The sequence below is a fragment of the Pseudopipra pipra genome, chromosome 17, assembly GCF_036250125.1.
Source record: "Pseudopipra pipra isolate bDixPip1 chromosome 17, bDixPip1.hap1, whole genome shotgun sequence".
Classification (NCBI taxonomy): Eukaryota; Metazoa; Chordata; class Aves; order Passeriformes; family Pipridae; genus Pseudopipra; species Pseudopipra pipra.
The window spans coordinates 12,342,368-12,475,206 of NC_087565.1; the positions used below are offsets into that span (position 1 = coordinate 12,342,368).

The 132,839-nt window shown below is 52.9% G+C and overlaps 3 protein-coding genes and 1 long non-coding RNA gene across 8 annotated transcripts; 3 read left to right on the top strand and 1 right to left on the bottom strand.

Annotated features, from left to right (window-relative positions):
• Positions 1–39,848: 39,848 nt before the first annotated feature.
• MTCL2 (microtubule crosslinking factor 2) lies at positions 39,849–70,552 on the top strand. 2 transcript variants are annotated; one of them, XM_064674265.1, is made up of 16 exons: positions 39,849–40,626; positions 48,438–48,662; positions 50,118–50,276; positions 52,894–52,956; positions 55,742–56,974; positions 57,965–58,084; positions 58,246–58,371; positions 58,691–58,921; positions 59,099–59,206; positions 59,791–59,958; positions 60,964–61,215; positions 61,312–61,383; positions 61,771–61,841; positions 62,080–63,529; positions 63,625–63,766; positions 64,794–70,552. In XM_064674265.1, exons 1-16 carry the CDS (start codon positions 39,901–39,903, stop codon positions 64,820–64,822), a joined length of 5,175 nt encoding a protein of 1,724 aa, XP_064530335.1. In that variant the 5' UTR covers positions 39,849–39,900; the 3' UTR covers positions 64,823–70,552. The 2 variants fall into 2 exon arrangements, with proteins under 2 accessions (XP_064530335.1, XP_064530336.1); XM_064674266.1 differs by having other exon boundaries at positions 57,968–58,084.
• Positions 70,553–78,518: 7,966 nt separating this feature from the next.
• Positions 78,519–110,136, top strand: ACSS2 (acyl-CoA synthetase short chain family member 2). Of its 2 annotated transcripts, XM_064674267.1 has the most exons (19): positions 78,519–78,711; positions 79,053–79,248; positions 95,506–95,597; positions 96,086–96,189; positions 96,461–96,533; positions 97,302–97,377; positions 98,270–98,384; positions 99,916–99,954; positions 101,651–101,788; positions 102,031–102,201; positions 103,568–103,701; positions 103,930–104,062; positions 104,513–104,569; positions 104,860–104,940; positions 105,481–105,589; positions 105,723–105,791; positions 106,894–107,070; positions 107,808–107,882; positions 108,388–110,136. In XM_064674267.1, the coding sequence occupies exons 1-19, from the start codon at positions 78,588–78,590 to the stop codon at positions 108,513–108,515; spliced, it is 2,091 nt and encodes a 696-aa protein (XP_064530337.1). In that variant the 5' UTR covers positions 78,519–78,587; the 3' UTR covers positions 108,516–110,136. The 2 variants fall into 2 exon arrangements, with proteins under 2 accessions (XP_064530337.1, XP_064530338.1); XM_064674268.1 differs by lacking the exon at positions 99,916–99,954 and having other exon boundaries at positions 78,520–78,711.
• A 275-nt stretch (positions 110,137–110,411) lies between these two features.
• GSS (glutathione synthetase) lies at positions 110,412–121,301 on the bottom strand. 3 transcript variants are annotated; one of them, XM_064674269.1, is made up of 13 exons: positions 121,235–121,301; positions 120,680–120,815; positions 119,072–119,217; positions 117,628–117,703; positions 116,802–116,941; positions 116,549–116,665; positions 116,338–116,418; positions 115,987–116,064; positions 114,333–114,399; positions 113,513–113,731; positions 113,013–113,094; positions 112,497–112,686; positions 110,412–111,917 (listed from the first exon to the last, which is right to left on the bottom strand). In XM_064674269.1, the coding sequence occupies exons 2-13, from the start codon at positions 120,806–120,808 to the stop codon at positions 111,794–111,796; spliced, it is 1,449 nt and encodes a 482-aa protein (XP_064530339.1). In that variant the 5' UTR covers positions 120,809–120,815; positions 121,235–121,301; the 3' UTR covers positions 110,412–111,793. The 3 variants fall into 3 exon arrangements, with proteins under 3 accessions (XP_064530339.1, XP_064530340.1, XP_064530341.1); XM_064674270.1 differs by having other exon boundaries at positions 113,513–113,707; positions 121,235–121,299; XM_064674271.1 differs by lacking the exon at positions 121,235–121,301 and adding an exon at positions 121,158–121,230 and having other exon boundaries at positions 113,513–113,707.
• A 2,038-nt stretch (positions 121,302–123,339) lies between these two features.
• Positions 123,340–124,365, top strand: LOC135423744 (uncharacterized). Its single transcript, XR_010434940.1, has 2 exons — positions 123,340–123,544; positions 123,658–124,365. It is a non-coding gene; the product is annotated as an uncharacterized LOC135423744 (long non-coding RNA).
• Positions 124,366–132,839: the final 8,474 nt, after the last annotated feature.

Below are 132,839 nucleotides of genomic sequence, written 5' to 3' on the forward strand. Positions count from 1 at the left end.
ATGTATCCTCAGCAGGTGTCAATCAGCATCGTGCCACCGAGATCAATGGAGCCAGGCTTATTTATAGAGCTAAAGCTCCAGCAGCTCACCTGCAAAATAAACCCTGGAGTGTGTTCTCAAATTGAAGCTGGGCAGAGGAAGAACATCCCTTTTCCTGCAATTTTTATTTACATAAAAATGCAACTTTATCTATATCTCGCCTGCGCTCAGAATTTATTTATTTTTTTGCTGTAAACCCCCTCGACTGAAATACAAATATTCAAACCCAAGCTCGTTATAGTTCTCCACAAGCCACGTTTGCCTGCTTGGCTCTGGGGGATATACTGCAGGCCTGAGCTGCCAGCAGGGTGAGGCTCATTCCCACCCCACACTGACACAGCCCAGGGAATGTTTCTGGCCAGGGAGTGGGAACTCGTGTTCTGCTCTTCCCCTCTCCATTTGGACATTGGAGGTGTCAGTGATAAAATCAAATAGTATGACAGAAATGTGTAGCAAAGCAACCCCAAGAAGTGGTTGAATCACTCATGGAGAATAAATTAGGGGTGAGCAGAGCCCCTTCCTGGCTCAGGAAGACTCTGTGAGGAATCTCCAAGCTGATGGAGCCTTGTGCAGACCAAGAGTATCTCCAGTCAACCCCACAGACCTCTGCTGAGGGGAAACTGGTGCCAGGAACAGGCCCATGACTTGCAGGCAGCCACTACAGTATGTGCCAGGCTGGTATTTCATTAGCAAATGTGGTTTTCCTTTGAAATCACTGATTTCCATTTTCCATGGGGAAAAGTCAAAATGTAGTGCTTTTCTATCATTATTTTAAGGGGAAAAAAAATCTTCTCCTTAGCTGACTCAATTCAATTCTTTATTTTTCTGCATGATTCTGATGTGTCTCACGTTTTAGAAACAAAGAACTACAGTAATATTGAATATTTTATTCTGGGTTTTTGTAGCATTCTCATTCTGTGCAAAAGGTAAACAATTTTTTTCTTCTCTTTGCTTTTTAATTCTAGGGTTTCCTGTAAAACAGAAATTCTCTTTTTCTGACCAATTTGTCGTGTGGATGGGATGAATAATTTTTCAGGCTTTATTTTCATTACAAGTTGTTTACTTTGATTACTTACCAGTCGTTCTGTGGGATATCTGAGCTGTCACTGAAGTCATTTTGGCTTTCCTTCTGCTCCTAGTGCAGGGGACAAACTGTTCAAACAGAAAAACAACGAATGATGAAGAGCAACTAAAGAAATGCAAGTAATTAATAAATCCTGGGGTCTGTGCATGGCTGTTCTCAAACAGCTCCACAAACAGAAACCTGGCTGTGCAATGGTGTTCCCATCCCCTTTTCCATCCCTGTTTGCAAACAGCAGCACAAAAGCAGAGCAAAAAGTTGTAACCAGCTCAAAGAGGTGAGATCCAGCACAGCAATAAATATCTTCCCATCCCAAAGAAAAGTGATTAGTCCAACCTCATGAGTATTTTATATGACAGAGAGGTCAGTGTGAGGGCTCAGGACCTGCAGTATGGTGACCTCTCTATTCAAGTCACGCAATTAAAGGTAATGTCATGGGCTGATGAACTTAGATTCATCAGCTTTCTTCAAAAGTTGGGGGGTTCTCTTGCTTTTTTCAGCTCTGCAGGTGGGATGTGTGTTTTATTAGTACAATCTGGGATGCCAGGTTACCCGAGCCAAAGGTGTGGAGACAATGATATTATTTATAAAGGGGCTTGAAGGCAAAAGAGTGGCTGGAGGGGATGAAATAATGAAAAATCTTCAGTCAAGCCACAGAGGTAACAAAAACATCCATTGTGATATTTAAATAGAGAATGAATAAAACAGTTCCTTGGGGCAGGAGGCTTTGCAGGAGGAGTGGAGCCAGCTGGGTCCATGGATATGTGGCTGCCCGGGCTGTGGGACAGGGGAGGAGTAAGTTGGATTCGTGGGACTGGGAGAATTGGTCATCTTGTGCCAGGGAAAGGCAAGTCAGCTCAACCATCACACTCTCCAACGTGTCTCTGGGAGATTAATGCCAGCAACGATGGCAAACCCTTCCCAGGGATGCATGTCTCCATCTGAACTTCCAGGATCATAGAATGTGTCCAAGAAGTGGAGCGAGACATTTCTCTTGGCAGCTCCTCCACCTTTCCCACGGAGCTTTGGCACCTCTGAAGCAGAGATAAGTCATTGCACAGCCAACCAGCCAGCACTGCTGCTCCAGGCTCCCAGGGCCTCATCCCTGCCTGCTCACACCCAGCCCCAGGCACAAAGCAGGGGCTTCTAATGGTGGGGCCACCAAAACATTGCTCCACACCAGCCCGTGCCAGTGACTGCCTCCAGGAGCTGTGTGTGGGTCCTTCATTTAAAGATGTACTTGAGGAAATGAATAATAAAAAGTCAAGTATTTTAGGCTTTCCAGTTTGACAAGGGGCTGTTCCTCCCACCGTTGCAAACTCTGAAAAAAGTGGGCAATAAAAGTTGGATGAGAGAGGGTAAATTTGGGTAACCCACTGGAGCCAGCTCCCCAAATGACCATGGATTAATTACCTCCCAGAAAGTACAAGTTTACTGCTGGCTCCCTCCTGACTCTTTCCTCCCTTCATTTTTCTTGTTTCCACCAGCACAGGCAGTTGCTGTACTTTTCTTCTCCTAAGCAAAGGGCCACAATTTATATAAACAAGAAGGGGAAGAAGAATGGGTGGCAGGGGTGCCAGGACTTTCCCATACCGTGAGTCTGACTCTCTGCAGTGTTTTATGGTAGGACAGAAAAAAACCACACAAAACAAAACAAAACAAATCATGAGCAAACATCCTTCTCCACCGCTTTTCCAGCTGAGGAAATTTCCAGGGTCAGAGCTGTGTGGATGAGCTTTTCCAGCAGCCCCTGACGTCACCTTGCGAGGAGCCGCCAAGTCCCCTGGCTCTTCAATCCCTCTTTGTGTTTCACCCAGCCTAATTAAGTTACTTAATTCCATTTGGTGGATACATTGTGGGAGCAAAGCTCTGTTCCAGCAATGTTAACGAGCCTGGGTTAGAAGTTAAAGCTCCCATTCGTGCGTGTTTTGGTGGTGGCAGGACTGGGCAGGGTCAGCCCCAGGTTAAGGATGCTCATCCTGCACCTCAACTCCATCTGAGCTCCTCACACAAACCACAGCCTGACAGACCACCAAAAGGAGCTGAAACATTCCCACGTGCCCCTTGAGCTTTGCACTTTGGAGTATTTTTTTGAACATCAATGATTTGGTCTTTCCTAAAACGATTCCTCTTGGGACACGTCTCCATGGCTGAGGGAGAAGGCAGCTCCCTGCAGCCGATCCCTCTCCTCCTGCCAAGAAATCCTCCTGGTGCCCAGCAGCTCCTCCGTCCCCCAGGATCAATTCTGCAGATTTAATTGATGGCTCCTTCACGGAGCCTTTCTTCCCTCGGTGAATTCCCTTCCTCGCAGGCAGCATTAGCATGGTCAAGTGAACTCTTTAGATCAATGGCCGAGGGTGAGGAAGTTTTCCTGGGAAAACGACTGTGTTAGCAAACCTGCTGCTGGGGCAGAAAGGGAGGGCTGAAAGGAACAGCTCTCGCCTGCTCTCGGGCTGTTTTATTCCTATACTTTTCGTGTACTTTGCATAATAATGTAATAGAGCCGACAAAAGATTTATTCCTGGCGCCTATAAAATGACACAACACAATGAGCTTTAAATGGAGAGGGGGAAAAAAAAATCCAAGAGAAAAGGTAAATAAGTGGGCTCTTCTTAAAGTCTGTAAATGTTATGGACAGAAATTCAATTAGTGCCCAGGAAGCTGCAGAAGCATTCATTTTTCCTTTCTTTTTTTTTTTTTTTCTTCTTTTTTTTTTCTTTTTTTCTTTTCCCCCAAGCCTTTTCATGTCCAGGCAACGGGACTTATTTAAAAGATGCCAGTTGTGCCTGTGCACAGGCGTGAAGGCACATACAGGCACCATACATCTGTGTGTGGATAATCACTGCCATTCTTCCCTCCCTACCCAGGCACAGCTGCTGTGTTTGATGATGGAGCACCACTTGTTGAAGTAGAAATATTTTTATAGATTATGTGTAATCTTAAACTGGTGGTGCTCAACCATGGGCTATAGTGGGTGAATATAGTTTATATAAATCAATGACTCTCACAGAGCACATTTTGGTTCAAAGCACATGTTTGGACTGAAAAGGAGTTGTTTATATGAGCACTGGGCATTCAAGACTTTTACAGCAGGCCTTGCATTTTAAGGCCTTATCAAATTCTCAGAGCCCCCAGAGAGAAGTGTTCACAGAGGTATTTACCCTTTTGGAAAGCATTTTTGAGGTTCTACCTTGCCTACCTGCTGATGGGTCCTCTCAGGTACAAAGTGTCACGAGCTCCCACGCAGCCCTTCCTGGAGTGGAACCTAAACATGGAAACTCTAATTGCTGGGATTTAAAATGTGTGGCTGGACAAAGCAGAGTGGCAGAGCTGCCACCTCCCCCAGAACTGATGGAGAGCTCTGTCCTTGCACCTGCTGCCTGTGCTGGGGATGTGCTGCCTCAGTGGTTGGGTGTGTGTTGACCCCCACATCAGGCTTGCCCAGACCCACCTCTATTGGCTTTCCTCTTCCTACAAAGAGGACACAGTAAGCCAGAAATCTTGCTTTGTTCTTTCTGTTGGCAGGATGAGCTGCCTGGAGCTGAGGAGGGGTTTGCAGAGCTGCAGCAACCAGCACTCTGCTGGTTGACCCAGGAGAGCTCCTTCACCCCTGGGAGCTGCCACACCAGCCCCCCAACACAGCCAAGCACTGATGTGCTTTCTTGAGGTTTCTGTTGCTTTTCCAGAGGGACCTTTCCAGGAGATGGTGCTTGCTAGAATTCCAAGGAGCCATGGAAGACCTGCCTTGTTGCCTCTATCACAGAGTCACAGAATGGTTTGGGTTGGAAGGGACCTTAAAGCTCATCTAGTCCAATCCCCTTGCCATGGACAACACCTTCCACTGTCCCAGGTTGCTCCAAGCCCCATCCAACCTCAAACACTTCCAAGGATGGGACACCCACAGCTTCTCTGGGTGCCTTGGCCTCGGCACCTTCAGGAAGGACATGTCAGTGACATGAAGGACATGTCAGTGGCCTGCACACGTGGGGATTTGGGGGCTGTGGCCATCAGGAGACTCATCAGGGCTGATAAAAGGCTCGGGCATCTCCAGAGCCGCTTTCTGCAGGACCGTTTCACCATGAACAGCCCCAAGAGCAGAGAATCAGGTCGTGCTGATTGCAGGCAGCTAATGCAGACCAAGAGCACCATCTACTGTCGTGCTTCGCAGGATTCTCTCTTATTGACATGTCTGGGGCTCAATAAAGGGGCTGTTACTACCGGCGGGTTTCCTGACTGTTGCACTGAACGTTGTTCAATAGCTTATTAGAGTTTACTAATAAGGAAAGCTCACGGAGGGACGGATTTTTCTATTCAGCACTTACACCACGAGCAAAACTCAGCATTTACAGGGGCACAGAGAGACCCTCCCAATCACACATGGTGGAACACCACAATGAAGTTAATTTCCTGGCTATGATAATATACATTATGAACTGTGCAGCTGATTAAAAGGATTATAAAACAAAAAAATTGGCTTGCATTTTTGTTGCAGTAACCCATTCGAACAGCAGCACAGAAGGAAAGAGTTATCCTGTACTGTGTCAGCTCTGGAAAAAGAGCTTTTATAAAAATAGTGTATTAATTGCATGGCCCTTGGGCTGGGTCTGTCATCACCAGGCTGTGAAGAGTCACCTGCCCTCAGCCCATGAGCAGAAGCACTTGCTTGTCTTAGCTGCTCCTCCTCAGGTATTTTTCCACAGATACCTCAATTTTCCAAAAAAACCCCCAACCTTTCTCCAAATCACAGGAGCAGGATGAGGGCAAGAACAAGTTCTGAAGTTCTCAGAGGGTGGGGAGGCCCTGGCACAGGTTGCCCAGAGAAGCTGTGGCTGCCCCATCCCTGGAAGTGTCCAAGGCCAGGTTGGACGGGGCTTGGAGCAACCTGGGCTAGTGGGAGGTGTCCCTGCCCATGGCAGGAGGGTTGGATGGGATAATCTTTAACCTCCCTTTCAACCCAAACCATTCTGTGATTCTCTGGTTGTGTTGGCCAGGGGCAGGATGGTGATCACCAGGATATGGGGGCTGTTCATCCTCCCCCACCAACACCCACCCCAGGGTGGGGACAAAGTGACACCAAGGAGGGTCAGGGAGCAAAAACCCTCCTTGCCTTCAAATCCATGAGCAATGACTTCTACTACTTCTAACAACAATTTCACTTATTTAACAGCTCTTTTGTGGGTCTTTAATGTATGATATCAGCTTTACAGGGCAGGGGATCCCCAGCATTTCTGGGGGGAGAGTGCTGAATAATTATTTGTTTGCTCTGTTGTCTGCTGTTAGTTTGATTTTTTGCTCTGATTTGCTTGGTGGACAGTAGGCTATTTATCTATTTATGGGGTGGGGGCTTGTGTCTTTGTTTACAGTTGTAGGGGTTTTGCTCTTAAATCCAGATTGGTACTTTTAATTATTCCTGGTGGCTCCCGGGGGGGTTTGCAGCCAGGGAGCAGGGGAGTGTCAGGGCAGCTCCATCACGTAGGGGAGGATGAACAGAGGATGGATAGGGCAAGATCCTTCTCCATTTAATATATTTTATTATTGACCTGAAAAACCCCTGTACCAGCCCTGGCTGGGTGTCCCTCCTTGGCACAGAAGCAAATCAAAGGAAGAGCTTTTCCCTTTCTTGGTCATCATCAGACACATTTGCAACCCGTTTGGGACCAAGCCAGCAGGAGAGAAACTTCAGCACAGACATGAGCACCAGGGCACTGATCAGAGGAACTCTCCAGCTGGTAGCAAGTGTTGCCATTTTGATTCAGTAGCATTTTATACACACTTTGATTCTGTGGAATAAACAGCCAAGGCACAGATCAACTGGCCTCATTTTTACAGGCAGACTTTTAAACCTTTCCCTGCCAGATCACAAAACGCGTGATTTGTAGTCAGAGTAATTTAAAATAAATTTGGGCTGATGCAAGCTGCTCTCACAACGAAGGTGGAGGCTGAATCACAAATGAAAAGGAAATTATTTGGTTTATTCTCTGTTTTTTTCCTTTTGTTTTCCACTTCATCCCAAGTTTCATCAGTGGGGTAAGTGCTGGGGCCAGGCTGCGATCCCAGGCATTTTCCTCTCAGTCCCATGGAATCACAGAATGGTTTGGGTTAGAAAGGCTTGGATTGGAAGGGACCTAAAAGATCATCCAACCCCTTGCCAAGGGCAGGGACACCTTCCACTATCCCAGGTTGCTCCAAGCCCCGTCCAACCTGGCCTTGGACACTTCCAGGGATGGGGCAGCCACAGCTTCTCTGGGCAACCTGTGCCAGGAGCTTCCCACCCTCACAGGGAAGAATTTCTCCCTCATATCCAAACTAAATCTACCTTTTTTCACCTTAAACCCATTCCTCTTGTCCTATCAGTGCTTCCCCTTGCAAAAAGTCTCCCTCCAGCCTCTCTGCAGGCCCTCTGTAGGTACTGGAAGGCTGCCATAAAACCCTCTCGATGGTGTTTCCTTGTTGCTGCCATCGCTCCCACATTCCCTGTGGACACAGAACATTGGGGGCCCATCAGGGACCTGAACACCACCAGGGCCTGGGTTGGACCCACCAACTTGATGTGCTTGGTGGCTGGTACCTGCAGCACCACTCCAGATTCTCTTTTTATGCATCCTTAGAAAAAACAATTACCAGCAGGAGTGATGAATGCACTTCTAATTATATCCCCGCTGTCTCACCCCCTCTAGTCATGAGCTGCTTCAACAGGTAAAGAGCATTCAGGAAAAAAAAAAAGGTTTCATTCAGTGGCAGTTGACTCAAGGGAAGGTTTTCACACCCAGTTTGTCCCAGGGGATGTTCACAGTGAGCAGGGCAGATGTTCGGGGGGGTTGAGGGTGGAGACCCAGCAGCTCAACTGAGCCTCCAAAACCCCTCTGTGTGTTTTTCACGATGGAGGTGTCACCTCTCTGAGCAGCACTGTCCCTCACGGGTGGTGTTTTGGGTGGTGCAGTGTTTGGATGCACTTTTTTCATTGCTTTCACTTCCAAAATTATGCTTTTTGTAAGGACATTGAGTGACAGGACAGGGGGGAATGGCTTTAAACTGCTGGAGGGCAGGGTTAGATTGGATATTGGGAAGACATTCTTCCCTGGGAGGGTGGGGAGGCCCTGGCCCAGGTTGCCCAGAGAAGCTGTGGCTGCCCCTGGATCCCTGGAAGTGTCCAAGGCCAGGTTGGATGGGACTTGGAGCAACCTGGGCTAGTGGAAGGTGTCCCTGCACATGGCAAGGATTGGAATGAGATGGTTTTTAAGGTCTCTTCCAACCCAAAGCATTCTGTAATCCCATGAAAAGTTGCTCCTCTCTCAAGAAGAGAGGCTCAAGTACTGTGATACAGAGGAGACAAACTAATGTGACATTCTGAAGTGACCCACTTACCTATGGTTTTTTTGACAGTGGTTTTTGGGAGAAGGGTGAAATACACTTTTGGCTGTTACTTCCTTGGATAAAAACAGTTAACTGAGGCTCACTGGTGTTTTCAGAGGAAGCCTGATCTGGTATCCAGTTTGGAAAACAAGTCTCTGCTTCATTCAGCCTTGTACATTTGTTAAACAGCTCCAGAAAGACCACAAAAACATGCATTTTTTAGAAGAGATCAACATCCAACCACCTGTCCCAGCTGCCAACCTGACAGCAAACAACTCCACAAGGAGCAGCAGTGATGGAACGACTCAGCCCTGGTTTCCTTCCAAACCCCCGCAAAGATTTGCATCCATCCCGTTTTAATTGGCCTTTGCCGGGCCCGTCCTTAGTTTTCCGTTGGTTGTTCTCACTTCATCCCCACGATTTGCATTTCATAAAGGTGCTCAGTGCTCGTCTGGCATCGCAAAGGCTGCGCCACCAGCCTGTCTCACGTGCAGCTCCTGAATCAGCTCGCTATTGTCTCGGAGCACTTCTCTCCTCCTCCCTCTGAAAGCCTTTGAGAGACACATAATACCCTCTTTAAAGCGGCTCCTCGTGGCTGTATCACCTGAGGATCTATTTCTAACAGCGAATCGCATTATCCTGGGTAGTTTTTCACAAGCAAACGCTGATCAGTGCCGGTTAGAATAACACCGAGCTACGTAAATAGAGAGCTCTGGTTTGTAATTATTTGCAGCGCTCGACTCTAAGCTTGAAAATAACGTTTGTCTCACTGAGCGTGACCCTCTCCATATGGTGATCTCGGAAATCCCTCAGAAAGGTAGCCCAGGCAGTCTGGGAGAGGGCCAGAGAAAAGTCATTATTTCTGACGTGGGAGGGCAGAAGAAAGGGCAACTGGAGCAATTCGTCCTGATACCCCAACCTTTAAGACACGTGGGTGCACAAACTACATTTAAAATGGGCTAATACCTAGATTGCTAAATGTCAACAAATAAATTGAGCTTATTCTTAGCTCTGGAAAGGGGCACAGAGCAAGGCAAGGTGGGATGTGATCAGAGACTACTGTAAAACAGTATAATTTTAAATCTGTTTTCTAAAATACATACTCACTGTCTTTCAGGCTGTAATTGAGACTTCTCTTTCCCTCTGTGGATTTATTTTGTTCTCTAGTTGGCTCATGGCAATCAGATAGACTGCTTCATCTTCCCAGGAAAACTTCCAGTTCTTTAGAACCTTCCTTTGCTTTTTTTTTTTCCTTCCCTTTTTTTTTTCCTTCTTCTGTTTGTAATTAACGTGAGTCACAGAATATTTTATATTTGGAACCACGTTATTTGTAGACAGTAGTCAAACATGTTTGGTTAGCAGCCAGATGCTAAGCATATGCAGCAGAGGAGTGAGATGAAAGGCTGGAGGTAAACAGGGAAGACACATGGTGATGGAGAGACCGACCCCCCCACCCCTCCCTGTGCTGCTGCACTTGCCAGAAAAATGGAAAAAATAGAAGCCAGTCAGAAAGGTAAATGAAAACCAAACTCAGATGGAAACCAGAAGTAATTTGGAGGATAAATTTTTAATTAAAAAAGCAGTGTGGGATAGCAAGGTTAGAAAGATTGCTTCTAAAAGCTTAAGGCTCTGTTTCTCTGCCCTCTATCTTTAGCTTTCTTTTATTGATACAGAATGAGGAAAGAGCTTTTTCTAGGTGCATTGTAGGAAAGCACAATTCATGTTATAAGCACCTTTCTCATTTCCATCCAATATTACTGCTGTGCCCCTTGAAAGGTTGCAAAAAAAAATACAAATAGAGAAGAAAGGGGCTATCTGCTTCCAAATTATATATCTCAAGCAGGGGGCACATGGATCCAGAGCTGTAATAGCTTCTAATTGTCTTGCAAGGATAATTTAAATGACTTCAACTCTTATTTATGAGTGTGACATTTATTTCTTTGTATTACAGCCATTCTTAAATGTCTTAATGTGGGATCAATAGCACTTTGTACCAGCCAGACCTGCACCATGTGCTGCTCCCCAGAAAGGATTTGTTTTGCTGTCCAGGGCTGTTTTCCTGACCCACCTGCCAGCCAAGACATGAAGGATGGGGCTCTGCAAGATGATTTTTGCTTCCTGGCTCACAAATCCTTCCCTCTGTAGCTCCTGGTGCCCAGCCAGGCATTTGTGCAGTGGTGCCACCAACTCACCAACCATGTGTGGCCTGGATGGAGATAAATAAGAGGCAGAACAGCAGTGCTACCAAAATATCAGCACGAGAAAAATGTGGAGCTGGAAATCCCCCTGTATACAAACTAAAATATTCCCACTCCACACACTCATTGCAAATTCACCATGTATGTGACAGTGAATATGCTTCTTTCCCTTTATCTTGCTGTTCCAATAATCCAGTCTGGTAGATAAAGTCAGCCAAGGAGGTGCTCTCCAGATTTTATCCCTGGAGAGCTGAGGGCAGGTGAATGTGCTGCTCCCCAGATGGTATCTTCCTGTGGTTTGGGAAGTTGAAGCTTTTATTTGCTTTCTGTAGCCACAAATGGATGAGTTTAGTAAAATCAACCATTTTTATGCCATCACATGATACAGACACTGCATCACCACAGAGGTCAGAGGAAAGTGTAAGGAATGGTGTTGGTAGGAGAACAATCTGAAATCCACTCTTCCCTAAGGTATGTGGTGCTGGAGCCTGGGAACTGTTGTGTGTGAGAAAGATTAACACTGAAAAAACTTTCTGGATGAATTTCTCGGACGACAGATCCCTCTGCAAGATGTCATAGTCATAAATCTACAAGGTTTGGTGCAGCCCTGATGTGGTTAAGAGATATTTTTAATCACTGACATCTGTAAGAGCAGAGATAAAATAACTGGGGTCTACTCACCTTGAAATAAAGAAGGGATGGAGCTCTATCCATTCTCCACTCATTTCATAAGATGCAAAATTCAGTAAATACATCACTATTAACCTTATTTTCCTGGGTTGTAGATCCTGGAATGGTTTGGGTTGACAGGGACCTTAAAGATCATCTCATTCCAACTTGGTCATTTGCCTCTGATTTCTTTCATGGCGAGATATCCACGTGCACATGAAAGGTTTTGGTCCAAATTCACACTAAGGGAACTCCATGAGCTGGAGATGGTCAGGTCAGGAGTGAAGGCAGGGAATTTTATAGAAGATACTCAAATCGAAGCCTTTGATTTGGTGAAAATGTGTAAATATACCCAATACTGGACAGGATGTGCTCAGCCCACCCAGATGGAGGTTACAGGGGTGAGTGGAAGAGCTGCAGCCCCTGGCAGCTCCAGCACAGGGGTCCCTCAGAGCTGCTGACACCCTCTGCAGTTCTGCAGGTTAGCAGACAAGTTCCTGAACTCCAGGGAATCACAGAATCTCCTGAGTTGAAAGGGATCCACAGGGATCATCAAATTCCAGCCTGGACCCAACTCCAAACAAATCATGAAGGCAAGTATAGAGGTGGGAATAAGGCAATTGTGACCTCTTTAAAAAAGGATGAAATAAGGAATAGAAATGTTATCAGATAAAGCTCATGTACCTATGGGTGACCTGTAACTTTAAAAATACCAATTCTTTACAAACTCAGGGATCAGTATTATCTACCCTGGTCTCCTCTCCCAGTGCTAATTCCAGTTACACTGATGGAAGCTTCTCTGCAATTACACATTTGCCCTGCCTGCAAGAACAGATCTGGTTCTCCTGAAACTCAGGGGTAGATAAATCAAGTGAGGGAGGCAAAAGCAGTGCTAGAAGTGCTCAAATTTGATCTGCCTTCAAGAGATCCAAATCAGGGCAGCACCAGCCAATGCACTGAAATCACAGGAGCAAGCTGGAGAGCAGCAAGTCCAGAAAGTGTCCCTGGAGGACATTCCACAAGGCCCCTGATTCTACCTCTCCAGCATTAGCCTCAAAATCACCGCAGAAAAATCCTTCCTGGCACGGGCACAGATATTTGAGATCTAAGTGAATGTGGTTGGCCAACACCAACTGTCTGGTCTCAATATTCCCCCTGCCCCAGTGGCCCCAGAGGACAGCTGACAGAGCACATGATTAGACACAACACGCTGAGCCTCAGAGATGAACAAGCCTGTTGGTAAAGGACAAGCCAGCATTATATTTTAATGATACCAGAAATTTGCATATCAAAATCTCACTCTTTCTTTCCCCTGGCCCGTGTTTCTGGAGAGGGAGGAAGGAGCTTTGTGAAACAAAGGATCTCTTTGCACTGCAACATATGTTTGTGTCTCTGCTGAAGTTCTTCATCAGAAAACTTTATTTGAATGCATAAGCAGCTGCAGCAGGAGGCTGGGTAACAGTGGTGGGTTTTTAAGTTTGAGGATGCCAGCTTCATCCTCCCTTTTCCTTTTAATTGCAAGGCACACACAGCAGAGGCCACTCAAATATCAAGATGAAAAAATCCATTATCAGCTCCTCCTCAAACACCTCAGGCACCTCTGGCTGTGCCTATTTCAGGAGAGGAGCAACCTCTGCCACTCGAGTCCTGGGGCATAAAGCAAAGGCTGCTGGAAACAAACCAGAACCTGCCAGCAAATATTTTTGCAGCTATCACTTTTGTTTTCAAATCCCGCACGGAATTAATTATTTGCCCATAAAAAATGATATGTACAGAAAGCAAAGGAGGATTTGCTCTTTGTTTTATGGCTCCAGACGGTTTTGCAGCTCAAGGTAAGTTGTAAAGGACAGACAGAAAGAGAAAAATTCTTGCTTTTGTTAGTTCTGCAAGAGCCTGTAGGGAGGGGATGAGTGGGTGGAGGGAAGTTATCGTTAACTAATCTGCCCCAAACTACCTCTATTATATGTATTTTTTACCCTCTCACCTACTCAACACACAAAACTACAAAGCCTGGCTGGTACAAGCTCATATCTCACCAGCCTGCCTTGACAATAAGCAGCCTTGACATCCTGAAAGTAATTTTAAAAATTGTTTAGAGCTAAGATTGGGGTTTTTTTTAAAAAAAAAAAAAAAAGTAGTTTTAGGTTATCCATTTAAAAGAAAACAACTGTGAATTCATTGTGTTCTCCAGGAAAGAAAGCAATCCATTTCCAAGGTTAGGTTTCTGAGAACTTCGCTTTAGCTGTATCCTAATGATATTTTTTAATAAGAAATGGACACTTCAAAGCTTGAGATAGAAGCATTGTTTGAGTTAAAGCCTGGCAGCTATTGCTACCCAAAATTAATTAATCCCATCCACTTTCAGAGGGAATAGGGATGCCCATCCCAGTAGCAGTTTATGAAATTTGCATTATATGCTCCTTTGCTCCCTACATAAATGTAACCTGTGATGTTTTAGACCTGTTTGTTTAGAGGAATGTCTAAAGACAGATATTAAGAAACTACTCACAAAGCCTGAATGTGACTTGGGCTGCAGTGGTACAACAGCACCAGTGCTGCCCAAAGAGCGAGGCGATTTTTGGCAAGGTATAATACATCTTCTGTTAGACAAACCAACACTGATATAAGTGAACCAGAAAGCTGAAGATACACAGATTACAAACAAAAATTACCATGTGGAAATCATGTCCCTTTCTAGCAAATTTACAAAGACAAATGGATACACAAACATTTTGGTGTTTTATTCCAATGTGACCCTTTTTTTACTTTCTACAAAGGATCTGCTTATCTACCACTGGATGCTTTATCCTGCTGCTTGCTCCAGGCAGAGCTGGAGTGTCAGGGACTTGCACTTTAAAGCATTAATATTGCTCTCTGATATGCTGATGGAGCTGCTAAAAAAAAAAAAAAAAAAAGGTATTCTGGTGAACACTAAGTGCTGTCTGCTCAGAATTTAAACGTGGGAACAAATGCACAGTGGGATGCACCAGCCACAAGAACTACAGACAAATCTTCGAGGTCTTCCCTTAGACATGCTGGGAACATTTTTCCACTCAGCCTTGAAAGAGCCAGGATTGTTCCAAGTCATCCAAGTAAAGCTAAGTTGTTGATCAGCATCCAGAGCAGACCTGCCTGGTCGAGGCTGCAAAAGAAAAATGGCTTTATTAGGGGCTGTCAAGGCATAACCCTGGTCCCATGCTGAAGACAGTGCTTGGTGCCTGTGATGAAGAATGTCTGTGCAGTGAAGGTTCAGCCCCAGGAGTGAGATAAATGGCAGCACAGCCCCCCTGGGTGCCTGTTGCTGTCGGGGCCACTCTGTGCTGGGTGTGTCCTCCTCAGGGAACACAAGGGTTGCAGTGCCTCAGCAGGGGTTTTAAACTTCCATGGGCTCCTACAGCTTTAATTTTGCCTTTATACACCTCCCCCATGTCTTACCTGCCTTGCTCTCATGCAGCATCTCCAGGGCACTTCAGCACCCGGGAGAGCTGCACCCACGGAGCCGAGGGCACAGGCAGTGCCTCCAGGGTGGGAACCTGCAGGGTTCGACCACGGTGTGCTCAGGAGCATGGCTCACACTAAGCCAGACTCCTGGGAATAAATGAGCCTCCATGTAAGCCAGGAATCTCTTCAGTTCCCAGGGGAAGTGCACACAAACCCCCTGGAAACACCGGTGCCCTACGGAGAGCAAGGTGCCTTTCCCAGAGCTGCTGCTTTTTACTTACATGTGTTCCTCTCCCAAGCAGCTTTTCTACAACTGAATGAAGTATTTCAGGGCATGGGCAATACTATCCCAGAAATGTATCGACTTCTGCTATTTTTCTACCTCATCAGGAGGGAAAAATTGAAAGAGCACAAACTTGGAGTAGAGAGAAATGCAGAAAAGCTATCAAAGCATTGTCTATCTTTTACTGGCCACCAAGGCTGGGTGAGGAGAGGTGAGAGCTGTAACATCATGATTATTTCTATTTACCAGGGTGATTGGATGGTGTCCAGCCACAGGACATCAGAGCTTTAGTCTTCTTATCAGAGTAGAAAGAGAGTTCAGATCACCCTCAGCCCAATTCTGCAAAACTGAGAGGTGGGAATGTTCTGCTCAGTGTCAGGTGTGTCCAACAGACAAACTGCTTGATGTGTGCCTGTCAAACCCAAACCAGAGTCAAAATCTGGCCACTGGAAGGCAACCCTGTGCTATATCCTGTGCTCCTGGTGATTCAGCAGGGAGCACCCCCTAGTTTTGGCAGGGGGGGATCATTCAGGAAGGGAACTCAGGACCCAAAGTGGGGTCAAGGATGCTGGCCCAGCCACAGATAGCTGCTTGTTAGCACCATCTCTTCTCCACAGCAGACAAATATGAGGCAGCTCTAGACCAGACAATCCCAACAGTCATGTTAGCATGGCACAGAGCCCAAAGTAACATGCCAAGCCTCTCAGTTTATTCCCCCACTATTTATACATGTTTATAATCTTTAAATCATAGCTCTCTCCCATACTGAAAGATCCCAAACAGCTGCAACAATAAACTGAAATTCCAGACAAACAGACTGGGAGGCAGAGCAGATTCATTCGTGGTGAATCACAAACACTGAAACAAAATAAAAGAATCAGTTTCAAAGAGTCTAATTAATAAAGGTTAATTTATTTATCATCCTGGCTAACCTGATATCTCTGAACTCATCTAAATTAATGCAGGATGAACAAAGCACAAAAAGGGCAGCAGTAATTGGAAAACCTCAGTAGATACATTTTCCAGGAGCTTCTTTTTCTGCTACATAAAAAGCATCCCAGGTTCATCTGGTCAGGTGCACAGAAATGCTGGTTGGCAGCAGCATAATTAAAGGATGTTAATGGATTAACTCTTTCTGAGTCAGAGACAGATCTTTCTTCTCCTCCTTTTATCAGGAAAGGCATCAGGGAGGGTCACCAAGAGCAGCCCTTCCCACACACAAAGCCATGCCTCCAGCTCACCCAACACACCCTTCCCAGAGAAAGGCTCCATTGCTCCCAGGAAATCCAACCTGGGACACTGACACACTGCAAAATAATTATTTAGTGAGCCTAAGGATAAAGTTATTCCCCCCCAGCTGATAAAATTCAGCAACTGGATTAGTGAAAAACTCATTGTGTTTGCTGGCTCACTGTAATTGTTCCTCAACTCTGATGTCTTCTGAGACATCTAAACCCACAAAATTCTTCTTTGAGACTCAACACTTGAAGAAAAAGGATTTTCACGGGTCACCAGGATGAAATTCATGGTAATACCACGCTTCAGGTGGGCAGCAGGAGTGCTGAGGCAGCTGTAGGTGCCCCAGTCCTCCCACCACCCCCTGAGCTGCCCTACGTGCAGTTCACGCAACACAATTAGTTGTCTAATATTTCAACAGCACAAAAAATATCCACTAAGTTTTGTGCTTTCTGTTGCACCATTAAAACACTTCAGTGTGTGTTCTTGGTAAATTCAAGGTTCCCACAAAGCCATCACTAGTTTTTAATTTGAGGGCTTCACTAAGTTCTCCCTTTCTACTTTGGCTCCTTCGTGCATGAATGATAAGATTGATTTCTAATATAATTAAGCATGGAAAAAAATGCCTTGAAGGTCTACAGAGACCATTTCATGTTGCTGATTTCTGAGGTTTTTGAAGACATCCTGATTTCAACCTTTTCATGCCCCTTCCCATGCACATATGTGTTTGCATCCTCCTGCCTTCCATCAGGAAGGAAAGACGTGGCCACCACTGAAAAGCTTCAATAATAACCTACAAAACATGGCTTGAAACGTGGAGTAAAGAAATCTAACAGAGGTAAAAAGTAGAATCTGAGATCCTACAGCAGAACTGTGGTCATAAAGTCACTAATTTTATTTTCTTTATTTTTTTTTTTTTTTTTAGAGTCCTTCTGAATAATTGTGTCCTGTGCACTGTCAGTGACTGTGTTTCATTTCTAAAGGTGTCAGTGGCTGTCACTCATAGAAAGAGCTGTGGGAAAGGACAGGGGAACATGTCAAAGTATTCCATTCAGAGGGGCAGGTGGATCTTTCATTACTCCTTTCCTTGACAATCCCGCAGATGTTAAGGAATGAATTCCTCTTTCAGAAGATAAAAAAAAAAAAAGACTGTATTTTTCTGGTTTGAAAGAGGTAAGTGCAGTTTTTGAAAGTGGGGATAGGTTCCCACTCTGTCTGAGCAGAGCTGGGAGCTGTGATGTGTCACTGGAGGAAAGAGAAGAGCAGTTCTGGGAGGTTTTAAAGGGCACAGCTTAACTGAACTGTGATTGACTTCCACACATTGATCCCTTATTATTAGTGTTTGTTTAAAAATCAAAGGTTATTTGTTTTGAAGTTATTTTGCTGCTTTCAGGGGTCATAAAACCTGTTTGACTCCACTAAATTTGATCATTCCACCAAAGCAAAGAAACTTTTGAGAAGCTTTTCTGCTAGTAATCCTCTCTTCTTGCACTCACTGCAGACTTAACTTCTCCATAATCAAATTCCTGGGGAGACTTCCCTTAAACTCCAGAGCAGCATCCACTTGGTTTGGCTTCTTCATTAACATGGGTACTACCCATTAATGCCTTCCAGCTTCCAAAGGTAGAAGACAACCCTGGTTTCAAGTTCTAGATGTTCTCAGCAAGATCCCTCAGATGTATCTGCACAGTGAAAACATCCATCTCTTTTTCTAACATGGTTCTTAGAGGTAAAACAACTCCTTTTTTTTTGGTTTTCTGTGTTCATGGGCTGTGTCTGTCACCACCAGCAGGTCCTAGGCTTCCATCAAAAGGGTAGAAACTCTTTCCCATTTGATTCCCACTGGTCCAAATGACTTTATTGCTGACACCTTGAAAGAACAGACATCCCAAAACCTGAGCACCCAAGATAGAATTAATTTTCAGTTGCTTATTCATTCACTATTGCAGGGGGAAAAGCTCCAGATGTTTCATTTGATGAAGATGATTTAAACCTTTTTTTCAATTATAGGGTAAATAAGAAAACAGACAGTTGAAATATTGTGTATGACTCCATTATTACCAGATCTTCTTGGAACAGAATTGTGATTATTAGTCCCAGTTCTCATCTTAGCCTGAGACTGACAAAGTCAATGTCTTCCTAACTAAATCTTATGCTTGACCCCCTGAGGTTTGAGTCTTTAGGATGTTAAGTTTTCATAACAAAAATTATAGTGATACAAACCTCAATTTCCTTTTTTAAAAGCAGTGATTTTCATATAAGCACACGACTTCACCTGGGACTTGAAGAAAATGGTCCAATGCTGCAGAAGAAAAGCTGTGAGCCACAAGGATTGACCAGAGGAAGAATATGAAGCTCCTGGGACATTACTTTATAAAAATACAGCCAGGTATGGAGCATAATTGGTACTAAGGTATCAGTTCCCAGTGCAGGGACTGGTTTTGTTGGATTTTTCATACTAGTCAGCACAAAAAGGCCCTGGACCTGAGGCACAACAGTAGTATAAATAACATAAATAATTTGGGCCCTGACCATATGGGACCAGACCCAAAGCTACAGCAAGACAAGTTGATCTGCTGCAGAGGATGGAACTGTGCCAGCTTGTGCTGAGGAAATGGCCCAGGAGCTGATCCTGTTTGTGGGAACCAGATGGTAGTTTATGATTTTTTTTTTCCCATTTAAAGTTCCTCAGACTGGCAAGGGGACAAGGGAGAGAGGAGTGGTGTGTTGCAGCAGGTTGGTGGGTGGTGATGTGGTAGGGGGAGGACCCGGGAGCATTTCCCTGCATTTGTGGGGTGGGACGTGGAATGAAAACAGCACTGCAGACTAACCAAAGTTAGTCTTGGGCATGAATCCATTCCTGTCATTGGATGGGAGCTTTTTCATCTTCTCTTCCACCAAATCCAGCAAAGGATCTGGCTGATTTACTCCAGCTATGGGTCAAGTCCAAATCTCCTACACATCCCTCCTGTGTCCCTCCTCCTTGGAGCTCTGAGGAGAGTGGTAATGAACATGTGAGTCCACCAGCTCTCCACTCTACCCACACTTCCCACATGGAAAGAGTGAGTAAACTACCACACTACTTTACTCCAATCCTTTTTCTTTAAAAGCAATGTTACTCAAGCTGAAATGTTGAAGAGCAGCAACTCCACAAAGTGCAATGAGGAGGTCAGGAAGCTACTTAAGACCTTCCCAGTATCTTCAGCTTCTGGAGAAAATTACTGAGCAGGCAGGAGCACATAGCAGGGAGCTTTCAGAAGAGAAAAGATCAGCAGCAGCTCTGCCTTGCTCTGCCAGGCAGGAGCTCCTCTGGAGAGATGGATGGCAGGAGCCAGGGCAGGTCACTGACAATCCCAGTGTGAGAGCTCCCATGGGACTGTGCCTTTCTCTCTCTGTGTGACTATTTGCTGCTCTGTGTGTGTGCATATACAGGCACACAGTTAGAAAATCTCAGCCCATGTTGTGGGTTATGGGTCTTGGAACATTGTATTCAATAAATAAAATGGAGAACAGTCAATCCAGTCAGGATTTGCCAAGTCACCTAAGTGGGTGCTGTGAAGGCACAGATGTGAGAAAAGAAGGCTCTGGGGAGGCCTTGGAGCATCTTCCAGTGCCTAAAGGGGCTCCAAGAGAGCTGTGAGGGACTTTGGAAAGGGCCTAGAGTGACAGGACAAGGGGGAATGGCTTTAAACTGACAGAGAGTAGGTTTAGATTAGATGTTAGGAAGAAATCCTTCCCTGTGAGGGTGATGAGACCCTGGCACAGGTTGCCCAGAGAAGCTGTGGCTGCCCCATCCCTGGAAGTGTCCAAGGCCAGGTTGGACAGGGCTTGGAGCAACCTGGGATGGTGGAAGGTGTCCCTGCCCATGGCAGGGGGGTGGAACTGGATGATCATAAAGATCCCTTTCAACCCAAACCTCTCTAGGATTCTATACCTCTTGCAGGATAGCCTGTGCACACATTTTAAACTGGAAAAAGCAGCCAAAGAAGACAGAAGTTACACCAAGACACCCCAAACAGCCACACAACCAAAACACTGTGACCATGATCATCCCCTTCCTTATGAGAACCAGATGATCCTCCAAATCATTTAATTTCCAGTGCTGGACTGGGGGTAGCTCCCACCACCTCCCTCAGCTGAGGACTGCAGGCAGCAGCCCTGATTTCCACGTTGGCACCCCCAGAGCCTATTTCCAGCTGCAGAGAGATTTGCTGGGTGGTGGAAGCACAGTGGGAGCCACTTATTCAAAGGCAGGGAATGGCATCAACAAATTCATCCAGAGCCTCTCTGCTGGCAGGGGGACACTGCAGAGGCAGTGATGAAACCTCTGATACTGCTTCTAATTGCAGCCTCTGCCCCACAGGAGCTGCTGTCTTTATTAATGCAATTATGATGTAGCCAAAGGCAGCAAATGCTTCTGCTGACCTTGCTTGGGGAACGGAGGCCTTTCGTCTCCACGGGAAATTGCTTCCTCCCCTGGCAAATGGCACAAAACCCAGTGTGTTCCTGTGCCTGCAGAGGCACCATCTTGTCATTTGCCCAGACAGGATGCAAATTGCTGCTTGATGGCACCTCCCTGGCTTGTGCAAATCAGAAAAAAAAAAAATCCAATAGTGTTCAAGTCAGTCTTTCGCTAGAAGAAAATGAACAGTAAAACTAAACAGTTGCTCTTACATCATGATTTACAAAAGATAGTAATAATAATCCTTTAAAATTCCTAATTACGGGCATTTTGAGCTCTGATTTAATTGTAGTTTGAAGCCTCAGTTCAATTAGCCTAAAGGCATTCAACATGGAGACCTGATCTCAAAACAACATGTCCATAAATTGAAATTCTGTATCATGGCAAGAAGCTGCTGTTAACAATAATAATGGGGTGTTGGGGGAACATCTTAATGATTTAAGAATTAGATTTCTAATCACACTCTACAGACTTATAGTCAAAGCAGATTCCAAATTCAGAGCAACATCTACATCTACTAAAAGTCAAAAGAGCATTTCCTGAGGTTATGATGTATCCTTTGTCAATACAAATTTGAAAGAGAATTAGCAGCTGTGCTGGGATTTTAGAGGACCAAAAACCTCTTCTCCAGACCTTAGTCTGGAGAATCATTCAGCACTTTATCCCCAGAAGCTCTAAAATTACACTGGCTGCCATCAAGATTTGAGGTTCTCCACAGGTCAGTCACTGAAAGAAGAAAGAACATCCCACGACTGGACTTCTCAATTTGACTGCTCAGGGCAGAGAGTGAGTGGAAAAAGGAGAACTGCTGCTTTACATAAAAATATACTGAGACCTGGAGGGGCTGGGTGGTTTAGCCAAGGTCATTCAAGAAACCATATACAAAATCATGGAATATTGTGGTGTCATTGGACCTGCATTTCCTGCTGGTGGCCCCAGGAGGGGTGGTGTGCCAGCCACAGGGGCTTTGGCTGGGCTTCACTGCAGAAGAAAGTACATCCTCCACGTTCAGCATCTGCCATCCTTGAAGACTTTGTTGGGGTTTGCTGGGTCACCTAAGTCAAGGAGACCTGCAGGGTCATTTTTCAAGGTACCTGCAAAAAGGACAAAAAGACCTACAAGGTCATTTTGCAAAGCAGAGGATTGAGAATTAAGAGAAATAAGTGAGTGTGTGGAGAGGCACGGAGGGCAGGTTGGGCAGGTTGCTGGCACCTACCCTGAGGACTTGTACACGCTGTGACAAGGCCCTGGGGAGCCCTGTGCCACCAGCCAAAGGCCCAGAGGACTAAAGACCCACCCACAGTGTGAGGGAATAAGACAGGGACAGATGCTTTTAGTCAGATGACTCATCGGCAAGAAGCCTGAGGGCCAGAGTTTTAAAAGACATTGTAGTGCATTAGTCAACCTTAAAGTAAAGGCTTCTGTGGGCCTCAATATCTCAAAATAATTATGCCTTAGAGACATGCCCAAGGTGGCACAGTCATTCTAACAGCCCAGTAGGGAAACAACCACGTTCCAGACCCTGATCCCAAACTGCTCCTCCCAGGGACAATCCCAGACACTCTTTAACCAGCAAAGGGGGATTTTGCATGAATTTCCCTGTGCTGCTCACAGCCCCTGATACCTTCCCATTCTGCATGAGGCTGTAGTTTAGTCTCCTACTGTTAAGCATGAAAAACTGCCATGAAGCAGCAGCTGGTGCTCGCAGGATCTGCTCAGTCCCCAACACCACCCAGCATGTACTAGTGCTGAATACTGATGAAACTCAAAGCTTATTACTGTGAGCACAATATGTTCCTTGCCTATACATCCCCTTCATTCAGGGGGGAAAAAAATTGCAAAATGAGTATCCAGGTCAGGTCCAGGTTCAAAAAAAAACCACTTATGTCAAGGTTTTGGGAAAGCCTTATGGCTCTAGGGAGAAGTGCTTCTTACTACAGGGGTCTAACCCAGCTGTGAGTGAACCCAAAGCTGTGGGGGTCAGGTCTTGATCCACCTCTACTCAAGAACACACTTGGATCCAATCTGGTGTCACGTGTCTTGAGGATAAAGGCAAATTAACCACTTCAGAGCAGCTTCCACGCACAGCGAGTTTTGTTCTCTCTCCAGAACCCAAAATAAAAATCCCTGTTTACCAAAATCAGTTTTTCATCTTGATGTATTTCAAGTTCAAAACTGAAAATGAAAAGAAACGTTACATGAGCTGTATCAATTCAGAAATAGAAACACAAGTGCAAATGATAAGACAACGCTCTTCCAGATACAGATAAATTTTGAAGGAGTTTTACTTCTGGGAATTTAGTGAACTTAGATCTGTGCATTGCTGATTCATTCTTTGGTAGTGTTCCAAATTACACAAGATCCACATTATTAACTTTATGTAGCTGATAAAACACATTATGAATTCCCACATTCACCCCCTCAACCAAAGAAATTTGGAGAAACAGCAAAAGCAGTTTTAAATACTCTGGTGGTCTGCAAGATGCTCTGTGAAAAGAAGAAAACATCAGAAAGTCAGGGGCAGGGGAACATGCACATTATTGCCTTCCAGCAGTCACACACAGGGCTGGTTCCTGATGGTGGGAGTGATTCCAGACAGCATCCTAGGAACCCTCTCCTGCTTTACAGACCAGCAACAAGGAGGGAAGAGACCTCAACAGGCCAGGCCTCTACACTGGGGGAGACAAACATATGGTTTCACACAAACCATATCTTCCTTTTCCTACATCATGCCTGTGCTGGAGCTTTCACAGTGCCCTGAGGCCAGTGATGCCAGTACTGGATTATCCTTCCTGTTGGACAGTTGCACTCAATGGTCTAAATATCCAAACCTAAACCTGTGATTTCTCCTCCCATGAATAGTGGGCACAGAGACAGCATTTTGTTCCTCACTTTTTTGTTCAGAATTGTTTTATATCCTAATCCTTCTCTGATATATTTGCAGTTGAGACCTTCTGTTTGACCTCATTTGAAAATCTAATAAGAATATCTCATCCTTGAGATCATTAATGAAAACACTGAGGGACAGTAACCCCAGTAGCCTTTGCAGAACCTCACTTTGCAGAGTCTTCTCCTTTGACAAGAAACGACTTTCTAGCATTGCTTTCCAACCAGTTTTGCGACTACCAAGTGAAAATTTTCTTCTGATAAGGTTTCTCTACCTTGATTATGAAAACATAATTGGAGAAAACCAAAAAGCTTTATTAATGTCAAGTTATACAATACCCAGTGCTTTTCTTTTGCCCATAAAACTGGATTATACTGTCACAGGAGAAAAATCAAAATGTTTTGAAAGCCATTTGTTCTAGACAAAGCCCACGGGACACTGCTGACCTCCTTGTTGTGTGCTCAGGTTTTCATTATTTGCTCCAATATTTTGCTGGCAGAAAAAATTTAAACTGCTGGTCTTTATGTGGAGCTTCCTTAACCCCATTTGGAAGAGAATTATTTTTTTAATGTTTGCCAGGAGACATTACCCACGCTTTGCAACGTCTCAAAACCAGCAGTGAGCAGCTCCAAGTTTGCTCCAGGTTTTTCCCCACGTACCCCGCGGTGATTTGAGAACAACAACCCACATTTTTCACTCGCTTTTTCCTCTGTGTTGGCTGCCTGGTGGCAGCTGCACGTTTTAGTTGAATCTGAAGCAGTTCAACCCGAAACACTAATGAGCTGGGCATTGCTCCTCCACATCATCCCCTTCCCTCTGAGGGCCAGACCAGCCCTTCCCAACAGCCTCCTGTGTCTCAGACGCTTGTGCTGAGCGTCTTCCTCCACATCCTGCCTAGTCCCCTCATCTTTTTGTGCCTTGGCCTTTTAGTTCTGCCCTCCCAGGCTCACACACTAGGCTTTTGTACTCCTCCTTAGTAATGTGACCCAGTTTCCCCAAGTCTGGACTGCTCTGCTTTGCATTTGTGGTGACCAAAGGCATCGTGACTTAGCACAAATAAACAAAGCCTGTGAGCTGCACAGACAAAGCACAGCAGAGAGATCTGGGCCACCATCAGCCCTGGCCAGTGCACCAATTTCTCTCTGCATACTGATCCCAGAGACTTGTGCCTGCAGAAAAACAGGAGAGACATCCCTGGGGTGCAATTAGCAATTATTTGTGTAAATGTCTGCAGAAACTGGCTATGACTCATTGTTCCACATGGTGTGCAGAGCAAAGAAGGCTCTTCCTTAGGTGATGAAGGTGTCCCATGTGAAGCTGATGGGACTGCAGAGGGAACTGGGGGCAGATCTGCAGGCCCTGGGCTGGGAGCAGCAAGAAGCAAAGGGCAGGGAGCTCCTGCACATCACAGGAAGGGCATCAACCCACTGGAGTGAGTACAGAGGAGACATCAAAGTGATTAGAGGGATGGAGCACCTCTGCTGTGAGGAAAGGCTGAGAGAACTGGGATTGTCCAGCCTGGAGAAGAGAAGGCTTTGGGATGACCTAATTGTGGCCTTCCAGTACCTGAAGGAGCCTGCAAGAAAGACGGAGAGAGATTGTTTACAAGGGGACCTGGAGTGACAGGACAAGGGGGGATGGTTTCAAACTGATAGAGTAGGTTTAGACTGGATATTAGGAAGAAAGTCTTTACTCTGATGCACTGGCACAGGTTGCCCAGAGAAGCTGTGGCTGCCCCATCCCTGGAAGTGTCCAGGGCCAGGTTGGACGGGGCTTGGAGCAACCTGGGCTAGTGGAAGGTGTCCCTGCCCATGGCAGGGGGCTGGAATAAGGTGATTTTTAAAGTCCCTTCCAACCCAAACCATTCTGTGATTCTACAATCCCTCATTGCCCCTTTGGACCTACTGCTGCCCTCAGTGAGAGGAGAGAAGCAATAAGGAAGCAGGGGGGCTACACTGAACATCCCCAAGGACAAAAATCCCATGTTTGTCGTCTCCCTCCTGCCAAGATTTGAAGGTGCAAAACAGATCTTAAAGGAAGAAGGGAAAAGCCCATCATGAGGAATCTGGGAAGCATTTCTAGGCAGTGTGTCCAGCTGTGGGAGACCACTGAGGAGAGGCTGCAAAGATGCTTGTCAAGGCTGGCATCAGGGAAGGAAAACACTTGAGTTTTGCAGAGTGAAGACAACAACTCTGCTGGTGTGTTGGCGCTGTGACAGGGGAGAGGAGCAGCAGGGGTGCAGGCAGAGGAGGGGTGGTCACAGCAAATTTGCTAAAACAAGATCCCCAGAGAGGTTTTAAGTGAGCAGAGTGGGGCAGAAGGCATTTGCTGAGGGCAGAACAGGGCAGTAGCAGAGATGACATCACATTCCCAAGTTTCTGGCGTGCCTGGGTTTGCCTGGTTGTGGGGGTCTTATCCATCTGCATGAAAATGTCTTGCTGAGGGGAAGAAAACAGGATTAATGGGATTTTCCCGTTACTCTGGAAGTCTAATAAGAGAAATAATTGAAGTTGGCTTAAAGGTATCCACAAACTACCTGAATACAAAGAAAGTCTCCAAAACTGCAATAAGTTGGTCAAGCCCCAAACCCAGTTTGGTTATGGAAGTTTTAACACCTCCCTCTCCTTGCACTGCAGCAGCAGAAGAAACACATGAGCCCTAGATAAGCTAAGGGGCAAACAGCCCCCCTGCATGGGTGGATCAGAAGGGCTGAACTGTAGAAATGTTAGGCAGAAAGCCTGCAAAATTTAGGAGCTCCAACATCAGGACCCAGAGGGAAACGTGAGTCTAAGAAGCAACAGGGAGCTGACCTGAATGATAACCATGGTATTTATTGGCAGCAGATCAAGGAGGGAAGGGCCTGGGGAAGAGGCTGAGATCTCCCTGCTACGTGGAGGCCGAGCTGATGGTTGCACCTCCAGAGGACACTGGACAGGCAGGCTGAGATTTTTGTATGGGCAGAGGAGAAAGTGGAGTGACCAGGCAGAGTCACAATAAACCTGCTCAAAAGCAGGAGCTGAGTATTTCATAGAATCACAGAATGGTTTGGGCTTGAAGGGGCCTTAAAGTTCCTCTCATTCCACCCCCTGCCAGGGGCAGGGACACCTTCCACTAGCCCAGGTTGCTCCAAGCCCCTCCAACCTGGCCACCTTTGCAGCAAGTAACAAGTCATTGCAGCCTCAGAGTAGAGGTACATTATATCAAAAAACAGTTCATTAAAGAAAGATCTGGGGGAAGATCACCCCTGAGTGACTGGGAGAGATAAATTAATAAGAGGAAACATTTTTTGGTGAAAAGTACAACTGATTATCTTTCTTACTGGTGTAAAGCAAAGCTTAAAATCATTGTTTGGACAACAATTAAGGGTCCTGCTGATCAACAGGAGCAGGAAGAGAACCCCAAACCAGGATTATTTTGGTTCTGTTATGTTACAGGAATAGGTTGCAATTCCACAAAGGGAGGCTTTAGGGACCCTGGCACCCTGGCAGTGGCTCAGCTGCTGCAGGACCCAGCCTGGTACTGGAAGTTGAGGGAATCTCTGGATTCATGGACATCTCAGTGCCCACTTTGGCTCCCAGCATGTTTGGATAGCAAACACACAGCACTGGGAATTCCTGCCAAAAGTATTCAACCTCTCTCAACCCAGTATTAACTGTTACTGAAGCACTTTGAGGGAAAATCTTCCTTTGACTTCAGAGGCTCCAGATCAAACCCCAGTAATACTTTAATTTCTAGGTGGAGAGGCTCTGAAATTAAAAAATAAAAACACAGGTTGACATGCAATTCCTGGGTGGTTTTGTATGTCCTACAATATCTTTGTTCAACTGGAATAACCCAGGTGGTTTGCTTGAAAAGAAAGCAGGAATCCTGTAGCAAATATTTGTCCATTCTTCCACTTTCTTTCAGTTTCTTTGTAAAATATCAATTCTTCTCAGAACTGTCCACATTTTCCATGTCACTGATCAAAGATATGAAAATGCCACAGCATGTGATAAATTTAGACATAACTCAGCTGCAGACCCCAGAGAAAGCAGCAGTGCTGTAAAGGCTCAACGAAGGAAGAGCAAAGGTGCAAAGGTATGTCACTAAACAAAAAAAACCGACCCCAGAACAAGCAAACTAAAATCACCACTGAGAACCTCATGTTCTTAGCAAAGGATTCAGGCACTGACACCTTGTTGTAATGTCCCTCACTGCCACAGAATGAAACCACCAACATCAGGAGCCAGGGGAGCAAGGCAGGGATGAGCATAAGACTGCCCCAAAAAAGGGGTAAAAGCCAATTGCTTGTATAAATATTTCAGTTGCATTATTTTTGGTAACAACCTGTCTTGCCTAATAGTCATTATACTCTTCAGATACTGTATTTACCAGCAATGTGTGCTGGGCTTTACTTTCACATAAGGCATGTTTCCATTTCACCCATATGGAATTCGAGCAATATCTTCTGAGTGAAAATGGGCTTGGTAAAAGGTGTCATTTTTGTTGTTTAATGGGATTTGGTGTCTGCTTTCCCTCTGACTGGGTTTTCCTATGGAAGGGACTCTCCCAACTGCAGCTGATGTTGCTCACTCCCCATTTTTCTCCCCGAAGAGAGACCTTTGCAAAGACACTGTGAGAAATCCTCAGTTTCTCACGAAGCCACAGATTAATTTGCTGTTATACCGGGCACCTCGAAGCCTCAGTGAGTGCCCTGCAGTCATGTCTCAGTGGCAGTGTCCCCTATCCCACAGCACCATCTCGTGGGGGACTGCAGGTTAAAAAAAACCCACCATCAAAACCACCGGCATGGGTTAAATCCACTCCCAAGAATCCCATCGCCCTTCCCACAGCTCCAAACCCCTGCAGGAAGCTGCCATGGCACAGCAGGGCCAGCGCTGCAGCCTCCCAGGGCTTGCAGTGCCTCCTGAGGGCAGCCAAGGCTCAGAGTAGGTGCAGAAGTGTCTTTTCTCCCGAGTAAAAAGTGACAGGACAAGAGGACACGGCCTCAAGCTGAGCTGGGGAAGGTTTAGACTGGATATGAGGGAAAATTTCTTCACTGAAAAGGTGGTCAGGCATTGGAACAGATTGCCCAGGGCAGAGGTGGAATCATCATCCCTGGAAATGTTAAAAAAAAATGTGTAAGTGGTGCTCAGGGACGTGGTTTAGTGGTGGTTTTGGCAGTGCTGGGTTAATGGTTGGGCTCAATCTTAGAGGGCTTTTCCAACCTAAGTTGATTCTGTGATTCTAGGAACTATTTAGCCCATCTTTGAAGTGCCATGTTGCGATTCCATCCTTCACACAAGACCTTCAAATGCTGCCTGCTCACTTCTCAGAACTCAATCAGTGGGAGGCAGAGCCCAGGCAAGCCCCTCTCGTGCTCATGTCCAGCAGTTGGCAAAGCCTCCACCTCCCCAGCTGCAATGATCTTCCTCAAGATCAAACACCCCTCTAAAGTCTCCCCAGACAAAGCCATAAAGAGGTTTCATAAAACCTCTCTTTGGGCAGTCTGGGAGATCTTACAGTGGGCCCCAAAGCATCTCAGGTACATATGAGAGGCCTAGATCAGAGAAAGCTTTCATCATCTCAAAAAGATGTTTATATTTGTGGTTCCAATTTTTTGGAGACCATGACTGAAGTCAGCTATCCCAGCTATTGCTGGGATGGTTCCATCTGTATTTATAAGACTTCTCACAACAGCACTGCTGTGTGCCAAGGAAGAGGGGGACCAGATTCAGTGGGTACAGACCAGACTCCTGCTCAGAAGCTGTGCCAGGCTCAGACTTGGAGCCTGTCCTTCCTCCGGAGGTTTCTCAGGGAGCACATTGGAGGGTGGAATTACCACGTGTAAAAAAAAAAAAAAAAAAAAATTAATTAAATTGTACTTATTTTCTACATAGAAAAAGCAGGACTTCTGTCTGCAGCTGCAGATTTCCTGGGATACAGGGAGAACCAGAGGAACCAGTGTTCCCAAGCTTGGGTGCTGCAGGACATCAGCTGGGTCCCACCACGGGCCTCAGACACACCCAGTGCTTTCCGCCTTCCAGAAAAGCAACATCTGAGCCAATTTTGATGGCACTGCTTTTCCTGATGGGCTTCCACACAAATCTCCCACAAAAACATCTTCTGCTTCCTTTTAAGTAAAATCATCACTATTCTTAGAAACTCTCCCTGCTCTCAGCCAACACTGCAGTGAGAATAGTGGGAGTAGCAAACAGCTGTTACCTGCTAAAAACATTTAACATAAAGCACATCAAATTAGCAGCTAATGCCTCGTACCTACACATCCCACAGTGCTGGGAATCCTGTTTGGGAGCAGCAGCCTGCACACAAAGGCAAGAGCCCCAGATATTTTGCTCCATCTCCCTCCCCCCATACCCAAAACTAGAGTTTAGCCTCCAGCTTGTAGCTGTGGGAACTCAATTCTTCCTATTCCTTCAGACACCAGCCCTGGAGGGTTATTAATGTGCTTGATTTACAGCAGCACATTGGAAATGTGGTGTGTCAGGCATCCATTAGGCTTCCAGGGATCCTGCTGAGCTAACAGGCAGGATGACTTATTTTTCCAAACAGAGCCAGTGAGATGTTGGTGACAGGGAGAGCACTGGGCAGGCTGGTCCCCCCAGCCAGGCACAGGGAGCAGAGCAAACACCTCTGCCTGCCCCTTCAGACCTCTCCGAGGAGGGAGCCAGCAGACAGAGGATTTTGCAGTGGTTTTATCCATCCTTCCCTTCCTCACCAGATCCTCTTTGCTCTCAAGCACTGCAAGTCCAGCCCTCCAGAGCTCAGCAGGGCAGAATCCAGGGTTCACCCTGCTCCTTTCTCCATCCCCTGAATGAACCAGCCCATGCAGTGAAGTTCTATTATTTCATGTCCCGGAGCCTGTTTTGCACATTTTGTCCCAGACATGAGCATTTTGTGCTCTCTCCCACCCAGGAAAGGCTGAGCTGCCTGCACAGGGAGTCAGCTGCAAGCTGAAACCACCCAAAACATCCCAAGACTCCACTCCCATGGGCTGTCTCCAACATTTATAAATCCATTTATCATACTATCAGCCCATAAGCTCCCCAGTGCTTCCACCCCTAAAATTCAGTATAATCAAGCCTGGCTTATGTTTTGCTTTTTAGGAAAAGTGGGCAAGAGGCAAAGATGGAAAGGATTTCTGTTGGCATCCTGACACTTGGGAATTCAAGCCCAACATGGACAACCTTCCACCACATTTCAAAGTCTTCTGTGATCAGGTGGGAGACTGAAGTTCCTACCTGGACTGCAGAACTTGCTTGGAGCTTTATAGCAGAGGCAAGATCAGAGACCAGACCCTCTATTCCAGACACACAAACCCTCAGCAATTAAACTGAAATGGGTTTTCCATTAATGAGCAGTAATTAGGGCTTCTGCTCAGAGCCAAGCAACTCCAGCTCCATCTGAAGGTGGTGGCTGTGCCCTTGTGCACTGGCCAACTCATTACAGGGGCTTTATTTGCCATCTGCAGTGCAGGCAGCATTGAGAGACCTTCCCTCACACTGTCCCCTGTCACCAACATCAACATGGCCCTTCCCACACTGCACAGAAAAGGTGCCAGGTGGACAGGATGGAATAACAGAGCTGAGACAGATAATCCAGGGTTTAGGCTATAAATGAACTGGGAATCTATCTTATATTAACTCCTTGTTTCTTATTCAATAAGATTCTGTTTTACAGCATCCACTGCTCAAAAGTAGGTTTGATTTTACTGATACTACATTCTCTGAAGGCTCCACAATGTCTAAAACTTTTAAAAAATGCAAATTTTAAGAAGAAGTGATGCCTGTGCAAGTTTTATTTCTGAATAGGGACTCCTCCAAAGAAATCCCAGCTTCCCTATTTAATACTGACCTGACACAAAGCTGCTGAGGTTGGGAGAGAGAAGCTGAGAGCACAGGTCAAAGAGGTGCAGCCACATTTCCAACACTTGCTCCTACAGGGATGCAGGACCCAGCTACTACAGAGGGGAGGGAGAAGAGGCACAGCTCAAACTGATAAAGACAGAGCCTTCCTCATACTCTGAATGCAAGCACTTTGGGGCACTGGGACTGATCAAAACTTGAATTCAGGGGGGCTTTGTAAGTATGCCATCCATTTTTGGCTGGATTAAACCCCCTTGAACTCTGAGGGTCTCTGCACTGGCTCTCTTCTGGATTGTGCTGTCTGAGCTCTGCTCTGCTAAACAGAAATAGTTTTTAAACAGCACATGAAACAGATTTGAAGGATGAGGAGGAAATGGTAAATGCAGGGGATAGGGAATGGAGTGGTTAAAGGCTCCCTCACTTGATCAGAGACATGGACACCTCACTCCTCTCCTTCCTTGCAGGAACCTGCTGCCCCAGCCCTTTTCCCTTCCCACAAGGGGCCAGAAGGTTCCTCGCTGGAGCCTGATCAGTTCACACAGGGATGTGTGAGCAGCCAGGCAGGGGGAACACCAGACTCAAACCATGCAGAATCACTTGCTGCTTCTTCTGAACCCTTGGCATTTTTATCCAGATTTTCCCCAGAGGAAGGCCAGGCTGAGCAATGTCTCTGGTCACCCAAGTTAACACCAAGCCAAAGCAGCCAGGATGAGCTGCCCAAGATGGGCACCACAGCCACAGGGAACAGAGCCAGCCTGTCCACAGGGCTCACCAAACAGGGGAGCAGCAGCACAGCAACCACAAAAAGTCTCCCATCAAGGGCTGTGTCTCCTACTTGGAAAAATGCTCCTTGCAACAACACTCCAGTGCTTTGCACAGAGGTAACACTGGCAAACACCTCTGGTAGGGCTGGCAGCCACTACAAACACTTCCCTTGTATGCAAAGGTGGCTGTTCACAAACCAGCTGCCAAAGCCATTGCAACACTCAGGATCTTCCAGGAAAAGAGCAGAGGCAGATAAGGACTGCAGAAAAATTGCCTGACAGCACTATCTTGGAGCAGCTGCAAGAGAGAAGCTGCTCCAAGGAATGCTATAGGATAAAAGTAAGAGGGGGCCCTGGGTCTGCACTTAAATGTTGCCCCAGGACCAAGGGGAGGATGAGACTGGGATTCCAGGTGAGGTTTGTCTGGGGTTCAGGGTTGTTAGTGCACTCAGGGCACCCTGCTGGTGGTGTGTAAGCAGAGAGGTTGCTTGTGTGGGTTGAGCCCACATGATGTGCTCCTGTTAGTCCAGCTGATGGAGAAGGCTCAGGTGTCCTGGGAGACACAACAAAGATTAAACATGGGGGGTTTTTTCTTTTGTATTATATTGTAGAGACTTGTCTCTATCCAACTACTAAATGTCGATACTGTTTATTTTTAAAGCTACAAAGTGTAGCTTTTGCCTTTCTTAGAAGACCTTCTCTTGGCAAAGAATTAATGGTTTCTGTAACTCTCTTCCTTCTCACTGCTCAAGGCCTGCCCTGGGCTTCTGACTGGGCACTTTTCTGAAGGATGAATGCAAATGTAGCTGGGTTTGCACTGGGGTCAGAGCTTTAACCTCTGAACACTGTTATGGCTTCAGAATGCTGCTGGAGCTTCAGGCTTGGCTGGGTGTTTTCTTTCCTTTATAATAGATATATTTTTATTTTTTTAAAAAATCTTGTTATGTATACTGGAGACTTCTTAAAAGCCAGTTTTTGGTCAGCACATCAATGTAATTGTCCAATCCTGAGAACTTTCATACAGCTGGAAGTTATAGTTTCTCAGGGGTAAGGTTAAGAAAAGGGAAGAACTTGTTTAGGTTTTTCCTGATGTATTCTTAAGCTTTTGGTTGAGTTGTTGCCCTCCCTTCCTAGCTTGGATCCCTAGTTAAACATCCTCAGTTGTCTTTTATGGCTGTAGATGGAAACCTGTGCTCTGAGCTCAGCCTTTGGACTGCCCTGACTGGGTTTTACATTTGTAATATTGTTAAAATGTTCTGTGGGGTATCCAGAAAAAAAAAAAAAAAAAAAAAAAAAAAAAAAAAAAAAAAAAAAAGGAATAATTTGTATCCTTTAACTACAAGTCCAGCCTTTGCAGTGTCACAGTTGCTCTGCCACATCCCCACCAGGGAGGTGGGAACAAAAGGAAGGCCTTTTGTCCTGCTAACATGTTGCTGGTAGCACCAAAAATGGGATGGATGGGTGGTGCTCTGGGCAAGACTGTATCAGAGCTGTGTTCTCAGCTCCCAGGGAAAGGCACAAAAGTACTGAAAGTATCAGGGATACAAAATTCAAATAAAAACCCAGATGAAGTCTGAAGCAACTGTGTATCACTTCTATTTTTAAAGACAAACCTAATAAATTTATGTGCATAATGGTGTATAATCATATTTATACAGCACTCCTGTCTGCAGAGTGTTGAAAAGCGTTTTCACTCCTTTTTTTCCGCTTTTTCCCCGGCAGCAGCTGGGAGGTGGCTGCGCTATTCCGCGGGGCCACCGGGTGGCGATGCAGCCCCGCAGCTTCTGCCCAGCAGAAATGGGGCAGAAAACCCCGATTTGGAGGTTTTACTGCGCAACTTCGCTGTTAAGGACCTTGGTTCGCTTTGGGCTTTTGGGGTGTGGGGCCAGGAGAAGACTCATGGGTGGGAGGACCCGCCTGGGCCGTGGTGATGCCCGTGTCCCTGTCCCAAACAGAGCAGACCCCGTGAGGCTGAGCTGGGGGAGTTGGCAGCCTGGGAGATGCCCTCAGCATCCCAGATGCCCTAAATTCCCGTGGCCATTCCTGGACCAAGGATCTCCATCCCGGGAGAGCCAGGCTGCCTACCAGGGTGCTGGAAGGGCAGTGGTACTTCCTTGGTGCCCACAGGGTAAACACGGGTGGGAGGTGTTGAGTGCTGTGCTGGGTTTTTGGAGCAAATTTCTGCTCATGAAACCCACCTCCCCCATCCTGCCACACTGCAGTGTCGCTGGTGTTGGGGACAGCCAGGCTTGGGGGCTCTTGCACCTGGCCCAGGACCTGAGTTACACTCCTGCACTGCTGCCCTTGCAGAGCCTGAACACTCAGCACGTGGGTGAGGAGAGCTGGGCAAGGGGAGTACAGTGATCTTATACCCCAAAAGCAAGAGCTGCCCCCTCCCCTTCCTCCCCAGAGCTGGTCCCAGGAGCACTGAGCAGCAGCAAAACAGCCCAGAGCCCCCCTGGACTGTGCCTGGAAGGGAGGGCAGCAGGGGCTGGGGGGGTTCTGTGCACTTTGGGACTGAGGGCAGGGTGGGGAGCCAAGGATAGCACCTGTAATGACAGGAGAGAGTGAGCTGCAAAATCCGAAGTGCTGGGAGGTGGGATTGGCTCAGGGAGGGGCTGTGGGGCTCGTGGCCAGGCTCAGCTGGTGCTGGACCATTGGGTGCCACAGCTGCAGCAGCCCTGACACCAGCTGCCACAGGAGTGGGTGCAGCTCAGGGCCAGAGAAGGGGAGCCAGGGATGTGCCTTGTTTTGTTCCTCTTTGCATTTTTTATCACCTTACTGCAGGTCAGGGAGATGCCTGTGCTGTGCCATGGACACTGGGTGCTGCTCTGATCCCAGGGTGCCCTCAGCTGCTCTGACATCCTAAATCCCTGAGACTATTCCCAGACCCAGGGCCTCCATCTCCAAACCCCAGTAGCCATTTCAGTGGGCAGTGCCATCGTGCCCTGCTGTACAAGCTGAGTTGGCTCTGCTGTCTGCTCACTGCTGAGCCCAGAGGTGTTGGGGTACTTGGCCTTTCTTCCTCCCTCTTGTGGGATCCAAGCTATATTGGGGCAGAAAGGCTGTGATTCCCACCCTGCTGAAGGACAGAGACAGGGTTTGGGGTGGTGCTCAGGGGTTCTCTGGAGGCTCAGGCTGGTGGAGGTGGGATTGCCTGGAGCTTGTGGAGCTGCTCACTGGGCCCAACACCAGAGTCCTCACCTGACAGGGAGAGCAGAGCCTCAACCTGGGGACCTTCCCAGGGGCAGATCAGCCTCTCTCTCCTGCCTGGCCAGAGGTTTTTGCTGCCATCTCTCAGGCAGCAGCAAATTTGGGAGAAATCAGTATCATTTTTCCTGGGAAGGTGGAAAACCAAGGCAGACCCGTTGCTATGGTTGCCACAGACCGTCCTTGATGCAACATCGTGTCAAGCAGCTCTGCAAGCAGATGTGCCACAGCTGGAAAGCAAAGTGATTCCTGCAGCTGTGAGCATGGCATGGAAGGCCACACATGGTCCCCTCTGCTCCCATAGCCTCCCCTGGGATGCTGGTTGTGCCTGTGGCTACGTGTCCCTATCCAGGACCCTCCCTGGCAGCAAAAATCCCATCAATGGAAGCAGCACTGGGGAGGGGGAACGTGGCTCTGACAGTAAGCAATGCATGTAGGTGTTTAAAAATAACACAGTTGGAATATTTGTCATTCAGTGTGTGCATGTGTGGATAAAGTACTTGATAGCAGATGCAAACGCTGCTTGAACAAGGGGGATGCTGAACATTGGCTGAGCACGACAACCATTTCTAAATCTTTTGTCCCTAAGAAATTGTAGAATCATCAGTTTAAGGGGGTTTTCAGCTCGGCTTAATACAACTTGGGCCGTTTGCACTGGGTTCTGCTGTCACCTTTGGAGACAGAGGGCTCAGGCTCTGCCTCCTGCCACTCTCCAGGGCTCACTGCTCTTTGCTACAAGGATTTTAGCATCTTATCCTAAAATGCACCTGACAGCCTCACCAGAGGGCTGGAGAGAAGCCAGCACTGCCACTGAGAGCCAGAGAAGGAGCAGAGAGTGTGCAGAGCCCAGGGCCTGACCCAGAAATGTGCAAAGGTGCAAAGACCTGCTGCTGATTCCTGGTGCTCACCTGGGCTCTGCCTTTTGCACTTGGGACACACATTTTGGGATCTGTCCCCTTGAACCCCCTGCAGTGCTTCTGCCCTTGCCCACACCAAGGGCTCTGGGGGTGACAGGTGGCTCTGGGATCTGCAGGGTTGGTGTCCCTGTGCCAGGAGCCAGCACCTTCCAAGGAACCTTTGCAGTGCAGTGGGGTGATGTTCCCTCTGGCCACTTCTCCTTGGTCCCCTTTCTGGGCCCCAGTGCCCCCCAGGATGGGCTGAGTGGCTGGGGGAATCCTGCTCAGCCCAAGCCCCATCTCCAGAGGCACAGGCTCCAGAGAACAGACCTTTTCCTCTGTGCTGCTCAGGGATGCTCCAGATCCTGGCTCTGACTGGCTGCCAGCCAGGCCTCCCGAGGGCCCAGGGGGCTGGTTAAGCTCATTGCTTTTCTTTCAGAGGCTTCAGAAAGCCGCCTGCCCACATTTAATTCAAATTTATTGAATAATTCTCCTGGGAACAACTAGTTCAAGACCAAGCACTACCACAGACCATCAATGAGATCAGTTGGCACGGCCCCGGCCCTGGAGTGCTCTGTCCCCTCCAGCACATCTCCATGGTGGTGCCAAGGGGATGGGGAGTGCAGGACCAGGCGCCTGGCCCAGGGCAGACTTGGCTCAGCTCTAAACCTGGCTGCCTGCATTGCCTCCAGCCCCAGGGGATGTTTTGAGGTCTGTCAATATCCCTCCCACTTCCACCCCAAACCTGTTTCAGCCTTTGAGCCGAGGTCCCCGGGCAGCAGTCCCAGAACAGGGCTGGCTCAGCCCTCACCTGCCTCCCAAGCCTGTTGCCAGCTGGCTGTGCTGCACAGGTGGGGAGATGCCATATCCCCATTGGGATGCACAGGTACTGCTGGATGCACCTCCTGCTGTGGTGGGATTCACATCCACCACTGGGCACAGAAATCTGAGGCCACATGGACGAGCCAGAGCCAGGCTGGGAGCACAGGGATGAGACCCCAGCTCCAGCAAGCAGGCAGTGAGTGATGAGACCATCCAGATCCTGGAGATGGGCATCCCAGAGGAAGGCTGCTCTCTAGGAAAGCAGTTTTACTTTGCTCACCCCGAGCAATTTTGAGGGTGTGTCATGTGCCACATTCTTACGACATCCTGGGAGCTGTACCTGAGAACAAGGCTGGGGACCTGCTGCCTTCACCCCTGCAGCTGTGTGGCTCCAGGAGGGCAGCCCACGGTGTGCCTTGTGTTATGCAATTAGCCACTGTTCAGAGGAAAACTAATGATCTTCATTAATGAGCGCAGCACCAGTCGGTCAGGGCCTGACGTCCTGCTCAGGGGCATGTGCAGTCATGCAGCAGGGCTGAGTCACAGCTCTGGAAATGATGCTGTGGGGAGGGCAGCCTTCGTTAGCTCTGGGCACGGGTTGCTCTGCAGCACGTACAGAAGGGCAGGTCCTGCCACCCTCCATCCATCCCTCGTGCCCCAAGCTGTTGGGCAGGGCTTGTGACTGCTCAACCTGCTTTCCCACAAGGGATGAGTTCAGGCAACGTGCCAGAGCCTGGAAAATGGCACCTGTGGCTGTGATTCATCCTGGAAAGGGCAGGAGTGCCCAGGGACCTTCCCCCAGTGCAGTGGCTGTATTGCAGCATGGGATGGGACAGTGAGCCTCCCACCTCTTCCTGGGAGGATTCCATCCACATCCCCCTTGTCACGATCATTGGATGCTGGCAGGCTGGAGCCACCACCTCAGGATTCACAGAGCCACAGCAGGGGCTCAACAAGCTCTAGCCAGAGGCACCCACCTGATTTGCAGCCCTTGCCCAGGCCACAAGCAGGAGGGAGTGATACCTACAAGGAAAGCCTGGGTTTGTTGTACAATCTTGATTTTCCTGTGCTGGATGCATGGCTGGTTTAGGGCAGAGAGGGGGTGCAATCCCACCCTGAGTCCCAGAGGGTGCCTGGTGCTTGGGGAGGCTCGCAGGGAGGGCAGGGGGCTGTGTGCTGAGCAGAGAGGGGTGTTGAGCAAAGCCCTGATAAACCCCACGTGTTTATTTTGGGCAGAATCCGACCGAGATGTGGGGTGGGCTCTGCCCCTCGGCCAGGCTCAGGTTTGCCTCTGGAGGGAAGAATCCACTGCCTTGGGGCTGTGCTGCCCAGCATCACAAACCGACTCTGAGCAGCCAGGGGGCCGGGGGGGGCTGTATGACACGGCACAGCAACGCTTCCCGTGGCGAGGCCACGGCCGGCAGTGCTGCCGGGAAAGCACAGAGGAGCATTTTACAAACACAGCTGAGGAGCATTTTTCAAACTCAGCCTTCGGATGCTCGCAGAGGCTTTGGGGCCGGTTGGTAACGTATGAGAGACGCGGCGGGTGGGTGGGAGCAGGCTGGAAGAGGCACTCGCTGCTGCTGCCTTCCCCCTGGAGAGGCACTGTGCGCGCTCCGACTGCTCACAAGGCAGCCGAGCTGGCCCTGGGCAGCGTGGCAGGGGGCCCCAGGGGACCCTCACAGATGGGGGTGCCTCAGGGGATCGGCACCAGGAGGGGCCCCAGGGACCTCCCACCCACGGGGTACATGGGGGACTTCCATGTCCGAGGATGCCCTGCACTTACAGCGCTGCCCCGGGGGACCCCCTCCCACCGAGGTGCCCCAGAGACCCTCACCCACAGGGTACACTGGGGACCCTCAGCTCCGAGACTGCCCCGGGGGACCTGCAATTACAGGCACTCCCAGGGGACTCGCTCTGCTGAGGACACTCTGGGGACCTTCTTCCCCAGATCTGTCCTGGGGGACCCTTACTCTCAGGGGCATCCCAGGAACCCCCACATCCAGGATTGTCCCGGCGTGACTCTGGCCCGCAGGGGCACCCCAGTGACCCGCTATGCAGAGGACAGAGGATGCTCCAGGGACCAGGGATGCTCCACAGGGGCGCGCTGGGGGCACCTGACACGGCTCTCCTAAGGACACGCCCTGAGGAAGATACTCAGCGGGGACACCTCATCCCGGGGATGCTCTATTCATCGGGAATGCCCCCATCCATCGGGGATGCCCCCATCCATCCCGTATGTCACCATCCATCACGGCTGCCCCATCCATGAGGGATGCCCACATCCATAAGGGATGTCCCCGTCCATCGGGAATGCTGTCATCCATCATATATGCCCCAATCGCGTACACCCCATCCATCGGGGATGCCCCCAACAACCGTGCATGCCCCATCCATCGGGGATGCCCCCATCCACGGGTGACACCCCATCCCCGCGGGGTGCCGGGGCTGCAGGGTGGCGGTGGCAGGGTGGGATCTCGCAGCGCGGCTCCGGGCGGGCGGAGGGGTCGCTGTTGCCGCCAGCACGGCCAACCACCACCAACCCCCCCGCTCTCCCCCTCACTCCCTCCGCCGCCTTTTGTTCGCCGCCCGCGCTCGTCCCCGCCCGGCGGCGGCGGCGGGCGGAGCCGGGGCCGAGCCGGGGCCGCAGCCGCAGCCGCAGCCGGGGCCGAGCCCAGCGCAGCGCAGCGGGAGATGGAGGCCGAGCCGGCAGAGCCGGGTCCCCCCGCGCCGCCGCCGCCTCCACCTCCGCCGCCGCTCCCGGAGAGGAAGAAGAAGCCGCAGCGGGCGCCGTCGCCCGCCCGCCCCAAGGAGGTGCCCGGCTGGTCGCTGGCCAAGAGCCGGCGCGGCGGCCCCGGGGGGCACCCGGGCGCGGCCCCGCGGCTGTCGGCGGGCGGAGCGCACCCGCACCCGCACCCGCGGCGGGCGGGCGGCAAGGACGGGCGGCCCGAGAAGCGGGGGGCGGCGGGGGCTCGCCCCGGCGGTAAAGGGCCGGCGGGGCGCGGCGCGGCGCGGCCGAAGGGCCGGCGGCACGGAGCCGACACGGCGGCCCCCGGGGCGCGGAGAACGGCGTCGGCGCCCGGCTCGGTGCCGGCGCCCGGGCCGAGCTCCGGGCTGACCGACAGCAGCTCGGAGGTGTCGGACTGCAGCGCCTCGGAGGAGGCGAAGCTGCTCTCGCTGGAGCTGGGGCTGAGCGGCAGCGATGGCGAGTCCCCCGGCAGCGCCCCGCCGCCGCCGCCCTCGGCCGGGGAGGCGTCGCCGCTGCCCGAGGAGCCCTCGGTCGCCTCCGTGGCCAGCAGCCGCCTGCAGCTCAGCACCTCGCTCGCCTTCTCCGACCTCACCGAGGAGCTGCTGGACGCCGGCACCGACGGGCTGCTCCGCGAGCTGGAGGACCTGCGCTCCGAGAACGACTATCTCAAGGTGGGCACGGCGGGACGTCCCCGGGCACGGCTCGGTGTGGCGTGGTATCCCTGGGCAGTACTGTGGCAAAACGTGGCATGGGTCAGCCAGGGTCAGCATCGCTGTCCGTAGCGTGGTTAAACGTCCTAGAGCTTTGCAGGGCATCTGAGGGCACGGCTCAGCATGGCACAGCATCCTTGGACGTAGCATGGCATGGTGTGGCATCCCTGTGCACGGCTCGGCATGGCACAGCACCTCTGGGCAATAGCATGGCACGGCATCCCTGGGAATGGCATGGCATGGCACAGCACAGCATCCCAAAGTGTAGCTCAGTGTGGCACAGCATCCTGAGGTACAGTGTGGTGCAGGGCACCCCAGGGCATGGCTGGGCACAGGGCACAGTTTGTCTCAGCCCAGGGTGCCCTGGCTCAGCCTGGCACAACATCACCAAGCACAGCCTGGCCTGACTTTGTTGGGCAGACTAGCACACTATGGCTGGGTGCAGGGCTTGGCATGGCTCAGCCCAGCATGGCATCACTGGCATGGCACAGCCAGGGATGACCTGGCATGTTGTGACTGGGCCTGGCTTGGCTCATCTTGGCACAGTGTGGCATGACTGGATGTAGGGCCCAGCTTAACTAAGCCTGGCATGGCCCCACTGGACTTAGGGCAGAGCTCTATGGCTGTGGCACAGCATGGCCCAGCTGGGCATGGTCCAGCGTGGTGTGGCATGGCTGGCACTGCTTGGCTCAACGTATCATGGCATGGCTTGGCACAGGGCAGGCACTGGCACAACATGGGCCAGCTCAGCCTGGCATTACCCAGCTGGGCATGGCTTGCCCTGGCACAGCACAGATGGGTGTAGCATGGCCAAGCCTAGTATGGCCCTAGCTCAGCATGGCGAGGCTCAGCACAGCCTGGGCTGGCACAGCTTAGTAAGGTGCAGCTCAGCATGGCACGATTTGGCTCAGCCTGGTTTGGTATCCTGGGACACAATATGGCATAACCTGACCTTGTGCAGCTGGGCACAGCCCACCCTGGCACAGGGTAGGATGCTCCCTGCTGCTCTCCCTGCCCGCTGATGCTGCCAGACCCTCAGGAGATTTTCCAGCTCTCTTCTTCCCACTGGTTCCTGTGCTCCCTGGGGGCTTTTTCCAGGCGTGCAGAGTGGCTGCCTGGTTCATGGGTGCATGGTGAAGCCAGGGTAGACATGCTGTGAGGGGACAGGGGCATGGAGCCATTCTGCCTCTGGTCACACATTGGCCTGATGCACTTTGGCACACACTGCTGGCTGCAGGGTGGGCACCAGCACCCACCAGGTGCCACTTCCCGGGGGGCTGCAGGCATTTTGGACCCTCTGCTCTCCTTCAGGGTGGAGCTGTGCGTGAGATGCTTGTGCAGTCACATGCTGCAGGGTTCAGGGATGGGTACCAGGTGTCCCTGGCTGCTCTTTGGATGCCACAGGTTGGAAGTCAGGCCAGCTCTCATCTGCTGGTGCCCACGTTCATAAATGTGTTGGGATTGCAGCCCCGAGGTGGGAGCTGGGCAGTGGTGACATGCTCGAAGATGGTCAATCAGGCCCTTTGTCCGTTAGCAAAGCCTCAGTTCACAGCTGGTGTCCCAACTCCTGCCAGAATTAGCAGCAACAGCTTAAGGGCTTTGATTTACTGGGAGTTGGAAAAATACAGATGAGGCCCCTCCGTTTCCAAGAACATGCGTGTGAGCGCTGCCATTCCTGTGGACAGAGCGATTGCTTCCTCCATTTCCACAGGATCTCCTTCCTGGCAAGCTGCAGGCATGTGGGGTGTGAGTGTTTTACCTGCCATGAGGAGTGGCAGCTCAAATCCCCTGGCCAGGAGCAGTGGGAAAGTGGAGAGCTGCTGGAGGTGTGCACCAAGACTGACCGTGGGGATGCTGGTGGCATCCTCCCTTCTCTGTCAGCATGTGTGTCTCCTCCATGGTATGTGCATCCTGCTTATATCCATGTTTCCGTGTTGGAGCTCGCTTCTCCTGACGCTCAAGCAGAAGACTGGGGTGGTACCCTGGCTTCAGCTGGGCAGAAGCCCAGAGCACACTCCCCTTGTGCTCCAAAAAATGCTGGAAGGTTTGCCTAGTTTCTCCAGCAAGGAGCAGAAAACTGGGCTGGGCTGCAGCAGAGTTCTGTTTTGTGCTGTCTGTGCTAAAAATTCAGGGATTTGAGGACTTAGGGCAAAAATAAAGCCCTAACCCAAGCGTTGGCATTGCCTGCCTTGCCACGCAGCTCCCTTCTCCTCGGGTATGGGTGAATCAGGCTTATCCAAGGTGACTTATTTCCTAGGACTCACTCAAGTAGCTGCAGATGAATATTTTTTTTTAATGTATTCACCAGAGCCAGCTAAAACCTAGTGCGTACTGAAAGCGAGATGAGGATTTTTGGGGGTGGGAGGGTTTTGGTGACGTTCTGGCATGAGCCAGACGTGTGTGGTACTACTACGCCCGTGTGCTGCACGCTGGGTTTGGGAGCTTCCCAGCAGAGCTCCAGCAGTGCCAGCTCACGTCCCATCTTTCCTCGGCTGACATAATAAAATGTACATGTTTAAACACACTTCACCCATTTCTCTTTGCAGCCCAGATCTGTGCAAGGCTCTGCCTCCCTCCTTCCACCCTGGGAGCACCAGGCGGGCCGGTGCCTCCTCTTGTCCCCGCTCCCAGGGTGGTGCACCTGCTGTAACCCTCCCTAAACGGGTTATTCCAAGTGTTTTCCCAAAAAGGGGCCATTCCTCACGTGCAGGTTGGCAGCCTGGGGAGGGAGGAGGTGTCTTGGGTGTCCTTGCCCCGTCTCACTGTCGCTGAGCCGTGTGCTGGAGAGCAGCTCCCAGCCCTGCTCAGCGGGCTGGAAAATGTGAGATGTGATACGGCAGCAGCTGCGGAGGGACAGGCAGACAAAGAGTGGGCATGGAGAGGGTTTGGAGCGAGGGGAGGGGATGTCTGCAAACCCTTTCCTCTCCTCTCTGCGGGAAGGGGTTTAGGCAAGAGCCATATAATGCTGGGAGCACAGCCCTGCCTGTGCCTTCCTGCTGCTTGTCCCCCTCCCGCTCCCTGCCCTGAGTCATCCCACATCCCTCGGGGTTTGCATGCATTTCCCAGCTCTAGGAGAAACATGCAGAGTGAGTGGGTGCCTTGTTTTCCCCAAGGCAGTCAGGGACCAGCACATACCACCAGCGAGGGCTCTCAGAGCACCCCGAAGGGGCACTGGAGGCTGTGTCTGGGCAGCCTGGTTGGCACTGTGGCCCTGCTCTGCTGCTGCTCAGATTCTACCCAGCCACAGGGACAGGGACAATTCCCAGAGATCCCAGTAACCACCTGCAGAGCCAGGGCACATGGCTTTGCCATGGAAAGGTCTTTGCAGCCTCTTGCCTTTTCGGATGGTGCACGACATGGGGTTGGGCTGCAGAGAGCCCCCAGCTGTTTGCCTGGGAATTTATGGGGGCAGGCGTAAAGCCGAGAAATGTTGATTTTTCCCTCACTCCCAGTGCTGAGTGGGAAATGGTGTGCTGGCCAGGGGCAGGGATCAGTGCACAGGGTGCTGCACTGAGCTCCATCCAGCGTGACGTGGAGGGAAGGATGGCTGGTGTTTGCTGTCAGAGCTGGGCTAGAGCTGCTGTTAATGCACCTAAAAAAAAAAATCACACCTTTTGTGTGATATGGGTGTGCCTTGCCCATCCTTCCACTCACTGCACCCCAGCACAGGCTCGGGCTGGGCTGCATTTGCTGGGAACCCCTGGCTAGAAAGGGACATGCCTGAGCACCCTGGGCAGTTTCCTTTAAGAACCCCCTCTGATTTTATTTTCTCCCTATCAAATTCTAGCATAATTCCCTCTCCTGCCTGACGGGCGCTCAGAGTTAATTGAAAGCTGCTGCTTTTGTCCTGTAATCTCGGAGGAAGCCGGTGCTTGTTGCTCCTGCACGGTAATCCCTGTCTTTGCACGAGGGGAGGGAGCCGCAGGCGCAGCCGCTGCCAGCAGGACCCTGAGATTTGCACAAAGGCATCACTGCAAAACATCCAGGCAGCTTCCAGCCTTTCTCCTCCTCTACATCCCGCACTGAAGTTTAGGGGTGCTGGTGGGGGATGCAGGCAGGGCTGTGCCCCCCAAAGCACTGCCCGTCCCCCACGGCCAGGCGGCTGCTGCTTGGCTGTGCCCCAGAGCCTGGGGCTGCCAAAGTGAGGGTGTGTGTGCTGGCAGCGGCTCCAGAGCCAGCCATGGCGGCATTTGCATGATCCTGTTTTGTATCCCTGGCTGCTTTCTGCTTCCCAGAGATAGCGGGTCCTGCTGAGGAGCTGCCGGCTTGCGCAGAGTGCCCTGCTCTGCTCTGAGCTCACTGCATTCCTGCACTCACTGAAGCCAGCAGGTAACTCCCCTTGGGCAGGAGATCCAAAGGTTTAACTCTTCTTCTGCAACCTTTGATGGGTCTGGTCTGCATTTTGAGGTGTGCTCTGCTGTCCCCACTGGCCCCCCTTCTGCCCTGCCGCTGCTCAGGGCCATCACCCTAAAGCTCAGCCCTTTCCAGGTCTTGCCCTTCCAGGAAGAGCTGCTGTCCTGCAAGTGGATGTGTGGACACGGCTGTCACCTCCTCCTGCTCCGAAAATGCACGGTTCCTTTTTCCTGAACTGGAACCAGGCACTTTGCATCCCACCTTTCCGCTTCTTAGTTTCCTTAATAACCTCCCTAGGGAGAGACAGTTGTCTCCGAGGTTTGTGCGGAGGAGGTTGAAGGAAGGTTGTCTCTTGGGCTCCTCCATCGAGGGTAACCTGGCTCCTGCAGACACAAAATGGGCTGTTTGCTTCTGCACACAGTCCTTTGGGCATTCAAATGAGTCTCCCTGGACTGCAGATTCCCAGTGTCTTTTCCAAGTCAGGTGATTTCTGGTGTAAAAACACCATGAAATCTTTGCTGCTGCAGAGACAGGATGAGCAGGATGCAGCAGTGGGTAATCCTGGAGGATGGAGGGCGTGTGCACCCCAGGAGTGTTTGGAGGCTGTGACTGCACACAGGGGTGGGCACCCTGTTGTTTATGGGACAAGGGGCTGAGCACAGCAGCTGTGTTGGAGAGAAGTCATTTATCTCCTCCTCAGTGTTGCCCACCTCGTCTCCATTTCACACTTCATGTAGCACTGCTTACGGTGCACCATGCTCATAGTGCCACCCCCTGAATTTGTGGGGTTTCTGTGGGGTTTCCTCCCTTCCCCTGGCTCTGCTCTCACCTTAGTCCAATGGATTTTTTGCTGAGTTGGGCATCAACTCTGGAAGATGTGCAGATGCACAGGATGAGGCTCAGTGGCTGTCACAGACTCCTGAATCCATAAAGAGCCCCCTGCGCTGCCTCCAGACCCCACAGGGCTGCTCTTTTGCCATGGCCTGGCTGTGAAGGAGGTCAGCTCTGCCCTCCTAAGGTCTCCTTCAGTTAGCTGGCATTTTTCCACTCCCCAGTCCTAATCCCTTTACTATGGCTTAGTGGCTTCCTTCCTTGGGGCAAGCTGGGGCTGCCGGGCTGTGGCCACTCCAAGGGTTTATTGGCATTATAGGATGCAGGTAAATTCCTGCAGCTGGAGTGAAGGCAGGCACCGCTTTCCCAGCCCCCCCCCCCAGTGCCAGCCCTGCTTCAAAATCCCCCAGCCCCACTCCACAGGGAAGCAGGCAGTGAAGGAGCAGCTCAGGGCTGTGCCTCCGGGCTTTGCCCAGGCCGTGGATTGTGGATCACGCTGGACACGGCCTCCCCCTAAAATAACGGTTGCTACAACCCGAGGCATAAACAAGCAGGAGCTCTTAGCAGGGCAAGCCCAGGCTTCCTTCCAAGCAAATGCAAGGTTTGGTTGGGTTTTTTCCAAGGTCCCTGCTCCCTGCCCTGCTCAGCTGCTGCCTGGGGAAGCCGCATAGCAAACAGGAGCAGGAATGGTCTGTGCTGGAGTGGGATTGGAATTGTATTCAAGCCACGATTCTCCTGACTTTGGTAGCGAGGCTGTTTTCCACCCCCCGTTGCACTGCGCCTGCTCACCTGCAATCCATAATGCTTTTTGTCTTATGAAAGCTCCCAAGGAATAGATGCCATAAACCAGCTCCCTGGGCTGGTTTGGCTCGGGGGGGTTTTGCTGGTGTCCCCAGGGCTGTGGCACTGCCATGGGGGTGGGTTCCCAGCGAGTTTGTCACTCCAGGGTGTGTCACAGCCATCACAGGGCTGTCTGCCAGCACATGTGGTTCATCCATGGGGGGATTTCACATCTGAAATCCGGGAGGATTTCAGGTGTCCGGAGGGGTTTCCAAAACGTGTCTGCAGTGATGCCCTTTCACAGGGTGGTCTCTGGCTGTCCCTGGAACAGCCTGGCTGGCTGTCCCTGGGACCTCCCGCAGCCCATCTCGGAGCCTCAGGCTATTTCTGCTCTGCTGTTCTTCTCAAGACCCCCCAGCAAGCAGCAGGGCAGTGGAGGGTGGCCGGACACTGGTGGCCATGGTGCCACCGGGCTCTGCCAGCCCAGGCCAGGAGATAATCTGGGATTGTCTAATTGACGTTCCTTCTTTGTCACAAAGTGTTTAAAGCCAACAGTGAGTGACTGTGACTTGTCCCTGCAGCTGCCACCCCCCTCCCTGGGCTCAGCTCTGCCTTTTGGGGAGTTCTTGCAGCTGGGGCTTTGTCTGGGCCGGGCGAGCGCGGCAGCCACGGTGCCAGCGCCTGGCAGAGCCGGCACAGAGCTGTGGTCTCAGGCTCTAGGACACTGTCACAGGCAGTGTGGGGAGCAGGGGGGTCCCGTCCCCCTCTGCCCAGGGTGAATCAGGGCTGAGCATCCCCACTGCCTGTGCTGGATGCTCGTGTCCCTCCCCTGGCCATGCCGTGGTGCAGGGTGGCAGTGTGAGCCCCTCGCTTCTCAAGTGGCAGTTGTGTTTGGCAGCAGTGGGTGGTGTTTAGTGGCAGGGGTTTTGGCAGGAATGCAGGTACTTGATCTCTTAGCAGGAGTGTGCTGGGTCCACTGGCTCTTGTTGAGGAGAACAGCCGGTGTGATGGCTGGAGCATTTGCTTAGGATTTGGGTTGAATCTATGTTCATGGCTACATGAAAGGAGCTTTGGGCAGTGCAGCCTGTGTGGATCCATAGGGGACAGTCCTTGAGCATTCCCAGTGGCCACAGCCCTGTGCTGGATGAGGGGGTGGCACTGGGGGTTCCACAGCAGTTGTGTGCTGCAGCCCTGGAGGATGCTTTGGGTTAGCACTGGTGCCAGCAACCCCTGGCCCTGCTGTGACAGTGATGCAAAGGCTTCATGCCAGAGGCTGTGCTGGTCTGGGAGAGGTTCATCCCTGGGAGAGCTGATGGGACTGGGAAGGGGTGGAAGTGGGCACCCAGCTCATTGACTGCTGCTTGGTGGCAAAACAAGGGGCAAGCTCTGGTTCCCCTCGCTGGTGGCATCTCGTTCATGTCCCTGTGTTGCCTCCCCTGTCCTCGCCTGCCGTCTCCTCCTTCCCTCCCTTGCCTCCCTGACACATCTTTTCCAAAGATAACCTAATTTTTCTCCCCGTGGCTGCCGCCTGAGCTGCTCCTGCAGCTCCTCTCCCTCCCCCACCTTCCTCTTTCTTTTACCACAAATATTCTCAGGCGCCCGTGTTGACTGTTCCCCCCCAACGGGTGTCTGGCTCACCTGTGGGTGATGGTGCCCAGCTGGCTCTGAGCCCTTTTCCTGCCAGAACTGGGCTTGACCCAGGGAGTTGAAGGTCTGTGAAAATGGCTCGTGGGGTGGAGGAGGGCAGGGGAGCCACAGTGGTGAGATGTCCCACAGGTCTGCCCCCTCTGACACACGTCTCCCCACAGGATGAGATCGAGGAGCTGCGCGCCGAGATGCTGGAGATGAGGGATGTCTACATGGAGGAGGACGTGTACCAGCTGCAGGAGCTCCGGCAGCAGCTGGACCAGGCCAGCAAGACGTGCCGCATCCTGCAGTACCGGCTGCGCAAGGCCGAGCGCCGCAGCCTGCGCGTGGCACAGACCGGCCAGGTGGACGGAGAGCTCATCCACAGCCTCGAGCAGGACGTCAAGGTGAGCCTGGCAGGGGACATCCCCACCCAGGCAGGGCCCCCGCAGTGGTTCTTGATGAGTTGTGTCCGTGGAGGTGGCGGGGGTGTGGGGAGCTCCGTGGGGCTGTGCTGTTTGTGAGGCCGTTGATGGGGACATCACGATTCCCCACGAGCAGTGGTGATGTGAGAAGTGGGAGCAGTGCTTTGGCTGCACTCAGACCCCAGGTCTGAGGACATCTCTGGGTGGAGATGGCCAGCATGGTCCAAGGATGGGGGTCTCAGTGCCATATGTGAGGTTCATCCTGTACAGACTGGAGCTCCCTTATCCTGCTCTGATGGGGATGCAACGGGGCCACCACTGAGGGCATGGGCGTGCAGGGAGGGAGTGTGGGGACCAGGACCCTGGGGACCTGGGAGCTGCTCCTCTTAGCCCGTGGGGAAACCTTGCAGAGCTCCAGGAATCCCAGCACTCCAGGCTGGGGCAGGGAGGAGGGGATTTCTGCAGGGTGACGTTGCTTTGCCCTCAAGGAGCCGCTGGTGCCAGTGAGTGTTTGCTGAGGGCTCTTGCTGACACAGCTGCTGCCAGGAGGGGGGTGCGGTGCCCGTCGGAGACAGCTCTGCATGGATGGGCAGCAGCTTGAGGACTAACTTTGTTTTTTGAGCAGAAAACAGCCGGTCCTGGTGACACAAGTGTAGGGCTGCGAACCCGCCTTGTGCTGCCCATCCCTGCTGGGGCCCTGATCCCCTCCCCAAACCTCCCATCAGCCCCCAGCTTGGGCTGCTGCTGCTGCCAAAAACGCCTCCTCCGGCTTCTCCCTTTATGGGAAAGAAAGCACAGCCCATCCTTGGGGGAACAGGAGCCTGACCCCATGGCCTGAGCCCCCCCAGCCCTACAGAGGGGCTTGCTGCTTCCTCCTCAGCGCTGGTGTCCTGGGCTGTGCAGGGGAACACGGGCACTCCGGACAATTTTTCCCTTCCTATGTATGCAAGAGTGAATGTTTTGTGCTGTTAAGCTCCCTTTATGCCAGGGGCTGCTCCCTTGCAGGGATCTGGAGAGAGGGGAGGCTCTGAGGTGGATGTAGGCACCCTTCACCTCGGGGCAGCTGCTGGTTTTTCTGTAATGTGATGCAGCAGCTCGCCTTTCTCCTGACCAGCACAGCTGCTGCCCACAGTGAGAGGCTGCCTGTTCTGATGCTTCCCAACAGATTTTCCAACCGTCTGGGGGCTTTTCCAGCCTCATGGTGTGGGAAAAAGGTAGAAAAAGGCAACAACAGCATTGGATTAGAGATGGAGGAGGCAGGTTGGCCAGGGGATGGGGGCACACACAGGAGTCAGGGTGTCACCCACCAGTGTCTGCTCCAGAGGATCTCAGTAACAGCCTGACGTTCTCTGCGTGAGTATTGCAGGTTCCCAGGAGCTGCAGTCCCAGCCCCCTGCACAGTGTAGCAGTCTGATGAGACCCCTGTTGTGTCCCCAGGTGGCCAAGGACGTCTCTGTGCGGCTCCACAATGAGCTGGAGGTGGTGGAGAAGAAGAGGATCAGGCTGGAGGAGGAGAACGAGGACCTGCGCCAGCGGCTCATCGAGACCGAGCTGGCCAAACAGGTGGTGCAGAACGAGATGGACAAGCTCCGAGAGGTGAGCGGGACACGGGAGGGGGCCCCGGGAGGAGTCCCCAAGGCTCTGCTCGTAGCAGGTGTCCCGGCCCTGAATCATGGGATCCCCCAACCCTGCTTGAGTCACTGAAACCCAAACCCTGCTGCAGATGCTTGTGAAACTTGAGCAGTGCCTGCCCTCGGCACGATTCATCCCACCCTGCGGGCATGGGCTGGCTCTGCCCCATCTAGGGGGGCTGCAGGACTTCCCCCCCTGTGCTAGAGACACTTTATATGTCCTCAGCCACTTGCTCAGCCTGGCCACCTGGGCCGTGCCCAACTCCCACTGGGCAAAGCCCAGCGTGATGTGTGGGGTCTGTGTGTGCCTGGCACAGTGCCCGGTGCTGGATGTATCCTGACCACATGCTGCTGGTTCAAACTGGGCTGAGCCATGGGGTGTGTGGCAGCCCTGTCCCAGCGGTGTCCCAGCAGTGTCCTGAAGGTGTCCTGGTGGTGCTGCAGAGCTGGGTGGGTGCACAACCCCCTCTGTGTCCTGGGCAGCCACACATGTACCCATATGCACAGGTCCAGGGTGCTCTGTGCCGCATTTGGGACCAGCTCCTGGCAGGATGTTATCCTTGGTGATAGGAAAGGCATCCCGGTGACAGCATGGACTTGTGATCCATTGCAGCACTTGTAACCCACTTCCTTACTGCCCGGGATGCCTTTGGTCCCCGGGGGCCCTCGGGAAGCACCGCTGGCTGAGCCATCAGGGCAGTGTGGGGGAGGAGACACAGGGAAGGGAAAGCTCTCGCTTCCCCCACCGTGCTTCCTGCACACAGCTTGGGATCTCTGGGGCCAGCTCCGTCTAATGCCGGGACCGGCTCCTGGGAAGGAGCTGCAGGACCTGGCCGTGGTCACACCCGTCCCCTCTCAGCCATCCTCCCGCTGGTGACACGGAGCAGTGTCCCCCGCACGGGGTGTCTCGTCCCTGGGCTGTGCAGGCTGCACTGACAGCCATGAAATGGGTTTCCCTGCAGCCGGGAGCGCGGGCTGAATAACAAATGGCAGCGGTGGGAGCTGGGAGGGAGCACTCCCGCGCCTGGAAAACAGGCAGAGAAAATGGTTGCGTGGTCAGTGTGAGGGGGGCTCCGAGAGGCAGCTGCTGCCTTGCCCTGGCTGAAGAGCGTGGGACAGGACAGGATACAGCCCCTCTGCAGCTGCCTGAGCCCAGGGGGGATGCTGCTGGCGGGTACAAGCTCAGAGACGGTCTCCAAGCTCGGGATGGAGTGTCCCCAGGCTAGCAAGGGCGTTGGGGTTACTCACTGATTGCAGAGTGCTAATTAGGCAAACATTAGTCAAAGTGAGCTAACAGCCCTCCTCCACCTCCTCCCTGCTGCTGGAGGGCGCAGAGCCTGGCAGAGCTCGTTAGCAGCCAAGCCAAGAGGCTGCACAGGGCTGGGCTCACCCCTCAGGGCTGATTATTTCTCCCTTCCAAGAGGTTTCTCCCATAATTGGATAATTGTCTGGGGATCATCCCCAAAGGCACAGGCATTTTCCTCTCTGCTCTACCCCTCCATAGCATCTCCTGGGGGGCAGGAATAAAGTAGGACCAATCCAGGTACCCTATGCCAAACCTGCCACGTGGAGCTAGGCTGTGACCAGACTCTCGGGTACAGCCACCCCAAGGGATGCTCCCAAGGTGGAGCAATGTCCCCTGACCCAGGGTGCTGTGCCTGGGGTGCTTGGGGCTGTTTGAGGCTGGTGATGTCCTGTGCCAGCCCCAGTCCCCAGCGCAGTGGGGGTGAGGGATGTCGACGTGGCACAGCCAGCCTCTGGGAGAGGCTCTGCAGCTCCAGCAGCTCCAGTGATGGTCGTGGCCTTAATAGGAAAGCCTGGAGCCCGGCACCTTGGCACAGGCAGCAGCTTACATTTCACAGCTGCTTTCTTTGGCTGTTGGGCCTCAGCACCAGCTTGGAAATAGGTCCAGGGCAGCTGCATGGATCGTGCTCATGGGGGCTGTGTGGATGTTCTTGAAGGTTTTCCCCCAGCTCCCCTCCCCAGGGTGCTCTGGGCACCCGCTTTTTTCTCACACTTTTGGTCTCCCTTATTGCTCTGCCTGCCTTCCCCATCTCCCAGCTGTCCTCACTAGCCTGGACATTGTCCCTTGTGTCCCCAGACACCCTGAGAGCAGAGTCAGCATTGTCCTGCTGAGGAGCCCTCACCATAGCTGAGTGACCAGGACATGTCCCTTGCTTGGGGAAAAGGCGATGGGGAATGTCATCAACTGCTGCTCTCACACTGGAATGCCCTGAGAGCTGTCCCTTGGCCTGGGGGTTGGATTCCCTGCTCCATCCAGCCCTGACAGTGACTGTGACTCAGCCTCTCCACTCTCCATGGCTCATTTCCTGCTCACTCCTGCTCTCTCACTGCTCGCTTGCCTGCAGGGGGAATTTCTGGCCAAACCTCATGATGTGATGCTCACCAGTCCAGCTCCCTCCAAGCAAAGGGCCTCCCTCAGCCCACTGGGGCTTGGGTGTATTCCTGGGGTTCACAAGCAGCTGGAAAAGTTGGTGTGGATGCTGGGTCTGTCTGTCTGTCTGTCTGCACTGGGGTGCTGTGTGCTTGCTACGGGTAACAGCTCTCTCTGCTCTCTGCAGAATTCCCTCAAGAAACGGGGGTCTCGCTCCCTTGGGAAGACAGAGAAGAAGCCATCAGTGCAGGTATCAGTGCCAGTGCATCCAGGACACGCCACAGTGACCCACCAACACCCAGGTCATGGTGCCAGCTGGAGAATACGCCCAGCCCAGGAGTAAATCTGGGCATGGCAGTGCCATCCCCTCCTTGCAGGGCTTTGCAGAGCTTTCCTGCCTCTCAAAGCCCCCGCATAAGGGAGGGATTGATGTGCTGGGCCATCCTCTTTGTCCTCAGCCGCTCCCTTGTCTCATTTATCAATGGAGCAGCAGTGGCCAGGCGGTGGCTTTAACCCTTTCCCTGTGTAAGGAGCTGAAGGACTTTGGCTTTTACGTTTCAAAGCTGCTCATGCCCTTGGATTGTGGCTGTCACAGCCTGGGTCCCTCCTGCCTGTCAACAGCTGTACTTGAGAGTGGCCCGGGAACCTCAAGGGGTCTGGGAGAGCAGAGGGTCCCCATGGGGGATGGCTGGAGGCCACACGTTGTCCCTGCCCCTCACAGGCTGCCGGGGCAGAGGAGGGGATGGGGGATTTGCTGGTGGCAGCAGGATTTCAGCTGTCACTTGCTGTTGGGCTGAGCTACTGTGACTCGCTAATGCTGTTACCAGGGCTGGGAGAGGCAGAGCTGCTGTTGCTGGGATAGATAGGCAAGAGGAAAAATCCTCTTTCAAAGGCAAAAAGACGTGAAAGGTTTATTTTAGGGAGCGGATCTGTTCCCCCAAAGCTGGAGCAGGGAAGGAGATGCTGTAAAGCTACTCCTGACTGAGAGCATCTCATGGCAGGGACCCCGAGCACCCCAGGGGTTCTGGGTGACCTGTGTCCTTGCTGGCACAGCCCACTCTGTGCAGCTGCAGGACAGGGATCCCCAGGCCCTCAAAGACTTTCCCCTTCAGTCGTTCATTTGTTATTTCTCTTTAACTCCATCCTCGAGATCCTTTTCTGGCCAGCCCAGTGTCCTTCCCCCACTTCCCCAGAGAGCAGACTGTGGCTTTGCACCTACAGCCGGCTCTGCCCCGAGCTGAGGAGGCCCCTCCATCACCCCTTTCCCAAGGCTGAAGCCCCTCCTCTGTCTCCTCCTGGGGCAGGAAACAACCCCCAGCTTTTGGCAGCAGTGAAACCCCTTCTGCTTCCCACACCCCTGCGGAGCTGAGACCCCTCAGCCTGGGGATGCAGGGCTGGATGCAGCCCCAGCTCTGTGATGGGACTAATGCTCCAGGAAGGAGCCCACCCTGGGCTTCCCTGGGTGCAAATGCCCCTGGATGTGGCCCCTCCATCCGCTCCCTCTCCAGTGGCAGGGCTGGTGGCCCTGTGGGCACAGATGCTTGTGACTCATCGGTGGCTTCCTGGGCCCCTTTCCTGCCCAAGCCAAGCTGGGTGAGCATCAGCACTCACCAAAAATGGAGCTGTGGGGGACAGACTCGACACCAAGGTCTGCCCAGACCCCAGGGACACTCGAGAGGGTCCTGGGGATGTGTGTGTCCCTCTGGAGATGCCAAGGGGTAGAGGGACACGCCGGGCCGCTGCTTTTTTTTTTCCCCTGGAAAAACAGGAACTGAGGTCATGTCTGCCCTGGCGGGGAGAGCTGCCCGCCAGCCCTCCCCTAATCTCCACAGCTAATTAGGGGGACGCAGTTTAATGCGCCTTAACGAGGCCATGTCTCTGTGCACGAGCACAGAACAGCAGTAGGGTGGTTCCTGTGGTCACAGCAGGACATTTGGGGAATGAAATGTCACCCTCAACTCATGGGATCCCCCTCCTTCCCGTCACCCTTGTTATGAGCAGTCCAGGAAGTTTGCAGAGTAGATACCTGCTGCAGGGTTTAGGGTTGTGAGGGTGGGCATGGCTGGGAGAGCTGGGGCCTGGAACATCCAAAGAGGGGGACAGATTGTTTCTGCCAGCCAGGAAAAGGGGAAAGGAGATGAGTTCAGCTATGAAAAGGGCTGCCAGGGCCACCAGCCACCTGGCCAAAGGGCTTGGCCACCTCCAGCACCCACCCAGCTCCAGCGAGTGCAGCAGGGTGAGGGTCACGGCCAGGCAGGTCCCCTCCTGGCAGCCACCACACCAGAGCTCAGAGCACTCAAGTGACCCCACGGCACGGGAAGCTGCGAGCTGGACGTCAGGAAATCCTGGTCCTCCATCCAAAAAGCTTCCCAGAGCAGAGGAACGGTCTGTCTGGGCAAATGGCCAAGGTCCTAACTGCTAAATAAAAAAAAAAACAAACACACAGAAATAGTCCTGAGAAGCAAAGGGGCTGGGAAGGGACCAGAGAGCTGATGCTGAGGCTTTGCTTGGGTTTTCAGTCTCCTGGCAAAGTGGTGGCAGCGAGACCAAGGGCTGGATTTCAGGAGGTTTCCAGCTGAAACTGCTGCTTCTCTGCTCTGTGATGGAGTGTTTAGGGCTGAGTGGGAGGAGCAGAGCCTAGGGGAGGGTGCAGTGCAGTGGCAGCAGTGCCAGTTGTTTCAGTGCTTGCTGGCTTTTGGGAGGAAACCTTGGTGACTTTTATTTTGCCCTGTGGAGTCTTGACAGCTTTCTTTTCTCCTCTGCCCTGTGGTGGATTGGGCTGGGCTTGGTCTACACATCCCTGCTGGTGGCTCGATGTCCTTCCTGGGGACAGAGCCACGTGGGTCTCCTTGCCCAGGCTCGGTGCTGTCCCTGAAAGCCTCCAGGATAGATCTCAAAGCTTTTTCCCCTCCATGACTGGCTGCAGCTTCCCTGGGTTGACTGGGGTGGGAGGGTGGCATGTCCCCAGGGCTCCCTCAGAGCCACCATGGCCCCTGTGAGCACCTTTCTAACACCCACGCCCTCTGTGTCCCCAGGAGGACAGCGCAGACCTGAAGTGCCAGCTGCATTTTGCCAAGGAGGAGTCGGCCCTGATGTGCAAGAAGCTGACCAAGCTGGCCAAGGAGAATGATGGGATGAAGGAGGAGCTGCTGAAGTACCGGTCCCTGTACGGGGACCTCGACAGCTCCCTCTCCGTGGAGGAGCTGGCTGACTCTCCCCATTCCCGCGAGGCCGAGCTGAAGGTGCACCTCAAGCTGGTGGAAGAGGAAGCCAACATCCTCAGCCGGAGGATAGTGGAGCTGGAGGTGGAGAACCGCGGGCTGCGGGCGGAGATGGACGACATGAAGGGCCAGGGGGACAGGGAGCTGCCGGGGCAGGACACGCGGTTCCTGGTGGGCATCTCGAGCTGCGGGGACGGAGGGGACACGGTGGCGGAGCTGCGCCGGCACCTGCAGTTTGTGGAGGAGGAGGCCGAGCTGCTGAGGCGCTCGCTGCTGGAGCTGGAGGACCAGAACAAGCTCCTGCTGAACGAGCTGAGCAAGTACAAGTCGGACCACGAGCTGGACGTGACGCTGTCGGAGGACAGCTGCTCGGTGGTCAGCGAGCCCTCGCAGGAGGAGCTGGCCACGGCCAAGGTGCAGATCAGCGAGCTGAGCGGGAAGGTGAAGAAGCTGCAGTACGAGAACCGCGTGCTGCTCTCCAACCTGCAGCGCTGCGACCTGGCCTCCTGCCAGACCACCCGGCCCATGCTGGAGACCGACGCCGAGGCCGGAGACTCGGCACAGTGCGTCCCCACCGTTGGCTGGAGGGACGGCACGGGCGGCGGCGAGGCCGACGGGCAGGACAGGGTGCCTGGCAACGGGAAGGTGCTCGATGGCCCCGCCAAGGTGCTCAAGCCCAAAGACCTGGAGACTTTGCTGGGCATCAGGGACCAGGCGACGCTCGTCAGCAAAGCGATCGACGTCTTAATTTCGGATGCCAACGGCTTCACCTCCGGGCTGAAGGCTTGCTTGGACAACGAGTGCGCGGGGGTGCTGCTGGGCGAGGCGGTGGGCAGTGGTGGTGAGAGCCCCAGCGACGCCAAGCTGATGAACGTGCTCCTCATGCGGCTGGGAGTGCTCCAGCAGGACCTGGGCTGCCTCGTGAGGAAGGTGGACCACCTCACCGGCGGCATCAAGGAGCACACAGACTCTTTCCCCTTCTCCAGCCCCAGCAGCCACGACGTCACCAAAGAGGGGTTGCAGAAGGACCATTCCTCCGACTTCCAGGTACAGCTTCTTCCCACATCCCTCACAGCAGCTGCTGCTTTATTTGCTGCCCCATTTCCTCCTGCTTTAATGGAGCAAACCCTGATCCCCAGTGTAACCTCCCTCCTGCCTCTCTAGAGCGAAATCCAGACTAACACCTCACTGCATGCCAGTGGCACCGGGGACAAGGTAGGACTCTGCTCCAACAGAGTGTGCCCAGGGCAGGAGGCAGTGGGCATCCTGGCACATCCCAGCACAGGCTGGTCGTGCCAAGGCTGCTCTGCCCGTGGCCAGGGGCTCTCAGGTGCAATCCTTCCTTATCAGGGGCTGATGTTTTGGCTGCTCAACCCAACATCCCCAGCTTGGAAGCTCTTTCGTGTTGGGGATGAGCTGGGTGGGAGGAGAGCAGCCTGTAGCCCCTGAAAGCAGCCCAAATTGTGGGGACCCCGCTTGCAGGAAGCCTCAGCCCCCAGGGGTGCCCAAGCAGGGTAATTTGGAGACCAAAGGCTCCAGGACAAATCTGCATCCAATGAGGAGCACCTTTGGAGCAGCGGAGAGCAGCTCATGCCCTGCTATCACCCTCCTCTCAGGGGTCCCAGCCCATGCTGGGGACCAGGGACGTCAGTGGTGGTTGGGGCTGCGGGCACAGCCCCTTTTCTGGAGCACACTCCCTTGTTCAGAGTCCTATTTTTCTGCATGTGGTCCTACCAGTCCCGGGTCCCAGTCTCCCCCAGTCACTGCATGGCACCGTAACTGGTGTTTGCACATTTTTTCCCTCTTTCTCTCTTTCTTCCCCTTTCCCCAAACAATCCAGGCCACGTGTCTCCTCATCCTGTGTTTCCTTTTGGTTTCCGCATTGTCTCCCGCCATGGTGATGAAGCTCCTTCTCCTCCTCATCCTTTTTGTCGTCTTGTAGTTCTTTACTGTTTCGGAGACCCATTGTTTTGTTTTCTGGCTTTTTTTTCTTCCCGCTCTTTTGGTTTGTTCTCATTAACTTGCCCACGCATGCAGCAGCCTGATTTTAGGGACGCCGACCCTTTCCGCATCCCCCACGCCAAGGACACGGACCCCACACATCCCCGGAGCTACAAAACCTGCCGGCCTGAGGAGAACGACTCCTACGCCACCGAGGTATGACACGGGCAGGGAGCCACGTCCCTGGGCCAGCAGGGCTGTGGGACAGGGGTGACAGCTGGGCACCGGGGAAGCTGCAGAGCCCTGCTGGGGAGGGACACGGGGAGGTGCAGCCAGACACAGCCCACCATCCCCGTGGTCTCTCCGGGCTGTTGCAGATGAAGGAGCTGCAGCTGGTGCTGTCAGAGGCCAACGAGAGCCTGCGGGGGCTGCAGGAGCAGCTCTCGCAGGAGAGGCAGCTGAGGAAGGACGAGGTGGACAACTTCTCACAGAAGATCTGCCAGGTGAGTAGGCAGCAGCCTGTCCCCACACCCGTGGCTGTGTCACCTCCAGCCCAATGACCCACTCGGAGACCTGGGTGTCACCTGGGAGCGCACACAGCGTGTCCCACCTTCAAGGGACACAGACTGAGCTCACTCCTCTCACATGGGTGTGCAGCCATGCAGAGCTTCCCCCGTGGCACTGCCTTGATGGCTCTGGTGTCCCCAGTGCACTGCCAGGGCATTGCAGGTCCCCCAGAATAGGGATATGGGGCTGACACCAGGCTCAGCCCAGACCCTGGGGTGGAGACACCACCCCAGGTGCCCACACATCTCTCCACAGCTGAAGGAGGACCACCAGAAAGCGCTGCTGCGGCGGGAGTTTGAGCTGCAGAGCCTGAACCTGCAGAGGCGGCTGGAGCAGAAGTTCTGGAGCCAGGAGAAGAATCTGCTGGTGCAGGAGTCACAGCAGTTCAGGCAGAGCTTCCTTCTGCTCTTCATGAAGCTCAAGTGGTTCCTCAAGCGCTGGCGCCAGGGCAAGATGGTGCACAGTGAGGGCGAGGACTTTTTGGAGGTACAGTGGGCTGAGGGGCTCCCACCTCAGCTGCCTTGGAGGGGGGAACACGCTGTTGGTCCTCCCCAGGGCTGTCCCTTGTGCCTACACGTCCCACCCAGGGCTGTTTGGGTGTCCCCTGTCCCTGGCCGTGGGCTGTGGGTCCCCTCCTCAGCCCAGCCGTGGTGTCTCCCACAGGTGAACAGCATGAAGGAGCTGTACCTGCTGCTGGAGGAGGAGGAGCTCGCCCCACAGCAACAGGCAGACAACAAGATGTGTGCTGGGGACACCTGGACCCCCAACACAGTGAGTGGGGTCCCCACAAGCCCAGGGGTGGATCGGGGCAGGATCAGCCCCTGCTGTGGCTGTGGTCTTGCAGTGCCATATGTGAGGTTCATCCTGTGCAGACTAGAGCCCAGGGGCTGAGCTCCCTTATCCTGCTTTGATGGGGATGCAAAGGGGCCACCACTGAGGGCATGAGCGTGCAGGGAGGGAGTGTGGGGACCAGGACCCTGGGGACCTGGGAGCAGCTCCTCTCACCCCTTGGGGAAACCTTGCAGAGCCCCAGGAATCACAGCACTCCAGGCTGGGGCAGGGAGGAGGGGATTTCTGCAGGGTGACGTTGCTTTGCCCTCGAGGAGCCGCTGGTGCCAGTGAGTGTTTGCTGTGGGCTCTTGCTGACACAGCTGCTGCCAAGTGACACGGGGTGGTGGTTCCTCTCGGGGTGCATGGCTGGGTGGGGATGCTCAGTGCAGACACATCACCCCCAGGGGTGGTTCCTGCCTTGGGAGCAGGGCTGGGATACAGAGAGGGCAGCTTCCATGGAGTCCCACCCCCTTGGGTACCCTCTGGGTCCCAGCTCCCTGTGCTCACCCCTGCTCCCTTGGCAGCCCAACGAGTGCATCAAGACTCTGGCCGACATGAAGGTGACCCTGAAGGAGCTGTGCACGGAGCTGCGGGAGGAGCGGCGCGGGGCCAGCGAGCTGCAGCAGCAGTTCACCAAGGCCAAGGCTGCCTGGGAGATGGAGCGCGCCGAGCTCAAGTGCCACATTGCCCAGGTGGGAGCCCTGGGCACCCCGCGGGCTGGCAGAGCCCCCTCCTTGCCTGGTTGGGGGCTGGGGGGCTGCCTGTGCCCCGTGCCAAGCACTGGCTGTTGGGCAGGGCTGGGAGCAGGGTGGCACTGTGGGAATCTTAATTAGCAGCCGCTCAGGCAGGCAAGTTTCTATAGCAACGGGGCTGGCATGGAAATCTGACTGTGGAGCAGCAGAGGATGCTCTTTATTCCTCTGCTGGGTTTGTATGGGGGGTGGGATGGGACAGGGGCTCAGCATCCCTGCCCAGGACAGGCATCTGAGGGTGGCATCACAGCCCTCCTCTCCTCTCCCGAGGTACAGTGCAGGTGGGGGCTCTGCATCCCTGTGGATGCTGCAAAAGGAATGCATGGCTGTGGTGGGGGCAGGAGGTGGAGGGAGGGCAGCCTGGGCTCCTGCCTGCAGTCAGTCCCGTTGGTCCCCCAGCCCTGCCCTCCCAGTGATGAGGGGTTTCCACTCCATCACACTCTGTTGCCAGCAGCCCACAGCTGTACGTCAGCTCTGCTCCCTAGAGCAGGTGCCAGTGCTTTCCAGGCAGGATATCTCCAGGCAGAGCTCAGCGGTGGTCCCCAAGTCCCCACTCCCCCTCAAAAGAGAGCAGAGCTGCCGTGGTGGCAGCACCCCAGTGGCAGCAGCATCCTCAGGGTCTGCTCTGCCAGCCCTGCAGGCGATGCTGCCCCTCTCCAGGAGCCAGGTCCCCCATGGAGGAGTGTGGGCAGAGCACAGCCAGGCAGGCAGGACGTTCAGCCTGTGTCCCACTGGGTGACCATCTGCCAGGCCAGCTGGCACAACGTGGCTGCAAGCCAGGGCTGGCCATGGTGCCCACAGCCTTGGGGACACGCTTGCTGACCGAGCTGGCAGCATGGGACCAGCACTGGGGAGCGGGATGCCCGCAGCCTTGCCCCTCTGCTGGAGGTGTCCAGCACCACTCTGGAGCCACGGGTCCCCCACAGCCACCAATGTGTCCCTGCAGCTGGAGTCAAAGGCAGGCAAAGGGATCGCAGAGCGAGCGCTGCCGGACTGGAAGGTGGCACTGAAGAGGGAGCGTGAGGAGCACCAGCATCTCTTGGCAGAGTCCTACAGCGCCGTCATGGACCTCACCAAGCAGCTGCAGATCAGTGAGAAGAACTGGAACCAGGAGAAGGTGGAGCTGCTGGCTCGCTTCAAGGAGGAGCAGCAGCAGGCAGAGCAGCAAGCAAAGGACCTGCAGAACAAACTCAACCAGGTATGATGTCCCCCGTCCTGAATGTGTCCTCCAGCCTCTGCCATTTGCCCAGAGGGGCACATATTGCAGCTGTTGAATAACTGTCACATTCTCCAGTTGCAGAAAGGATCCAACCCGTGGGCATTGAAGCACTCGGAAATGGAGAAGCACGGCAGCAACTGGAAAGAGGTGGGTAAGAGAAGGTGGAGGACTCTCAGGGTGCTCGTTGGGCTCAGGTCTATGCTAAGGGTTAGGTGGGAGGTTGTGTTTACCCCAGTTAACACCCTCTTAAACAGCAAATGATGCTGCAAATGGGGGCATCAGGAATTGGGAAGAATGAGAGGGTGGAGGGCATAGCTGAACCCCAAGAGCTTCCATGGGGTTATAAAAAGCTGATTTAAAATAGGTGTGGATGCAGTGAGCCCCATGCAAGCCTGGGAATGGGATGCTGGGCCTGGGAGTGTGTGGGAAGCTGGTGGTGCTGGAGGGGAGCAGGATGCAGCCCGTGCTCCAGCCCGTCTCTGTGCTTTGGTCCTGTGCTGGCTGACCCCGGAGCTTTCTCCTGTGTCCTCCTAGGCTCTCAATGAGAAAATCACAGACAAGGAGACAATCTCTGAAACAGAAGCCAAGGGAACCAACCTCAAAAGGTGAGTGTGCTGGTGCCTGCATGGTCTCCAGGGCACGGAGAAGGCCCCTAGGCTTGACATCCCTGACAATCAGGGAGAGATGCAGCCATGGTCCAGGGTAGTCCTGGAGGCCAAGGGCTCCCCATGAAGAGTAGGACTGGGTGCCCAAGAAGGTCCCATTGTGGTGGGAGCAGCGTGCCTTCAACTGTCCCCCAGCCTGCTGCCCTGTCCCCTTTTGATCCCAATCCTCTCCCCACAGGACCAAGTCAGTTTCCTCCATGTCAGAGTTCGAAAGCTTGCTCGACTGTTCTCCCTACCTCCCTGGAAAGACCGTGCCAGGGCTGGGTGACCATGCCCGGGGCAAAAAATCATCCTCAGCCACCCAGCTGCTGCCCAATGGGATCCGGGACAGTGCCAGTGTTCCTCCCTCCAACTGTACATATGTGAATATTGAACAACCCGCCCCCGACAGCCTGGCCAAGGAGAAGCTGGACGTATCCTCCTGGGACTACTCTCGGGCAAGCAGCCTCTCCGGGCACGACCCAGCCCACAAACAAATACAGAGGAGCTACACGGCGCCCGACAAGACCGGGATCCGCATCTACTACAGCCCGCCGGTGGTGCGGCGGCTGGAGGCGCCTCTGGTGCACAACAAGGAGGGCAAGATCATGATCGAACCCGGGTTCTTGTTCACCATGGCCAAGCCAAAGGAGCCGGAGGAGTCGGCCAGCACCGAGGGCACCTACAGCCAGTGGCTGTGCAACTTCTCCAAGCAGCAGCGGGAGCTGCTGGACGGCGGCACGGTGGAGGGCGCGGTGCCGCCGGTGCCGCGCTTCCCGCCGGCGCTGCACGACCTGGAGATCTCGGGCAACATGAGCGACGACATGAAGGAGATCACCAACTGCGTGCGGCAGGCCATCCGCTCCAGCTCCCTCGAGAGGAAGGTGAAAAGCACCTCCAGCCAGACGGTGGGGCTGGCCCACGTGGGGACACAGACCATCCAGACGGTGAGCGTCGGCCTCCAGACCGACCTCCCGCGCGGCGCCGGCGTGCACAGCAAGAGCTGGTCCCCGCGCAGCTCCTCCCTCGTGTCCGTGCGCAGCAAGCAGATCTCCTCCTCCCTGGATAAGGTCCACTCCAGGATCGAGCGGCCGTGCTGCTCCCCAAAATACGGCTCTCCGAAGCTCCAGAGGAGGTCTTCCTCCAAGCTGGACGCCTCCAAGGACAGGAGCCTGTGGAACTTGCACCAGGGTAAGCAGAATGGCTCCGCCTGGGCCCGCTCCACCACCACCCGCGACAGCCCCGTCCTCAGCAACATCAACGACGGCTTGTCCAGCTTGTTCAGCGTGGTGGAGCACGCGGGCAGCACCGAGTCCATCTGGAAGCCGGGCTGCCCTGAGAGCAGCCGGGCCAAGCCTGAAGCACCCAAGTATGGCCTTGTGCAGGAGTTCTTCAGGAATGTCTGCGGGCGGGCACAGAGCCCCACCACCCCCCAGGAGAAGAAGGAGGCCGCTGGGGAGGAGGGCAGCAAGAGAGCCGAGCACCCCAGCGCCGTCACCCACCACCCAGCTGAAAACATCTCCCGCGTCCTGAACAAAAAGGTCCTCAAGCAGAGCAGCTGCGAGGACCCCAAGCCCTCGTCCCCCGGGCAGGGCAGTAAGGACACAGCCCTGCGGGACCCCGACCTCATCTCGGCCTTAGCCAGCGAGGTAACGAGGCACGGTGCCCCCCGGGGTGTCCCGCCGTGGCGGGGGTCGGGATGCCCGGCCCCTCTAACCCCGCTGTGCCCTGTCTATTTTTGCAGGACACGGCGTGTGACTGCAGCTCCCAGTCCCTCACCTCCTGCTTCGCCCGGCCGTCCCGCTCCGCCGTCCGCCACTCCCCCTCCAAGTGCAAACTGCACCCCGCGGACCCCCCCAGGGCGGAGGAGAAGCCGGGGGCCTCGAGTGAGTGAGGACGGGGGGCCGGGGGACGCAGCTATCCAGTGCCTGCTATCCAGAGTCCTGCCAGAAGAGCGCCCGCGCTGACGCCCGCGGGGGCCCCTCTCGGAGGCGGCGCGGGCGCATCTGTCTCCTAAACGTCCCCTCGCCCCCGGCGGGGACGCTTACGAAGCAGATGTGGGGCCGGAGGCTGCCGGTAGCCCTGGGGGGCGTGGGGACATCCCGGCCAGGGGGGTCACTTCACCTCCCGCTGCCGGCACTGGGGGGTCCTCACCGGTGCCCACCGCCCCGGGAATGTCAGCTGAGACCCCGCCATGCCGAGGGCTCGCCGGGCCCTGAGAAGGGGAGAGCAGCCGGGGGAGGCTGCTCGTGTGGACAGGGAGGGCTGGGGGGAAGCGTGGCCGTGTGGAAGCGCTGGCTGGAGGTGCGGTGGCCCTGCGGACGGAGGGTGTTGGCTCCGGTGCTGCCCGCCCTGCCCGGGCTCCAGCTCATCCTGCCAGCCCCGACTGCGGTGCTGGCTCTGGTGCTGCCAGCGCCGCCCGCCCTGCCCGGGCTCCAGCTCATCCCGCCGCCCCGATTGCGGGCGGTTGCATCAGCCGCACGTGCTTCCCCGGGCAGGAAGGAGGAGGGAGGGAGGCTCCCTGCGGTCACCCGGGCTGCGCCGGCTGGGGGGCCCTCCGTGGCCATCCTTCTGCTCTGGGGGTGCTGCTGAGGCCCTTTGCTGCTGGGAAAGGTCCTGGTGGTCCCCGGGGCTCCCCCAGCTGCAGGGATGGGGTCGCTGGGTGCACAGCGTGGGGAGAGGCAGTGTGTGCCTCTGTGTGTGTGTGTGTGCACATCCCCTGCGCCCGAGGGGCCACGGCCGTGGTGCCCCTGCCTTGCACCCACCTCCTTGCTTGGGGCCACTTGCAGTTATTTCTCCTCCAAGTGCTGAATATACATATTTCTCTTTTTTTTTTTTTTTCTCTTTTCTTGTTTTGTTGTTTGTTTGTTTTTTTTTTCCCCTCCACTTCTGGCTCTGGCCAACTCCGGACAGCCTGCAATGTAAAACCAAGTGCATTTTAAAAATACCGAAATGAGCTACATTGGAGAGGCACCAATTGGATTAAGAGATTGTGGGTTGGGAGGCTGCAGCGTGGCCCGTGGTCTGCGCTGCACATCCTTCTGTCACCACCAGAAAAAGCCTTACCCGAGGAGGGAGGGGGCAGCAGCCACAGCCCCCACGGCAGTGCAGAGCTCCTGGGGCTGGGGGGCTGTGACCCAGCCCCACACAGAGCAGCGTTGGTTCTTCTGTGCAGCTCCAGGAGAGAGCAGAGATTTCTGAGGCAGCTGCCTGACCTATTTTCAAGCTGCCTGTCAGGGGCCAGGCAGGGATTCACCCAGATGGAGCTGCCTGCAGGTGCCTGTGGATCCTGGGGCTCTGTGCATTTCTCTAGGGCTGTGTACACTGCTCCAAGGGCTCCATGCACTGTTCCAAGGGGCTGTGTACCCTGCTCCAGGGGCTCTGTGTGCTGCTTCAAGGGCTCTGCATTGCTCCGGAGCTCTGTACACTGTTCCAGGAGCTCCATGCACTGCTCTAAGGGCTCTGCATTGCTCTGGGCCTCTGTACACTGTTCCAGGAGCTCCATGCACTGCTCTAAGGGCTCTGCATTGCTCTGGGCCTCTGTACACTGCTTGTGGGGCTCCATACACTGCTCCAAGAGCTCTGTGTGTTGCTCTGGGGCCGTGTACGCTGCTCCAAGGGCTTTGTAGACTGCCCCAGGACCTCTGTACGCTGCTCCAAGGGCTCTGTGCATTGCTCTGGGGGTGTTTACACTGCTCCCAGGGCCTCTGCACATTGTCATCCTGCAGTTCCACTTACAAACTGCTCGTGCTGCCGAGGCTGCTGCCCTCTCCCGTCCAGCCCAGCCGCTCTCTGCCCGCAGCAGCAGCAGCAGCAGGGCTGCATCACTGCCACGTCGCAGCCTCCGTCAGCACCTCCGCGACGGCCACTCACTGCCTGTGTCTCCAGACACAAACCAGCATCAGCCAGGGCTCCTCAGGCCCAGCACCGATGGCCTTTTGCTCCTGGCCCCACAGGGACCCTCGTCACGCGGGTGGGGGACGCACAGGGCAGGTGCCACCCACCCTCACCAGCAGCCGGGGCCGGGCGCTGTCCCTGCCTTGCCAGGGAGCAGTCGGGTCTCTGTCCCACAGCACTGCCACGGGCGATCTCCTGCTGTACATAGATCCTTTCGGGGTGGTTTTTAGCATTTTCATTGATAAATTGGGGTTTTGGTTTTGTTTGGTTTTGGTTTTGGTTTGGTTTTTTTTTTTTTTTAAAGACTCCTCTACTTTTGGAATGTGGTTTCTCATTTTTACAACTGCCTTTTAATTATTTGTAATATTGGTCGGTTCTGTCTTACTCTGTAAATAGCAGTGCTGGGCATTTCCCAGGGAGGCTGAGCCGAGGCTGGCAAGGGATTTGTCGGGAAAATTTGAGGTGTGGAGGTGGCTGATTCTACCCCAGCCCCTGCATGGACTCTGCCCTGTCCTCCCCATATGCCAGTGCCCAACCTGGGGTGAAGCCCGAGGTGTTTTGGGCAAAGCCACGCTTGCCCCTGCCCTGTCCTCCTGCCTCCTCTCACCAGCCCATGCCAAGGTCGCATGAAGGGCACCTTGTGCTCCGATGACAGGCTCCCTGCCCACCCTGTCCTGCACCCCTGTATCATGCCTGCTTGTTGTGTGATGAATAAAGGTCCTGCAACCCCTCACCCACACCCTTGGTGCTGCCTTCCCGTGCTGGGGGGGGAACCATGCTGCAGAGGGAGATGTGGGGTGATGCATCCTGTCCCTCTGTCCCCACCATCCTGCCTGATGCCCAGCCCACACACGGTGTCTCAGCCTCTCCTCACCCACCCCTCTCTCCCTGACACCATCCCCGTGTGCTGACCCCACCTGTGCCACAGCACCAGGGCTTCTTGTTACCCACCTGTGGGTGGGTCCTCCATGGCCTCACTGACAGTGCTGTCACCCCACACCAGGCTCCTCTCAGCTTTGCATTGTTTGTGTGGTGCTGCTGTTTCTCATGTCCCGTCCCAGCCTGCCCAGCTCACCCCAGCCTGCACACACCCCCCACAGCCCCTTTCCCATCACTGCCCGTGGCTTCTTGTCCTTGTGCCCCTCGGTTGGACTCCATGAGCTCAGAGGTCTTTTCCAACCTTCATGATTTTGTGATTCTCTGATCACCTGCAGGTCCCAGCCTCGTCCAAGGCTCACTCCATTAAACTGTCCCTCCCTGAGGTCTTTCAACACCCACCGTGACCCACCTCTCTTTCTTTTGCTCCTCCATCATCTTTCATGTCCTATCCCTTTTGTCCCTGCCCTTTCATCCCTGCTCTTTGATCCCTTATGTCCCATCCCTCTTTATTCCACTCTTTCATCACCCACCTAACCCAGCCCAGCCCTCCTTCCTGTCATCCTCCATCACCCTCCACCCCATTCCTCCTTCCTGTGCTCCATCACCTACCACATCCCATCCCTTCTCCTGTGTGCCTCCTTTTATGTCCCACCCGTCCTTCTGCTGCTCCTCCATTGTCCACCCATCCCTCCTTCCTGTGCTGTCACCCAGTGTGTCCCATCCCGCCCTGCCACCCTCCTCCATCACCCACCAGGTCCCATCTTTCCTTTCTGTGCTCCTCCATCAGCCACCATGTCCTGTCCCTCCTTCCTGCTCTCCTGCATCCTCCATCATGTCCTATCCCTTCTTGTGCTCCAGTCACTTGTGACCTCCTATCCCTCCACATCCCACCTCTCCTTCCACATGTTCCAGAGTGTGCTATCAGCTGTGTCCCATCCCTCCCTGCCATGCTATGCTCTTCCATTACCCACCATGTGCCCTCCCACTCTCCCTGCATCCTACACTACATCTTCTCCCTCCTTGTTCTTCTCCACCACCCACCATCTCCGACCCCTGCTTCCTGTGCTCCTCCGTTGCCCTCCATATCCACCTTCCAGTCTTCCTGTCACATTTGCATCCCATCCCTCTCACCTGCTCCTCCTTCATTCACCACACCCCATTTCTTGTTATCCTCATTCACCTCCATCATCTCCTCATGTCCTCTCTTCCTTCTTCACCTCCACCCTGTGCTATCCATCCTCATCCTGCTTTGCCTCCAGCTTTCCATATTCATGTCAACATCTCACCATCTCTTCTTCAGCTCCCACCATCAGTCTTCTACATCTTACCATCATCTTGTCCCTGCTTATCCTCCATTAGCTCCCACCTCCACCCCATGTTCAACTTCTTCCACTCTTCATCTTCTCCACACCTTTCTTCATTCTCTTCTATCTCTTCCTATCTCCTCACTCAACTTCCTCCACTTCCCCATCCCAAAATCCACCCTCACCCCCCACCATTTCCCCATCCCCTCAACTGCGTCACCCAAATTTGCCTTCTCCTCCTCCACCCTCACATTTCCAATCCCCCCTTGTGCTATTTTCCACCATCTCCTCATCCATCCTACTCCACTGCCCTCCAGTCTTTATCTTCTTCTATCCCTTAGATGTCCCTTCATCACTCCTGTCATTTTCATCCATATCCCAGTCTCCTCATCCTTTCTGTTCTCCATCTCCTCTCCCTCCTTTTCCTCCACCACCTGCCATATGTCCAGTCTCTTCATCCTCCCCAGCCTCTCTTTTCTTCTTCTTTGTCCTTTCTACCATCTCCCATACCTTCTCCCTCATCCTCCATCTCATACTTCTTATTCCTCCACCTCAATCTCTCTGAGTCTCTCCTTCCTGTGACCCTCCACCTCCCAATGTCCTTTTTCCTGCTGTTTCACCTCTTGGCCTGTCCCTTTCATACTTTACCTCTGGCTATCTCACCATTCCTTGTCATTTGCCTCCACAGCCTCCATTTCTTCTCATGCTCCTCCACCTCCCCCTATCTTCCCATCCCTCCTTATCCCCTAAGTGTCCTGCCTACCTCACAGATTTCCCCTCCACCCCCTCCCTATTCCTTCCTTAGCTCACAGCTTCCTCTCTCACTGTCCTTTCGTTCTCCTTTATCTCCCACTCCATCCTTACCTCCAATTTTCTCCCAGCCTGGCTTCTCCCATTTGTCCTCTTCTCCATCCTCCCTGCACTCTTTTACTCCCAGCACATCTGACTGCAGCTGCAATTTTCTGCTTCCCTTCCTCCTTCCCCTGTCTTGTATCCCATTCCTTCCTGACCCGGGAAGGCCACCACCAGCTCAGCCACCCCTGATGCAAGCAGGAAGGGCCCTTCCTGACATCAGGAAACACTTCTCCCTAGGGCTAGTGAAGCTGGACCTGGTCACTGGGGAAAGGGGAGGATCTCTGCCGTTGGAAGGTTTCAGTTACTCAGCTAGATAAAGTCACCACTGCCCTGATTTAGCATTAGCAATAACTATCTTGGAACATGGAGCTCGACCAGATTCCCCTGGGATCCCTTCGTGCACGCACGTCTTTGGGAGACTTCCCCAAGCAGTGAAGGATTTCCAACAGGGACAAGACATGGCTTTGAATGCATCACTTGGGATGCTGCAGGACATGAGGAACTATCCCTGCTACTTGCAGTGGCTCCATGGTGCTCAAGCAGGACCATCCCATGGTGCTCAAGCAGGACCATCCCATGGTGCTCTAGCAGGACCATTCCAATACTAAAGGAGGACCATCCCACACTGCTGAAGCAGGACCATCCCATGCTGCCTGAGCAGCACCATCCCACACTGCTCAAGTTAGCCACCTTGTGCATCTTGAGCAGGATCACCAGCCTGCTTGAGCAGGACCATCCCACCTTGCTTGAGCAGGAATACCCCAGCAGGACCATTCCATGCTGTTCTAGCAGGACCACCCTAATGCTGCTCCAGCAGAACCATCATTCTCATTGAGCAGGACCATCCCACACTGCTTGAGCAGCAGCACCCTGTGCTGCTTGAGCAGGACCTATCCAGGCTGCTTGAGCAGGCTCATCCAATGTGGTGGAGCAGAACCTTCCCATGTTGCCCAAACAGGACCACCCCATGTCATTTGAGCAGAACCATTCCAGGCTGTTCAAGTAGAACTATCCCAAGGCTGCTTGAGCACCATGGGCCAGGCCGAAGTGGCTTCCTAAAAGACTGCCAGCTCCCAGGCCAGTGAGCTATCCCTGAGATGTTCCCTCAGACCCTAGAGCCAGGGATCCTTGCGTCATCTTTGGTTTCCTTCCCTCGGGTTGGTCCATGCAGAGCCATGGCCATCCCCTTCCAATGGCCTTGTGGCTGCTCTAGGGCACAGGGCTGCTGGCACTGCTGCCCAGGGAAGGACAGGTCTCCTCTCCATCCCAAGGAGCCCCATACCCTGAGGGGCCTGCACGCAGGGCCTCTTCAGAGCGTCCCATGTCACTCACGCACAAGGGCCAACCAGCCTTGCTTCTCTGCAGACTTTGCCTTCCAATGTTGGAGGCTCTCAGCCATCCCATGGAGGGCACCCTGCCCTTCCCAAGGGGCTGTGTCTGAGGGACTGTCCCACTGCAATACAGGCAGGGACAGGGCAGCCAGTGTCTTGATGGGGTGGGGGTGACATTCCTGCCCAAATGCCTTCTTGGCTGGGAAATCTGGGGGAGGGAATTTGCTACCTGTGTTAGGAACTAGCTGAACTTACGTGTCTCCCCAAGCTGGATTTCTTACTCCAAATATTCAAACCGTTGTATATTGTACTGGGATTTTTACATTGAATTATTGTAGAAAACAAAAAATTTAAACCAAGTCTGTTAAAAAATAAACATTAAAAATCTCTATGAAAAAAAAATAAATGTGAGCTTGTCTCCAAGTTGTCTCCTTACAAATGTGTCAGAGCAGGGAAGTGTCCCCAGCAGTGGCTTTCCTGCATGAGACCACACCACCCTCTGGTGTCAGCACTGACCTCAGCTCCGTGCTGGCCCTGCTCCAGACGTGTCCCTGTGCTCCCAGCTCTGCCTGGCTGGGATCCTTGCAGATCCTTGCACCTTGCATCCTTGCACCACCCCAAATCCTGCTCCCAGCACACGGACATGGTGCGGGGCAGGACATGGCCAGGCCAGAAGGAAGCAAAGTAAGAGCAGAGCAGACCCTCTTTGTTGGGTGCTGTCCCCGTCCCTCACAGTCCCACCAAGCACTGGTGCAGTCCTGCTGCCTCCCAGGCTGTCTGGAATGTGGGATGTGCTCCTGTGTCCACATGTTCCCATCCCGGGCCTTCATGTCCAAGTGGGGTGGTGGGTGTGGGGCTGGGCAACAGCTTCAGGCATCCCTGTGCAGGTAGGTGATGGCTTTCTTGCTGTTGGGTGCTGGAGAACCATCTGATACAGCTCAGCTTCTGCCTGCTCCAGGCTCTGGGCAGGGCAGAAGCAGGTGGTGCCAGGGGACAGCGTGGGGACACATGTGCCCAGTGCCAATGGCTGGGCTGAGACCTGGCTGCAGGGAATTCATGCCTGGATCCTGCATCCCTGGCACTGCAGCTGACACTGCTGGCAGCTCAGACCCTGCACCGCTGCCACCACAGCCCCCACACTGGTGTCACCTCAGACCCCACATCACTGGCACTGCAGACCCCACTGAGTGCCCTGCATTGCTGGCACTGGGGGCCCTGCATGGTTGGCAACTCATCATCCGAGGGCACAGCCACTGCCACCTGCCTGCCCACGGGCCTGTGCCACCTAGGCAGGACATGGCTGCTCCATGGGCCACAGTCCCTGAGCTCCCCAGAGCTCCAACTGTGCCCTACTGCTCAATAAACCGTGGACAAAGGGAGGCAGCCACATTTCTGGGTGTGCAGGGACACTGATGCCTGGGGGAAGCTCATAGGAGGAAGCTGGTTATTAAACCCAACCTCCTCTACGTGCTGCTGCTGAAGGCATCACCTCTCCTGAGCCCAGTTTCTCTTCCTCCATCAAATCTCTTACCGACCTGGCCCCCTCTTCAGAATGAAAATAGCAGCAGCTGGCAGAGCCCAAGTAAACAAATGAGCCACTGTGAGAGAAGAGAGCATCTTTATAAGTTAATTAGCCCCATCGAAGAGACAGACAGACATTTTCTTGTGGATAGATCGCTCAAGAAGCTCAGGCAAACAGCACTAACATGTCTCCTGGGTTTGATTTATAAGCCTGATTGCGTTACTAGCTCATCTCCATATAAAATGATTATGAATATATTGTCTGTACTCTGCAGAGGGCTAAATTACCAGGCTCTGATATTTATCAGCTACTCTTTGAATCTTAAGCAGCCTGAAATTCAGAGGTCTCTCTCTCTCTCCCAGTGACAGCAGAGGTAGAAAGGAAACAGCTCAGGCTTGATGCTTGTGTTCAGCACAACCTGGGTCGTTTTAACATCCTGATTAATACCCCAATATCCCCAATGCTGGAGCAGGAGGCTGGAGGGAGGGAGGCAGCTTGAGCCCAAGGGCTGTGGAGCCTGTGTGTGCTGGAACCCAGAGCCAAGCCTATGGTACTGAGCAGTTACATTTACAAACAAAGGAGCTGATAACTCCCAGCAGGACTGAAGGGCTGTTATCACGGTGCTGATTAAAATTTCCTCTGCAGCCAGCCGACGGAGGAGGAGTGCCATCAGTGGGGAGACAGTGCAACACGGTGCTTAACCCTGTGCTGATTCATTCAGCATAAATGAAGGGCTGCCCAGCCTGGCCAGGTGGTGAAAATTAGCCCAGAAAACCCCAGAAGGAAGATCCACAGCCTGATCACACCCTCCCACTCCATCTGTGCCTCCCACTCCATCTCACCCCTGCTCTGCAGGTCCCAGGAGCTTTTGCTCGTGTCGCTTGTGATTCCTTCCAGATCCTTTGCTCTTTTGTTCTGCTCAATTCTCTGCCTTTGCCTATGGTTAAAGAAAACTTTCCCACTGCAGGATATTCTGATAAAGCCTCTCACTGCCTGTGGCACGTCCATGCAAGGCATAAGCTCGTTTATGTGCTGTGACATGTTCACCAAGGATAAGGTCCACGCTAAAAAGATGCTTTCTCTGATTACCATCACCAAGATGCTGAAACTGCATAGCCAGACCCTGGTCCAGGCTGTCCTGTTCAGGAGATGGTCTGGGATGAGTGGGCAGGCAGTAGGAGAGCAGGTGGTTTGCTGTCCTTCTCCTCCACACAAGGACGGGAGCCTCAGCCATCACACTGACCTTGGTGTTGCTCTCACACCTCTGTGCCTTCCTGGGTTGCATCCTTCCTGCTCTGTTGCCTCCTGCACACCCAGATTTTGGCAAGGAAGAAAAGACATTCGACTGCAGAATGAGCAGAGGAGCAAAAGAGCCCCAGAATGAGCAGAGGGGCAGAAGAGCCCCTTCCAGATGTTTCACTCAGAGCTGGTCCCAAAAGCAGCTGACAGTGACAGCACCCCAGAGCTGACCCCAACCATCTCCTACACAGAGCCCATCCCAGGCAAACTGAATGCCCTCCCATGGGAGGGCTATCCCACAGCACACCTGGGACGTGTCTCAGCAGGATCCCTGTGGTGGCAGAGATGGTGAGAAGTGTGGAGAGACCCTTGGAGACGCTTTGGCAGCACGTCCTCGGCAGGCATGGAGGCTTTAACCACTTGTAACTCTCATGTATTTTCGAGGGGAAGGGAGTTTGGATCAAGTGCTCAGGGGGAGAAAGGTCTGCTTGTTTCAAGCTACCAACCTGGCTGATATGCTCAGTGATTTGCATGAATCCTTTGCATGTGTAATTCCCATACATTTATTGGCAACAAGGCCAGTCAGAAGGCAATGCCCAGTTGGGGCCCCAGGTAAGTCAGCTGCTCTACTGGAGCAGTGCTTTGCCCAAATTAACTCAAGTTTCCCATGTGATGCTGCCTCATGCTCACCCTACTGGGATCAGAAGGTCTGAGATGCACGGACCATTTCACACTTTCCAGTTTCTTTCCCCCATCCCCAGCACTTCCAGGACTGAGGTCTTTCATATCAGGGAAGGTGCAGTGAAGAGTCCCACCATGGCCAATGAACTGCTGCAGATGCTGCACTGAAAGGCTGTTTCCAGAGCATCCAAGCAAGACTCCACATATCCTGGCCAGTATCTTTTTTTTGACCCTCTGAGTCTCTACAAGAGACCTTAATATGCGTTAACATGTACCCTTTATGTACTTTTATTTCTTCACAGGAAGAGGAAATAAAGGGCCCAAAATGCATCTGGTTTTCCTGGGCTGCCTGGTGAGTCAGAACAGCTGGGAGTCAAGCTCAGAGCAAACCCTGCAGCATCCAAGCCCACCACACACCAGCTTTCAGGGCAGGAGCCCATCTGGATGCAAGATGCCCTGGAGGGGAGGGAGCTGGACCAGCAAGGCATGGACATGCAGCAGGAGACCTTTCTCTAGAGCCCATAAAATCACAAAGGGAAGCCTGGACATGTGTTCAAGGCCAGGCTGGACAGAGCTTGGAACAACCTGGTCTAGTGGAAGATGTTGGAAGAACAAGATGGTCTTTAAGGTCCCTTCCAACCCAAACCATTCCATAATTCTATGATTCTATGGTATTTCAGCTGTGGAACACTGAAATGAAAGTGTGTTTGTGCCATGGGGGATCTGACTGATGGTACCAACTCTGCAGTTCGCAGCCCTGTACACTTGGTGCTTGGAGAGCTACTGGAAGAGGAGAGAGCTTGGGAAAATGCCTCTGGGAGGCTATTTGGAATTTTCTGCTTTGCAGGTGCTTTCTGAGAGGAGATGCACCCTCTCCCCATCAGGCAGCTTCCTGGGCCCCAGCTGTGGGCAGCTGCAACACAACCACAAAATTCCCTGGCTGCAGCAGCCATACTGGACAATGCTGGATGAGGGACAGCTGTAGGGCTGGTGGGACATGGTGCTGTCCTGGCCTCATGGCTTGGAATATGCTGCACACAGAGGCAACAGTTGCTGGAGAGAAATCATGCTGTCACTGAGCCTGGTGGAGAATTTCAGCTGGATAAATCAGTGAAAGCAAAAGAGAAGCAGAGGGTGCCTCCCAGATCTGCAAACCACCTCTTCACTGGCCCTGGGACAGTCCCATGATGGGGAGAGTGACAAAGCCCTTTCCCAGCAGTGGGGTGAACAACAGACCTGGCACGTAGGGGGACAAGGGTTTGTTAGAAAGCTGCTGGGCCCTGCTGGCAAATGCCAAATCCCTGAAACAGAGGCTGCTAAAACTAAAGGTTGGCAACTCGTAACAGAAAATTTTCAACTTTAGGTGGCTTCTCAAGGCCTTTAGTGTTGGGTTAGTGTTTAAAAGTGTTGTGTTTGTCCTGCTTCTCAGGAGAGGAGCAATGTGATTTCCAGTTGGTTTGTTAAATGATGTGCCATCTGTACCCTGAAACTCATGGGGCTGTGTCCAGACTGTCAATCCAAAGGCAGTGTTGGAGCAGTGCAATTCCCATAGCTCCTGGGGAGCTTCAAAAATACCCATGTCAGAGAGCCCAGGCCGTGTAGCCAAAATCACTTTTTCTTAGGAAAACCTCTTTTTTGTAATAGGGAACTTGGAAGTAATGAAAATGCTGGCTGGAGGAGGTAAATACCTTGCAGGGTTTGGCTGTGTTTGTACTGTGTCCAATGGGTAAGCCTGGGCTCGGAGACTGGTGATCCCAGGCTGAAACTCCAACAAGGAATATGCTAAAATTGGGCATTTGGATGGATACGTGTGGACTTGTGTTGGAGACTTCACCTTCAGGTGATTTTTTTTTTTGTTACTAACAATGAAATCGATAATGTGAGGCCACAATGCAGCTTTCCAGAGCAGGGATTTGATGCCACAGGGCTGAGGAAGCTTTGTTACAGTGCTGCAGTGTGATGTGAGGGTGGCTGACCCATTTGGGGTGTAAAGCCTGCTGAGGTCATGTTGGAGGGGTGTAGAGAGTATCTCTGGAGTGATACTGTCCACAGGGTACAGCCCATCTGTACATCACCTGAACTACTCCTGGGTTTCACCTTGGAGGAAACCAGCTGTGTCCTCCTAAATGGAGTCACAGAAGAATCTCTGCCCCCAAGCAGTGTGGGCAAGGCAGCAGACTGAGCCCAGAGCAGGGAGCTGCAGGATAAACATGTCCTTCAAAACTGGGGAGCATCCTTACTGGAAAATACACACCACCACTGCTGCTTTTGTCTGTAGAACTGTTTCTGGCCTGTTTGCTGATGAGAACACTGAAGAGCAGACAGTGCTGACCAGTCCACAAGTTTGCAACTCCTCCCATGTACAGCAAGGCAATGCTCACAGGGAGTGCACTAAACCATGGAATACACCAAGGATCCTGATGTAGGCTGTACCTGCTTGCTGACACCAGACCACTGGAATACTGTGCCAAGTTCAAGTTTATGGACTTTTATGTCTTGGGTGTTCCTTGGCCCCAACCCAAACCACCATAAAATTCCCTGACTCCAAGGCAAGTGGCTCCCTGGGCACAGCAGTGATTTGCTCCAAGGGGTGATATTCCCCAGTGCAGGAGTGGAATTTGAGGTTTTGGCAGCCTGGCTAGGAAATACCACCTTGGCTGGCAATGCCATGGGGGCAGTCTGGCTGAACTCAGGGAATGTTAAGGACTGGGATGACAATGGACTGGCTGCAGGAGGTACAACCACAGGTGACTCCTGTCTCCAAGGGCAGACTCATGGAATCACACTAATCTCTGGGAGACACCAGGTCCAGCCCCCTGCTCCAATGGGACTGGTTGCTCAGGGACTTCTCTGGTTGAATTTTGTCTGTGTCTGAGGACTGAGACCCTGCTGCCACTCTGAGCCCCTTGATTAAAAGGGGCTGCCTTCTTGATTAAAAATTTGTTTAATTTCTCACTAACTGCACAAAGTCTGTACAATTTTTGCAGGGGGAAGGTGCTCAGTAAACTGCCACGGCTTACTGTGCTCACCCAGCTCAGTGGTGGCGAAGTGGAGGGTCATGAATCCAAAGGAAGGTTGTTTTCTGCAGAGGGACCAGGCACAGGGTGTGACCATGGCCTCTGGCGTGTGTTGGGGCTATGAAGGAGGATCTCTGATGGAGCTCTGGGTTGCTCCCCTGTGCCTGGCAAAGTGCCAGGGACTGGCACTGAGGGGACTCAGCTCCTGGGGGACATTGCTGATGAGGGAGATGTGGCTGATAAGCTCTGCTTATGGGGACACAGTGCTGGCATAGGGGCTGATGGTGGGGGGCCATGGGCTGACAGGGGACACTAATGATAAGGGGGAGACACCTCTAACGGAGGGGACATGGCTCTGAGGGGACACCACCAACATAGGGACACCACTGATGGAGGGGCACGGCTGACAGGAGGAGGCAGCAGTGACAGAGGGGACAGGCCTGACAGGGGGAGACACCACTAATGAGGATGATGGGTGTGACGTGGCTGATAGGGGGACACAATGACAAAGGGGACACTGCTGATAGGGGGTCACCACCGATGGGGGGGACATGGCTGACAGGGGGTCACCACTGACAGAAGGGACATGGCTGGCAGGGGGTCACCACTGACAGAAGGGACATGGCTGGCAGGGGGTCACCACTGGCAGGAACACATGGCTGACAGCAGGGACATGGCAGTGGGGGGGGACTCACGCCTGTTGTGGTGACAGGAGGTCACCACTGCTGGGGAGGACATGGCTGACAGAAGGGACACGGCTGGCAGAGGAACACCGCTGCCGCAGCAAAGGCAGCTGATGGGGGGACACAGTGTTCAGGGGGCTCACGGCTGTGGGGTGACATGGCTGAGGGGGGGCACCACGGACACAGGGGACACCGCTGACAAGGAGGACACGGCACTTGGGGGGCTCATGGCTGTGGGGTGACATGGCTGATAGGGGGACAGCACTGACACAGGGGTGTGATAAACAAAGTCTCGAGTTTCTATAAGTTTTTGAATAAGAGTTTATTATATGGTAAAAGCAAGCAGCCGGCTGGGTGACAGAAATGGGGACCAGTTTCCCAAATCTGCACGCCTGCTACAGAGTACATTTAGTATTTATCTTAGCTACTTCATGCATATTAATTATATCATATACATATACATATACATTTCACAGGTTTTTGCTAAGTATTTAATATATGGGTTTTCCTACAGCTAAAGCTAAAAGGGTTATCTCTACAACCAGTCATAATTCATGCATTCTTGGATGAACAGGCGCCTAAAAAAGCCATATTTTATTTTTAGGATAGTAGGGAGGTTTAGGGCCCCTTGACCTTGTAAGGGTCTGTTTTATTTCTTTATGGCGGTGTAATTAAGTTTTACAATCCGTTTGTTTTATTTTGACGTAATCACCCATTTGTTTAATGAATCACAATTATTTATTTATCACAGGGGACAGCAATGACAAGAGGGAACACGGTGCTTGGGGGGCACACGTGGCTGCAGGGGGGACACACTGACAGAAGGGACACGGCTGGCAGAGGAACACCAGTGCCACAGTGAACACGGCTGGTGGGGGGCACACGGCTGACAGGAGGGACACTGCGTTTGGGGGACTCACGGCTGTGGGGTGCCATGGCTGCCGGGGGACACCACTGACACAAGGGGCACTACTGACAGTGGGGACACGGCATTTAGGGGGCTCACGGCTGTGGGGTGCCATGGCACTGACACAGGGGGATAGCACTGAGAGGGGACAGCACCGACAGGGCTGCACGGCCGCAGGGTGCCATACCTCCTCCCGGCAGCGCCTCACGGCCGCCCCTCGGGCGGCGGGGCCTGGCGGGCGGGCTCTGACCCTGCCCCTGGCGCTGCGGGGCGGTGCCGCCGCGCTCCCCGCCGTGAGGGCGGGCCGTGCCCGCCGTGCCCGCCCCCGGCTCGGCGCGGCGGAGTGGAGCGGGCTGGGCGGCCCCCGCCCGGCAGAGCCCCGGCGCCCCGCCATGGTGCAGCCCGGGGAGCAGGCCCGGCTCTACCGGCCGCGGCCCGAGCTGCTGCCCGCGGCCCACGTCCCCTCCTTGCCCCACTACCAGCGCCTCTACCAGCGCTCCGTGGAGGAGCCGCACGGTGAGCGGGGCCGGGCGGAGCGGGGCGGCGGGGCAGCGGCTCCCCGGGCCCTCCCGGGGCTGCCCGCGGGGCTTGGGGGTGTGTGGGGACCGCGGGGAGCCCCTCACGGCTGAGGTGTTCAGAGGGTGCTCCTCCTGCCCGCGGAAGTGTCATCTGCCTCATCCCTCCCTGTTTTCTCTCATCCCTGTTTCCCTTCATCACTGTTTTCCTCATCCCTGTTTCCCCTCATCCCTGTCTGTTTCCCCTCATCCCTGTTTCCCTTCATCACTGTTTTCTTCATCCCTGTTTCCCCTCATCCCTGTTTCTCCCTCACGAGCTGTGGCCTCCGCCTCCCTTTGCAGAGTTTTGGGGTGACATCGCTAAGGAGTTCTACTGGAAGAGCCAGCACACGGGACCCTTCCTGAAGTACAACTTCGACGTGACCAAGGGGAAGATCTTCGTGGAGTGGATGAAAGGGGCGACCACCAACATCTGCTACAACCTCCTGGACAGAAATGTCAATGAGAAGAAGCTCGGGGACAAAGTCGCGTTTTACTGGTGAGTTTCTGGGTTTGTTGTGGCGTGGAAAGTGTGGAAATACCACGAGAAAGGGGACAAACAGTGTCAGTTTCCGCTGAGGTGAATGAGAGGCTGAGAACCTGAGAGGCTTTAACCTTTAGGTGGGTACAGCAAGTGTTTGCTTCCAGTGTCCTTGGGAAGAGCTGTGCCGTGGAGCTTCTCTGCCCTTCCTGGGATGCCTTGGAGTGCCTGGCATAGCAGCGGGGAGCACCTGACTTCCAGCTCTGCCTTTGCAGTTGTACCTGCTGAGAGCTCAGAGCAGTCAGAGATGGGAGTGAGGCGGGTGCTACAACTCCCTGGTGAAGGAGATAGATGTGGACAGAGACTGGGGTGAGGAACAGCTAATGTCTGACAGCTAAAAGCTCATAAACCCCATATCTCCCGTGTTTTTGTATTGTGGGTCTGGCAAGCTTCCACTCCTGTGGCAGAAACGTTCCCCAAATACCTGAGCTTATATATTGATTCATTGTACTTAAACATGTTAGCACTGGTGCTTTCAGAAAGACTGGCTTATCTACCTTTGGGAAGAAAAGTTACTTCCAGCCCTATCTCAAGTATGTTTGTATTTTTTACCAGAGTAGTTACTAGTGTTAAAATCTATGTGAAGCTTAATTTTCATGTTGATGCAAAGTAGGTTTCACTGGCGATGCCTGAGCTCCAGAATTAACAATCCCTGCTGAACTAGCTCAGCTGGCACCTCAGCTGTGTCCCCAAACACAGCCATGTCTGGCTCTCCTGTGCATTTTGTTGTTTCCCTTGAAACAGTATTTATGCTGCATGGATATGACTGTATGTGGCAGTGCAGAAGCACAATTAAATGTACCCTGTGTTAGGGATGCACTCGTTGGGATAAGGGGAGTCCCTTCAGCAGAGCAGCTGGAGAAGTCTTACCGTCATTGCAATAAAAATGTCAGATGCTCTAAGTGATCTGTGCAGTTGAAGGTTTCCCTTGGTGTAAAGGGCTCACACTGGAATTTCTATCCATAGCACTCCTGCCTCAGCAGAGGAATTACATGCACTGCCTAGCAAATAATCACATTGATAAGGCACAGGTGAAATGTTGAAAGTGTTTATACTTCCCTGCTAGTTAAATACATTCTCAGCTCGCTCAGATGCAAAATGACTGTGGCTTCTGAATGAAAACTGTGTAAACTCATTCAGGTAAAGGTGTGCCAGCAAACAGAGCCATTTGGCAGCCAGTGCTGGGCTTTATGGAGGGACTGGGTACCTTCTTCTTGCACATAAATCTTTGGGTGACAGCGAGGCAGCAGCCTACAGCTTTAATTTGGGCTTGGTGAAGATTTTTCTTAGTTATTCTGGCAGCCTGGGTGTGGGTATTTATGGTGCTGAGCAAAACTTGGAGTGGATATGAGAATGGTGGGTGACTGTCAGTTGTGGTGTTTCACAGTGCTGAAAAATAAGGTGTCTCCTCCTCCTCAGCAGACAGTTTTCCCTGATTGTTTTGGGATAAACTTTCGTAGCATGGTTCTGTCACAAGTGACCTGGCACTGCTGTGTGGAGCTGGGAATGTTGTGTCAGGTGGGAATGCCGGTGGGAGGGATGGAAGAGGCACACTGGACATGACATGGGTGGTACTGACCTGCACACCTGTGGCACTGAGGATCTGAGGAAGTGGGGCTGAGGGCTGTGTCTCTTAAAATTACTCCTCTCTGGGCACGTGCTTTTCTTCAAAACAAAACAATAATTAATTGCTCTCATCTTGTCCTCTGATATTTTGTGTTTAACATTCTGGAATGAGCCTGGCTCCCTAAAGCACTTGAGGTTTGTCATGCTGTATGAAAGATCAAAAGAGAAATTAAAGCCTCTGGAAGCCAAATAGGTTTTTTTATTTTTGAATACCCGAGCTTCTAAGAAGTCTGTAGCCTGCTAAGTGGGAAAATGTGCTGACCTTGTACCAAGGTATGGGTGACTGCCCACCTCTGGGAGCTCTGAAAAGATACAAGACCACGGTCTCTGCTTTCAAAGAGGAGAAATTAGGGAAGAGGTGGAGGCACTGCTGAGTGTCTCTGAGAAGTGATGTGTGCTGACAAAACTCAGCTGCTGACTGGCTGTCTCCAGCTTCACTGGGATTGGAAGGAGCCAGCAGTTCATTTGAGTTTGTTATGGCCAAGTTGCTCTGGAGGTTCTTGCACCACCAGCAGTCCAGGACTGCCCAAATTGGCTCCATTCAGGGGGTCTAATCCCAAGCCACATGGAATTGCATTTTCAGCACAAAGGGCAGTACAAGGGATTGCTTCATGCACCAGAACTTGTACATAGGTGACGTTTGCTGTCGTGGTGGTGTCCTCACGGTGCTGTTAGGAGGACTGTGTAGTTCAAAATGCCCATCCTGAGTTGCAGGAAACACTTGGATTTTCCCTGTGGCCTGTTTGACTCTGGTATCTCACACTGCTCACACTGCTCACGAACGTTACAAGTATTTCTCTTTCTGCTGCTTTTGATTCCTCTTTCTCTGCTTGGTATTGCTGATGCGGCCTAAAAAAAGGAACAGAAGCTCCAGGAAATGCTTCTGATAAAGTGCTGCTCTCAAAAGTGAAATCTCTTTCACAATTGTGTGGAAAGGCTGAGGTCAGTCACAGTGGTTACTGTGGAGGTGGGTACCTGTGGTGACATCTGTGGGATTCACAGGTGAAACGCACGCTGGACAAACTGCTGGGACACTGAGGGGACTTGCAGCAGTGCTGGGGACTTTGTCATGGGTGGTTAGTTAGGGCAGGAGCACAGTATTCCTTCAGTGTGCTGTAGACATGCCCATGGCACTGGAGTAGCCCTTAGTTCTGTGCTGAAGTGTCTGTCAGTGATCTCAGCTAAACATCAGCCTGGGCAGCTGTGGAGGTAAAAGTATAACCAGGTGGGAATTCAAAAAGAACAACACCCATTGCAAAACACTCTCTAATTAGACCCCAGGGTGTGAAGGCACTTGGATGCAGCCTGCTCTGTGCATAACCTGTGCCTCTGGTTCTCAAACCAGTCACTCCAGCTGCAGTGCTGGTGGTGCTTGGTGGGACCGGGGGACAGGGGCAGGAGGTGCAGCTTTACAGAGTGTTTTTAGAGTCCCTGTAGCCAAGGTGTGGGGGCTTAGCAGGGGGCTGCTGGCTTCTGCCTGCTCTGGGAGAGTATATTAATCTTCTGCTTTCTTAATATTGACATATGATATAACACACCTAGAAAGGAGTAATAAGGATAGTAAAGGCTGCTGGAGCTCTCTGGAGCTTTGTTTAAACAAGAGAATAACTGCATTATTCCCTTGTTCCCTAGAACAAGCAGGACATGCAAATATAAGATGAGAAGGTGTGGTTTGTTTGGTTTGGGTTTCTTTATTTTATTTTATTTTAAAATGTAATACAGGATTTATGGGCTTGTAGCTCTGAGATATCTTCTAATAAAACTTTCTGCAAGAAAAAAACCCCACAACTATAGAGCATTTTAAAAACAAACAAACAAAAACAACCAAATCAGCCCACACATCTGTCATATGCACAGAGGCTGTGACTGAGAATGCTGGCTGTTAATATCCAGCCTTTTAAAGTGTTTAATTGTAGCCAGTTTCTCCATGATGCACTTGGCTCTGCTGCTCCCACTGGCTTCAGGGCTTTGGAGTGTCCCATGTCAAACTGACTCTTCATTTCTTTGGTAACTTCCTGGATGACTTTTTATACTTCCAGTGATGAAGCCTCTTTCAACACTCTTCTGGTGGTGAAAGCACACCCCTAAATCACACAGTTTGTTTAAAGAACAAAATTCACCACTGGGAAGGTTTTTACTGATCCACACTTGCAGGCCTGTGCCTGGTCTGGTTCATGCTCACAGCAGTACCCAGGCTCAGCACAGCTCCTTTCCTGATGGGGATTTCCATGGGAAAAGGGGTGGCCCCCTCAGCATCCTCGGAAATCCATGTTATCTCCCCGCTGTGTGTGCTGAGTGATAGATTGGTGGGTTTGGCAGATATTAATTCTTTTGGAAGCATTTCTGGACAGTACAGTGCTCTGCTTCTGGAGATCAAGGAGATCGGATGCACCTGAGGTAGGTAAGAAATTCCACTGAATGTATTAGTGTTTTATTGAGCTGTAAATCTTGTACCTGCTTCAAGGGCAATGACAGTTGTAGTTGCCATGCCAGAAAGTGTAACTCTGTTCTCTCTTTGTGAAATCTGCCAGCCTGGGAGGGGGTTACAAAGCTGGCTGCATGTGCCTGAATGCTCCAGAAAGCATTTCTCATCCCTCCAAATGACAACATCTCTGACTGAGCTGTGTGGGTAGTGCAGGAGTGGGAGTGGTGGGAGCATCAACAGAAACACAGGATTGAAACGTGGAGTAAAGGGAGTAGTGTAGTAGCTCAGACACGTCCAAGTCATGTGCTTTCCCAGCTTCTTTGGAATTCTCCCTCTCCCAGTTCTGGGACAGTCACCCAGCAGTGTGGTTGGTGCTGTGGCAGTAGTGCAAGCAGCTGCTGTGTTTGGATACTCATATGGAAGTACAAACTGGGGCAGGAGGGGCTCAGAGCTCATCCTCAGGTGTAGCTCCCTGGCATTTCTCCATAGGTGGATGGAGCCTCCAGCTGTGGGCTCTTGGCTGTTTGGAGCAAGGCCATGCTGGGCTGAAAATTAACCAGTTCCATGTAACTGCTCTGATTGTCCTCCTGTGGGTTTGGTTGCAGATGAGAGATGAAGACAGTGCTGCCTCAGGGCAGCATGGTGATGTCTGCTTAAAGCTTTGGAGGTTCTTAGTTTGGCCTGAGAGGCTGGAAAACACAGGGATCATGGTCTGAAACCTGTTTCCAAGGTCTGTGTGCACCGAGACCTGGCATCTGCTGTTTTTCTCCTGTCATATCTTGATGTTCTTCATTCCCAAGTGCTTTTGTTAATGGTTTGTACTCATGTGCTCCGTCCTCTTCATTACTAGAGAAATCTCTGAGGTAGTTCCAAGGTGAGGGATGAACTAAACATGTGAGAGCAGCAAAGTACCCCCTTCAGGCAGGTCCTGTCCTGTGGGTTTCCCACGTGTGGGGTGTGCTTTCCTGGATGCTCTGAGTCAGGGGGTTGAGCACTGTGGTACTCAGGTGGTTGGCATGCACAGAGTCACTGGAAATGGTTTTCCCATCCAGGGGCTGACTGGGAAGCAGAACTTGACTCACCCATGTCAGCTACATTTGCTGGGAAGGGTGATTAGTTTGATGTTTTGGGGATCCCAAGCCCTGTTACTGCTCTGCAGAGCCTTTTCCATCACAGGATGCAGGGCAGGAGCAGGAAGGTGGCGAGTTCTCCCAGCCTTGTGCTGTTCTGCTCTGCAGTGCAACAAGGGCAAGGGGCAGGTGTGAAAGGTTGGTGACCACTTGATTACACGGTGCCTGTGGTTTCCCATGGTTTTGCCCATTCAGAAACACCCCTGGACTTGTGTCTCCATGGGAGGGTGTTCTGCATTACTCAAGATTTTCTTTGGAAGTAGCTTTTACTGAGCTCAATAACCTCTAATTCTGCTTCTGTAGACAGAATGAGACCTTTCTCCTCTGATAAGTCAAATCTGTTAAGAAAGAAGGCACTCAGGCAGGACTTGTGTGGTTGCTCTGTGGCAGAGCATCAAGGAGAGGGGTTGTTTAAGCCCTCCAGCTTGGGAGAGCAGCTCAGCTGCCTTGATTCAGGGGAGCAGCTTTCCTTTGGGTTTTGTTGGATCTGTTTGTTCCCAGCCTTTGTGCTCAGAAACCTTTGGTAGCTGCTACTGGCAGGGATACAGCATCCATCTATATAAATACAAGGGAGTATCCAGGAAGTATTTGACCAGATAAACAAGTGGGATGTCTGTAAGTGCCCAGGATTAGGTGGCATGTGCTGCAGAGGAGGGCAGGAACTTGGATGTGGAATTGCAGAGCTGCTGGCCGGGGTGTGCTGGTGGTGTTTGCAAAGGGCTGCCGTGCCAAGGGCTGGGAGGTTGCCAGCCTCTCTTTGCTTGGAGAGAGCAATGAAGGGGGTCCTGGGAAACAGTAGATCTGACTTGCATCCCTAGTGGAACAGGGTCAGTGTGTGCATGGAGCAGTGCAGGCTGCTGGGAGAGGTGGTGGAGCTGCTGGCAGTGCCGGAGCGCGGGGCAGGAGGCACTAAGCGCATGGGTACGGCTGTTTTCCTTCTGGAGGTTTCCCACAAAAGGTTGTTCAAGAAAGTTACTTAACTGTGGATGGAAGAACAGTGGTTTTTGGTGCTTTTTTACTGTTACCCTTTACTTCCTCACTTTTAGGGGTCACTTTTCAGGACCAGCAGCAGGTCCCCCAGGGACAGCGTTGAAACCAAACTGCTGATGGGGGCTCACACGCCCTCCAGAAACAGCATCTCCTGCTGCTGGTCCTGGAGACAAAACATCAGATGCTGGTTCTGCCCTAACATGACATTTTGGTTTAGTCTGAGAGGCTCTTGGCTGAGCTGCTGTGAACACCCCAGTGCTGAAGTGCAGTGCTGAGGCTTAAATGACACCCATGGCATCTTTTCTGTTCTTATTTAGTACTTTTTCCTCGTGCTGCTCATTGCTCTGAGGGAGGGTCTTGCTCTGGTGATTCAGCACGAGGGATTTAATAATTTTTCATAAGTTTCTGCTTACACCCCTACCCAAAATTGTTGGTTTATACCCTGTCCAAAGCTGCATTTCTGCACAGCTCTGGGTATGTGTAGCACAATAACTGCCTGGGGTTATTACTGAGGAGGGTGTGTGCACAGACAAGAGCACCTGGATTTTCTCATGTCTGTGAAACTTTTATCTTGTTGTGCTGGCAGGTATTACAGGGAACTTGATATGTTTTAAGAATACTTGGTTACTGTTGGGAGAGGCACCACAGTTGTGCAGTGATGACATATTGCAGATATTGGCAGCAGAGTTGAAGCTTGGGGTGGATAAATGGAGTTCCTGGACAAAGGGGATGGTGAACTCCTGTACAGATTCAGGACATGGAAGATCAGAGCCTTCAGTTTGCTTATTGGACTAGAAAACCTGATTATTTTAGCTGTGTGAATGGCTTGTGTGTTCTTCCCTGGCACCCTGGTGTGAACGGAGCTGCAGTGGACAAGGCTCAGGCCCCATGTGGGTGCTCCAAGTAGGGGACGAATTGATCAGGCTTTGCCAAAAGAGGTGTGAGTGGCGCTCGTTCCAAGCGTGGCATCTTTCCTGGGGGTGATTGCCTTGGCTGTGCCTGGTGGGCTCTCTGTGCCAAAAGCTCTTGGGCTGTAATACCCCTTGTGAAACCACAAGACCTCTTGCCTCCCCCCAGCCCAGGGAGCTCGGGCCTGTTGGAGCAGGTTTCAGTTCTCTGCTTGCATTTCTGCACATCACTTGTAGTAAGTGTCGAAATGTGGTGGGGTAGGAAATCGTGAGCCCTGGCAGTTGGCCATGAATTCAAAGCTCATCATTTTCTTAGGTGTCACCTCCCTTCTTTAGGGGAATCCCTCAAGGAAATGGAGGGCCTTCCTGGTTGCTTTTTCACACCCAGCTACCTGATAGCCCAGAGAAGCTGTGGCTGCCCCATCCCTGGAAATATTCAAGGCCAGGTTAGACAGAGCTTGGAGCAACCTGGTCTAGTGGAAGGTGTCCCTGCCCATGGAACCAGATGGTTTTTAAGGTCTTTTCCAACCCAAACCATTCATTCTGTGATAGTGAAGCATGTTTTCCATTCCTATTGCCACTGACCATCTTCTAAGAGATGTTCTTTAGATGACAGTCCAGCAGGTGACATCTGGTCATCACTTGTAGAGGTTTATGAGGCATGAAGGTGAAATGCCCACCATAAAATCTGATTAAAAGTTTAAATTTCCTCTAATGACCTTCATGGATATTGTTTGAGCCTCCATTGAAATCAACTTGCCTGGCTTTCCGTGTTTCTAGAAGGTCTTCAAAATTTGGCAGGATGCTCCATTCAGAGATGCAGTTATTTGCCAAAAGGGGGCATTTCCCAGCTACAGGTAACTTGTTGATTATTTTACTTACAGAAGCTTCATCCAGGATCTGTAAATTGTTCCATGGCCCAACTGTAAATTGTTTAAACAAGGAATCAACCGTGTTTTACTGAAAATAAGCTGTCCTCCTGTTGGACTGATAAAAATAGTCCTTTGCTCCTCTGAAAAACTTACTGCTGGTAAACATCTAAAATGTTTCCTCTCATGTCAAACTCTCACATTTTTCCACAGCATTCCAAGGGTTTGGCTTGCAGGGTTCCAAGCACTGGCTGAGGGCAGCCAGACTTGGTGATATACTGCATGAGTCTTGCACATGACCCCTGTTGCAACACTGTGTAATCATTCTGTTTCCAAAAAAAAATAATTAAAGTTGCTTAAAAAAAACCTTTCCTCTAAATAAAATAGGCAAAAAGGTGGCATTTTTCTTCCATGGCTGTTCTCTTGTGCTGTGAAATAACGTCAGAAAGTAAGAACATGATTAGAGTTAATGCATCTCCCATTGACTGGATGGTTCCTTTAGAGATGTCTGAGCACCCTGCTGCCTAAAGAAAGGGGCTTGAAGTAGATTTTAGGGCATAGCCTGGCATGAGTGGGGAAAATTGGAGGGAATTCTGGCAGGTCAGTAAATAAAGAAGTGATTTTGGAGCAGTGTTCACCTCCAGCTGGACTCTGTGCTGTAGGATTGCTCAGGGTATGGCAAAGTGAACAGTGGTTGGGCTGCACAAGATAAATATTATTTCTCTAGATGCTTCTGGTATTTGTTTAGGTTCTGAAAGGCTGCAAATACAGACAGTAGCTGAGAATGTATTTAATGAGAAGGAAGGACAGAAAGATGGATGTGGTTTTCCCGTGGGACGCTAGCAACCATACAGGGTGTTGGGTGTTTGCTTTGTAGGCTGCGTTTCCATATGGCTATTTTTGAAGGTGATTAGAAGACTAATTCCTTGATCAAAGAACAGAGGATGGCCCAGTGTCCCTGTAGAAATAAGCTCTGTTTTAGCTGTTTTGTAGAATACAGGAGGCACAGTAATGCCTGTGTTGAGCTGGGGCTGGACTTTGTGCATCATGCTCTGGAGAGCACAGGGCTCCTGATTGCCGGCCTGGTTTGGGTTTCTTTGTGGCAGTAGGAACCTATTCATCCCAGGTACATGGTTAACTTTAAGTTGTGATGGTTTGGCTCAGAGATGGATTTGAAGAAGAGCCTTGTTAGGCCCTACCTATGTGTATGGGGGGCACTGGAGGGGAAAATCATAGGGTGGTTTTAATGCAGATTTAACTGTGTAGTTTTAGGAGATGCTGTTAAACTGGCCAGATTTTTCTTTTCCCTAGGATTTCTGTTCCCAGGTTTACTCAACAGTGTTCTGTCATTGCTGCCAAATATTTCTGAACTCACTGGGGAAACCTTTTCACCAGCCCCTCCCAAGCTGCACTCTGTTGTTACACCACTTCTTCTTTCACGATCCTTATCATGCTGCAACGGGATTCAAGCGTGGCCACAGGGATGGTAGAGCCTGAGCTTTCTGGTAAACCTGCTGCTCAAAAAACCTCTCAGCCTTCCCAGAACTGCTTTGGGAAATCCCTGCCCTGCATTACTGTGGTGGGAGGTGGGTGACATTAAGCATGGGCAGGGCTGGGCTGGCTGCCCTGTTATTATGAAATGTCCTCATGAAGGTTTTTTGCAAACCTGGAGCCAGAGGTGCAGACCTGCTGCAGACCCATCTGCTTGGGCAGTCTGTTCAGGAGTATTTATTTCCACACTGAACAATCCATGCAAATACCAGCATTTTTTTCTGATGAAATGCTGTCTTTTTCTGATTATCTTGCACAGCTGATCTCCCCAAACTCCACATTTCACCATAATCTCGAGTGCTGTTCCTGTGTCAAATGGGCATAAGCAAGGCTGAGGTGGAGGGGGAAATCCTATTTTTATCAGTTTGGGCTGCTGTTGTTCCCAAAGGACCAGGCTGTCTCCAGGCAGACCCTTTTCAGGCTGCAGGTTTGGGAAGTGTCCTGAAAACAGGAGGTGTGTGAGCAGCTGGCGCTGGGCAGGCGCCAGAAGGGCCCGGGGCTCCCGCTGCCCACGAGGCACACACGTGAGCCCATTCCACACATGGCAGGAGCTTGGCTGGGCCCAGCTCTCCCTGGCATTTTGGCTGCTCTAATTCTGGACGTGGAATGAATCAGGGAGCCATGAGCCCATCTGGCTGCCCCCAGTGACCTTGCACGTGAGGAGCTGTCACTGCAGCAGGAAAATTCCTTCCTTTACCTTGTAACCTGCTCTGGGGCCAGGCTGCTCCTGGAGCAGGAGCTGGCAGTCATGGGTCATGCTGTCTCCATCCTGTGCCTCTCATGCAGCACTTGGTCCCGTGCTCAGGATGGATTTTGGGCTCTGAGCTTGTTTTAGTTTAGATGGCAACAGAGAGGTCCTAGGGCGGACATTCTCACTGTCCCCATCTCTGCCCTACTGGAGTCTCTGCGGTTCCCCACTGTGCAAATTCTTCCTGTGGTGTTGCATCATTTCCTGTTGCTTCTTTGCCTCTTCCAAAACCTTTCTCAAGCCGAGAATCCATGTTTTCTTAAAGGTACTTTCCAGTAGGTAAAACGTGGAGCCTTTTTCCTGCATTAAGCAGCGTTGCCCTCTGGGCTGTCATCGCCTCCCTGCCGGTTGGGGAATGAAACCTGGTGGCTTTGAGGTGATTTGCTGTTCTCTGAAACTTTACCTTCCAGGTGCCCCACACTGCAGCTGTGTTTGGTCACCTTGGGTTAATGCTTTTATTTAATCAGAGAGTCATGGAATGGTTTGGTTTGGAGGGACCTGAAAACCCATCTCGTTTCACCCCGTGCCATGGGCAGGGACACCTTCCACTAGACCAGGTTGCTCAAAGTCCCACCCAACCAGGCCTTGAACACTTCCAGGAAGTGGCAGCCTGTGCCAGGACCTCCCCACCCTCACAGGGAAGAATTTCTTCCTAATATCCAATCTAAACCTCCTGTCTTTAGTTGAAGCCACTCCTGCTTGGCCTATCACTTCATGCCCTTGTAAAGAGAGAATGATGTGCCACGGGAGTTTAGAGGAGAAGCTTAAATGATCTGCAGCCCCTTTGGTCCTCAGTGGGAGCATTTCCAGGGGCCAGAAAGGCTTTGGCTTTGTCCCTAGTTTGCTTTGGTCTGTGATTTTTCTGTTTCTGACTGTGTGGATCTGCAGATGGTCTGGCAGATCTTGAAAACTTCTAACACTTCACTTGCTTGCCTTCACTTCATCCTTCTCCTCTACACCAGCATCTCTTGGTAGTGTTATAACCCTTGTAAACCACAATTATCATCAGCAATTACCTTGAAAACCGTAATTCCCACTGATGCAACCTGTGCTTCCTGCTGCTCCATGCAAATGCAGAGGGAAGCAGCAGTCATCCGTTACTCAAACAGCTTATGCAAATAATTTTTCTTTGGAAATCCGGTGAAAAGGAAAAACGAAACCAGTGTTGCTGGTTTCGTTTTTGGGCCAGCTTTGCTTGGTCCATTTGGCTGCTCTGGGCAGTGTGTGTCCCCTTGGCCCCTGAGCTGTAGCAGGTTAAGAAGTCCCTGCCCCTCACTGCTGCTCGTCATCCTACAGCTGAGATGGGCTCAGCTTTCTTGGTTATGTGATGAGTGGTTGAAGCAGACCAGTGCTTGGAAAGTCTTGTAGTCAGCTCTGATCCTTGGCAGAGCGTGGTAACTTCTCAACCTGCTTTGGTGCAGACATCCAGGAGGACATCTGGGCACAGCTTCCCTCTCCTGCACTGCTTCTCCTCACCCCTGACTGCTCCACGGGGTCAGTGCTTGAGCTAATGGGGCTCTGAGAAACACTTGCCTGCTCCTACAGACCAGTTCCCTGCTTCACAGGGTGTGTACAGCACTAAATCATTTGCTAACCTGTGTGGTTTACTACCTGGGCACCAGGTGAAACAGCTCTGGGGCTCTGCATCTCCAGGGTCAAACTCCCAGCTGAGCAGGCAGTCTGAGCCCCCATGGAGGTGACAAGTGTTCAGGTTCTGACCTGGTGTTTTCCTGCTCCCCTGCCTGGGGTGATTTCTCCATGGGGTCATTCTTTGCTCAGACAGTGGCAGGGCCACTGGAGGCTTGTGCAGTGGGGCTTGTGTGCGTCATGGTGCCTGTTCTGAAGTGGGGAGCCCCTTATTTTAACTGCTGGCAGAAGGGAGTGGTATGATAAGAGCTCTGCAGAGCCTTTCCTGTGTTGACAGGGATCTATTCTGTGCAGAACTGGGCCCTGCTGTCCTGCCCACCTTGGTGGTGGTGGGCCCTGATGCCCTTGGGCTGCCTGGCCCTGGCAGTGAATCACTGCAAGCAGCTAGAAAACTGTCCTCTTTGCATGAAACCCACCTTTTCCAACAAATCAGGATTTCTAGGAGAAGGCCTGCCTTGGAAGGTCCCCAGTTGTGCATTTGTGTGTTTAGTTTAAAGGACTTGCATTTCCTTAGTTGGTGGGTGGTTCAGTGGAGACCGCAGAATCCTAGAATAGTTTGGGTTGGAGATCATCCAGTTCCACCCCCTGCCATGGGCAGGGACACCTTCCACTATGCCAGGTTGCTCCAAGCCCTGTCCAACCTGACCTTGGATACTTCCAGAGATGGGGCAGCCACAGCTTCTCTGGGAATTCTATTCTAGCCCCTCACCACCCTCACAGGGTAGAATTTCTTCCATATATGTATTCCATCTGGCCAAAAATTGCCTTTCTCCAGCTGAGCATGCAAACAACACACAGCATGTAAAACACAGGCTTCTCAAGTGCTAAAAAACTCAGATGCTTTCCTGCTGTGACCCAGATGATACTGTAAAATTTTGAATTACAGTTGCTAAATGTAGGACTGGGTTGGAGGAAACTCAAACTATGTTTCACTGTGAATTTCATCTGATGGCTTATCTGGGAAGTTTGGGAAGCTGAGAATTGGGTTTTCCTTTCAGAAGAAGCCTTGCTGTTGGAGCAGAGATCGCACACGAGCCATCACAGCAGTGCTGCTGCCAACTATTTTCACCAGCAGTTCTTAAAAAAGGATATATTTGGAGGATGTTGGATTCTGTGAGGTCAGAACTGCACGCTATGGGTGTGGAGGTGAGCTCTGCAGTAATGCTTTCAGAAGAATGAGGTTCTTTATTATATTTTGATTTCTTTTTCAATTGAATTTGGAGAAGTGAATCCTTTTAAGAGGCCAGGGACTGACAGCTCTTGCTCATGTCCAGTGGGTGCTGCAGGGAAGATGCTGCTGGCAGAACGTCAGTGCCAGGAATTTACAGGCTCTTGTACTTGGTAGCGTGTGAGTGGACATTGCTTTAAATCCCCTGCCTAAAATCCATCATTCTCTGGGCTTTTGTGCCAGAGCAGAGGGGACAGCACAGTCTGAGTGCTGCTGTAGCCCAGTGAGTGTAGCTGTGGGCACTCCAGACTATTTGCAGACATGGAGAGACTTAAAGCAATTGCCTGCTCTTGAAAGACTGCTCCGGGCCTTGACTGTGGATGCAGTGAAAGGAGGTGTTTTGTCCTGTAGAAACAAGGACATGACTTGTTTCCCATTAAGCACAAGATCATCTTAAAATCCGAAGCCTGAGGTTTCCCCCGCTGGTGTCTGTGGAGCTCTTTTGCAGTCACGCGAATGAACGGGAAGGACTTCTGAAAGCCCCCTGAAAATCCTTGCAGAAGTTTTAACTTTTGTCTGACTTTGCTCTGCACTTCTACTGTGTGCAGGCTTTGAGGACAGGCCTGGGTTTGTTCCATGGCCTGAATTTCCCCCCCCAAGCCCGATGAAGAAGGAGTTGATGTATTTGAGACGCGCTTCTCCCGTGCCGGTGTGAGCGGTACCGCACACGAGGTCCGTGTCCCTTGGGGGTGCTGTGTGTGAGGGGCAGCACAGCTCTGCCCAGAGGGATCTGCAGGGCTGCTCACCTGAGAACCCACAGTTTGGGTGACCTGGCTGCCCCCAAATAGCACCCAGGGCTGTGGGCTGCCTACCTGCCTTTCATGGGAAGCCTTCTAGATGGGACAGCCTGTGCTGGTCTTTCTTCCTGACGTGTTTCCCTCTCAGTAAAGGCTGTAATTAGATCCTTTGCTGCAGCTGAGCACAGGCAGAGGGATGTCCCTCCTCCCTCCCTGCCTCTGTTGGGCCCACAATGCCCAGCAGACTCCAGTGCAGAGATCTTCAGGTGAGAGATTAGTGGGCTGGGACACTCCAGTGTGTATTTGGAAGCATTGTATTGTCTTTAAGAGCCATTCCATAGCAAGGCTCGTGGCTGAGGGCAGAGCTGCTGCACCCAAGCAGGTTTGCACAGCACCAGCCTTGATGTTGCTGGACCTGCAGTGTAGAAAACCAAACCTGGATGGTGAGGGAAGACACCCAGTGTGCAACCACACACAGCAGAAGCAGATGCTCTTCCTCTGAGCCAGATCAGTTACAGCTGCTCAGCCCAGCACTGAAATCAGCTCTTGGATCTTTGACTTCAAGTAATAAAATCAAAAGGGAAACACTCTTGATTTCCTGGTTTCTCTTTCCTAGCTGAGAGTTCTGCTGTAAGGGACTTTGTCTAATGGTTTCACATCTCATTTAGCTCAAAGTGATGCTCATGGCTGTGATGGGGAAAGGAGAGGGAACTGCTGGATGCCAGGACTGAGCCTGCCTTGGGCACTGCTTCCTGTTACCATGCTTTGCTTTTTCTTTGTGCTCTTTTATCTCTCCTCTTTGCACTTAGGAGGGGTCAAACTTGCATGAAGGATCAAGCAGGGAATCGCCCTTCCAGGAGCCAGTGGTGGGAAGATTCCCTGTCCAGTGTCAGTGCAGGTATCCACGGGCTCAAATTGCTGCAGAGCTGCAGGAAGCCAGGAATGTAACTGGGTATCAGGAGGGATAAGTGTGTAAGCATCAGATCCACGAATAGCTTTTGAATGGGATGATCCAAGTGTAACCACCAGTTCTGAAGCCCCTGTTCTACACGGGGCAGGAGGAGCAGAGCTTGTGTCAGCAGGGCTCTCCCAACTCTTGTCTTGTTTCCACTAGAACTGTGTCTGCCATTGGTGCACGTGGTCACTACTGTGCTGGCACAGAAGGGCACAGAATTACAGAGAAATGAGAGTGTTACTTTATGCATTTCTCCACCCCAGTAACCTTCCTGCCCTCTGTGTTGCTGGGGGAAGTGGTTTTCACTAGAATTCAGTGTGTGTTTTTGGTATGCTCTGACGTGTTGGAGGGTGAGGTTTCTCTCTGGGAGTCAGATGGAGCCTGGCTCCAGTCCTGAGGGAGCACACAGCACAGAGGTGCTTCCTGGCTTCTCTCCAGCACCAGTGTTGCTTTTCATTTGGCTGCACATCCTCGAGGGGACACTTTTCCAGGGAGACTTTCAGCTGAGGGTGATGTGATAGCCCTGTTCTTCCATTAGGTCATTACTGACCGTTAGTGTTTCTGTTCTGGCTGCCTTGGGGAGATCCAGGAAAGTGCCTGACTGCTTCCTGGCTGTGGGAGACCACTGATTCTCCGAGTGTGAGGTCATATCAGATTCCTTAGTCATCTCCTGATGCACTGGGAGTGCCACCTCATTTGCATGGCTGAAGCCTTGTGTCCCATTAATATTAGCTGGTTTTCATTTTGGTACCAAACCGCTTCCCTGGGGATATAACATTCCAGTCCCATCTCCAGGTGCAGCCCTTGGCTCTTCTTCCCACCCCTGTTTTTAATGGCCTTGTCCCACTGAACCATCACCTGGGCTGCAGGAGCCTGGAGCTGGTTCATGGGAGACCACAGGGAGAATGAGGCAGAGCAGGCACTGAACAAACAGACGTGGGTGTATTTATATATGACCTTGGAAAATAAGACAGCCCTTGGCATCCCATCCCAGTCCCTCAGATGTCAGGTATTTTGGGGGCTGGGTGTTATTTCTGAAGCACTGGTCCATGTTTCATGCAGACATATCCACAGAGGAGCGAGGGGGCCATGCCATAAATCCCACAGAGCTCTTGAACTCTTAGCTTTGCTTCTCTTGGACCCCTCTTGCCTCTCTGAAAGTGCCACATATTTCCATTTCACACATTCAATTGCTTCCAGTAGTGATCTACACAGGGATTGGGGACTTTGGACTAAATTTTCCTGCCATTGGAGAACTTTAGTCCAAAAGTGGATTTCTGGGGCTTGGTTACTCTGTGCTCGGAAGGGCAGGTGAGGACAAACATGTTGTCCAAAGCGGTTCTCAGTGTCACTCTTACCTTGTAATGCCTGTGCCATAACAAATATTCCCTGTTTTTCCAGGGAAGGGAATGAACCTGGGGATTCTACGAAGATCACCTACCATGAGCTGCTGCACAAAGTCTGTCAGTTCGCCAACGTCCTCCGCAGCCAAGGTACGAGTGAAGCAACAGGAGCAGTGGGTACTGGGAAGGCATTTGACCAGGAGTGTGGAGATTGGGTTCACTTTTTGATTAATTGCCAGTCTGTTGAGTAATTCCCATCAGTTTGCTCTGCAGTGCAATGCAGCTCTGGCTCTGTTGGTGAAAACGGATCAATGCTGGTCATGTCAGCTGTACAGGGAAGAAATCCATGCTCAAAACTTCCTGCTCTGGGCTTTTCCAACAAGCAGTGGGCGCTGGTTACTTTCCTGCTTCCTTCAAGGAGGCAGATGAGAAACATGGAGCGTTCATTGCTGTCGTCTCTCAAGAGCCATAGGGCTTGAAAGGCAAAACCTGAGGCTGCTGCAGCTCTAACTCCAGCTGGACTTTCATTGTGTGCATATAAATGTGGAATTAAAATCATGAATTTCTCTCTACATCCTGTTCTTTTGACATGTGATGTGTTCATTTTGACCAATGCCATGTTCACTTTCCCTCCGTAGGCGTGAAGAAAGGAGACCGGATTTCCATCTACATGCCAATGATCCTGGAGCTGGTCATAGCCATGCTTGCCTGTGCCAGGATTGGAGCTCTGCACTCTGTTGTGGTAGGAACAAGCTCTTGGTGCTGAGCTCTGGGGGGAGCAGCTCTTGTTTTTGGGAGAGGAGCTGGAAAGATGAGTTTGATCCATGAGATGAACGGAAACTAAATTAAAATGCTGCTGTTTCCTTGCATTAACTGTGGAATGAGCTCCTTTAGCTTTCTCCATCAGCACCTGGTGGGATTGTTTGCCTTGGCTGAACTGCACAGCAGCTGTTGGGTTTTTGGGGTGGGTTTTTTGTGTGTCCTTGCTGACCTTGCTGTGTGATCCCTGGCAGTTCGCAGGTTTCTCCGCAGACTCTCTTTGCGAGCGGATCCTCGACTGTGGTTGTTCTCTCCTCATCACGGCAGGTAAAACAGGCATCTGTGCATCTCCATCGCTGTGCCCTCTCTGAAAGGGCTTTATTTAAAAGCCAGTTGCACTTGGAAATGGGAAAGGCAGGGCAGTGCCTCAGCTGAGCCTCTCAGGGTGAATTACTGCTTCCCACTCTGAACACCCAGTGAAGCCTCTAAACAGCCCTCCCAGTTGGTCCTGTAAAGCCTGATGTCACCAGCTGCTAATAACTTGTTTCTAAACACTCCTTCTCCGTGCTCCTCCTCAAAAGCAGCCAGATGTTTGCAAGATGTATCACGAGGCAATCCTAATATAAAAAATTCCCACCCTCCCCGATTTTAAGGACGTTTCTGCTCCAACTCCCAGCCTCGTAAAGCAAGGGATCCAGAACGTGGCAGTGGTTGCAAGTAAGGCCACAGCATTTCCCCAGCTGTTTTTTGCAACAGTGCAAAAAGTAGTGGTTTTATTAATTTCCATGGCATGGAAAGGACCCATGAAACTGCAATCTGTGTTCTGGCTGTGTTGGATTATTTCCCACAGAATATTCCCAAGAGATTTGTCGGGTCAAACTGGGACCTCTCCCAGGGAAGGAATTTCACTGTTTCTTTTGGCATCTGTTTCTCTGGGCTAAGAGGGTGCATTGGGAAAGCTTTCCCAGCAGCTGCCTGTCAGCTTTCCTTCCCTCCAGTGCAGGAGCTCTGCTCTGCCCTCCTGAAGCTGCTTGTTTGCTCCAGCTTTTCCCTTGGCTGGGAAGCCCCTCTGATGTTTTCCTCACCACTTTGCAGATGCTTTTTATCGAGGGGACAAACTGGTCAACCTGAAGCAGATTGCAGATGAAGCCATCCGGAAATGCAAAGACAAGTAAGTTTGGATCCCCTTGTAAGAAAGGCATTGCTGCTGGAATCTGCTCCTGCACAAATGGAAGGGGAAGTTTTCAGGTTCAGACACAGACTGTCATCAGATGTTAGGGAAATAATCGCAGTGAAATGACTTTGGTGAGCTCACAGACACAGCATCTGAGACTGAATGTGGGTTTGTGTGTTAGATCAGCCATGAAAATTCAGGGCAGATAGTCTGCATCTGCATGTTAGAAATTCAAACTCTTTAAAAGCCTTTAAAACTCTGAAACTTGAAAATTGTAAGTTTATATGTCTGTAAAAGGTTCTTGGGAGGACAGAAGTGATCTTGAAGCTGGGAATTAATTAGTAGACGCTGTGTTGATGCCCTGACAGGGCTGAAGGGAAATAAGATCATTCTGTTGGTATTTTGTAGGCTGTGTTGGCCCTCATAAGGGGACAAACACCCACTCTTTTCCTTGATGTATAATCAGGCTTTGAAAGCCTTTCCTCCCTCTGAATCAGGCAGTTGGTCATGCCTAGGGATGGGAGCAGCCTCCTGATGCCTCCTGGGTGCTGTGGGAGGTCATCTTCATGGTCACAGGCAAGCAAATGGGGATTTATAAGGAATTTCCCCAGCAGTGGCCTGGGAGAAGGACTTGTGGGATCCCCACTTTCTTCACAGGAATCACACCTGAGGAACCCCCACTGAGCTCTGCACAGACCATTCCTGTTCTCTGAGCTCTGTTTCTGTGGCTGGTGTCCTTGGAATTCCATGGAGTTTGCATGGCAGCACGTGCTGTAGCTCAGCAAAAGCAGCTCCAGGCCCCTGCTCTGCTCCAGTGCTGCCTGTGAATCCCAGGAAGGGCCATCTCAGCCCCTGAACAGCCTGATCTCACAGCTCCTGCCTTTTCCAGGGGATCCCCTTTGAAAAAGTGCATCGTGGTGAAGCACCTGGGGAGGGAAGAGGTGGCAGTGGATGGGACCTGCAGCAAGTCTCCCCCTCTCAAGAGGCTGTGTCAGGATGTACAGGTACGTTCCTGGGGGGATGAGAGGGGAAGTTGGATTGCCGTGGGCCTGACCCAGCAAATAAATTGGTGCAAAACCACTGCAGTGATTCCCTGGATGCTCCTGTTCTGACTCCTGTCCCTGATTCCTCCCCTCCTTGCTGTCATTGCGTTGTGAGTGGTCTGAAAAGTGATTCCTTTGCCTTACCAAGGTCTTCTCCCTGCTGCTTCCTTTAACACCATCACAAGCTGCCAGCCTGCAGGACCCCTGGGCACAGGGGTACATCCTCCAAAGGACAAGGACAAGATGCCTGTTTTCCTCTGCCCAGTAAAGGACTTTTCCTTCCCAGCCCTGTATCTGTCTCCCCTTTTGTGCAAAGACCAGGTGCTGTCCTGCACTGGAGCTGTGACAGTGGAAGCAGGAGGGGAAAAACCAGGAGGTCTGTGCTCGTGGTGTGGGTTCAGCAGAGCCCCCTGCCATGACAGCAGTCCTGCTCTGAGGACAGTGCAGTGTGTGCAGGGCACAGTGACTGTGCCAGCTCTGGGGCTGGGGCTTGCCCTTGACACTGAAACCAGATGGAAGCATGTGGGCCAGAGGAATGTGGGGAGGTGAGGGTGGAAGGAGGAGGTGGTGGTGTGGAGCTGTGGCTGCCTACTGAGCTCCTGAGGCTGCCCAGCACCCACCTGCTGCCTTTACCTGCTTCCAAGGCAGGTTGTTTTCGGCTCCCTCACAGCTCTGTGTCTTGCAATGGTCTCTTCTGTCCATCTGTGTTTGGTGATTATTTGCACTGAGTTATCCCCAGGCTGCTGGCTCAGAAATGGGTTGTAACTGGAGGGTATTTGAGCTTTGGGCTCTGCTTTCAGAAGGGATGGTCTGTGCACATCCCTGGAAGAAGGAAGTCCAGCAAATTCTCTGTCTTTGAGTTAGTTTTCCTTGTTCAGCTGTGTTAATTTTATTGGAGTGTTGCTTGGTGTTTGCCAGTGCCTTGGCCTCCTCTGCCCCTTGTCCTGTGAGGGCAGGGTAGATGTGAAGGAATGGAAAATCTGGACCAGACCAGCCTTCCTGTGTGAGGTTTCCCTGGTTGGGTGGTGGCAGAGAAGCCTGTCCATGTGCTGGTTCCTGTAGATGAGTTGAGGTTCTTGTGCAGAATGTCCCAGGAGAGACTGAAGGAGGTTCTCTTACCCTTTGGCTCTTGCTGCTCTATTTGTTCAGGCACTTTCTTAAATTTTATTTCCCTTGTGGATGCATCTTTACCATGTCCTTGGCATGTGTAAAGATGCTGGATGCTGGCTCTGTGCCTCTGTTCCCAGCTGTGCAGGGGGTGGTCTCGGGGACCTGCCCTGGAGGCAGCAGGTACCCAGGGGAAGTGGTGGAAGCAGGCAGGCTTTTGCTCCAGAGGGCATCTCCTGGCCTGGCCCTGGATCCGAGCGTTTTCCAGCCTGCCAGGATGGTTTCCCAGCACGCAGGCCTGTGGGCTTCCAGCTCCCTGCCTGCAAAGCCCGGTGTGGATCCTCCTCTTCCCGCCTTTCACTCCCTCTTTGTGGATTTTTAACAGGAAAAAAAGACTGAGAGTTCACAGAGACTCCATCCCAAGGTATTTACACACAGCGCTGCCTTCCTCTTCTTGGCACCTCCCCTCTGCTTCCCCTCCAGCTCCCCACCTCCCTAACTGCTGCACGGCCACACGTGCCTTCCTAACCTGGGATAGCAGGTGCATGTTAGTGACAGATCCCACCCGCTGCTTGCTGGAGCTGCCCACGGTGTGGGGGTGAATGCAGTGCCACCAACTGCTGCCAGGAACAAATCCACATCCAGAACCCCCCAGGGGCAGGTCAGCGAGCCGAGGGGGGAATGCAGAGCCACTGGGATGCACTGTCGGGGTGAGGGTGGAGGACACTCTGTCTTTCCAAAGCAGCTCTTGGAATGCACTTTGGGGTGAGCCTGGCAGGGATCACCTGCAGCTTCCTGGCCACAGGCAGCAAACCTGGAGCTCCAGGGCCAGCGTGTGGGCTCTGCCTGCCTCATCCAAGGAGCTGTGGCCTCAGGACCCCGGAGCAGGCAGGCAGAGGCAGGCCTGGCCTCAGGGGCTGTGCTGTGGGTCTGACCTCCTCATGGGGCAGAGGAAGCTGAGTGTTCCTCTCCTTGAAGGAGAAGTGGAAGAGGCAACTGTTGGATGGGCTGGTGTGAGCCTGCCTTGGGCTCGTTTACCTGGTGCCTTGCTGGTGGGACAGACTTGTGGAAATGCTTCCCCAGGTAGAGGCAGGAGCCCTGGGGATCCGTGAAAGCTTTCCAGGTGGGCTCAGTTGTGCCAAGCTGTCGAGCAGCTGGTGTCCCTGCACCATGTGTGCAGGAGCTGCGTGCTGGGCTGTGGGGACCCAGTGCCCAAATGGCACATGAACATCTTTAGGGCTGCAGAGAGACCCCGTGGCTGCTCTTTGTGCCTCTGCACCCAGCTGAGGGAGCTGTGGGAGCTCCAACTCTGCAAGGAGGGCACGTGCAAGTACCTGCCCTTGCAGAGATGTTGGAAGTGGAGGCCTGAGCTCAGGCTGGGGAGTGTTGCCTGCTCAGTTGCCCCCCAGGCTGCTCTGAGGAAAGGTGAGAAGGCCAGGGGGAATTAAGTCTTGCCCTGAACTGTGTCACCCTGCAGAGGTGGGCAGGCAGCACAAACCTCGAGGTGACCTCTGCCCGTCAACCACAAGCACTGGTGGCTCTGTCACCTTCAGGCAGCCAGTGCTGGGTAGCTCTGCACTGGAGCAGTTGCTTCTTATCAGGGTAATTACCTTAAAATGCAGAGAACAGGCTTTTTTGGGTCTGCAGGGCCAGGCAGTGTGAGCCCACTGTGTCCCCATTTGTCTCGGGCCGAGCTGCCGTGGGGGTCCCTGCAGGGTGAGTGGGACAGGTGGCTGTGTGGCTGTGCTTGCTGCTTCGCTGTGGGGCTGGGGCAGCCCCAGAGGGCAGGAGGAGCCTGGTTTGGGGAGAGCCCAGAGCAGCTGCTGCTGCAGGGCCTCTCCTGGTGCTGCTGCTGCCCAGAGGGATCCGTCGGCGTGACCTGTGGTTTGGACACTCTGCTTCAGGTCTTGCAACCAGACTGTGTTTAAAGGTTTTCCTCATGGCTGTGGGCTGAGAAAAGGAGCTTCTGGAGTGGGACTGTGGTCCTGATGCATGGTTTGCATCAGGCTGTGCTGTGAACATCCCTCTCGATGGCCCACGAGCAGGGCAAGGTTGGGGCTGCACTCCTTGTCCTCTCTTGCTTTTGGGCAAGCATGTTTCTAATCTCCTGCTTTCCTCAGACCCCCTGGGACCCAGCTGTGGACATGTGGTGGCACGAGCTGATGGGCAGTGCCAGCACCGAGTGTGAGCCCGAGTGGTGCGATGCCGAGGACGAGCTCTTCATCCTCTACACGAGCGGCTCCACCGGGAAACCCAAGGTGTGTTCCCAGCTCCCTGCCGTGGGACAGGCTGGACCACAGTAACACCTCAGCTGGGGAAATGGTGAGGGTCACGGTGGGAGGCCCCAGTAGGAAGAGGAGCCACAGATGTCTTGGGAAAGAGGCTGTGCTGGTCATTCCTGCTCAGCTGCTCTTGGAGCTCGGTGATGCTCAGCTTGGCCAGGGAGGGCTCGGGCTCAGGTGGGAGCTCTCCCTGACTCTTATGTGCCTTCTCCTCACAGGGTGTGCTGCACACTGTGGGTGGATACATGATTTTTGTTGCCACCTCCTTTAAATATGTGTTTGATTACCAACCCGAGGATGTGTACTGGTGCACGGCCGACATCGGATGGATCACGGGCCATTCCTACCTCACCTACGGACCCCTGGCAAATGGGGCAACCAGTGTGTTAGTAAGTGCTGGGTGCTGCCACTCCAGCAGAGTGCAGGTGGTGGTGCTGGAGCTGCATCCCTGCATTGCTCTGTGATGGTGTGCAGTGCTCTGTGAGGGAGGTCAGTCACTGCTCAGGGGGTGAGTTTGTGTGTTGTTTTTGGGTGGTTAATTTTTCAAATGCTCTCCTGCTTCTTCCCCTTAAAAGTACAAGCCTTGTGTGCCAGTGGAGCCAGGGCTGCTGGGGGTTAATGCAAAAGCTGGATCAGGGAGTGATGCTTTCCCTGCTGATGCTGATTTGACAACCTGTTTTTTAACTCCTGTGTCTGCCTCTCCCTTAACAGTGTAACTTGCATATAGATCAGGGAGCCAGAGACCTGTGCCTAACAATCCCCAGAGAAATACAAGCAGCAAAACCACTGTTTTTTTAGTAGAAGGCCTTTTTGGGGTTCTTGGTACTTTGGGTTGTGGCTCTGTCACTGCGTTTGGACCTCTCACCCTTTCCCATGTGGGCATTTGTGCTGGTGGGACTGTGTCATGGTGGTGGCCACCCAAGTGTTGCAAGGGGGTGTCAGGGGACCTCTGCTAGGACATTCTGAGGGGGGGTGTGATGCCAAATCCATCCCAAGGAAGCAGTAAGGGGGGTCCCCGACCTTGGCTGGTTTCAGTGTGTGCTTCCCTGCCATTCCTATGGGCAATCATGCCAGGGTCCTGTTGCTGTGGAATTTTGGTGCTGAAAAAATCTCCAGAGCAGTTTAATTAGGGGTGAGACAAGAAAGGGTTTATTTTGCCAAGGCTAAGATGTTACAAGACGCGCGCAGGCCGTGCCTGAGATGTTAAATTTTATAATACCATCCATCCAATCCCAGATGTGTCCACCCTGTGGCCTTTACTCTGGACCACCCCGGCTCCACCCCCTGAGAAATGGGTCTGGGGGTTTTGGGCCTCCCTGTTCATCCCACCTTCCTCTTCATCAGAGCACAAAGGGTACATAGTTACCTAATTCTTGACTGTATTCTGTGGTTTAGGCCCTGATATGCTGTTCTGCCAACAATCTAGGCCTTGCTTTGACAAAAGACTAAACATTTCTGCTATATTCAGGGGTAGGATTGATATAGGGAGCATAGAATGGGGTAAGAGGGTTAAGGAATGTGTAAACAAGGGTGCTAGAGGAAGGGAAAGGGACAAGGGACAAAGGGGGGGGTGCTGCTTTTAAAATCTACTTCCACTACTTATAAAACTTACAAGTCTCACAAATATTAGAAAAATAAAAAACATTAGGGGCTTAAGGCATCAGTCCAGCTGCAGTTTGGCTCCTCCTGCTTGGGGGGGTGCTACAGGTGGGGAGCAGTGAGGAACAGCTGTGTCACTGCCCTGTGTCCTCTCAGTTTGAAGGTGTCCCCACCTACCCGGACGTCGGGCGAATGTGGAGCATCGTTGACAAGTACAAGGTGACCAAGTTCTACACAGCACCCACGGCCATCCGGCTGCTGATGAAGTACGGGGAGGAGCCAGTCAAAAAGTGAGTCCCAGTGGCACAGGGGTGCCTGGCTCTGGCTGTGCCACAGCAGAGCTGACTGGGAGATGCCAAAATAACCAGTCTCCTTTTGTCCCCTGTGGAAAAGAGCTGAGAAGGCCCAAATACATTTTGGGTAGGCCAGGGGTTCCTGCACGCTCTGCTGTGCAGTGGGCTCACAGCTGCTGCTCTCCGTGGCCTGCTGAGCCCCTGCCAGCCCCCTCCTCTCTGCAGGCACAGCAGGAAGTCCCTGAAGGTGCTGGGGACTGTGGGCGAGCCCATCAACCCCGAGGCCTGGCTGTGGTACTACCGTGTGGTGGGAGAGGAGAGGTGTCCCATCGTGGACACCTTCTGGCAGACAGAGACGGTGAGTCCTCACTGGGGGGTCCCTGCCACCTCTCCCTCCCTCGTGCTCCCCACAGGGTCTCTTTGCAGGTTTGCCAGAGTGGGTTTTTGGGGTTGAGGGGAACAGTTTGGCTTACCCGGGAGACTCTGGTGTGGCCTGCAAGCGGTGGCTCCACTTCTCTTCCTTTCCTGGATCTCAGACAGGCTCCAAGGGGAGACCTTCCCCTCCAAAGGGTCTCTCCCAAGGTCTGCTCTGGACCCTGCTCTCCTCCCCCTCTTTTTCTCCCGTAGCAGCTCCAAAGCTTTGTGCCCAGAAAAAGGCTCTGTGTCCCCTGCCATATCCCTTCCAAGGCCCCATCTCCACCCCTGCCAACCAGCCTGTGCCTGACTGGGGTGTGATGTGACCAAGCTGATGCTGACAGCTGTGGGACAGGCTGGCAGGGCTCACACTCGGGTTTGCCTCTCTTTGCAGGGAGGCCACATGCTGACACCCCTTCCTGCTGCCACCCCCATGAAGCCAGGCTCTGCTGTGAGTACTTGTGTTCTCCTCCCCAGGGGCAGGGAGGGCTCCCCAGGAGCCTCAGCAAGGCCCTGTCTGTACCATGGCTGGGTGGTTGCAGCCTGCCAGGAGGGTGGTGGGACTGTGGTACATGTGTGGAGGTAACCACAACCCAAAATCACAGGCCTGGCCCCCTGCACTCACAGGCTCTGTGTACCACAGCCTCTCCAAAGCTGCCCTTGCCCTGCCTCCCACTCCCTCTGGTTCACAGGGGTCTGATGTGGGGCTCACCTCCATGTCTCCTTGTTCCTCCATTGCAGTCATTCCCCTTCTTTGGTGTGGTTCCTGCCATCTTGAGTGAGTCGGGGGAAGAGCTGGAAGGAGAGGCAGAAGGCTACCTGGTAAGGAAGGGCTCATCTTCCCCACCCTCCCTTTGTACTTCCCTTTTTGCCCAGGGAAGGGGTAGAGTCACCATCCCTGGAAGTGTCCAAAAAACATGTGGATGTGGCACTTGAGGGCATGGTTTAGTGGAGAACATGGAGGTGGTGGGTTGACAGTTGGACTTGATGATCCTAAAGGTCTTTTCCAACCTTAATGATTATCCACTAATTCTGTGTCCACACAAGGGGCTCCAGTGGGTGGTGGGAACTCCTCCCAATGCCATAAGTGGTTGGGAGCTTTTACAAATGGTTCAGCTGATCACTAAATGCACTTGTGGGCAAGGCAGGAGGACGGGAACACCTCAGCCAAGCTCCTTCCCCCTTGCCAAGCCTGGCAAGACTCTCCCAGTGGATCAGCCCTGGACAGGAGGTGTCAGAGTGCTGCTCCCTGGCATCTCTCTCGCCGTGGTGCAGACCTGGGTGGTTGGTTTGGCTCTCAGTGAGCAAACCTGGGTGGTTGGTTTGGCTCTCAGTGCCCCAGGTGTGTGTTTTCCCCTCCAGGTGTTCAAGCAGCCCTGGCCGGGGATCATGCGCTCGCTGTACGGGAAGCACCAGCACTTCGAAACCATCTACTTCAAGAAGTTCCCCGGGTACTACGTGACAGGAGACGGTGAGATGGTCCACATGTGTGGCCACAGGGGCCAGCAATTGAGACCTTGCCATGTCCTGCCCTCAGAGTCCCTTATCAGGTGCTCCAAGGGCTGGCACTGCTGCCTCACGCTGTCGTTTCTGCCTATTCTTAGGTTGCAGGAGAGATAAAGATGGTTATTACTGGATCACGGGGCGAATTGATGACATGTTGAATGTTTCTGGTAAGCAGGAGTTTTGTCTTCAGTGGGGAGCAGTGTGCTTTCTGACACCTTGCTGTGTGTGGGGGACACTTGTGCATCTGTTTGTGACACTGGTTACAAAAGCTGCCTGGTTTATGGGGGATGCTTCTGCATCCATGACGCTGCCCAGCAGGTGATTTCAGGGACAGACAAGGCTGTGACTTGGTGAGTTTCTGCACCATTTCCCCTGGAGACAGTGCATTGGAGGGAAGGCACCTTCTGTAACCAGCCACAGTACCTCTGTGCTGAAGGATTTAGGGCCACAGGGGTTGGGCAGGACCACGTGGTCCCTAATCCAGCCTGCTGCTCCATGGAGGGCTAACCTCAAAGCTGGATCAGTGTCTTGGAGCTGTGTCTACAGAGGTGGAGATTCTCCCACCTCTCTTGACTGAGTCTTTGAGATTCAGCTGCTTCTCAGCCCATCATTTTCCATACACTGTATTTAATGGCTCCCTCCCTCCTTTCCTCGAGGCTGTAGCCTACAGGTGTGTCCTGCCAGCTCTGAGAAGGTGCTGTACTTGTCCCTGGGTCAAACCTGATCCTTTCATCTGATCAGCAGTGCTTGATCCTGCACCAGCTGATCACTCTGGGAGCTGACCACCTTCCTGTGACAGCAGTGCCAGGGTGGGGTGTCAGAGCACAGGAACAGGAGCAGAGCTGTACAGGAGTGAGTTGTGGCCCTATCCCAGAATGTGGAGTGTCATCCCACCTCCCCACAGCGATGAGCTGGAGCCTGGACTCTGCAGATCCAGTCTCTGCACCTGACCATGTGGGCAGGTCACCTCTTGCCCAATCCAGCTCCTCCTCATCTTGTGCTTTGTTTAATCCCATGGCTGTGACCTGTCCATGATCTGTTAAAGGAAGAAGCCTAAAGGTGGGAGGGGGAGCAGCCAGGGGACATGTCCTTGCTCTGCAAGTGATACCTGGCAGCTTTCTGAGCACTGCTGGAATGAGTTTCTCCCTCCAACTGTTGTCTGTTCTCAAGGAAATCAAACTGATGCTCTCAAACCTGTAGTTCAGGGCCTTTTCCACCTGCAGACCTCTTCCTGCAGGTCAGTAAAGCACTGCCTCCCCTTGCTTCCAGGCCACTTGCTGAGCACGGCGGAGGTGGAGTCGGCCCTGCTGGAGCACAGGGCTGTGGCAGAGGCTGCGGTGGTCAGTCACCCCCACCCCCTGAAGGGAGAGTGCCTCTACTGCTTTGTGACCCTGAGGGAAGGCCATGAGTTCACCCAGAACCTGATGGATGAGCTGAAAAAACAAGGTAGCAACAGCCAAATATTTGGGAGGCTGGGCAGGGGGTGGAGGGGTTAAGGGCTTGGGTGCTGCAGGAGGGTGTGTGTGGTCTGGGGAATGCAGCGGGGACAACTGTGACAAGGTGCCCCCTTGATTAGAGAGCACGGCTGGCCAAGACTAAAATTAGTTCTCCCAGCCTTTGGCTGCTCATGTGGTGCCCTCTGTGCCTCGTGGGAGGTGGCAGCCCTGTGAGGGACTGGGGTGCTCAGCAGGCTTTTGTTTGCAGCAGCGCTCTCCGGTGCAGGGCTCCCTCTGGCACACTGGGACTTGCTGTGGGGATCCTTGGGTTGCTTTGGGGTGGTGCTCTGGGTGTTTGTGCTCCGGTCTCAAGGGAGCTCTTGCATTGCCACAGCAAACTGCAGCATTTAATACACAAAATGGACCCGTGGCAGCTTCTTCTCTGTGGGAACCCAACAGCGAATCAGTCGCTGCTCTATTAAAATACTCACAGTGGTTGGTGTAACCATTGTAGAGGTCTCTGGAAGATGGAGGGAATGAAAGTGGGAAGATGTGCTTATGGCCCTGGCAGTGCAGGTCTTGCAGCCCTGTCCCACAGTGCAGAGGCTCCAGTGCAGCAGCCCTGACCACTGTCCTGCCAGGTGCCCCCAGAGCTGGGCTCGCTGTGTCTTAACCTGGCCATCCTGACTGGAGAGGATGTGTGGTATCTCCTCATCCCTACAATGAAAATATCCTTTTTTTTTGCAGTCAGAGAAAAAATTGGACCGATAGCAACACCTGATTACATCCAGTATGCCCCCAGCCTGCCCAAAACCCGCTCAGGTAAGGGGCCAGTGGTGGTGCTGGGGGGGACTGGACAGTTCCTGCCAGTGTAAGGACATCAGCCCTACACTGCTTGTCCAGGGCCACTCAAATTAGGGGGGGAAGGAACCTCAGTGCAGGTCTTGGTACTCCCCACTCCTGCTAAGGATGCTGGAGAGGTCCTGACTCCTGAGGAAAGGGACTTGTTATATGGGCAGATAGTGACAGGAGAAGGGGTGATGGTTTTACACTGGTGGAAGGCAGTTGTAGATAAGATGGATATAAGGAAGAAGCTCTTCCCTGTGAGGGTGGGGAGGCCCTGGCACAGGTTGCCCAGAGAAGCTGTGGCTGCCCCATCCCTGGAAGTATCCAAGGCCAGGCTGGATGGGGCTTGGAGCAACCTGGGCTAGTGGAAGGTGTCCCTGCCCATGGCAGGGGGTGGGACAGGATGATCTTTAAGGTCCCTTCCAACACAAACCATTCAGTGACTCTGATCCCTGCTCCCCTCTCACGGCTGTCGTTCCAGGGAAGATCACCAGACGGATATTAAGGAAGATTGCCAAAAACGACCAAGACCTGGGGGACATCTCCACCTTGGCAGACCCGGGCATCATAAAACACCTCTTTGACAGCAGGTGTGACACGAAGCAGTAGCAGCAGGGCCTGTCCCTGCTGAGCAGGACTGTGGCAGCAGCAGCAGCAGTGTCCTGATGAGCAGGTCCCTCAAACAACCGCTGTCTGCCCGGGAAGGGAACCTGCACCTCTTGAATTGAATGTACCAATGTCTGGGACGGGGAGATCTGGCCCTGGAGAGGCCGTGTCCATGCCCTGCAGGAGGGTGTCTGTTGTGTTCCCCATGGATATCAGACATCTGGGGTTCAGCACAGAGGGACTCACCCCCCTCCCTTTTTGCAGCACCTCATTCTTGATTTTAATTTAATTTTTTGGGGGCGATAGAGGTGTTAATTAATTATATAATTGAGGGGCCCTGGCACCTTGTGCACAGTGGGAAGGAACTTCGGGGCTGGAGGGGAAGTGGTGCTGGAGTTGCTCAATGCAGGCAGGCCAGGGAGGTACATCTGCCACTGCCCACACACCTGCTAATCTTCCCCTTCTCCCTGGGGTGCTGCAAACTGCGGGAGCACTGAGAACACTCTCACATCATCACTGCACAGCTCAGCTTGTCTTGCACCCACTGTCCAAGCCTGCTGCCAGCAGAGGTCCTGGGGCCTGGAGTGGGGCAAGGCTTGAGGGACCTCTGGGCTTTAAACAGGCTTTAGAGCAATTTGATACCAAGATCTGCTGCTTCCTACCTGTGTGGTGCCAGCTGGAGTGTTTTCCCCAATCCAGGGTCTATCACTGGCCATGGGCACTACAGGGAGCCACGCAGGGGAAAAGCCTGGGTGTGATGTGCTCCATGGAGCACCATTCCCACCTGCCCTGCTGCCACCACCTCACAGCTGGATGCTCCCTTTGCTTCCTGGGGGACGATTGGGGGTTGTTACACCAAAGGATGGTGGGGAAGCAGCCAGGCAGAGGCACCTTTCCCATGGCAGGTGACCCAGGTAGGCACCACTGATAGAGCAGAGAAGCCAAGGCAGGCAGGGCTGTGCGAGTCCCACCTTTCCTCATCAGGAAAAAACAGTGGGAGGTGTTCAAAGTTAGTGTTTGCTCAAATCTGACACAGCTTTATGATGCTGAGAGCTGAAGACCCCCACCCCTCTTGCCCAGGAGCCTGACCACCACCAGGGTACTGCCAAAGCCATCCTTCCTCCCATGAAGGACATTTAATTCCGGCCGGGGCTGAGCTGGGGCCGATACCTCCTTTGCAATGTCTCCATGAAAACTGCATGTGAACCATTTGATTTTGCACTTAAACCAAAGGAGAAATGGGCTTTAAAACTTGCTGCAGCTGCTGTTTTGGTGAGAGCCAGTGTAACAGGCTTTACCTGCAACCTGAGCTGACTTGGGGCTGGGGAGGAGGAGGCAGCTGCCTCTGGGGTGGGGGGCTCAGGGCAGGTGTTGCTGGGCTGTCAGCCAAGTCCCAAGTCTCATTCCCTACCTGCTGCTCTCACTGGCACAGCACCCTGGGTGCCTGCTGGTGTCCCACGTGCCCCCACAGCTCTGTACCACTGGATTGTGCCACCTCGGTGACAAGGATTCCCACATCCTCACTGCTCCTCTGTTACCTTTTTGTCAGCTATGTAATTTTTGGCTGGAAAACAGCGAGAATTTCATGCAAAATGAAATAAAATTCAAGAAAACAAAATGGAAACAGGCGCAGTGTGTGTGTGGGTTGAGTCTGGGGGAGACAAGGGGTGCTCAGTGCTGTTGGAGTGGCTGTGCCATAACCAGGGTTGGCTTTTGGGGATGGGGAGAGGCAGGTTCCTGCCAGCAGGATCCTTTTCCATGGACTGGGATTTACAGGCTGTGAACAGCTCCTGGGGCAAGGGCAGAAGCTCTGGTCCCCACCCAGGCACAGCCATGGATCTCTGCACACCTGGCCAGGTGAGCACCTGGGTTCAGACAAACCTGGCACAAGCAGTGTGGTCAGATTGCACATTCCTTTTAATCTCTGGCTGGGGGTAATCAACTCCCCCAAAAAAACCCAGGAATCCCAGGATCAGGCATAACAGGGCTGTTCCCCAGGTGACTGATGGGTGATTGATGCCATGAGCCCAGCAGGGCTGTCCCTCAGCACATCCATTCTCCAGGAATTCTGGCTCTGTGCTGCTTCTCTGTCACTGACAGACTGGGCTCTTCACTGCCAGAAAGGTGCAGCTTTTAGGGCTGAGGAGGAAGAGGAGCTGAAGGAAGAGGCAAAACATCTTGAGCAGGAGAGCCCACACTCCTCCCAGTCCCTCCACTGCTGTGCTGTTCCCATTGATCCATGAAACCTGGAGGGAGACTCTGTCTGCTGGTGCTGGTCCCACAGTAAGGTGCTGGAGCTGTGCCTGCCCAGCCTCTCCTGCAATTCTTTGGCTTCCTTGCCACAGAGCTCCCAGTCTCAGCCTGCCCCACATCCCAGCAGGACTATTTCCAAGGTCAGTGCTCCCTGGGAAGATGATTTTGCAGTGGGATGCGCTGGCACAAATCTGGGGGGATTCAGGGTTCAATAATGTGCTGGCTGTGACACAAGGCTCCAATTCACCATCCCCTTGGGATCTGCCACCACTGCTGAGGGATCCCGTGGAGATCTGTTGGACAGGGCTGCAGGAGGCAGTGGGAGCAGATGCAGCCCTGGACTCTGCTCTGCTGCCTGCCTTGTGTGGCACAGAGGCACTGCTTGAGATGAGCACCCAGTCCAACAAAACCAAAACTGGAGTTGGGCAAAGCAAAAGCAAAAAAAAGCAAGCAAAAGGCCCTTGGGCAAATTGCCCAGGGCAGCTGTCCCTTGTGCAGGAACCCTGAGGATCCTCAGGCACAGGGAAAAGTAAGAATCAGAGCAGCAGCAGCACAGCAAGGGCTGGAGGGGCCATGGCATGTGGAGCTGGACTCTCCTGTCTAACCTGGAAAGCACTGAGGCACTGTGTGAAGATGAAGGCTGTTACTCGCCCATCCACCTTTCTCCTCTTGTTCCCTAGGCTCTGTGTGTCTCCATCAAGGAGCACAGAAGTGGGAGCAGCACAAAGGCCTGTCATGGCACCTCACCCTTTGCTGTACACACCCCAGCCCCCAGGGGACACCCAGACCAAGGCAGGCCTGGGGCAGGGTCCCCTGGGCAGGCAGAGCAAGGGAACCCCTTATCCCTGGAGGGGGAATCACAGAGAAGCTGGTGCTGGCACACAGGACCTTGGAGCAGTTGTTTCCACGCAGTCCTTCCTCACAGCCCCGGGCACAACAGACCTTGGCAAGTGCACCCTACGGAGAAATCCCTGTGGCAGTTGAGCTCTTGAGGCAGCAGGTGAGGAGGGTGGGTGGGGCACAGCTCCTCACACCAGGTAGGGAGTGTCCAGCACGGCCACCCCAGCGGCCACCCCGCCGTCCGCGTGCTGGATGGCCTTGGTGCGCAGGAGGTGCCCGGTGGCCTCGTTCAGCACCATCTCCTGGCCCTGCCTGCAAAGGAAAGGGAGACTCAGTCCCTGCAGAGCACAGAGCTCCTGGCATTTATCCTGCACAGTGCCTTGGCTCCACTGGCCATTCTGGTTGGATTTGCACACAGTGTCAGGGTCTGAACGCTGTCAGAGTGCCATTGTTCCTCAAACTGTACGAGAAGGACTTGAACGCTATGGGAACGTTTCTCTGGGTCTGTGAGGGTTTTACACAAAAGCAGCAGCTATTTAGGGTTGAACATGACCCCGTTCAGACATTTCAGAGATCACCAGGGCTTCCTGGGGCTGCATCCAGACCCTGGGAAGCACTCCCAGGAGTCAGGGATGAGACACGCTGGTTCCACGTGGCCGGTACAGCCGTGACTGCCAGCACAGGCGCTGTGGTCTTTCAACAACTCGTTTGGCAGCAAGTTCAGAGCAGCAGTTCAGTGTTTGAACACGTGCTCGGAGAGCTCTGCCAGGGGCACAGACTGAACAGTCATGCCTGTCCCCTGCACTTACAGCTCCCCAGACATCCTTCCTGCTGCTGTGCTCAGAGAGGAAAACCAGGGAACCACCCCCAGACCACGAGCACGTTCCTCACCTGACATAGACACCGAAGATACCGAGCTCGGAGATGCATTCAGACACTTGCAGGGGACTGTGAGCCCTCAGCAAGTAATTCAGTGCTGGTTGGGGTTTGATCTTATCCATCAAGATGTAGGAGGTTCTCTCAGGGCTGTCTTTGATCTTCTCCAGAACCTGCCTGAGCTCTTCACCATAGAGGTTGTTCCCTGACAACAAAACCAGCACATCAAGCACTTCCCAGCACAGCAGAAGCCACTGCCCCCAGTTTTGTGGCCCAGCAGCCCAAATGACCCAGCCTTTGCCTCCCCAGGTGCTGCCTGGGCTCCCCACACCCAGCACTGGGGCCTCAGGAGCTGCTCCAGGAGTGGCACTACCTTACTGCCATGACTAATCCCCATGGCTACGAGTAGCCACAAGCCACCCCACCTTTTATCCCTCAGCCCAGGACCAGGAGCCAGCACAGAGCTCCTGCCCCTGCTGGGTACAGCACAAACCACAGTGCAGAGCCCCAGGGGCCCAGCCCAGCTCATACCTCCACCTTCTCGCTGCGGCTTCAGCACAAAGCGTTCGGGGTCAGCGATGGCTGCAGCAGCTATCTTGTCACCCTCTTCACCCTGGAAAGAAAGGATGGAAACAGGGTGGGCATCAGGAAGAATTCCTTCATGGAAAGGGGCTGCCAAACATTGGAAGGGGCTGCCCACGGAGGTGGTGGAGTCCCCATCCCTCGAGGTGCCCAAGTAATGACTGGCTGTGGCACTCAGTGCTCTGGGCTGGTTGACAAGGTGGGGGTCGGGCACAGGTTGGACCTGATGACCTTGGAGGTCTTTTCCAACCTAAATGATTCTGGGATTTTTGAACAGCAAAGCACCAGGGAGCAGCAGGGGCTCCTCGAGAGGCCCCTCTCAGCAGGATCAACAGGGATCTACCAGGACCACAGCAAAGCCCCCTCACCTCCTGAACCAAAGAGCAACATCACACAGGCCAAGCACACGTCTGCATGTCCATTCCCGACCCAGCCCCGCTCCCACTCACCTCGTCCAGGGAATAGAGTCCAGCAAAGGTGGCTCTCATCCGAGCCACAGCCTCGGGGTGGCCGGGCAGCAGCTTCTCCAGCGTCCCTGGGCGACTCAGCTCCTGCTGCACCTTCTTGGTGCCCGCCAGCTGGGTGGCAATGTCAGGGCACTTCACCGCCCGCGACCGCTCCAGCAGCAGCCGCGCCGCCCAGTTCTGGGGCACAACCAGAGCAAGCCCCTCGTCAGGAAAAACACAACACTAAAGGTCTGCTCTGCTCTTTTCTGTTCAGTTATCGACACAGGATTTGTCTGCTCCCTCCCTGCTGGCAGGGATGGACAGGTGGGAGCAGCACTCTGGAGACAAGCAGACATGGATTTCACACCACCTCTGGGAACAGCAGAGCCAGGTTAATCGGCTGCCTTTGCCAGTTCCCCCTCCCCAGCTTGTCCAGTGCTGCCACCTCCAGACAACAGCATGTTGTCTTGTAATGTAATGTAATGTTTTGTATCATTATTACCTGCAGCCTCATAGTGCTGAGAGAGCACAGAGAGTGGTCTGTAATCAAGTCCAAACCCTTTAAAAGCAGGTGCCAATACCCATATTGTACAGCATCAATTCAGTGCTGCACTAAGAGTGATTAAGTGGTGATTGGAAAAGAAGACACCCATTTTTCTTACTGCCTGGGTCACCCAATGTTCCCTGGAGTCACAGCTCCCCAGTGCTCTCAGCCACCCTGGGTAGGACTGACCCCTCTCTGCACAGGGCAGAGGCCCCTGGGATCAGAGGGCATTTCAAACTCCCAGTGGGTGATTCCCCAAGCAGGATGGTGGGCACTGACCTGCTGGTCGTAGGTCTGTGGCACGTAGCCCTCCCTGTAGTACACCACTGCGACCTCCTGGCCATCTCTGGAACAGAAACCACAAGTGTTCACAGAGCCAGGCCAGGCCCTGCCCGATCCCCAGCACCACGGGGTCAGACACGAAGAATGTTGCAGCTTTTGCCCCTTCTCCTTGGCCCCCAGGCTGTTGTGCTCCTGGCTGAGGACTGCAAGCCCTGCCACCTCTGCACTGAGCCCCAGCTGGGTTGGCCTGTCCTGAGACACAGGGAGCTGATACTTGGCCTGTGCTCTAACCAAAGGGTCAATAACTCTGACACCCAGCCCAGCAGGGAGGCAGGAACCTCATTTTCTAACAGTTTTTGCCACTTGTAACCAGGCTTGGGAGACTCACCTTGGAGAAAAGGAGGCTCAGGGGGACTTTCTGGCTCTGCAACTCCCTGACAGGAGGGGGGAGCCGGGAAGGTCGGGTTCTGCTCCCAGGGAACAAGGGACAGGAGGAGAGGAAATGGCCCCAAGTTGTGCCAGGGGAGGTTTAGGCTGGATATGAGGGAAAATTTCTTCACTGAAAGGGTGGCCAAGCAGTGACTCAGGTTGCCCAGGGCAGTGATGGAGCCCCCGTCCCTGGAGGGATTTAAAGTGTGGATGTGGCACTTGGGCTCATGGTTTGGTGCTGCTGGGTTAAAGGGTTAGACTCGATCTTAGAGGCCTTTTCCCTGACTCTGTGACTATGATTCTTGAAGCTGGGAGGGAACAGGATCCTTCTCTGGTGGCACAGGCAGGGCCTCAACTCGACAACCTGAGAGGCACCAAAGCCCCTGCCAGGGCTGGGCTGTCAGCACAGCTGGAGCACCACAGCCCCCAGCTTTGGCCACACAAACTGTGCACGGGGTCAGGAACCTGCTGGGGAACTGCAGAGGAATCCAGCACTGAGAGGGGAGGGTGCCTGGGAGGAAGTACCCGGGATACACTTTCCCCTCAATTATCCAGCCCTGACAAATGTATTCATTAATCAAACACAGAACAGACATCAAAGGTCAAACCAGCCTAACTACAGAAAAAATATATGCATTAAACCATGTCTTCCTTCAGGCTTGTACAGCTCCAAGCACATTGCCTGGAAACAGGACAAATGTCACACTTGGGACCAACTCTCAACCTCGCTCCTGGGACCTACCAGCACTCAAAGAGTCTGTGACCTGCACGTCCTGGTCTCCACAGGGAGTGGGCAAGACACTGAGTGAGTTCAAACCCAAGAGATCCCAAAAGGACATGGAATGCTTCCTCCTCCAGCACTAACAACCCAGCCCAGCTCCTGGCAGAGCATCACGTGAGCAGTAAACAGGAAATGGCTCTGTGGAAGCCTCTGAAACAGCCAGGGCTGTTCACAGCAGGTGTACGTGGAGGAGGTAAAGATCCCACAGAGCAGTGGAGGCTGTGGCCTGAGGGAGGGAAATTAAGTTTTGTGTATGCAAAATCTCACCACTCTGAAAACAAAACCATGTCAGCTCCAAGAGGAAACAGCACCCTGGAGCACGGAGGAGAACTGCTGCCTCAGACAGTCACTGTTTGTACTCAAGACACACCACCAGGTGTGGTTGAGAATTCCCATTCCAGCCCCACGTGCCCAGGAATGCGCACCTTGGCTCATACTCACATATACAGCCTCCTGCTGCCATCCAGGGACCCCTTCTCAAACACGTCCCTGAACCGCCGCCGGATCACACGGATGTTCCTGGAACAGAGCAGTGGGACAGGCAGCAGGATGGGCAGAGTTACTTGAGCTGGAAGTCACAGATGGACAAGGAGGATCTGTAGGTTCTTTCACAAATAACCCCAGGCTTCGGACTATGGAGCCACAGGGATCCTGCAGCCCAAGACAGTCCCTGTTTAGGGACCCATCCTATGTTTCCTGCCTTGAGGGAAACACCAAGATCAGGCAGCAGTTTTCTCTGCTTCCCTTTCCTAAAACTGAACCTTTTCCATCCCAGGGAAATTCAATCCTTACCTGTTCCACAGCTCATTTTCTACACACCGCTGATCAAAAATGTTCCTCTGGATTTCCTCCACCAGAAACATCACCACAGCACTGCAAGAGATACAAGGGGCACCATTAAACCCACAAACCCTCCACATGCACCCAGGATCACCAGCTTTTCATCACTGTGATCCAGGTTTCCTGCACTGCTCCTGCTCAATTTCTCCTGCTCTCTCCTTACCTTTGGGAACCGTAGAGCTCCCAGGCTTTGGCAATTCCCAAGGCCAGTCCCTTTGATGGGTTGTTGGGCAGCAGGCGTGACGCCTCCTTAGTCTTTCCCAGCACTTTCAACACCAGCCTTTGGAACAAAAAAAGCTGTAAATGCCATGACAGCCCCAGCTGGACCAAGGGAGCAGAGTTTGGAGAGCACATGAGGACAGGGAGTGCAGCAGCCCATGCAGTGCACCTGCAGCAGTGCCAGAGGTGTCCCTTACCCGTGGACATCGGCCGTGCGGGAGGTGAGGCCCCCAAAACTGGCAGCAATGGTGTTTATTTCTATCTGCTTCAGAGCTGCTGTGCCATCCAGCCCACAGTCAAACATGTAATCAGAGCGGTTGATGCCTAAAAACACAGTCTGAAAAGAGGGGAGGGGTGGTGGGGTCTCCTGTTGCCTTTAACTGCAAAACCCTTTGACGACCTCACTTCAAAATCCTCCCAGGTCAGATCCAGTCATAGAATCAAAGAATGGTTTGGGTTGGAAAGGACCTTAAAAACCATCTAATTCCAACCCCCTGGACACTTCCAGGGATGGGGCAGCCACAGCTTCTGTGGGCAACCTGTGCCAGGGCCTCCTCACCCTCACAGGGAAGAGTTTTTTCCTAATACCTCATCTAAACCTACTCTCTGTCAGTTTGAATCCATTCCCTCTTGTCCTGTCACCTTCATTTGGATAAAAACCTCTGCAAGCCATGCCTGTGGGTGCTCTGCCCCTTGCCCAGGACCCAGAGCCCTCCCAGTGCTCCAGAGGAGTTCCCAACACTCAGGAGAGTAAAGGAGCTTCTGGTGCAGGTCCTGACAGGACACATGTCCCTGCACACTCCCAAGGCTCCCAGAGGACAAACCACATCAAATCCTCCCACTCCAGATGTGACTGTTTCCAGTGGCACCAACCAAAGGGCACAACTCAAACAGGGCAAGGTCCTGAGCTCACGGGCTGTGACGAGACATGGCAGTGCAGGGAGTGATCAGCCTGGCTCAGAGCCCAGCAATGCCACCTCAGTGCCAAGGGGAACAGACCACCAGGATCCCCTGCCCAGGTACCTGAGCCAAGCCTTCCTCCAGAACTTGCATGTAGATTCTGAAGAGTTGAGCTGTGAAGTCATCGACCTTGATGGTGCTGGAGGGAAACACAGACCAGATCAGTTCCCTGATGCTGCCACAGAGGAACGAGAAAATTAATTCTTCTCCAGAAAAAAAACCCTTAGTGGGGACATTCTGCAGTACAAGGAGCAGGGCTGGGGCTCAAGAAACCTGCTACAGCACTGTGAAACATCTCCCCATGAATGCACAGTGCAAAACCACACACAAACCCAGTCTGCCCAGCACAGCCACTCCACAGAAGGCCTCACCTCACAAAAGGCAGAGGTGACTCACTGGCAGGGCAGAGATGGGACAAGCAAAGGCAAAGAAACACAGCAGAATTCTGCAGCCACAGGCAGGAACCACAAGTCTCCCTGTGCCTGCACACAATAGTTCAGAGAAGCTTCTCAAGCTTCATCCACCCCCTGTCCTGTCAGGCTACAAATCCCTGCCCTGCTAGAGTAGGTCTGGCTTTTCCTCAGGGTCCCAAATCCCTGAGCTACTTGAGCAGCACCTCCAGGGAGCTGCCTTGGCACAGGGCAACACCTGAGCACACACAGCCACAGGTGCTGCATTCCTTAACCACAGGTACAAACCTGCCCCCACAAGCTCTGGCTGCAGCCAGCTCTGGAACAGGCACAAGCATTGAAACAGCTTCAAAGGCTTTAACAAAACAAAAGGATGTTGCAAAACAGCCTTCTTTGCTCTGTCCCGGTGCCAGAGAGCCTGCAGCACCCATGGACAGGCAGCACGCAGCAGGCAGCAGAAAGGGGGGTGAGATTTGTGAAAGCCCTACAGTTATGGGGGAAACAGCCAGGGTCACTTCAGCCCATGGCAACAGCCACAGATAAATCCAGCAGAGTCCAGGATCCAGAGCTCAACAGTCCCCCAGCAGCCAGAGTTTGTGGATGGGAAAGCAGGGGACACAGAGTGACCGATCAGAGGTCTGTGTGGGGACAGGGACACCTCATCCTCATAACTGTGGGCAGGCAGAGCTGCTGGTTATGGGACAGCCACGGGCAGATGCAAAATAAGACTAAAAGAGACTTCTGAATCCAAGACTCAAAGATTCCAGTGATTTACATTTAAGGCCCGGGGGGCCAACAAGCTCACATGTAAGAATTCACAAGCCTGACATACTGGCAACATTGAAGATCATTGCAGGGAGTCAGCTCTTGGCCAGATGTCCCAAGTTTTGAGGCTCAAGGAGACCTCCAAGCACACGGACTTGCTGGGAATTAATCTTAGGAAAAATAATGCAGCAAAGGAGGCAGTTTCTGCTGAGGACAGGAGTGCTCACCTCAGCCTGTGGGACACGAACGGATGGAAGGCAGGAATGCCCGAAAGGTGATAAATGCTTGGCATTTAAAATGTTCCCTTAAAATGCAACATGCAGAAACGTTACCTGGCCAGAGTTTGCTCCAGGAATTCTTTGTTTTGACTGATGGCATCCACCAGCAGGTTGAAATCCTGCTGGACAGCGTAGGCCTGTTCAAACAAGGCCCGTGGCACCGCAGACGGGAGCAGCGTGAAGGGCGCGTAATTCACCACCTGCACACGGGGAGGGAGCAGAGCACTCAGGTCTGGGCAGCTGCAGAGGGGATCAAGAGGTGCCTCTCCTGCTTGTCTGAAAGCAGCTTCTCCAGAGCTTCTCAGGCTGAGTGATTCCCCCTGAAAGATACCCTGTTTCCACCCAAACTGGACGGCAGTGTCTCCAGAACAGCTCAGTGTCAGAGAAAAGGGGAATTTGTCACTCCTGGGTTCTGGCCATCAGAGGCACTTCCTCTGATCTCACCTCAGACTCAGGGGTGACTCTGGACTCCTGGCTCAGCCCACAGCTCAGGCACGGGGCCACCCTCAAAGTCAAAATATCATACCAGAGAGAAGCTCCCAATTCACCTGGATTTTACATGAAGCAAGAGATACTGGCAGTGTGTTCAGCCTCTCCTCCCAGGCTTCCTCTTCCTCTCACCCTTCAAAATCCCCCAGAGCCCTGACCTGACAATGGGATTGACATCAGGGAGCAGCCCTGGAGGGGCTGGAGCAGGTCCAGAGAAGAGCAACAAGGCTGGTGAAGGGACTGGAGCACAAGTCCTATGAGGAGAGGCTGAGGGAGCTGGGGGTGTTGAGCCTGGAGAAGAGGAGGCTCAGGGGAGACCTCCTCACTCTCTACAACTACCTGAAAGGAGGTTGTAACCAGGTGGGGGTTGGTCTCTTTTCCCAGGCAATGATCAGCAAGATAAGAGGGCTGGGTCTTCAGCTGTGCCAGGGGAGGTTTAGGTTAGATATTAGGAAGAAATTCTTTACAGAAAGGGTCATCAGACACTGGAATGGGCTGCCCAGGGAAGTGGTGGATTCTCCATCCCTGGAGGTTTTCAAGATAAGACTGGGTGTGGCACTTAGTGCCATGATCTAGCAACCACAGTGGTAGGGGATCAAGGGTTGGACTTGATGATCTTGGAGGTCCCTTCCAACCCAGCTGATTCTATGACCTCCCTCCTCATACCTCTGCCAGCTGCCTGCTTGTCCCCAGGCTCCTCAGGGACCCATCCCCAACACTGTCCCACCCCTTTTGCACAGGGATACTTCTTCCTCTGAGACCTCTCCAAGAGATAGAGCCTCCCACCCCAGCCAGCCGCCAGGGATTCCCCACAGGTAAATCCCACACATCAGCCACCTCCATCCCTGTCACCTTGTCCCAGGTATGGGGCAAAGGCTGACTGCAGCTGGGAACACGCCAAAAGCAGAGGCCCCTCCGTGAGACTCTCCCGTGGTTCAAAGGTTCATATGGGTGGTGAGAGGCTGGGAGAGGGACGGACTGCCAACACCACAACCGGCAACTTCTTAAGCCTTCCCAGATCTGTCCCTCTCCTTGGAAAAGGGGAGCTGTACTGGAAAAGGGGAGCAGGGTTGTCTCATGAGCGGGATGGGCAGTGAGCTGTGAGCTCCAGCCGGGAGCTGCTCCCTGCGAAGGGCTCGGGGACCCACGGGCCGGGCAGCGCCCCGCACTCACATCCGAGCTGAGGGGCTGCTCCCCGGTCCGCATCAGCACCCCCGCCAGCAGCGCCGCGTCCACCGCCACCGCCGCCGCGTCCCGCACGGCCGCCGCGTCCCGCACCACGTCCCGCCAGGGCGAGGCCATGGCAGCGCTGCGGGGAGAGCGGGGTCACCGCCTGGCCGCACCGCCACGGCCCCCGAACCCCTCCACCCTCGCTGTCCCCTGACCCCCCGTCCTTCCCTGGCCCCCAGCACCCGATCCCCGGCGCCTGTCCCCTGGCCGACCCCCGCTCCCCACACCCCTCACTGTGCCCTGACCCCTGAACCCCCGCGGTCCCTGCCCTGTCCCCGGTCTCTGATCCCCGGCCTCCAGACCCTTCATGTACCCTGACCCCCGACCACCCTGAACCCTCGCCCCTCCCTGTGCCTCCGGCCCCTCACTGTGCCCCGACCCCCGATCCCACCCGGTCTCTCCCCGGCTCCCGGTCCCTCACCCCCGGTCCCCAGCCCCCTCCCGTGCCCGGACCACCCCGAGCCCTCGCCCCTCACTGCCCCTTTCCCCCTCACTTACCCTCTCCAGCCGCTCGCTGCCAGCCCCGCGGACCGCCACGTGATTCGACGGCCCCCCCCTCGCCCCGCCCCGATGTTGGATTGACAGCGCAGCGGACCAATCAGGGCGGGAGAGAAGCGCGCGCTCCTCGCGGGGCGACGAGCGCGGAAGGGGGGGGCCACGGAACGCGCATGCGCCGGGGGCGCAGCGGGTGTGATGACGTCATATCGCGATGTCGTAACGTCACACCGTGACGTCAAATCGTGATGTCATGCGAACGACGAGATCACTCCGGCTGATGAAATCCGAGCTCTGCAACCAGGGGCTGCTCGGTGCCTGCAGAGGGCACAGCCCACGGGCAGCTGGGCGCTAAAAGACGTGGAGATGGTTGTACCCGATGGTCTCTGAGGGCCTTTGCAACATGAACAACTTTGGTTCCATGACACAGCTTAAGCTTAACTCGCTGTCATTTATGCACTGGAGCTGCATCATCTCCTGCTTTTGCATGAGCTGAAATTCACCCCCTGTAGGCAGGGAAACACAGAGGAACTGCACCCCTGGCTTGGGAAATTAAAGGCATTGGAAATATCTTCCTGTTTTCCATTTTTTTAACCACTTCATCACCTACATCCCTTTGCTGCACTGCACCGACTGGACCTGGGAAGGGGCTGACTGGGGGTTCCTCCATGCAGGCCCCATCCCTGATGTCCTCTGTTGTTCTCAGAGGCTGTTCAGTGTTCCCAGGTGTCCCCAGGAATGTCCATGGCCATGTGCTGGGACTGGGAGGCACTCCCAGGTCCAGGGCAGTGTCTGGGGTGCCCTGAGGCTCAGTGCAAGATGGGATTTTTCTCCCACTTCAGCTGTGTATTTCCCTCCCTCTGCCTTGGTCCCTCAGGGGACAGGGTTGCTCTCTGCCCTTGTGTCTCACAAATCCAAGACTGGGGCTCTTCTGGGCCTCAGTTGGGCACACCTGGGAAATCTCAGCTCTCACAACAGCCTCAAGTATTTGTAGGACATTCCCAGCAATGGGGCTTAAAATGACAGTGTGGGACAGGGACAGGGTTATTTCTGTATAAGGAACAGAGAAAACTGATATGTAAATAAATCCAAACCCAATCAGGTCCTTTCCCCTTTTTTATTTAAATACACCAAGGAACTGTCAGTCCTAACTCGCTCTGCCCTTGAAGAAGTGTAATAAGATGAAAAACGCTTTGTGGGTCACAACAAAACAACAGTGTAACTGCAGAAAACAGATTTCTTGCCATCACCAGGCCATCATTTGTGTTCCTGCTGGAGTAACAGAATAACTTCAGCATTTCCATGGCTCATTATGATACAGCATCGGGGTTGGAGTTGGTTTGGGACCTGTGTTAGGAGGGTTTGGAAACATGGCTGGCTGGTGAGGAGAGGGAGTGTGATGCTTCTGTGCAGTCAAGAGAAGAACAGCTGGACACCAGCCCCAGATCTGCATCTCAACATGTCCCAGCCATGTGGCCTTCTCAGGCCCAGACCCCCCCGTGTCCTGGGCTCATCCCCAGCCCTGGGGGCAGCAGGGCAGGGGGGGTTCTGCCGCTCTGCTGCGCTCTCAGCAGACCCCACCTGCAGTGCGGCCTCCAGCTCTGGGGTCCCCGACACAACAAGGCCAGGGAACTGCTGCAGCAAGGCCAGACCAGGCCACCAAGGGGCTCAGGGCACTCGAGCACCTCCCCTCTGCACACAGGCTGGCAAAGTTGGGGCTCTTCAGCCTGGAGAAGAGAAGCTTGTGTGGAGACCTGGGAGAAACCTTCCCGTCTGGGAAGGGGCCTCCAAGGAAGCCGGAGGGTGACTCTTGGTCAGCAACTGTAGTGAAAAGACAAGGGGCTCAAACTGACAGAGGGGATGGTTAGATTTGATGTTAGGAAAATATTGTTTCCTGGCAGGGACTGTGCAGAGAGGCTGTGGATGCCCCATCCCTGGCAACATTCAAGGACCACTTGGACAGGACCCTGAGCAAGCTGCTCAGGTTGGAATAAGATGATTTTTAAGGTCCCTCCCAAGTCAAACCATTCAGGGATTCCATCATTCCATGATTCCCATCCCTCCCTGCACAGTGGCCCCAGAACTCCTGTGACATCAGAGCTGCCAGAGCTGTGCCCGTGTTCCATGTGGAACTGCCAGGGCCCGGCGACGAGCACAACGCAGCCATTCCCCTGCTGACAGCGATCTGTGAGCAGCTCCCAGGGAAAGCTCGTCAAGTGATCCCTAAAAGACCCGTGAGTCCTGGACTCAACCAGCTCCAGTCTGGAGCTCTGCAGCCATCCCAGCAGGATGGGCAACCTCCTCCCAGTGAAGGTACAGTGCCAATCCATGCAGGTGGGAAACCCCTGACTTCCAAGGAAGGCTGGAGCTCAGTGGGGCTGGTGTGGGACAGGGACCCCTCTCTGAGGTTGTGCTCCCTTACACAGACTGCTGGAGATACAGAGGAAGAGATGGACGTGGACGTTGTGGTGGACACAGAGGAGATGATGGAGGTGGACATCCAAGAGTTTGATGAAGAGATGGAGGTCGATGTGGTGGAGGAGATCGAGGACATGGATATCGACCAGTAAGATGAGGAGGAGGACATGGTGCTGGGATGAGGACAGTCCCCCAGCAGCACGACAGGCACGTACAGGCCATGCCCTGCCCCGGGGTCACCTGCTGGGTGTGCCAGGCTGGGGGCACAGGGAACACCCAGCAGGGCCCGACTGCACTGACCGTGCCCTTGCTTTTCTTCCAGGACTGACGGACCTGCCGGCCATGGCATCGGCCACCTGTACATATGTTTTACATGTTTTTCTGTAAATACGTTTTCTATTGTTGATTTCTTAAGAAGATTGTTGTTTTATAGAGAAGATAGTTTTAGAAGATAGATTTTTATATAAGAAGATAGTTTTTTATTAAGAAGGTAGTTTTTTTAAGAAGATAAGGTTTCTTTTTAAGATAGTGTTTTATTAAGAAGATAGCTTTTTTAGAAGATAGTTGTTTTTATTAAGAAGATATTTTTATTAAGAAGATGGTTATTGATATTAAGACTGTTGTCATCAAGAAGACTGTCGTTTCTATAAAGAAGAATGCTGGATTTATTAAGAAAATTCTGAAAACATCAATAAATTCAAGATCCGTGTCTTATATGTTGTAGTTTTGTTGTGCTTCTGCAAATACATGTCAAAAATTATTGTTGTTCCATGGGCCCTTAGAATGTGCCCTCTCAGCCCAGCCCCCCCCGTGTGCTGGGCTCATCCCCAGCCCTGGGGGCAGCAGGGCAGGGGGGGTTCTGCCGCTCTGCTGCGCTCTCAGCAGACCCCACCTGCAGTGCGGCCTCCAGCTCTGGGGTCCCCGACACAACAAGGCCAGGGAACTGCTGCAGCAAGGCCAGACCAGGCCACCAAGGGGCTCAGGGCACTCGAGCACCTCCCCTCTGCACACAGGCTGGCAAAGTTGGGGCTCTTCAGCCTGGAGAAGAGAAGCTTGTGTGGAGACCTGGGAGAAACCTTCCCGTCTGGGAAGGGGCCTCCAAGGAAGCTGGAGGGTGACTCTTGGTCAGGAACTGTAGTGACAGGACAAGGGGGAATGGGCTCAAACTGACAGAGGGGAGGGTTCCATTACATTTCATGTTCAGACAATATTGATTCCTGTGAGGGTGGTGAGGCCCTGGCAGGGGCTGTGCAGAGAGGCTGTGGATGCCCCATCCCTGGCAACATTCAAGGACCACTTGGATGGGGCCCTGAGCAAGCTGGTCAGGTTGAAAAAAGATGATTTTAAGGTCCCTCCCAAGCCAAACCATTCAAGGATTCCATCATTCCATGATCCCCATCCCCACTGCAGAGTGGCCCTGGACCTCCTGTGACATCAGAGCTGCCAGAGCTGTGCCCGTGTTCCATGTGGAACTGCCAGGGCCCGGCGACGAGCACAACGCAGCCATTCCCCTGCTGACAGCGATCTGTGAGCAGCTCCCAGGGAAAGCTCGTCAAGTGATCCCTAAAAGACCCGTGAGTCCTGGACTCAACCAGCTCCAGTCTGGAGCTCTGCAGCCATCCCAGCAGGATGGGCAACCTCCTCCCAGTGAAGGTACAGTGCCAATCCATGCAGGTGGGAAACCCCTGACTTCCAAGGAAGGCTGGAGCTCGGTGGGGCTGGTGTGGGACAGGGACCCCTCTCTGAGGTTGTGCTCCCTTACACAGACTGCTGGAGATACGGAGGAAGAGATGGACGTGGACATTGTGGTGGACACCGAGGAGAGGATGGAGGTGGACACCCAAGAGTTTGATGAAGAGATGGAGGTCGATGTGGTGGAGGAGATCGAGGACATGGATATCGACCAGTAAGATGAGGAGGAGGACATGGTGCTGGGATGAGGACAGTCCCCCAGCAGCACGACAGGCACGTACAGGCCATGCCCTGCCCCGGGGTCACCTGCTGGGTGTGCCAGGCTGGGGGCACAGGGAACACCCAGCAGGGCCCGACTGCACTGACCGTGCCCTTGCTTTCCTTGCAGGACTGACGGACCTGCCGGCCATGGCATCGGCCACCTGTACATATGTTTTTCATTTTTTTCTGTAAATATGTTTTGCATTGCTCACTTTTTAAGAAGTTTGTTGTTTTTTTAAAGAAGATAGTTTAAGAAAATAGATTTTTAAATAAGAAGATAGTTTTTTATTAAGATGATAGTTTTTTTAAGAAGATAAGGTTCCTTTTTAAGAAGATAGTTTTTTATACAAGAAGATTTTTTTTTATTCAGAAGATAGTTGTTTTTATTAAGAAGGTATTTTTATTAAGAAGATAGTTGTTTTATTAAGAAGATGGTTGATATTAAGACTGTTGCCATCAAGAAGACTCTTGCTTCTGTAAAGAAGAATACTGGATTTTTTAAAAAAATTCAGAAAAAGTCAATAAATTCTGTAGACGTCTCTGATATGTTGTTGGTTTATTGTCCTTCTGTAAATACATGTCAAAGACTGTTGTTGTTCCATGGGCCCTTAGAATGTGCCCTCTCAGCCCAGCCCCCCCCGTGTCCTGGGCTCATCCCCAGCCCTGGGGGCAGCAGGGCAGGGGGGGTTCTGCCGCTCTGCTGCGCTCTCAGCAGACCCCACCTGCAGTGCGGCCTCCAGCTCTGGGGTCCCCGACACAACAAGGCCAGGGAACTGCTGCAGCAAGGCCAGACCAGGCCACCAAGGGGCTCAGGGCACTCGAGCACCTCCCCTCTGCACACAGGCTGGCAAAGTTGGGGCTCTTCAGCCTGGAGAAGAGAAGCTTGTGTGGAGACCTGGGAGAAACCTTCCCGTGTGGGAAGGGGCCTCCAAGGAAGCCGGAGGGTGACTCTTGGTCAGCAACTGTAGTGACAGGACAAGGGGTTCAAAGTGACAGAGGGGAGGGTTACATTACATTTCATGTTTAGACAATATTGTTTCCTGTGAGGGTGGTGAGGCCCTGGCAGGGGCTGTGCAGAGAGGCTGTGGATGCCCCATCCCTGGCAACATTCAAGGACCACTTGGACAGGACCCTGAGCAAGCTGGTCAGGTTGGAATAAGATGATTTTAAGGTCCCTCCCAAGCCAAATCATTTAAGGATTCCATCATTCCATGATCCCCATCCCCACTGCCGAGTGGCCCCACAACTCCTGTGACATCACAGCTGCCAGAGCTGTGCCCGTGTTCCATGTGGAACTGCCAGGGCCCGGCGACGAGCACAACGCAGCCATTCCCCTGCTGCCAGCGATCTGTGAGCAGCTCCCCGGGAACGCTCATCAGGTGATATCTGCAAGACTTGTCAGTCCTGAACTCAATCTACTCTCTGGAGCTCTGCAGCCATCCCAGCAGGATGGGCAACCTCCTCCCAGTGAAGGTACAGTGCCAATCCATGCAGGTGGGAAACCCCTGACTTCCAAGGAAGGCTGGAGCTCGGTGGGGCTGGTGTGGGACAGGGACCCCTCTCTGAGGTTGTGCTCCCTTACACAGACTGCTGGAGATACGGAGGAAGAGATGGACGTGGACATTGTGGTGGACACCGAGGAGAGGATGGAGGTGGACACCCAAGAGTTTGATGAAGAGATGGAGGTCGATGTGGTGGAGGAGATCGAGGACATGGATGTCGACCAGTAAGATGAGGAGGAGGACATGGTGCTGGGATGAGGACAGTCCCCCAGCAGCACGACAGGCACGTACAGGCCATGCCCTGCCCCGGGGTCACCTGCTGGGTGTGCCAGGCTGGGGGCACAGGGAACACCCAGCAGGGCCCGACTGCACTGACCGTGCCCTTGCTTTTCTTCCAGGACTGACGGACCTGCCGGCCATGGAATTGGCCCCTCTGTACATATGTTTTTAACTTTTTCTCTGTAAATATGTTTTGCATTATTCACTTTTTAAGAAGTTTGTTGTTTTTTTGAAGAAGATAGTTTAAGAAAATAGATTTTTAAATAAGAAGATAGTTTTTTTTTAAGATGTTAGTTTTTTAAAGAAGATAAGGTTTCTTTTTAAGAAGATAGTTTTTTATTAGGAAGATAGTTGTTTTATTTAGAAGATAGTTGTTTTTATTAAGAAGATAGTTTTATTAAGAAGATAGGTTTTTTTTCAAGAAGATAGTTGTTTTTATTAAGAAGATGGCTGTTGATATTAAGACTGTTGCCATCAAGAAGACTGTTGCTTCTGTAAAGAAGAATGCTGGATTTTTAAAAAAAAATTGGAAAAAGTCAATAAATTCTGTAGACATCTCTGATATGTTGTTGGTTTATTGTCCTTCTGTAAATCCATGTCAAAGACTGTTGTTGTTCCATGGGCCCTTAGAATGTGCCCTCTCAGCCCAGCCCCCCCCGTGTGCTGGGCTCATCCCCAGCCCTGGGGGCAGCAGGGCAGGGGGGGTTCTGCCGCTCTGCTGCGCTCTCAGCAGACCCCACCTGCAGTGCGGCCTCCAGCTCTGGGGTCCCCGACACAACAAGGCCAGGGAACTGCTGCAGCAAGGCCAGACCAGGCCACCAAGGGGCTCAGGGCACTCGAGCACCTCCCCTCTGCACACAGGCTGGCAAAGTTGGGGCTCTTCAGCCTGGAGAAGAGAAGCTTGTGTGGAGACCTGGGAGAAACCTTCCCGTGTGGGAAGGGGCCTCCAAGGAAGCCGGAGGGTGACTCTTGGTCAGCAACTGTAGTGACAGGACAAGGGGTTCAAACTGACAGAGGGGAGGGTCAGATTTGATGTTAGGAAACTGTTGTTTTCTTTGAGGGTGGTGAGGCCCTGGCAGGGGCTGTGCAGAGAGGCTGTGGCTGCCCCATCCCTGGGAACATTCAAGGCCCACTTGGACAGGACCCTGAGCAACCTGGTCAGGTTGGAACAAGAGATACGGAGGAAGAGATGGACGTGGATGTTGTGTTGGATACCAAGGAGATGAAGGAGGTGGATGTGCAAGAGTTTGAAGAAGAGATGGACGTCAATGTGGTGGAGGAGATCGAGGACATGGATGTCAGTGACGAAGATGAGGAGGAGGACATGGTGCTGGGATGAGGACAGTCCCCCAGCAGCAGGACAGGCACGTACTGGCCATGCCCTGCCCAAGACTGGCAGTTTGAGCACAGGGCTGAAAAAAGCAAACAACAGCCCTTATCCCCAGGAGAGAAAGCCTGAAACCCTTGGCTCTCTGGTGCAGTTGGTGTCCCAGCCTGGGCACTCCATTGGCAGCAAGAGCTTTGTGTCCTGGCACCTTTTGTCTGGGAGGAATCTTCGTCCATATGCAATTTTGAGAGTCAGATTGTCCATTTCAGCACAGGATTCCTGAAATTCAACAACATCGCTTTCCCACAGGTAAGAAAGCACTTACTGTTTTGGTTTGTGGTGCAGTTGGTGGGACAGCCCAGGCAGTCCATGGGCAGCAAATGCTTTCTGTCCTGGTACCTTTTGTCTAGGAGATATTCTCATCCATATTCAATTTTTGGAGCTGGACTTCCTATTTCAGCTCTATGATACCTGCAAGCAAACATCAGTCTTTTTCCCCTGGAAAGAAAACCCTTACCTTCGTGGTTTCTGGTGCAGTGGGCTAGCCTGGGCACTCCATGGGCAGCAAGCGCTCTCTGTCCTGGCATCTGAGCAGACCAGCTCAGCTCAGCTGCCCTTCGAGGCTTTCTGAGGTGACCAAGGGAGAAGCCAGGGTTCTTTGTCGGAGATTTATAGTCCATGGAGAAGCTGCTCCACGCTCAGCCCAGCTCAGCCCAGCCGCCCTGCAAGCTCTGATCATCTGATCATTGGATGGAGCTGAGAGTGTCTGAGATTTAAACTGCAGGGAGAAACTGCTCCCAGCTCAGCCCAGCTGTGCCCAGCTGCCTTGCGAGGCCTAATCAGCTCAGCAGGGGATGGAGTCCAGGTCGTTTCTGGGTGACATAAACTGGTCCAGGGAGCACAAACGACCTGGAGTGTGGCCAATAGGAGGAGGCAAACAGGGGTGTGGCATGTCAGTGAGGACGTGGCAGGGCACTTTGGGCAGGGAGAGCAGGAAGAACACAGCCACCCTCCCAGCTCTGTCTGATGGCCTGTGAGGTAGGTCTGTGACTGTCTGTGTTTTTGTGGAGTAGGACTGGCAATTTAAGTGGAGGGCTTCAAAAACAGAATGAGGGCAGTTCAGCCCTTTACCCTTTGTCTCTCATGTTCAGGTGGTGGGCCACTCTTGGTATTCCATGGGTAGCAAGAGCTTTGTGTGGTGGCACCTTTTGTCTGGGAGGAATCTACGTTTGTATTCAGTTTTGGGGAAGTGGGACCGGCAATTGCAGCTCAGGGCTGAAAAATGGGAACAGCAGCCCTTTCCCCCAGGAAAGAAAACCTGGAACCTTTGGCTTTCAGGTGCAGTTGGTAGGGCAGCCTGGGCACTCCGTGGGCAGCAAGAGCTTTGTGTGGTGGCACCTTTTGTCTGGGAGGAATCTTCATTTGTATTCCATTTTGGGAAGGTGAGAGCAGCAATTGCAGCACAGGGCTGAAAAAAGGGAACAGCAGCCATTTGCCCCAGGACAGAAAGGCTGGAACCTTTGGCTTCAGGTGCAATTGTTTGATCAGCCTGGGCACTCTGTGGGCAGCAAGAGCTTTGTGTGGTGGCACTTTTGTCTGGGAGGAATCTTCGTTTGTATTCAGTTTTGGGGAAGTTGGACTGGCAATTGCAGTGCAGGGCTGAAAAAAGGGAAGAGCAGCCCTTTCCCCCAGGACAGAAAGCCTGGAACCTTTGGCTTCAGGTGCAATTGCTGGGCTAGCCTGGGCACTCCGTGGGCAGCAAGAGCTTTGTGTGGTGGCACCTTTTGTCTGGGAGGAATCTTCCATTTGTATTCAGTTTTTGGGAGGGCCACCTACCGCGTGTGCCAGGCTGGGGGCACAGGGAACACCCAGCAGAGCCCGACTGCACTGACCGTGCCCTTGCTTTTCTTGCAGGACTGATGGATGTGCCAGCCATGCAATCGGCCACCTGTACATATGTTTTTCACACTGTTCCTTGTTGTTCTGTAAATACGATTTCTATTGTTGACTTTTCAAGAAATTTGTTGTTTATATAAAGAAGATAGTTTAAGAAGATAGATTTTTAATAAAGAAAATAGTTTTTTATTGAGAAGGTAGTTTTATTAAGAAGATGAGGTTTCTTTTTAGAAGATAGTTTTTTATTAAGAAGATAGTTGTTTCATTGAGAAGATAGTAGTTTTTATTAAGAAGATTGTTGTTGATATTACGACTGTTTTCATAAAGAAGACTGTTGTTTCTGTAAAGAGGAATGCTGGTTGTATTTAGAAAATTCTGAAAATGTCAATAAATTCTGGATACGTGTCTTATATGTTGTAGTTTTGTTGTGGTTTTGCAAATACATTTCAAAGATTATTGTTGTTCCATGGGCCCTTAGAATGTGCCCTCTGAACCCAGACCCCCCCCGTGTGCTGGGCTCATCCCCAGCCCTGGGGGCAGCAGGGCAGGGGGGGTTCTGCCGCTCTGCTGCGCTCTCAGCAGACCCCACCTGCAGTGCGGCCTCCAGCTCTGGGGTCCCCGACACAACAAGGCCAGGGAACTGCTGCAGCAAGGCCAGACCAGGCCACCAAGGGGCTCAGGGCACTCGAGCACCTCCCCTCTGCACACAGGCTGGCAAAGTTGGGGCTCTTCAGCCTGGAGAAGAGAAGCTTGTGTGGAGACCTGGGAGAAACCTTCCCGTGTGGGAAGGGGCCTCCAAGGAAGCCAGAGGGTGACTCTTGGTCAGCAACTGTAGTGACAGGAGAAGGGGGAATGGGCTCAAACTGACAGAGAGGAGGGTTAGATTTGATATTAGGAAAATATTGTTTCCTGTGAGGGTGGTGAGGCCCTGGCAGGGGCTGTGCAGAGAGGCTGTGGATGCCCCATCAAGGACCACCTGGTCTGGTGGGAGGCTGGTCAGGTAGAAACAAGATGGCTTTTGCCTCCCTTCCAAGCCAAAGAAACCGGAACTCCCATCATACCATAAACACCATCCCCGCCCATGGATTGCTTCCGGAGTTCCATATCATATCTGCCAGAGCTTTTCCCGCGCTCCATGGGCCCGGCGGCGAGCACGCCGCCGCCATTGCCCTGCTGCCAGTGAACCTTGAGCAGCTCCCAGCGCACCGACAGGTGATCCCTGAGAGTCCCGTCAGTCCTGGACTCTCTCTGTTCTCTGGAGCTCATCATCAATCCCAGCAGGATGTGCAGCCTTGTCCCAGTGAAGGTACAGTGCCATTCCTTGGAGGTGGGAAACCCCTATCAGCCCAGGTGGGCTGAAGCTCAGTGGGGCTGGTGTGGGACAGGGACCCCTCTCTGAGGTTGTGCTCCCTGCTGCAGGGTCAGAGAGACAGTGAAGAGCCAATGGAAGTGGATGTTGCGTTGTATATGGAGGAGATGATGGAGATCGATGTAGAAGTGGATGTGGAGGAGGAGATGGAATTGGATGTGGAGGAGGATGTGGACAAGATGGAAGTGGATGAAGAGGATGAGGTGGAGGACATGGTGCTGGGATGAGGACAGTCCCCCAGCAGCACGACAGGCACGTCCTGGTCATGCCCTGCCCCGGGGTCACCTGCTGTGTGTGCCAGGCTGGGGGCACAGGGAACACCCAGCAGGGCCCGACTGCACTGACCGTGCCCTTGCTTTTCTTCCAGGACTGACAGACCTGCCGGCCTTGCAATCGGCCATAAATATGTTTTATAGACAGTTGATTTAATTAGAAGATTGTTGTATTTCTTTAGAAGATTGTTGTATTTCTTTAGAAGGTTGTTGTTCTTATAAGGAAGATTGTTACTTTTATTAAGAAGACTGTTTCTATTAGGAATATTATTGTTCTTATAATGTAAATACATTCTGAATATATGTTTTATATGTTGTTGTTTTGCTGTCTTTCTGCACATACGTTTCATAGACTATTGTTGTTAAAGACACCCTTAGAATTTAAATGTGTTGTGTAGACCATTGTTGTAATAAAGATTCTTGTAATTTGAATATGTTGTGTTGTTCATTGGTTTTGTTGCTCTTCTGTAAATAAATAATCATTGTTTTCACACCCCAGCTCTCTTTGTGTTTGCTTTGGGTACTCGCAGCTTTTGCAGAGTTCTGGTTTCCACTTGCTCCGAGTTCCCAGGGCTGGAGGTGTCTGGGGGTG

Excerpts from the sequence above, each read along its gene's own strand:
- GSS (XM_064674269.1), bottom strand. The coding sequence starts at position 120,808 with ATGGCCTCGCCCTGGCGGGACGTGGTGCGGGACGCGGCGGCCGTGCGG. Across the intron at positions 114,400-115,986 it reads GGCAGCAGGAGGCTGTATAT|AGATGGCCAGGAGGTCGCAG; the intron begins GTGAGTATGAGC and ends TTTCTGTTCCAG. Across the intron at positions 112,687-113,012 it reads GCCGCAGCGAGAAGGTGGAG|GGAACAACCTCTATGGTGAA; the intron begins GTATGAGCTGGG and ends TTTTGTTGTCAG.
- MTCL2 (XM_064674265.1), top strand. The coding sequence starts at position 39,901 with ATGGAGGCCGAGCCGGCAGAGCCGGGTCCCCCCGCGCCGCCGCCGCCT. Across the intron at positions 58,085-58,245 it reads ACGACTCCTACGCCACCGAG|ATGAAGGAGCTGCAGCTGGT; the intron begins GTATGACACGGG and ends GGGCTGTTGCAG. Across the intron at positions 61,384-61,770 it reads ACGGCAGCAACTGGAAAGAG|GCTCTCAATGAGAAAATCAC; the intron begins GTGGGTAAGAGA and ends GTGTCCTCCTAG.
- ACSS2 (XM_064674267.1), top strand. The coding sequence starts at position 78,588 with ATGGTGCAGCCCGGGGAGCAGGCCCGGCTCTACCGGCCGCGGCCCGAG. Across the intron at positions 79,249-95,505 it reads GACAAAGTCGCGTTTTACTG|GGAAGGGAATGAACCTGGGG; the intron begins GTGAGTTTCTGG and ends CTGTTTTTCCAG. Across the intron at positions 107,883-108,387 it reads CCTGCCCAAAACCCGCTCAG|GGAAGATCACCAGACGGATA; the intron begins GTAAGGGGCCAG and ends CTGTCGTTCCAG.